Source organism: Giraffa tippelskirchi, chromosome 3 (assembly GCF_054371585.1).
Source record: "Giraffa tippelskirchi isolate mGirTip1 chromosome 3, T2T-mGirTip1v1.2.pri, whole genome shotgun sequence".
NCBI lineage: Eukaryota > Metazoa > Chordata > Mammalia > Artiodactyla > Giraffidae > Giraffa > Giraffa tippelskirchi.
The window spans coordinates 77,091,054-77,235,232 of NC_137277.1; the positions used below are offsets into that span (position 1 = coordinate 77,091,054).

The following is a 144,179-nucleotide window of genomic DNA, read 5'->3' on the forward strand; positions in this document are numbered from 1 at the left end:
TGCTATTAGTAGCAAGGTTATGCTCAAAATCCTTCAAGCTAGGCTTGAATAGTACATGAACCAAGAACTTTCAGATGTACAAGCTGGGTTTAGAAAAAGGCAGAGGAACCAAAGATCAAACTGCCAACATTCATTGGATCATAGAAAAAGGAAGAAATACATCTACTTCTGCTTCATTGCCTACGCTAAAGGCTTTGACTGTGTGGATCAGAACAAACTGTGTTAAATTCTTAGAGATGGGAACACCAGACCACCTTACTTATCTCCTAAGAAACCTATATGCAAGTCAAGAAGCAACAGTTAGAAACAGGCATGGAACAATGGACTGGTTTAAAATTGGGAAAGGAGTATGTCAAGGCTGTGTATTGTCACTCTGATTGTCTAACTTGTATGCAGAGTGTATCATGCAAAATGCTTGGCTGGATGAATCACAAGCTGGAATTGAGATTGGCAGGAGAAATATAACAGCCTTAGATATGCCGATGACACCACTCTAATGACAAAAAGAGGAACTAAAGAGCCTCTTGATGAGGATCAAAGAGGAGAGTGAAAAAGCTGGTTTAAAACTCAACATTCAGAAAACTAAGATCATGGCATCTTGTCCCATCACTTTATGGCAAATAGAAGGGGAAAAGTAGAAGCAGTGACAGATTTTGTTTTCTTGGGGTCCAAAATCACTGTGAACAGTGACTGTAGCCACAAAATTAGAAGATGCTTGCTCCTTGGTAGGAAAGCTATAACAAACCTAGATAGCGTATTAAAAACCAGAGACATCACTTTGGCAACAAAGGTCCATAGAGTCACAGTTATGGATTTTCCAGTAGTCCTGTACAGATGTGAGAGTTGAACCATAAAGAAGACTGAGCACCGAAAAATTGATGCTTTCGAATTCTTGGACCCTTGAAGAGTCCCTTGGACAGCAAGATCAAACCAGTCAATCCTAAAAGAAATCAATGCTGAATATTTCATTGCAAGGACTGATGCTGAAGCTGAAGCTCCAATACTTTGGCTACCTCATGGGAAGAGCTGACTCATTAGAAAAGACCCTGATCTGGGAAAGATTGAAGGCAGGAGGAGAAGGGGGCAGCAGAGGATGAGATGGTTAAGATAGCATCACCAATTCAATAGACATGAATTTGAGCAAACTCTGGGAGATAGTGAAGGACAGGTGAGCCTGGCCTGTTGCAGTCCATAAGGTCACAAACAGACATGACTAAGCAACTGAACAACAAGAACTAAAATATTCTTAATTACTTAAACTCCATCCTTTCCATTTCCCATTCTTTAAGCCTTTACTGAAACTAAGTCTTCTTGGTAAAGACTTACATCTCCAACCATCCCAGGCTCCACTCTTGTAAATTCTTTTCATGATTTTCCTATTTTTTATTTGGCACTTATAAACTTACCCATTCAGCAAAAAAATGTGCCCTGTTCTTCCATTCAGATCCCCTCTCATTCATTTCGGCAGCTAGCATGGTGGCTTGAATATAGTAGCTTTCAAATGTTTGAGTACATAAAGCTTTAAAATATGAGTAAACATGAACCTCTGATAGTACTTAAGTTCATTTTATTTTACAGGCAAACTTTGTAAGGGATTTGCCCATTGACTCAGGCTGTTTAATACTGATTATCAAATTTTGGGTTCTTGTATAGTCAGAAAAGAACTCTAAGTGGCTATAAAGCTGATTAGTTAAAAATCATTGTTATCTGTATTAGTATTAATATCAGTGTTTGGTTTATATGTATCATTACTATTATTAGAATCAGGTAGTCAAATTGCTGAATTTGACTGAGAATTTGACTGAATTTGGCCAGAGAATAAAGTAATATTTTAATGTCTGTTCTTTGTAACTTAACAGTACAGTTTAAAGAAAATTTCTGACTCAGATGGTAATAATTAAGACTACAGAACTAGATGAGACCAAGAGGCATCAGTGTGCATTCCTTCTCCATGGTGGTCCAGTCTTAACCACACTTTTGAAAGCACCGTAAGACGCCTTTTCAGGAAAAGAGAATTTTAGCCTATTAGATTATATGCTCTAATTCTTTTAGATCTTGTTACTTATCAAATCTAATACAGATTCTTCATGTTGTGGTTCAAGAAAATAAATCACTAAAAACATGTTAGGCAAAATAAATACTTTATTAATTTTTTTTTAGAAATCAGCCTTTGTGTGATGTGATAATTCAAACATTTAAAAAACCTTTTAGATATTCTTTCAAAGTATATTGTTAACCTCTTAACCACTTTTGATTAAAATTTCACACAAAGAAATATAATAGCAGTTGAAAATTATAAATGCTAAAGAATAATTCTAATAACATCTGGTTGTTACTTTACACATTTATTTAATATATATAAAACCAAATAGGAAACTACCTTCCTTTTTTTTTCTCCATAATACAAACAATTCTCACTGGTTAAGAATGAATTAAAATTTGTTTATGAGAAAACAAAAATCTAAATTACTTCCATTTTGAAAAAACAAAACCAGCTTATTCATTTCTATCCATTCAAGTCACAGGCCCCATTATTTTGGCAATACTCTACTATTTAGCCTAAAAGAAGAAACATGTCCTTATAATAAAGAAGTCTGGACAATGCAAAAAGTACATAGTGTTTAACATAAGACATGTTTCCAAAAAAACAAACAAAAATCCCCAAACTACATAAGCTACAATAAAATTACAATTGTCTTGGGTAAAATAACAATGCTTACAGTGTAAGAACATTAAGTAGTTTTAGGTAACATAAATTCTATCCTACTGCTATTAGTAACCTCCTCAAGAATTAAAAGCAGTTTTTACAACAGGATAATTTTTCTTCTTGGAAGTGACACTAATTAACAGCAGTGGAGGGAGTATCATTGGTTGTTTCAAGCTCTCAAAAAATGAATCAGTTATTGCACAGTAAATACCTCATAGAGGTCAGTGTTTTAAGAAGCTAGTCTGAAGAAATATGTTATTTATAAGTTGGTTAAGTATGGAAGTTTTCAAGTTTTAAAATTAATTCTACCTAGGAAATCAACTGGAAAATACTGACATACAAATAAATATTAGGCTTTTCAAATGGCTAGTTTTGATAGTTTAGAAAAGAAATAAAGTCAGCAAAGTGCCTACGTTTCTATGTTTTTTGAAAAGATATGCACAGAAGAAATAAACATTGTATACAGTAGCCCAGCTCAGCAGCAAGTATCTTCTGAAGCACAAATGACACCTCCACCAGTGTATATCATTGATAACTCCAGTATCACACAGCTAAGAGGACCCATGCCAACCTTAAAAACAGAAAGAAAAGTAAACACTACGCATTTTTCAATTATTACTGAAAAGTCTTTAAAAGGACAGATGAGGATAAAGATCCTCCGTTATCTATTATGACATGATTAGATATGAGACCTAATGTACTATGTACAATGAGACCTATGAGATTTTTTTTAAAAAAAAAACAAAAGATACTAAAAATTTATGATTAAGTCTTGAAATCTTGGACACGACTGAAGCAACTTGGTATGCAAGCATGCTTGAAATCTTGATTCATTTGAAGTAATATTATAACCAGGGCAGTTCTATCAAAATTCAGGTTTGAAGGTCCCAATTTCCCCAATTCCAGAATTTATTTACTATAATGAAATTTCAATAAAATGATAAAATATCAATATCACTTGGAGGTTTGAGATTATGAGATTTGACTTTCTTACACTTCAAATGAGGTTACAAAAGGTTTTCACATTGTAAAATAACTTCACATACTTCCTAAAAATAAAAATTTAGCTAGGGAAACAGACCTATATACTAAGAAAAAGCATTAAAAACTAAGTACTAAGTTACATTTAGCTAAACAAAGAAATTCAGAAAAATTTACCTATAAATTCCATTAGTGACTATTTTGCTTAGAATTGGATCCTTTACTTGAAGATACTGCTGCCAGAAGTCCACTTACAATTTCCCTTCTGATTTCCCCAACAATAGACTCTTTAATCTAGAATGGAAAAAGAAGAAAATGAGAATTTAACAGTATCACTATAATCCATTTTATTCTGTTATCAGAAAAAAACAAGTAAATGACATTTAATTTCTACAGTCAGCTAAACTACAGAGAAAACTAAACCTTCATGTAAATCCTTCATGAAATACGGAGAGCGAGCAGGGAATCATATCCATCTATCCTCAAACTCAGATCATGTTCTGAGATCTTGTCTAGCATAATTCAAATAACTCCATTACAAAATATCACAATTCTCAAGTTGAGAGCATTAACAAATGTTAAACCTTCATAGATAATTTACCCTATGACACAAAATAACCTGAAAGAACTGATTAAATATTACATTCACTTTTATGTTTTTTTTTTAAAATTAATGTCTATCTACCTAATGGCAGAAAGCAAAGAGGGACTACTAAAGAGCCTCTTGATGAAAGTGAAAGAGGAGAGTAATAAAGCTGGCTTAAAACTCAACATTCAAAAAACTAAGATCATGGCATCTGGTCCCATCACTTCAAGGCAAACAGATGGGGAAATATTGGAAACAATGACAGACTAAATTTTCTTGGACTCCAAAATCACTGCAGATGGTAAATGTAGCCATGAAATTAAAAGATGCTTACTCCTTGGAAGAAAAGCTATAACAAACTTAAGATAGCATATTAAAAAGCAGAGACATCACTTTGCCAACAAAGGTCCATATAATCCAAAGCTATGGTTTTTCCAGTAGTCATGTATGGATGTGAGAATTGGACCATAAAGAAGGCTGAGTGCTGAAAAAAATGATGTTTTCAAACTGTGGTGCTGGAGAAGACTCCTGAGAGTCCCTTGCACAGAAAGGAGATTAAACAAGTCAATCCTAAAGGAAATCAATCCTAAATATTCATTGGAAGGATTGATGCTGAAGCTCCACAACTTTGGTCACCTGATGCAAAGAGCCAACACATTGGAAAAGACCTTGATGATGGGAAAGATTGAGGGCAGGAGGAGAAAGGGGCAAACAGAGGATGAGATGGTTCGCTGGCATCACTGACTCAATGGACATGAGTTTGAGCAAGCTCTGGGAGATACTGAAGGACAGGAAATCCTGGTGTGCTGCAGCCCATGGGGTGGCAAAGAGACATGACTTAGTGACTGAACAACAACAACAATCTCTTGGTAATCAGCAGGATACTCAAGTGTTCTCATTGTTAAAAAAACACATTAGTGACAAAGTAAATATACAAGTGTATTCCCTATTTATACTAACTGAAAGCAAAGTATCTAAAGAAGTTACATATTATTCTAACCTAACATATACATTTTAAGTGGAAAGAATAAATGTTCATTTAGTATAATATAGTTTAAAACATGAAAAAAAATCCTCCGAACAGCCATAAGGTCTGTCTAGTCAAAGCTATGGTTTTTCCAGTAGTCACGAATGGATGTGAGAGTTGGACCATAAAGGAGGCTAAGCACGGAAGAATTGATGCTTTTGAACTGTGGTGTTGGAGAAGATTCTTGGGAGTCCCGTGGACAGAAAGGAGATCAAACAGTCAATCCTAAAGGAAATCAACTCTAAATATTCATTGGAAGGACTGATGCTGAAGCTGAAGCTCCAATACTTTGGCCACCTGATGCAAAGAGCTGACTCATTAGAAAAGACCCTGATGCTGGGAAAGACTGAAGGTAGGAGTAGAAGGGGAGGACAGAGGATGAGATGGTTGCATGGCATCATGGACTCAATAGACATGAGTTTGAGCAAGCTCCAGGAGATGGTGAAGGACAGGGAAGCCTGGCATGCTGCAGTCCATGTGGTAGGAAAGAGTCGGACACGACTGAGTGACTGAACACCACCATCAAAACAACCATAAACTCTAAATAAGTCAATATTTAGTTGTATGGTATGTTTGTCACCTGTCTGAAAATTTTGCGTTGGATGACGATTTACATGTCATTTTATTGTTGGAAAATGCAAACAGATCTACAGGCGATGACAATTCCCTCAAGATTTTCTTCTCCAGATGCCTAAACACTACACATGCACACCTCCGTCTTTTTCTCTGTGATTTGTGACCCCATGGAATGCAGCCCACAAATCTCCTCTATCTATGGGATTTTCCAGGGAAGAATACTTGGGTGGGTTGCCATTTCCTCCTCCAAGGGATCCTCTGGACCCAGGGATCAAACCCACAGCTCCTGCATGTCCTGCATTGGCCACAGATTCTTTACCACTAAGCCACCTGGGAAGCCCAGTGCATCACCTCTGAGTAGCCCTTAGTGAAGGCTTTAAATGTGTGTTTCCTCAAATAAACTGATAATGCCTTCCTAAATTAGCACTTAAGACACACTCAACCAGCTTTTAAAAATTCTACATTTCCAGTTTCCTGTCAGCCTGATCTCTTTCCTAAAATGTTCCTAAGTACATCCTGAACACATTTCAATGGAAGCCTTTCCAAATATGGCTCTGTAATAATGTCATGCAATATATATGTTACACAATATATATATATTTATACATAAATATTCAGAGAAACAAATGCTCCTTAACTACCAACTATCTGTACTGAAACATATTTAAATAAATAAAATCTTCTCATTTTACCTTCTACCAGTGTCTCTAAACTTTAAACATCAAAGGTCTGTTAAGTTCATAGTACTTCAGATTCGTTTTTTAAACAAATGTATATTGGATACAAATATGATACCAGAATTTCTTTGCCACAGCATCAAGTACAAATGCAGTGTGTTAAATGAGATCCTCTGTAAACCCATATTTACAAAAAACAAGGATAGATAGTGAGAAAATCAGTGGAATGGATGGTGAAGTCCATTTTATAACTTCCAAAAAGTAATATCTGCTGAAGACAGACTACTTGAGATCAAGGAAGGAAGGCACATTGGCATATTAACAAGATGACAGCAAGCCTAAAGTGTGGGACAACACATCCATTTATTAGCCTCTACTGAGTGCCTCCTATGCGGCAGCCGTTATTACAGTCTTTCAATCCTGCTGTCCAATGCACATCTCATCATACTTCATTCAAAAATTTTTTTCATTCTTCATCATTCAAAACCAAACTAGCCCAAAAGTATTATATACAAACCAAAAAAGTGTGCCAACATTTGGGGGGTGGGGATGGGTACAGACTATTACTGTAGTAAAACATAAAAAAGTCTCTACCAAGGATGTTATTATCTAGTTGGGCTCAGAACAAATATTTCATAAAATATTAAAAAGGAAAAGCTGTTAACTAATTAATGGCGTAAGAACAGAATAAAAAATGAGAGACTCATATGGGATAGAAGAGGGAAAAGTTATCAGAGAATAGCAAATTTTAACATAGTAATGAAAAAGGAAGGCCAATTGCAGACAACAGTGAGCATGAAAACAGTAGCAAGAGCACTTTAAGAGAGGGAGCAGAAGGGAGTCAGAATAGGAAGGGTGCACTCAAATGGAAATTTATCAGTGTATTCTGGCACACAGTTAGGTGCTCAATGAATGTCTGAATAAATGCCATCAATGAGGGAGTGAAAGAGAGTATCATACACAAAAAAGAACAGAAAGTGAAAAACAAAAGACTACATATAAGCACTGGAAAATGCCAAAATGCCTTTGATAATTTATTGAAGTAATAAATGTATAAACAAATAAATTAGTTTCAAAGTCTCCCATGTTACAGAGGTGGGGAAGGATAGATAGTGAGAAAATCAGTGGAATGGATGGTGAAGTCCATTTTATAACTTCCAAAAAGTAATATCTGCTGAAGACAGACTACTTGAGATCAAGGAAGGAAGGCACATTGGCATATTAACAAGATGACAGCAAGCCTAAAGTGTGGGACAACACATCCATTTATTAGCCTCTACTGAGTGCCTCCTATGCGGCAGCCGTTATTACAGTGATCACTAATAGAATTGTAGTAACACAGGCAAGCCGTGTATTTACCAAAATACACATAAAAGTGTGCCAGATGAAATAAAGTTACTCAGAGGCATGGACCAAACCTAGGAACTTCAATGAACAAAGAAGAAAACTCTACACAGAGCGATCTATCTTTATATTCTGACATTTAATTCTGTTCAGTTTGCTTCTGTGGACACATGCTCATTTATTCTCTTAAGTAATCTTTTTACTTACTTTTTCTTTCAGTGTTCTCTTTCAAAAGAATTCTACTGTATCAGTATTATAAGTAATGAAAGCATTCTTTTAAAAAACTTCACATACAGTGAAATAATGGAAACAAAGGCCTGATAGACATCATTGTTTTCATGCACCCATGAGAGCAATAAGAAAACTTCCCTAAAAGTGTTTGCCAAACATGCTTAATCCTCACCTGCAAAACTGTTCAACCCAAGCTTAAATCTTCCCTTCCTGAATAATGGCTTTGTTAATGGGGTTAGGGACCCAGAATTTGCTGGGAAGACGATTCTGTTTTTCTTGGTAGCTGATACAATAAGAGTTTAAAAAAACTAGAATTCAGTACCATTATATTTAAGGAAAAAGATTACCAATTTTAAATGAACAGAATCAAGACTAATATGAATTTTAAATATTTTGCAAAGTTTAACAGAACACCATTGTAACTGAGCTAAAATGATAATAACCCAAATGATTTTTTAAATTATAGATGACATTAGACTAATTTATCCATTAACATATGCTTTTAAAGTGCTTCAAAAGAGCTTATTTTTTTAAGGACATCAGTGTTCCTCTTATGCCCTGTTTGATCTACTATACAATTTGCTTGGTAAGCTCTTCTTTGGAGACAGTTAAAAGGGTCAGTGTTAAGCTAAAGTTCCTCCAAACTATGTCAAATTCTGAATCAGGAAGTTTCTAATTAACAGTAACAAATTCTGAAAAATTCTTCAAACATTTGTCTCACATGTCAGTCCTTCAAATTATAAAATCTCTCATATTTAATAGGGAGGTTCTTATAAATATTTAAGTAATTCTCTAGCACCACCACAGTATGATAGGAACAACCAAGTTTTCTATATATGCTAAGTTCTACCAGCCCAAAAAAATCAGTGTTCTGGTTTAGGGATGCTTTGAAAGTGAAAGTGAAAGTCGCTCAGTCTTGTCTGACTCTTTGCAACCCCATAGACTATCCATGGAATTCTCCAGGCCAGAATATTGGAGTGGGTAGCCATTCCCTTCTCCAGGGGATCTTCCCAACCTAAGGACTGAACCCAGGTCTCCTGCATTGCAGGCGCAAGGGAAGCCCAAGAATACTGGAGTTGGTAGCCTACCCCTTCTCCAGCGGATCTTCCTAACCCAGGAATTGAACCAGGGTCTACTGCATTGCAGGCGGATTCTTTATCAACTGAGCTATCAGGACATCACTTACAGCACATATCAGGCCATCCATTAACAACATTAAACATGAGGACTCAAGTGTTCATTAAGAGAGTATTTGTGCCAAATGAGTATATAAAGTCCAGTTTCCAAGGAAATTTTTCAAACCAAAGTAATCTAAAGGGAACAAAAATACCATATTTTGTGTCAAGGTAGATGGGGAGTACCTTAAAACTGATTTCCTCAGTTAACAAATACGTTGTGGAGAAAAATAATTACTTAGTTCTACTAAAAAATTGATCTTTGACGTGAAACACCATCAGTCACACCTAACTAACTGAGCAAGGTAGATGTATAGAGCCTGCTAAATATTAGCCAGACACAACCAATCTAGAAAATAATTACATTAATAGGACAAATAAATTTATAGAATTAAGATCTTTTAAATTTCAAGTTGGTAATTCATGTCATGAAAAGAAATTACATACATGCAGTGTCTTCTGCTATTGACAGAATGCTTGGTTTGTAAGTGTTAATTTGTCTGAATGTCAGCTGAACCTAGGAACAGAGTACCCAACATGTACATACATTAACAGCTACCGTATTTCTTAGTTCACTGTGTTATGAAGCACACCTATCTGCATCTGGCATTACAATTTCTGTTGGATTTCATTATCACCCGCCTCCACCACTTCACAGTAACCCACAAGTAACTTATTTTGCAGCCCTTCCAAAATCCAATTCCAGAAGCAAGTTTCAGGTCTTTTTCAAGGCAGTGTCACACTATTGCAGCATTTATTTCTTAACAAAACAGTGTTACTGTTTTTACTAGGTTTTCACCTTTTCGAAAATATATCACTGACAAAAGTTTTCAATGTTATGCTTCTAATACTATTTTCCCCATGAGCTCTGTAGTTTTTACTGCACAAATCTGCATAGCATGATTTTTAGGAATGCATATATTAATGTCATATAAAGCAAAACTGACTTGATTTTCAAGGTACTTCTCAAGCTACTGTCATGCAGCTGTAAACGATGGCACCTCATATATGAACTAATCTCTGGACCCAGAGGAGCAATGGCTCATTTGAAAAACCCATTTTGGTATGTTGCCACCATTCTTAAAAAAAAAAAAAAACAACTTAATTTTGTACTGGGTATAGCCCATTAGCAATGTTGTGATAATTTCAGATGAAGAGTGAAGGGACTCAGCCATATATATACATGTATCCACTTTCCCCCAAACTCCCCTCCCATCCAGGCTGCCACATAACATTGAGCAGAGTTCCATGTGCTATAAAGTTACCATTTTAAATATAGCAATGTGTCCATGCTATATATCTGTGTGGATCACAATAAACTGTGGAAAATTCTGAAAGAGATGGGAATACCAGACCACCTGACCTGTCTCTTGAGAAACCTGTATGCAGGTCAGGAAGCAACAGTTAGAACTGGACATGGAACAACAGACTGGTTCCAAATAGGAAACGGAGTACGTCAAGGCTATATATTGTCACCCTGCTTATTTAACTTATATGCAGAGTACATCATGAGAAACACTGGGCTGGAAGAAGCACAAGCTGGAATCAAGATTGCCGGGAGAAATATCAATAACCTCAGATATGCAGATGACACCACCCTTATGGCAGAAAGTAAAGAGGAACTAAAAAGCCTCTTGATGAAAGTGAGAGAGGAGAGTGAAAAAGTTGGCTTAAAGCTCAATACTCAGAAAACTAAGATCATGACATCTGGTCCCATCACTTCATGGGAAATAGATGGGGAAACAGTGGAAATAGTGTCAGACTTTATTTTGGGGGGCTCCAAAATCACTGCAGATGGTGACTGCAGCCATGAAATTAAAAGACGCTTATTCCTTGGAAGGAAAGTTATGACAAACCTAGACAGCATATTAAAAAGCAGAGAATTACTTTGCCAACAAAGGTCCGTCTAGTCAAGGCTATGGTTTTTCCAGTGGTCATATATGGATGTGCGAGTTGGACTATAAAGAAAGCTGAGCACCGAAGAATTGATGCTTTTGAACTGTGGTGTTGGAGAAGACTCTTGAAAGTCCCTTGGACTGCAAGGAGATCCAACCAGTCCATCCTAAAGGAGATCAGCCCTGGGTGTTCATTGGAAGAACTGATGTTGAAGCTGAAATTCCAATACTTTGGCCAACTCATGCAAAGAGTTGACCCATTGGAAAAGACCCTGATGCTGGGAAGGATTGGGGGCAGGAGGAGAATGGGACGACAGAGGATGAGATGGCTGGATGGCATCACTGACTCGATGGACATGAGTTTGGGTAAACTCTGGGAGTTGGTGATGGAAAGGGAGGCCTGGCGTGCTGCAATTCATGGGGTCCCAAAGAGTCGGACATGACTGAGCGACTGAACTGAACTGAATGTGTCCATGTCCATCCCAAACTTCCTATCTCCCTCTCCCTTCCCCCTGCCAACCATAAGTTCAGTTCTCTAAGTCTGCAAGTCTCTTTCTGTTTGTAAGTTCAACTGTATCATTTCTTTATAGATTCCACATACAAGGGATATCATCCTATATTTCTCCTTCTCTGACTTATTCACTCAGTATGACAAACTCTAGGTCCATGCATGTTGCTTCAAATTGCTGCCACCATTTTTGACCTATAACCACTAAAAACTTGTTCAATGTTACTCACAAATTAATTCTAAAAATGTATTAGATTCACACTACTGAATTTATTGGAAGTACAAAGATTAAAAAGAGGGAGCCACTGACTCTTATTTCTCTGGTTCATTTCGATATTTTCCATTTCTAAATCCTTACTTCTCAATACATTATACTACATGCTTTTCTGTATGATTTTTCAACTGTTCCCTGAGTTAGTTCTATTTACTTTCCTACTAGAGTTTAGGCTTAAGGATTTCATGGTCTTACATCCATTTTTCTTTTCTCCTTTACAGAGTAGGTACTCATTAAGACACTTGTAAACCATTTTTTTTTAAAACACAGTAGGCTATTCTTCTTTTTACTAATGGAAAGAATGAATGATCCTTTTTATCATGGATTTTAGTATCCCAGTTGGAAAGAACTATGAATAATTACGGTTCTTCCTCAGAGTTAACTCTTAAGACAGGGAACAGAATGAAAAAAATAAATTCAACACGTGTAATTTTTATCTTATGCACTCTACTGAATTTTGCATCCAAAGACACAATGTGAGTTGAGAAAAGGAAAAAAAAAGACATACATAAATATGTATAGCCGTCTCCTTTTTTAAATGATAGCCATACTATTCCTTACTATCTGATCCTGGTGCCAAAAGCAACTATTTTACTAATTTCTCAAATATTTTGCCTTTGATTACTAGTCTTCCTAAGTTTCTACAGTCCTTTCAGTAACCTAGAACTATTGTTAAATGTTTCAGGTCTGCATACTGCTAATCACACAGGGTAAACTTTAATTCTATATATATTTCTATCTTTGAATGACTTACATAATTTCTATATTTCTCTACTCACTAAACCAAATAGACTAAATTCTTCATACTCCTTAAAATCTCAATTGACATTATAAAATGGCAGATTTTAATCTTGGGAGAGATCTAAATTATAATCCTTAATTTTACAAAGGTGGCAATAGAGGTCTAAAGTCCTTGTCACATGTTCACCTATTTCGAAACCTACACATACCTTCTTTACCAGAGTGAATACAGAGAATCACAATTATTTCACATGGGAGTATGAAATTTGCAGAAACAGCATTACAAACATAATAGACATGAGCTGGATCAATGGGAAAATTACTGAATACAGTGAATCAAAGGAGTATCTTATAAATCATTAATGTTAAAATAAAACCTATTCCAAATAAATTAATTAAGCATAGATTTTACTCACCTCCCTTATGACTTGCTGTAACTCATCTTGCTCCACATTTTTATGCACTTCCTCAGCAGCTGGCAATAATGAGACTTTTCCATGTTCTTCCTCCACTTCAGATTTAGGTCCTACAGCTTCTGAGATTTCTTCAGTTGCTCCAGCTTCCTCAGAACTTTCCACATCCGGAGGTGTCTGCACAGAGCCTGTTCTAGAAGGAGCAGTTGGTGTTAGGGCCACTGACGCTCGGAATAATTTCTTGCTTGGTGCCAGATGGGTTTTGGGTTTGCCCACTGAGTCAATAGGAGGTACTCCAGTTCTTCTACTGGCGTGAGAGGGACCAGAACATACAGAAGATGACTCTGATGTTGCTTGGGAAAAAACAGATTCTGAGCTTTCTCCAGGAGGAATTTCAAATCCCATTTCTCCATGGCCCAGGCCCAATTCAGACTTTAGGTATGACTGTTCCCGCATCAGTTCAGTGACCTAGAGATTAGAAAAACTGTAATTCTTCTCTCTTTAAATTAAGATTGGTAGGTAAAAGAAGATTAATATCCTCGACGCTGCCCCAAATCATTTAACTTGTAGAGACATGATTCGAATGCACTCATTTAGGTACTACTCAATTTCATTTGCAAAAACAGCAAGAAAAATTCAAATTCACAGTGAGATCAAGCCATAAAATGTTTAACTAGGTTATAGCTGGATGAAATTTTACTTGGTTCCACATGAGTGTCCAAATTACTTACAAAGAAAAGTAACCAGTAAAAAAAACTCATAATGCCCTCAAATGAACTAATTCATTTAAAATACAATAAAAATCAATCTTTGTTCAAAATGTAGTCATCTTAAAGATCCAATTACCTAAAGAACCTGGAATCAGACTGTGAAAGCACATTTTCTGAAATATAAATTACTTTTTATGATGCATTATTTCCTTTAGGCCATAAAGATAAATCATTATTGCAATTAACTGGCTTTCTAGTGGCCAAAGATAGCAACGGACTTCCAGAAGTGCCAGACTCACTTCTAATCAAGTTAACTAACTTATCAAATTGTGTATTTAAATTTTTTTCACCTACATTATGAAAACTGTGTGTTTATGAAATATTATATCATTCCCTTCCCCAGTGAGTTAAAAGGAAAGAGGCTTACTGGTTCCATTACATTCAATGGAGAAGGGCATGACAAGTTATCAGCGCTTCTACTGCCACACATTCCCTGAAAAAGTAAAACAATATATATATATATATATATATGTGTGTGATATACGTGTGTGTCTGTGTGTAGTTTTTTCAAATTGCAAGTGCTTTATAATAAAATGAGCTAATTATTGCTCTAAAGCAGTCCTTTATGTCACAAAAGTCAGACTCAGCTGTCACAGGATCCTATAAAATGTTTTACTGTGACTGAAGTTTGCATAGAAGATGTTCTGATTCTCTGATCTCACCAATGCACATTTCTCAGAATAATATATCAAAACTGTTGATGAGATCAAATAGATCAAAATTGTCGATGAGATAGTCATCGACAAGATATTCTTAGTCTCTGCTATACATATATATATGTATATATACACACACACATTCTTATTCTGCTTGCTATGTGTACATATAAATGTGTATGTTCATGCATTTGTTTTTAACAAAATCAGTTATGTTCAATTAACAAAGAGTTCACTGTTTCAACATTTCAAAGCAATATATTCTACAACACTGCAAGATTTTGGCAAAAATAAGAATACAATTGTTGAAGTTCAAATTGCATGAAAAGGAACATTAGGAGTAAGAATAGTGGTACAAAATAAAAAGAGATAGTGTTTGTCTCTATTCTCTTGTTTGTATACATGTGTTTCTGCTTTTACAAAGATCTTACTTGATTCCTTAAAAAACATAAAGAATCCAAAATAAAGGAAAAGTGTAAAGGGAAAGTTTTTTTTCAAAGGCAAGAAAGGGGGGAGGAAAGGTTACATGAAATATATATATATGTGTTCTTCACAGTTATATACAATGAGTAACATCTAAATTAGTCATATGCTAACCTATCATTTTTCCTTTAAAATCCTTAAATTTTTGCATTGCTCTTTATTCTATTATTAAATTATGATTTTTCTATATATCTATATATATAAATATGCTAAATATTTAAGAAGTTAACCACAACTTACACATTCCACTGATTTGTGGGAAAGGCTCATTAAACACTGCATGTCTCTAATGCCATTAAAATATGTTGTTTTTAAATTAAGGCATTTGTCCTAAATTGTGTGGGACATTATTAACAAGTTCTGAGTGAAAAAACTATGACAACCCGAGGAAGCATACCATGAGTGCCGAGGAGCGAAAGGGTGAAGGCATGTGCGTGGGGCGGAGCTGCTCCTCCAGCCCCAGCAGGCGCTCCTCCAGCTGCAGCTCCAGGTCCTGGAGTTCCATTCGGACTGAATTTCTCAAACTCTGCAGCTGATCAACTTCATACCTATTAGCAGGCACAGAGTTTGAAAAAAGCAGTTTGGAAACTCAGTGTTCACAACTCTCACAAGCTTTTGGAAGGTACTGAAACCAAGTTCTATAGATTAGCACAACAGCATCTGCAATAAGTATAACCATTATAACTGCTTTTTCTTCCTCTAGCTTCCATCACAAATATTCCAGACAATAAGAAACAGATTCCAACCACTGTCTTCCTCAGTCCAGTGAAGACAGAGAAGTTTACTTAGCAAAACATTGTGCCCAATTTTATTTACACTGGTTCACAGACTAGATAAAGGGTACATAGCCATATAAATAAAATTTAGCTTCCAAAAAAAAAAAAAGTTAACAATGCTTTTTTAGAATGAAAAATATTTTAAGTCAACATTAAGACATATGAACTTTTACCTTTCCTCCTCAGTCATATGATGATAAACCATGGTTTGCTGACGTAGCATTGCCAATTCTAAATCCATCATTTGCGTTCTAAACAAATTCAGGCTCCGCCTCATTACTTGGAGCTCCTGAAAAGTATTCTAAAATGCAATATAACAGCATTAACTTCTAAATCACACAAATTATTCTGTAACACAGAGATTTAAGTAACAACTTACTTCATAAAGAGGTAGAACAGATGATTTCTGAGTACTATACGGAGCAGCAGCAAGATCAGGTCCTCTCATCATAGGGTACTTCAAAAGAGTGAAAGTCTGATTAGAAAGCAATGTTAAAGTGACTACTTCCACATCATCTAAGGTGTTAAAAAGGCAGAATTGGGGGAGTACATATGTTTCTCTTTGGGGCATAAAACAAAACCTAAAACCACTTCAAGTTATAAGGAGGAATCAGATAAATCAGTCACCAGTACCACCTACTACTCCTATCTGTTTTAGTTATAAGTCAGTGTATTTGGAACAGGAAAGAGGCAAAGGAACACATAGTTTAAAGCTATTAATATGTCTTACAGGACCTCCTTCTTGCCTTGAGAAAGTAGAAAAATAAAAACAAAACTCAGAAATATAGAAGCAATAGCAAATGTCATTCTGAGATCACAGAAACTAATGATTTGGCTGAACAAAGTAGCAAGCAATCACCACACTCATTCTATATCTGAGTATCTACTATGCATCACTTAGGTAGTGAAAAAGATAAAAGGAAGATAGAAGGCATTCCCAGCCTTCAAGCATTCTCACAGTGGAAGAAACAAGGAGAAAACAGAAGTAGAAACATATACATAATATTGGCTGGGGTTGGTGTGGGGACTGCTATGATGAAAACAATCAAAAATCCAGATTAGGTTAAATGTTCTCAACAGAGATGACACCTGAGCTGTATCTTAACAGTAAACAGGACTTGGTCAGGTGAAGAAAGGCAAGGGCAGGCCATCTCAGGTTAAAAAAAAAAAAAAATGAGGCATGTGTAAAAAAAAAGACAGCTAGGGACACACACCTATGTAGGAGCCTGCATATGGATGTGGAGCATGCTCACAGGGAATGGGCCTGGAGAGACAGGCAGAGGCCAGGTGATAAACAGCATCTGTCTACTGAGGTGGGGTGGAGTGAGGATGGGGAAATTAGCTGAGTTACTGACAGAACACTGAAGAGAAAACCACATCTAGAGAAGAACAAGCTGGTCTAGACAGGTGGAACATGAAGGTGTAAGTGGGCAGGACCCTGGGAATCCCCAGCTTCTCATAACTGCAGCTGAAAGGTTAATTTCTCATTTGTAGACAGAACTACATTTTGTAAGGAGGAAAGAGAGACACCCACTTTCTGGTTAGACTGAAAATCATTAGTTGAAGACAATCATCATGAGGATAAAATCTCTACTTGTAAGTGTATTTTACTACATAACTTGAAAGGCTTCCAACTTACATTTTTACTGTCAAAGGGGCTTCCTGTCTACTACATCATCATGAAAAGGAATGTATTATATACACTCTAGGCTTCTCGACTCTTAGCTGAACACCCCATTCATTATGTTACACTATCATTTTCTTCATTTCCTCAACTGCCTAATCTAAGTAGCTTAGAAAGAGATTTAGAAAGGAAATGTGAAAGGCAAACCAAGAGACAATTCACTTCTTTTTCAAAACTTATTTTGGAAGTTATTTCCATCCCACTAACAAATTTGAGAGCAGTGACTTTAAAAGTGACAAGACACATAGACTATTTTTATTCAGATGCACACGTTTACCTGATTTTTTCTCTTCTTTTAACCCAGTGGAAGCAGACTAATTCTGTACCAGGAGACCAGCATCAGGAGTCAGCAGATGAAGGAAAAGCTTAGTCAGAGAGCAACGAGTGGAGCCAGGAGAAGACACGGCGACACAGAAGCCAAGGAAGGAAAACTTAGAAAGAAGTGGTGAACACTGTCAGATGGAAGAGAAAAGGACAGACAGCACTTGAGAAGTTTTCTTTCTTAATGACAAAGACGACTTGACTAAGACAGAGACAATGGAGGAGAGGCTAAAGAAAGGAGGACACCTCAAATATAAAATCTCTTCTCTAGAAGGGAGGGAGATTGTGAACAGAGAAATTCACCTTGTTCAGAATTAGTTACAGCTTTTCCCTTGAGCTAAGAAGGAAGAGGCTGGGAGCGGGGCAGGTACAGATAAATTTAGGAATGTAGGAAAATGAGGCTGAGGTGGTTCATGTCTGATGGCTCCTAGCTTTTTGGTGAATTAAGAGGTACTCAGACCAATAAAAGAAAACAAAAGTAAGAAAGATAAACTTTGTTTCATACCTGTGAAAGATTCTGCAGTGAATTTCTAATATCATGCAACACTCTTCGCAACTGCATTTCAATGGCAGAAGGCGGGTTCATAGAGCACGCTCGGTAAGGGTAGGCAGCATGTCTGTGTGAGTAAGGACATCCGAGAAGGGACGTGAAGGCACTACAGGTGGCACCTGATATGTTGGGAACACTGTGAGTGCTAAGAGTTCTCATGTGTTCGCACAGGGGCCTTTCCTGCCACTCAGAATGGAGAGTGTGAAGGGAGCAGGTGGACTGAGATCCGGGCGCCGGAGCAGACGGTGAACAAGCCAGAGTCCTCCGCTGACGGCTCTCCTCCAACGGGGTCAGCTCACTCGGGGCGGCTGCTTCTTTCTTTACAGATGTTGGAGAGATGAAAATAGTGGATTTGACCGAAGACTGACCATCACGCTCCATCACTTCTTTTTCTAATCTCTGTTCCTCCTCCTGTGTGTACTTGTACGTGAAGGACGGTGGACTGCATCTGGTCTCTTTTCCAGGGGACAACCGAACATTGACAGATGACACGACTCTCACTGGGCTCAGCAAGGTGGTTGGTAGAGACTGAGACCTCCTTAGAGGATAGCCAGCTTTTGCAAACAGGTACCTCTGTTTTAACAGATCTTTTGACTTGATCAAACTACGCCCCACTCTTTGATTAGACAGACTACAAACCTTCATTTGCGCTCTTTGTAAAGCTGTGTTAACTCTGTCCACAGAAGAGGGAGACCCCGTTGTATTTTCAGCCCCTTTCTCACCACATTTAGCTTCAATAGAAGCCAATGATTTAAGAATATGGTGGGTGGTATACTGGACAAATTCACATTCGCTGCTTTTATCCACATCACTTTCAGCACTTGCTTCCCTTAGTAATTCCACAGGCTGTGCTGGAGACACATCCTCGTTCCTTTTAGTAATTTCAGTAATGTGATCCCCTGCACTGCAGGTGGACTGCTGATGCCCTATGTTCTCAACAGTCTTGCACTCGAGGAAATCCTGGCCATCTGACCTTTTCTCAGCAACTGTTGCTGCCTTCTCTCTTTCCATCTGAAGACAGGTAAGAGACTCCTCCTCTGATTCATTAAAATAAGGCTGGTCTTGTGCTGTTGGTGTGACAAGGTCTTCACCAAATGATGTGACTGTTGTCTCACTGTCACAGCTATCTGCACTACTCCCCATGGCTTGCAAGGACTCATGAACCTATGAAAGGAAAATAGGTAGAAGGATGGAGAATTCAAATAAGTAGCAGCATAAACAAAATACCAAACTGCTATGATGCTTCTATACTTTCGGGGTCTCCCACCTTGGTTTTGGCTCTGGTGCTGTTCTAAACTGCTTTCAGTGTCCTTGATCAACAACTCTGCTTTCTCACAAAGATTATTCCAGATCTTTACTATTTTCCTTAAATACCCCTTTCAACACCCATCTCCTTTCCTTCCTGGAAGAGGAAATGGCAACCCATTCCAGTAATCTTGCCTGGAAAATTCCACGGGCAGAGGAACCTGGCAGACTACATTCCATGAGGCTGCAAAGAGCTGGACATGATGGAGCAACTAAGCACTCCTTTCCTTCCAACATATGACAATGACTCAGAGAAAATGGACAAAAATATCTTAACTTCTTCCTCAATACCTACAAACTTCCCTGTACCTTACCCCATCATTCCCTCCTCTCCATTCTGAAAGAAAACTGTGTCTCTTTTCAAAGCTAATCCCTCCAATCTGTACTTCTGACCACCTCCTCTCAAAGGTTAGGGTATTTCTCCAGGTTCATCCCAGACTTTTCTGCATCAAGCTCTCTTTCTCTTAGCCTTCTTTTAGCCAAACAACTTTCCTAAATCATTACTGTATAAAAAAGACAAAAAGACCTATAACCCTTAGCTATCATCCTTCTTTGAAGAAAGAACATAATTCATATCTTCTCTATCACTGATTTACTCTCCAATCACGCTTCTCATTCAATGCATCAGAACTACTCACTCAAGTACTCAATTTCAGAATAAACAAATTTTCATCTTTTCACTCCAATGGCTACAGCTCTCCTTTTAAAAGTTTCTCCTCCATCTCTCAGTTTTTATGCCTGCTGGATTATTCTGAGTCTCCTTAGAAACTTCTGACTGTCTACTCCTTACATGCTGTTTCTAAGGTTCTTTTTTAGGTTCTTTTTTTCTCTTATTCCAGTTTTCTTTAAAATTTCCTTATAGATGTTTTAACACTCTTCATGTACATTATGTACTGCAGACATAAACTATAAGCTCCTTGAGGATAGTTTAAGACATGCCTGTCTTCTGGGTTATCTAACACACTATAGCATAAAAGTCAAGTAATATTGAGCAAGCTATGGATCCACAGTTTTAGTTAGTTATTAATTAATTATTATAAAATACTGAAATACAGGCAAAGATTGTAAAGAATCTGCCTGCAATTCTGGAGACCTGGGTTCAAGCCCTGGGTAGGGAAGATCCCCTGGAAAAGGGAATGGCTACCCACTCCAGTATTCTTGCCTGGAACATTCCATGGACAGAGGAGCCTGGCAAATCCATGGGGTGGCAAAGCATTGGACAAGACTGAGCAACTAACACTTTCATTTTCTTTCACTGAAATACAATGATGGTAGAAAATTTTTTAAAAAACACAAAATAGGTTAAGGATTAAAATACTCTGTTTATTGGTGGTCCAAAAATGAAGGAGAAGCTTTTGTTGTTGTTGTTTTTAAATATTCAGTCAGAGAAAGATGAAGAATTAGTGTAACTTAAAATTTATAGACAAATGCTCAGATAATAAGACTAAAATTCTAGGATGCAGATGTTGTCATTTGAAAAATAAAGATTGCACAGATTGTCTTAAATATATAGACAGTGAACAATCACCTAAATATAAAGAAGTTAATCATAACGCCTACTACTATAGGAAATATTACCTGAAGATGATTAAGCGAGAGGCAGTCTGTTGAATCTTCAGCAAAACCACTGCTATCAGAGTGCTGACTTGCAGTACGTAACAGTTGATCTACCAAAAGAAATGCAGTTATACAAAACTGCTTTATAGGACTTCAGTGAGTACGTTTATTACATGATTTCCAAAAGATACATGGTACACAACAGTGACTCTTTCTTAGAAAAGTATGCATTACTTATGCCAAATTGTGGCTTCAAAGCATAGGAAATGACTTGAATTCAAAGAAAACTGAATCACATCAGACATTCTCAGTGTTCAGTTGCAAATTAAGCTCTAATTATAATGTATTTTGGTAAATCCAATTAATGTCTTATCCTTGGAGAACAACCTGCTGAAATGAAAAATGGCTCTAATAAAAATTAAAGTCCCAAAATAAACCGTTTTCATTATGTAAAATATGTAAAGACACTTAGGTGAAATCAGAAGTTTAAATGCAGTGTATAAAAACACCTATGGGCTTCCCTGGTGCTCAGTGGTAAAGAATCCACATACCAATGCAGGAAACACAGGTGTGAGCCCTGGTCCAGAAAGGTCCCACACGCCAGGGAGCAGCTTGGCCCATGGGCCACAACTACTGAGTCTGTGATCTAAAGCCCATGTGCCACAACTACTGAAGCCTGAGCAGCTAAAACCTGTGCTCCACAACAAGAGAAGCCACTGCAATGAGAAGCCCAGGCACCATAGCTATAAAGTAGCCCCTGCTCGCCACACCTAGAGAAAGCCTGCATGTAGCAACAAAGACCCAGCATGACCAAAAATAAATAAAATTCTATGTATTTAAAAAACACCCATTACCTTCCCAGTAAGAAAATAAAAATACAATTAAGGCCAACAAATTAACAATTTATATACAAGAAAACTTAAATGTCTCTGATGTTTCAAATGATGCAAACATTTGTAAGTTATGAAACAATTATTTCTTGGCTGAATGAAACTTAATCACATAGGTTCAACTAGAAGGTAACATTGTTGATTTTTATCTTTCCTGGTTAGTATAACCTAAAGAGAAATTTTTTTAAGTAACTAAAAAAAACCAACTAAGCACAGTAGGCATGATCACATGCACAGTCACACTGTGAGCACCCCAGTGGGGGAGACTTTACTGCTGTTACATTTACTGAGGATAACACTTCATGACACAGTCAAGTTCTGCAGAAGCAACAGGCTAAATAAACTGTGTTTACCAAGTCCACATTCATTTAAGATTCGAATGATAGGAAGTATTCCAAAATATGTTTGAATAAAAATCCCAAATTAATTATTGGTTGCCTGACTTTAAAAAATATTCTAATTACCTTAGGTTCAACCTGGAGCAACATGAAATGGAATAATATTTTTCCCATTAAAAATGTAAAATAATTCTGTAATGTTTTGAAGTCAACAGAATTGCATAATTAAATATAAGGAACTGATCCACATCCTTGATAAGTTTAGGTAAATTGTAATAATTGTGAAACTGAATTAGAGTAAGCTGTTACCACAGGTACTAATTATGCAGTATATTATCTGAGAAAATGATTAACATGCCACAGGAGTCATCATCGTAATTATATGTTTGCATATCTTTTTAAAAAGAAAAACTAGATTGTCCGTGTTCTGAAAACAGGAACCTTATTTATTTCTCTTTGTATCCCAAGTAACTAGATCAAGCCAACAATAAAAAGTATTTGCTGAATTAATCAATCTCCATAAAGTTATCTCCATAAAGCAACAACAGACTTAAACAGTTGCTTAGAGGATTTAGAAGTGAAACTGCCCAATCTGCTTGGGCAAAGGGCAGTTGCCAAAGAGCCCAGGAAGCCCTGACCAGCTTCCCTCAGGTTCTCTTCCCTAAGATCTGTCTTGGCCACCGTGTAGTAAAGCCTGTGCCAAGCGCACTTCTCTGCTGTTAGCCCAGTCTGAAGTCACACACACATCAGGTCAAGTGCTTAGGCTTCAGAGCAGATGTCAGGCAGTGGAAAGAACAAGGAGACCTGGGGCAAGTTCTGGCTTTATCATCATAAGCAGTAACTTCTCTCCTCAGAAAATGAGATAATAGTTCTCCTACCTCACAGTGTTACTTCAGAAACTAAGTAGAATGTACGTGAAACCGTTTTTGTAAACTATAAATCACAATTGAGATTCTTTAGTCAGACATTTCAGTTTCACAAAAAGCATAGTTTACCAAAGAAAAAGGCAGAATTAAAAAGAAACAGACTTTTGTCCTAACTGAAGAGGTAAGACATTATTTCTAATTAAAAACTAGGAAGTTAAAGCAAACACTAAAGTGAGAACAAAACAAAAGGTGTAAATTCTATTTATCCAGTATCACAGAGAAACAGTACACCTGTATACTCTGCTAGGCCAAAGAAAATATTGAACATCTTTGGCAATAAGGAAACTATTGGACTGCTCTTTACATACCTACTGAATGTTAACTTGTGACAAGAGTTGTGTCACTAAACCTCTATTGTAAATCCCAGGACTGGATTTGAGATTTAGATTACTGTAGCTTCAAAAATTCTATTACTAAAGTGGGAGTATTTTTATACATGCGCTGTGTGCATTTTTACTAACCTTGTCAAATGACTATATTACCAGTGATTCAAATTCTGCCACTATGATTAACATACTTGCATATCACATCAAAATTTGGAAGGCTACTTTCAAAAAAATGACTAAAACATTACTGTTCTTTCTCCCTCTTTCATGCATATACACAAAACTATTTTACTGTTAATTTACAAAGATGTGATTCAAAAAAATGTTACCATTTTTAGTTATGCCACCAGAAATAAGAGCTCCTACAGAAGACAAGAGGAAGAAACTCAGATGTGAATACAAACCACATTCCATCTTGCCAGCCACAGGAAGCTTACTCCTCAAAGATCTTAAGGTAATTATACTGCTTTTATCCCCCTTTTGACACAGGGCAAGCTGCTTTTTCCAATGTATCCCTTTACCTTTCTAAAGCGAAGATTCCTGGATGGCTATGAACTCTGCCTTAGAGCTCAGGAACACATATATTTATGGACTCACAAAGGGAAAAAAACTAAGCAGTAAAGTTCATTTTGTGTCTGACCAGAACTGTGGTGACTTAGGGAGAGTGGGGATCTTGTTTGTCAGTACTGTACTGCAATAAAAAAAGAAAATTTATATGCAGATTGTTTCACATGGAGTCACTCCAGAGATCAGACAAGAACATATAATTTCCTATTCTAGGAACATACATATGAATCTTTGCTTAAAAAAAAAAAACACAGAAAAACAGGGTGGTTCAGCATGTGTGAAGTTTTAAAAATAAATACTCCTACCTTCAGTGGTCATTTAACTTCTCTTCTCCTTTCCTTTCTCCCTAAATCTCCAAAGCTTTACAACTTTAAAGATGATCAGACATGTTTTTCTCGTTGCAAGTTAAAAGTGAAAGAAATTGATTCAAAGGGTCTTTGGTCAATAATTAATAACTCAAGAGAAGAACAGTATCTACAGCAACTCACCTTTGATCTAGTTTGAATTTAACTAGCTTTAACTATTGCTGAGAAACTGGTGTTTTCTACCAGAGGCACATTCATGTATTATACCTAGGAGCTGGATTTAAGTAATGAAAACCCAGAGGTGGCTAATACAAGTCTATATCTCAAACATAAGCATGTAAAGAGTAGGCCTGACTTTGTTGCTCTATCACTTCCCATCTAGCCCTTGTGCAGAACTAAAACATTATTTAGAATACACATAATTGTGCAAGGAGGTCATTATAAGATAAGTGAATTAAAATTACTTTATGAGCACGAAAGTCTTCAGGAAGATACCAAAAATTCTACAATCACACCATAATGAAGCATGCACCCCTGTGTTCTTAATTTTCTTTTTACATTTATAAGCACTGCAAACACTGACCAATAAAAAAAAAAATACCTTTTCCACATCACCCAAAGACATTTCGGTAATGCGCGTGGAACCCAGTGAGTAGGGGTTTCCTTACCTCTTTTCGACTTGTTAAGACCTAGCTGGCAAGTGGCTGGAACGTGAGGAGCTTCTCCCTCTGTACTCTGGACCTATAAAAGAGTTTCAGGTGGTTAAAACCTGAAGAATCTGTGCCAGAGAAGAGTACTTCTTAATAATCATTTACTAACAACCAATCTAACTAAGAAGGTACCAATGCTTTAAATATTTATGGAATCTGAAAGATGGTAACGATAACCCTATATGCGAGACAGAATAAGAGACACAGATGCATGGAACAATTTTATGGACTCTGAGGGAGAAGGTGAGGGTGGGACGTTCTGGGAGAATGGCATTGAGACATGTGTATTTTCATATGTGAAACAGAGCACCATTCCATGTTCGATGCATGTGACAAGGGCTCAGGGCCGGGGCAATGGGATGATCCAGAAGGATGAGAGGGGGAGGGAGGTGGGTGGGGGGTCCGGGAAGGGGAACACATGTAAACCCATGGCTGATTCTTCTCAATGTATGGCAAAAACTATTACATATTGTAAAGTAATTAGCCCCCAACTAAAATAAATAAATTTATAAAAAAAAAAAAAATTCTACCTTGAAAAAAAAAAAAATAAAATAAAATAAAATCAATGGAGAAATTTGGAAAAAAAAAAAAAAAAAAAGTGCAACCTATCTCAAAATTGTTAGAATGTCCCACATGTCAATTTCATGATCTACTTTTCAGTTAACCACAGGACTGTAAGTTTATAGCTAACAAAGAAAACTAACTACATGTGTAAAGTATAGTACTTCATTAAAAATAAGTTGCTATTAAATGAAAAACGGAGCCATACGAAAAAGTTCTTCTCTAAATGTTAAACTGCAAAGTGTAAAGTCAATCCCAGAGAAACACAAATACACTCACTGCAGCACACTGGCACACACTCAAGGCAATTACAAGTCTTGCATCTTGAAAAACAGCACATCATGCTCCTACTGCAAAATCTTATAAAAGTCCACAAATTTTCAGGTTTCACATAACCACTCATGTGTAAGACGGCTTTACACATAAATGTTCTTTTAAGACATAACTTGGAAGTTGTACGTGGACAAGCAGGTTTCATTACAGGATTAAAATGTGAAAGATTTTAGCCATAAATTCTCCATGAAAATTACGTTCAAAAAGATACCAAACCCACAGAAGCTGTCCTTTTACGCCGTCTTTTTGTTTTCCTACCTGAACAACTACGCAATTTAGGAATTGCCAGATTCTTTACTCATCATACCTACTCCCCCAATACTCTGTCTATCCTAACAACTTAACTCTATACTAAAATTAAATACTTGCGGGAGTATAATACTAATGCCCAACAGTTGACTCTGTAATGATTTAATAATAAATAACATCGTAGTAAAGTGGGAAAACCCGCCAAACATTTGGGCTTCTGGCCTTGAACAAACTGGAAAGTAAATAGCAAACAAGTTTTAGACAGAACCCTGTCTTTGAGCTATGAATCCCATCCCAGAGTAAGAAATATTCCATAGGAATGAGTGGAAAAGCCAACATGAAAAACACTTAAAAGGTTAAAGATCTTATTAGCCAGTTTTAAACTGCTCTGATTTGTGCTTTGTTCTACATAGTTGAACATGAATCCGTGTTTATGTATCTTTTGAAAACTGAAAGCATACTGGTCATTTAAAACCATCACCTATAAATTATATATAAAATAGTTTCTACTATTCTTTGTTATTATCAAAAAATTGTATTCTTCAAAGCAGCAGACATAAGTTCAACAGGAAAACCATTGTTTTGTGTGCAAAGAAACAAAATACATTTTCTTTTTATAGTCAACAGAAGGTCTATTATTAGCCTCTATTCAGGCCTAGCCTACTTCAAAGAGTTTTCTGTAAACCAAATATCAAACAGACTGAAAAAGTGTAACAGAAATCCAAACGTCTCCTTAATTTTATTCTAAGAATCTCAGCTTAGGCAAAAGATTATGATCTCTCATTTTTAAATGCAGAATTATCACATATTCTTCGTGTGTGTGTGCTCAGTCGTGTTCAACTCTTTGCAACTGCATGAACTATAGCCCTCCAGGCTCCTCTGTCCATGAAATTTTCCAAGCAAGAACACTAGAGTGGGTAGCCATTTCCTTCTCCAGGGGGTCTTTTCGACCCAGAGATCAAACCTGTGTCTCTTGCATTGCAAGCAGATTCTTCACCACTGTGCCATGGGAATTCCCTATTTTATTCTTTAGATTTATAAAATTAGTCACAAGATAACATGACTTTAATGTGTATGTATCTTCAGTGAACTATCCTTCAAGATGCTACTCCATTGCCAAAAAAAAAAAAAAAAAAATCTCCCTCTCTCCCTCCACTACAAATTCCGTAATTAACAAAGAAAAAAAGAACAAGGCCCTTAAAAATGAGCTGACAGTATCATATTTTACTAATAAAGCTACTCAAGTTAGGATCCTTCCCCCTACTTACGCAAAATCATCAATAACTTGGAAGATAGAAAAAGAATTGCTAGTGATAATGGTTGAATTTCATAGCTTATTATGTTTCATTATTAGTTACAGTTATGCAGAGGAAAGCATTCAAATTCAAGATGGGGTACCCCACAGAAAATTATAACCCAAACACAGATCTTAAGGTTTATTTGGCAAGATTTTTCCTACTCCATGGTTTTAAATCCTCAGTGAAATTCTGATCATTTGCTACAAGTTGATCTTTTATTAAATTAACTATAGCTAAATATTGATAACTGAATTGAGTGATGGATAATGGGTGTTCCCTCTACTATTTAATCTCTGGGTAAGTTTGAAACTTCTCATAATAAAAATTTTAAAAAAACCACTAAACCAAAATGATAAAATCACTGGGTCTCAGTGTTTGGGGATTTAAAGCTGTAGGAAAACAGCTTTAGAATAATCCACACGTTTGAGTTACTACATTTTAAAAATGTTTTCATCAAACAAAGATTTCTTTTTGAATCAATGTCCTGCTACCAGGCAGATACCTAGTTTGGTTTTTCAAAACCTGTCACATTTATCTTGACTAAGACACATCTTCTTAGGCACAATACTACTGTACTGTTTTATAGGGCAGCAACACATAGAATGTTCCAATTCAAAGAACCCTTCCTCTAAGATTTAAAAAAACTTTTACAGCAAAAAGGTCTTCCCAGGTGGCGCTAATGGTAAAGGACCCGCCTGCCAATGCAGGAGACATAAGGGACATAAGTTCAATCCTTAGGTAAGGAAGATCCCCTAGAGGAGGGCACAGCAACCCACTCCAGTATTCTTGCCAGGAGAACCCCATGGACAGAGGAGCCTGGTGGACTACAGCTCATAGGGTTACACAGAGTTGGACACGATTACAGTGACTTAGCATGCAAAAAACCAAAAACCAACTTAGTACAGCAAAAAAACAAAAGTGAAGCTTCAAAAATCACAATTCTAATTTTTAATACCTCAAAAAATTCAAAGGAAAGCATTATTTTTCCAAAGAAGTGGCATGAAGCGGTGCATTGCATGACTTGAGTTCTTGACAGTGTCTGACCCTATTAACCAGTCGGACTGCACAAATTGCATGGCATAATCAAAAGGAGCAGGTTTGTACAAAGACCCAAATTCAAGTCTTATTCTGAAAGACCAATGGAACAACTTAACTGTCAGGTATTTGACTGGTTTGGGATTACTTTAACTCAGACCAGTAAATATAATAAAAAGAATCCTGAAATTTAATGGCTAAAGTAAGTAATGAAGTATATAAGTTAAATCAGTAATCAGTGTGAAGACAGGATCAGAAACATTTACTAAAGCTTCAGTAGGTTAAAAAACTGTATATGCAGCCAACAGTATCTTAATTTAAATATAAACTTATTTATAGAATAAAGAGACACAAGGCAACTTATTTTCAGAAATACATAGATAAAAGCTCTCCTTCCTTTAACGTTCAAAGTATAAGAAATTTTTCCTTTACATCTAAAAGATGAACAATTGCTTATAGAGTAAAATCATTCTGGTTAACTGTGAATCATTCATACTACTAATCTGTGGCTCTAGACAGTTACCATGATGTATCTATGCGAAATAAATTATTTCAAGAACACAAGAATAATCCAAACAAGTCATTAAGAATTAGAAAACTCAAAAGTAGGTCTTTAAAACTTTTAGATACACTGAAACTAGCCTGCAAGATATTTTTTATAAGGCAAATTGATTTTTAATTGACAATAGTGTCTGGCCTTTTTTTTTTTTTTATCATAAGAGAGAGTCATTTTCACGCTCCAAGGCTTGGGTCAGTCTTGTCATCTATTTAACTCTTTTTACATTTAAATAGTTCTCTCTGTTCCTGGTGACTGTCAGATCTTACCTTCTGCCTCAGAGGTACCAGGTAGCTTCATACACAGAGCCACGTCTGCAATTTTTTCTCCCACCTAGTTACCTAGAGCAGTTGGCATTCAAGTAACCTGAAAACTGGCTTACTGAGAGACAGAGTGTGTGCTCTAGCTTATATTTATTCGCTGTTTTTACAAAAGGAAGAAAGTTCCCAATAGGAATCAAGCCTCAAGGGAAAAGAGTGCAAAAGAAAAAAGTAACAACCTACTTTGAATGGGATCTAAAAGTTTGCTTTAATAAGACTGTTCTCTTCATTTGTCGGTATGATTCAACAAGCTTGGGAGAAGAGGAAATTAAAGAAACACACTATTTCCTTTCTTTATCCATTGTTCTACAAGCTTTCTTTAAGGTTCCCTAAGGGATTAAAAACACAATTCTAGGAGGTTTTTATCCATATTTGAAATATATCTGAAGAATAAGGATTATCCTTAAAATTCCCTGTATTTACAACATAGCTATGGTTGACTGTGTTATTTTTTGAAACAGAAATCTTCAGTTATTCTTAAACCATCAATGCCTGTAATCTTGGACTTCAAAAATAATACACTTCCACGTCAAGTTACTTTCTTCAGTAACTGCTCTTGCCAGCAGAGGGAGCAAAAAAAAAAAAAAAAAAAAACCCCTGCCCATAAAAAACAACCCAGTTTTAATGTTCACTTGCCACCAAAGTACATCTATCTAGCACTAATAAATACTGTAGAGAACTTTTGTGTATGGTATCAGTAACAAAACTCTGGCTTACAACTCAAGAATTCTAGAAATTAAAAAGCAACATGTAAGAGTGTTTTCTCATCTGAGTCACTAAATCAGGTCTACAAGTATGCAACAAGTATTTGCACTCTATTAATTATCATAGAAGAGGGGCCCTAAAAGAAGGCAAGAAGTTACACTTTATGAATGCTAGGACAAGTTTAGACCAACACAAAGACAAAAGAGCAACTGAACAATAAAATGGAACAAAAAGGTTCTATTAAAGTTGTCATCTTCTGAATTCATTATAATGAGAAATAAAGCTTACCAAAAAATGTAAAATATTTCAAAGGCCTGCTCTTACCTCCGTTTTAGTTGGAATTAAAGTACTAAAAGATGCATTCAAAGACCACAAAAAAGATATGAACTGAAATTTTGCAATAAATGAAAACTTGTAACTGATATGAGAGATACACACTCACCTAGGAGGACATTTTATGGGCAGAATCAATTATCGCTTCCTAGTTCCCTAAAACAATGGCAAGCGATTCTTAAACAGCTGTGAACTATTACTATAACTATTCGGTAATAAAATTTAAAAAGAAAAATTAGACATATAATTTATAGCCACAAATCGTCCAACTTGAAATTTATGTAAACTAGTAAGAATGTCAGTCAATCCTAAAGGAAATCAACCCTGAATATTCATTGGAAGGACTGTTTCACTGAAGCTGATGCTCCAATACTTTGGCCATCTGATGGGAAGAGCAGACTCATTGGAAAAGTCCCTGATGCTGCAAAAGATTGAAGGCAAAAGGAGAAAGGGGTGACAAAGGATCAGATGGTTAGATGGCATCACTGGCTCCCGGCTCAATGGATATAAATTTGAGCAAACTCGGGGAGATAGTAGAGGACCGGGGAGCCTGGCAGGCTACAGCCCATGGGGTCCCAGAGTCCGACACGACTTAGCGACTGAACAACAACAACAAAGAATATCATGTTAAAAAAAAAGTAACCAAACACTGGTGGTGGTCTTCCGGGGCTGCAGAAATTCTTTCAAACCTTCTTCCTCAAGGCTCCCTATAGCTTCATGTTCTTTCTAGTCCCATACCCAGACGTAGCCTCAAAATTTTCACACTTACCCTTCCACTGAGATATATTAAGAAAAGTTTGCCCAAAGGCACACAGCAATTCAGTGGCCCAAACAGAACTCAAACCCATCTGACTTCAAAGCCTGTTATCTTTAACTATTATGCAATATTGATCTGAGTTTGAATATACTCTCTCAGGGCATTCTCACAGCATCAAAATGTTAAACTCAGAAAGGAAAACAATGGTGATAGAAGATCTAGAGGAGCCATTATACTGACACCACCCAGTCCGGTGACTTCTTGGTTTGTGAAACAAAAAACCTGAAAAGTCAAAATCAAGATAATTTTTTCTAGTATACATCCATTCACCACTTTTCATTTTAAGAACATTTTGGGGCACTTTTTTTCCTAACTCACTGTTTGAAACAGTCCTCAGTAATTTTCTACCTACCTCTTCCATTTCAAAGGAGTCCTTCTGCTGTGCCATTATATTTCTTATGGATGGGATCATCAACGGTGCACATGGCTCTTTTTCAGGTGTGGACAAAGGGACATTTTTCAGCTCTCCGCTATTTTCCAGCTCACTGTGACTGGACGTGTTGAAATCACTACCTAAATCAGTTTCTATAATACCAGATTCCTCATCCAGTTTATTCTCTTGACTTTGAGTTTCTTTACTTTGTCCACTTTCAGCTTCATGGTTAAAATTACTATTTGCTTCACCAGAAAGCCCCTCAATGTCAGAATTCTCCATAAAAGCTGCTGAACTACCTGATACTTCTTCTTTAACTGTAGCCAACATAGAAGATGACTCTTTCTTCTTCACAATTTTTTGAGACTTCTGATCATTTTTATTGCCACTTTCTTCCATCACTGAAACATTTACGATCTTTCCTTTGTCAACTGCCAGGGAAGGAGTACTACTTTCTCCTTTCTCTGTTTTTTCAACACATAAATTTAGTTTTGATAGTGTTTTCATTAAGCGATTTGCAGTGTTACTTCGGGTTAAAGGTGGAGGCGAGTCTGTCTCCTTGTTAGAGGTCACTGAGGACATACTTCCAATTCTCTGCAGGGGAGTCCCAGAGACTTGGGAATATAAAGAAGAAAATGCATTGGCCACAGTAGTAAGCACTTCAATTTGACGAAAACGGCCTACAAAAGTAAATAAATAAATAAATTACATATATATTTATGTTTACATGTGTATATATACACATATTATTAATTAAACCATTATTATGGTTGAGAATTTCAATAACTGAACTACTTAGATCACAAAGATTAGGAAACCAGATTTTTTTCTTTACCTAACACTTAAAACCTCTATTATTTACTGTGGAGAGGGAGAAAGATTTTTCACTCTTAGGTACTAGAATTTACGTTTTAAAAAATCAGAAGGAAGGACAAAGCATAATGACAACACGGAATAATATATAGACAGGACTGCTATTGATCTATAGCTGTGATTCTCTTTTTAGGTCTTGAACTCTTCCAAATGTTAAGTATATATAAGTATATATTTTATACCTAATGGGAGGGGGCTTGGATTTACAGATCTCTTAAAACTAATCCAAGGACCACCTAGGTTCTCACTGTTGGGGATTTCTGGTCAACAGACAAAAGAAAAAAAAAATAAGCAGAAGATTTAATGTGAAAAATCATCAAATTAGCCATACCTTTACAGATTTATAGGAAAAGCATCTGAAAGTGACTGACTTCAATTAATAGTAAAAGGCCTCTGCTTTATTTATTGCCTTTTGGAACAAAAGAAATCTGGAGATATGTGTAAGGTTCCACAGGTAAGTTACATTCTCCAATGTAACACTTAAGTGGAGAATGGCGTGGGGGGATAGTAAATTAACTTCTATAAATAGAATAATAAAAATTTAGAATAAGCAAACAGCTAGTGTGTTAGCCTCAATAATTAAATTTCCACAATTATTGCTAGAAATTAGTAAGGTTTTAAAAACAAGACCATCTTGCTGTGTAGATGCCATAATTTTAAAAATAATATGCTAACATTTAAAAACCTTACTTGTTAAAGCGTAATTTGGATTTTCTACTTCCATCCGTTGCATTTGTGCACTCAGAAATACTTTAATATCTATTCCTCTGGCAAATGATGATGAATTAAAAAATCTGGAAGGAATTTTAGAAGCAATATCTGGTTCATCTCGTCCAAATCCAAGATTATAAAGAATTTCTTCAGGGTCTTCCTCATAAAGTTCCAACAACTCGGAAACACTGAAAAGGAAACATCAAGATGTAAAGTAAGTTTATAGCCCACGTCACATTATAAATGAATTCACATCCCTACTTTCCTGTGAAAAGATCCTGTACCCCTTCTACTCTTTAAACCATTATTTATTTCAGCATCTTTATACATTATGCACCAGATACGATAAATAACCCTTAAAAGGGGTCTGTTCTTTCAAGCTGTTAAGTTTTGAGAAAAAGAGCTAAGTCCTAAGAACACCCTCAGTAAAGAAACTATCTGATTCCTCACCTTATTATTTTTGTCATTTTAAAAGATGTCCAGTAAAGCAGCTCAACAGTTAGAGGACAGATGAGGGATGATAAAGAGTAAACAGATTAAAGAAAAAACGAAACTCGGAAATGAACTAGGAACTTGGTACAACTTTGGTACCAAGGGACACCCTGCAGAACTTGAGTTTTTCTGCTATCTTTCGCTGTCCTAAAAGAGGCAATACAGGTAACAACTGATCTCAGAAAAGTGAGGGAGGAGCTTACTTTCAACTTTTTTCTAACCACTTGCACCCAGGAAGCAGGAGGAGTCAAGTAAGGAGAGTTTGGATTACACATGGGTCAATTCCTGCTCTAATTCTATCGGGAACTGAACATTTTTTAACCCTTATCTCTCATGCCAGTGATAATCCAAGCTGAGACTCACTGGAGAAATCAGGTATGTTAGAGACAGAACGTGAGTAGAAGGAAATTTCAATTTGTTTCGGAGAAAATGTTCAAATTTCAAAACAATAATTTGGACAATAGTTTAAACTGGTTGCTTATGCATCCATATTTGCTTATTTTTATATTTTAAAGATCTTTGGTTTTATATGAAGATAAATCTATGCTTAAATATCAAGCTTTAAAGCGGAAAGATTTATTCTGATATTTATATCAGAGTAACTGAAGACTCTAACAGAATGGAAAATTTTGGAAGTAGAAATTATTCCACTATGGAGTTCCTCTCTCATAGGGCTCAAAATACTCATTATGGATTCCAGCAATATTATTAACATGATTTGTTAACTTTTACTTAATCTTAGTTTAAAAAAAAAGACACTTCTGTCAGTTATGTTCATCTATGAAACACTCTGAATTCCTTTTGACTTCATACTGTCAAGCCAAATCCAAGGCTGAAAAAGTGATCAGATTAGGTCATCTACAACACAATGTAACTGCAGTATAAGCTCAGAATACGGTACCTTGAGACTGTCCCACTACTTTTCCCAGATCCAGTGGAATTCATACTTCTCCCCTTCTGATGAAACTGTAGTCTTCTCTCTTTGGCCAAAATATTACTGCTATAAACAAAAGTAGATTATATAAATTTTACCTCCACAAATATTCCTAATGTTTAGAAAGGAAAAAAAACAAACAGCTACATACCAATTATCAATTTGAGCATCAATTTCATGGAGGTGGTTCGCTAAAGGTAAAAGGAATAAATGGAAAGCACAACTGTTAGCAAGATAATAACTACTGTGATAAAACCACTTAAAAAGCAAATTGGCCACATTATTATTGCTAAATGTCTAATATACCAAACTCTTGTCCTGGCACATTAAATCTGTGTCATTAAAGATAATATAGAGATAGGTAAGAACAGAATCAGTGGCTTGTGGAGGGTGTTTTTGGTTTTGTTTGTTAGCAACATAAAACTACTTCCACCGAATGTTTAAGATTAAAAGACATATAAATAACCAATTAAATTTAACAGTTTGAAATAAGTAGTAAGAAGGTATGTGGTATATGTGGTTCTAATTACTAAATTTTAAAACTGTTAATAAAGAATACCTAAGAAGTAAGAACATGAGTTAGCATTATTTCAGTGTTGCAATATCTATTCCTAACATGGCTTTTTTAAGGCTAATAATTCACTCCAGTTACAGCCAATTTTTCACACATCTACTTTGAAAATTTCTTCTCATTTCAACATATGTTTTCCTATAAAAGTTGCCTTTCAAGTTTATCCTAGACTTACAAGTTCTAAACAAATAAATGCTATTAATGTTTAAGTCTAGAGTAAGTTAAATTTACTGCATTTAAATTTTATGGACAAATATAAAGAATGAAATTATTAAAAGTATATCTTTTTCCAGCACACCAGACTTTTTCCTTTTTTCATTTCTGATCTGCAGAGCCATGGCAATTTCTTATCCAACAGAAATGTGTCTAACACATAGCATTCAACAAATATTTACTGAATGAATGACAATAATCTTGAAGCAATTTTCAGTAGAACAACATAATAACTCCACTTTTCTCTGAGACTTCCTTTTTGGATCTGGCTTCCAATAAAATCATTCAACATGGATGAACAGGCAGAGCGCAGAGTTTTAGGGTAGTGAAAAATACATTATATGATATCATAATGATGGATAAATGTCATTACACATTTGTCTAAACCCATAGAATGTACAAGACCAAGTGTAAGCTATGGATTTTGGTTAATTATGATGCCTTATTCTAGGTTCATCAACTGTAACAAATGTACTAGTCTGGTGGGGGATATTGACAATAGGGAAGCTATGCATATGTAGGGCAGAAAGCATATGGGATATCTCCGTACCTTCCCCTCAATTTTTCTGTGAAAAGAACTGTTTTAAAAAAAAAACGAAGTCTTAAAAAAATTCCATATTGTGAAGCTACTAAGGTAGTTATTAAAAGTGCTATTTACAATAACATTGGAAATGCATTTTAATAAGGGGTTAACAGTATATTCAACTATACTGATTAGGGAGCAGTAAGTTTAAGCTTTACAGTTTATTTTATAGAGTTTATTCCTGAAAAGGATATTAACAGAAATATAAAAACTAACATATTCATATATTCTAGAGTTTTCAGTGTTAGATGGCTCTTAAGAAGTAATCTATCACACAGATTGGCTTCAAACAGCAAGAGATCAAGAATATTAAATTCAGTGGGTAAATTCACTATACATCAACTTACAATTCAAAAAGATTTAATAAAATCCTTAATTCTTTTTTTATGAAAAGCACTCATTAATAACCCAGCTATACAGTAACCAATAATTTCAAAATACCAATAAAACAATAAAAAAAATTCTTAACTTTACATTGTGGAAAGCTTTATTATGAATCCGCAGGAAAAGAAAATCTGTGAAAATTTAAACATAGCACAATACACTTTTAAAATCCTAATGCAGCTTTGAACAGACATCAGTATAATGATTTCTAATTAAATTCTAGTAACTCTAATTTGTCTTTGTCCTTTAATCTTCGAAAATCTGGAAAAAGAGAAAGCGAGGAAAGACAGGAGACACTTGAATGCAAAAAAAAGACAAGCTGCAGCTGTATACCTCACATTAAAATAAATTTCACTGCAATTTTCTCACATATAAATATTTAAGCTTCCTTTTGCGGGACAAGTCTTCCCTCAGTTATATCACCATTATTTGCCCCCAAACAGTTCCTTTAGAGCATTAAAGTCCAATGAAGACCTTTGAGTATTTCACAATGGTTTTCCAGAGCCATTTCTACAGGTCTCCGAAAGGCTCTCACTAGATTAACACATAAAAGTTTCTGTAAAATGTGTCTGTAAAAGTTTCAAGAACTTTAACTCTGAGGATCATAAATCTGAAAACATGTCACTTTCTCTTTTTTTTTAATTCTAAAACTATATGAAAATACAGTTTTTCCAAACATACCTTCAGCTCCCAATGACAAATCATCTTCAAAACTTCCCCCATTTCTCACAAGCACACCTGAAAGAAACATCAGAAGATTCATCCCAGTATTCTGTTCTTCCCGACCCCAACATAAAATCATTGTTTTAAATTAAACAAACTGATCAAGCAAAATATAAGAAACAGTAAAGCATTTCAGACATGAATGTACTCGTAAGTGACTCTCCTTATAATTTCAGGAAGAAGACACAAGTTTTCACTTTACTGTGAAGGAAACCATCATTTGCAACCAGATAAAATTGTTAGAAGCTCCAATCTACTAGCTATTTTATACTTAATAAGCCTGTAAGATGTTCAATTAGATAATGTAACTTACGCAACAGTTTCACTAAAAACCAGATTCCGGTACAGTCATTTCTTTTACCCCCTTATGTTAAGTTGGGAGCTCAAGCTAGATTTTCCTGATACTGTAAATATTTTTTATATACCTTGCCACTACCTGCACATTCTTATTGTACTTTGAACTTTAGAATTCCATCTTGCACAGGTGGTAAAATTTCAGGTGTGGCAATATCAGTTCATGTAAGCAAAGAAATGCTACACTAAAGATGACCTAATTCACTCAATATATATTTTCCCTATGTTTACATATCACATTTCTGTATTTAATTAGTCTTTATAATATCTAACTGAACAATAAAAAAAAAAATGAGTTTCACATTGTGCAAAGGCTTAGTAATTTGTTTCAACTCATCACAGTTTTTATGGTTCATGACGAGGTTTCTCCCTTTTGGCTTTTATCTTAGAACTGCATATTTTATAAACATGAACATCACTTTTATAATTTATATATACATGCACACACATTCACTTTCACTCCTACAATAAAGTAGGACCCTCATAAAGAACAGATTTAGAAAGGCAACTTTCTCTTACCCTTGAGTGTACTACTGCTTTGCTCATCCAGTGAGGCTCCCAAAGGGGTACTGAAATCACATAAACATATCAACTTTAGTCTTAAAAAGCTGTCTGGAGAGCTGCCACTGCACAGCCCGACACTTTAAAGGGTTATAGCTAAGCAGGCTTCTAATCACAGTTTAACATTTCTCCCAAACACACATGGAATGCAAGTGGATTACATAAGTAATACGCTACCAAGCAAATACCTATCATCAAGTCAGCTCACCAGGAATGATTTAATCACATGTCTGATCTGCCAGCAATTAAGAGCAAGAATGGCAATTACAAATGATATGAATTGGCATTTTCTTTACAAAAACAGGAAAAAAAGAGAATGACAGTAGGCATTAAGAAAATGTCTGCTCCTCTCAATCCCTTCTCTAGAAACAGAAAACAGAATTAAAAGAAAACAAATCTTTATCTCAATAAAATTAAAAAGTCAGAGTCTAGTTAGAAATAAGGCTCAACAGTTTTCTTAAATCTCATCTAGCATTTTAGAGCACCACTCAGTGCCTCCCATACCCCAACTACTATCTTTTCTGATACAGTAGAGAAGTTTGGAATTTACTTTATGCTTTTAAACTGAAAAAAATACATATATTCTTCATTTAACTCTGAAAAGATTCCTAAAAAGTTGGCTTGAGAATCTATCTTAAGAATTAGCTATTACTAAAATTCTTTCACATTCTTATTGTTCCAACAAGTCTTTTAAATGCAAAATATTTTTTATCTCTTTCTCAAAACTAAAGAAACAGATTATTTTATTATAAAAGTTCCACTTTGTGTTATAAGTCTTTTGTCAGTAACAAGTTGTACCTGTTATAAATTCACACCGGACATGGGATCAATCATAAAAATATCAGTTTCAAAAAATATTACTGAAATGCCAACATTAAAAGTTTCTACAAACAAATATACAAGCAATGGCAATTCTTTAAAAATTAGTGTTTTTGAAATCTAAAAGAATAAGCGGTGACCATAAAAATCTCTAAATTTTTGCACATATTTTAAAAAACTATACTTTATGCCTTCAAAAAAAGTCATTCCTCTTCCACGATGGCTTCTTGTGTAGGACAAAACACTGCATTACTCCTTCTGCAGATATCTCTACTGGCCTGGGCACCAACAGAAAATGGCAAATGAGCAGACTATAACTGGCATTCTCCTTCAGAAACAAGTCTCTCACTCTCATAATTGCTGTCTTACAAATCTTATCAAAAACTCTATCTCTTCTTAGATGCTACTTTATTCAAGCAATGTGTTTCCACTTAGCCAGTGGTGGGGGGCGGTGTGATTTTTAAAATAAAGACTCCCTTTAAGGAAAAACAACAAGGTATCTTTATTCAGGATATAGAAAGCAATAAGAAAATAAAGATTACTTGAGAACCTATCATGGGGGAATATGCTGTCTTTAAATCACTTGTACATAATATACAAAGTAGACAATTGCCTGATTCTAGGAAGGATCCTAAATTGTTATAGGGAAAAAAAAAAAAACAATACAGTCACATATACCCTACAGTCAAATCTGTGATGATTAAAACTCACAGTAAAAGACTGTTTGTTCTAGCTTTCCAGAGTACAAATGAATGTCCCTTTTGTACAGAATAGGTGCAACAGTAGGGAACAAGAAACAAACTGATGAAAGAAATCCATGAGGGAAGAAGCAAGAGAATTTAGAATCTGCCTACATAAATCAAGATTAGCAACAAAACTTCAGGAATTTTCAGAGATCACGTGTCCTGGTGAATGTTAACATTTGCCCATGATGCACTTATTGTCTGCCTGATGTGATCTCTTACACAATCTTAATTCCTATACGTCATAAAAACATGATTCTTCTCTTGCTCTTAAACATTTTTGTGTGTATCTTTAGATAGAAGGTCCATATATCTCATATTTCAGAAGGGTCTGTGACACCCAGAATAAAAGGAGTTCAATAATGGAGTGTTCAGCAAGGCTCCAAGCAATTCACCAAAACAGGATACCAACAGAGCAGTGGCCAGTATTTTGTGTCTTTAGGGAAGAAAAACAAACTGGCATATATAAGAATCAGTTCTCTCTCCTCCCCCCAAAAAAGACTTCCCAAACTCTGGTACTTGGACAAAAGGTGAAGAAAAGCCCAAATTGAGATGGCAAAAAATATATACAGAAGCAATCACCTTAACAAAAGTTAAAAAGCCTACATTCTTCACAGGAGATTTTGTAAGTAGCAAATAAGTTGGAAAAATAATTAAAATATGAAACAGGCACATTTTACTGTAGTAAGATATGATCGATCTCCTCTGTAACTTTATCAAACATTTCTGGTACATTTCTCTACCAGCTATCAAAGCATGTAATTAAACTGATTTATGTAGCCTGAATGTCTTCAAAGCTCTATTTCCCTTCTGTGAATTCCAGGGCCATCTGACAAATCCACGTCCAAGGTGTAAACTAGAACAAAATTAGCTAGTTTTAATAGCTCTCCAAACAGAATTAAGGCACCAGCATCAAGTTAAAGCCCAGTTAATGCAGTTAAGTAAATTAAACTCATTTAAAACACATTTGAAAGGGAAATGACTCTATGCCAGATGTACAGATGTTAAAATAAATGCAAAATAAAATACTATGTGAAATGTGACAAGCCTTTCAAATAAAAACGGGCCAGCATAATAACATGGCATGATTATCTGTTTTAGGTTCTGTTCTCTGATGCTAACTAACATCACGCTCCGGAACTGAAGTCCTAACAACTGTAAAGTCAACATGGTCACCAAATAATCGGCGGTCACAGCACTTCCATTTCTAATCGTTTAAAGGAGGAAGCTATCCGCCGGCTTACTTTCCGGTTCAGAGCTTATGAGGTTCACGGGACCCACAGGGACGGCGGCCCGAGTCACTCAGCCCGGGCGTCCCAGCTGAGCGGATCTCCCCCAGGACTCGAGCGAGGACTCACCGGCAGTCCTTGAGCCATATCGCGATCTTCTCGTTGGGCACGTTTCCTGCGGGACAGAGCAAGGGGACAACTCGTTACCGACTCCAGGGGAACTCCGACCGCGGGGTCACCCTGGATACCCCCAGGGAGAATCTTACTGGGGACAAAATGCAGCCTAAGCCACACGTCGCAGTGACCACCTGAAGAGAAATGATGGCACCGGGGTGTCTGTGTTGACGCTGGAGACGCCTTGCCAAGCGCGCGCGTTTAAAGGTCGAAAGTGTCCCCTCTACCCCTGCCTGGAACCCAGGACGTCTTCCAGAACTCAGAGCAGTCGCCCAAGGCGCACGAGACTTTCCTCCGCCAGCCCGCACTTCCCCGAGCTCCCCGCCCGCCACTGCCCGGCCGCACGCACGGACCTCTCCCCGCGGCGGCCGGCAGCTTCGTCCCGGGGAGGTCGTCCTCCTCGTCCTCGTCCTCGTCCTGCGTCGTCGCTTCTGTGGACAGGTCCTCCGTCTCCGACGCCTGCCAGGAGCCGCGGCACTTGGCCCAGGCCTTCCTCCTGCGACTCGCCACTTGCCACTCCAGTTCCTCCTCCGCCTCCGCCGACGCCACCAGGGGCCGGTCCATGGCCACACTGGGGGCTCCGCAGCCCCAGCCGGAGCCTGTGAGAGACGCGGCAGCGGCAGGGACCCCCGCCCCTAGCTGTCAGCGCCCCGCCGGGCTGGGGGCCCCGGGGAGCGGGAGCGGGCGCGGGCGGAGGAGGAGGGGACGGGAGGGAGGGAGGGAAGGAAGGGGAGGGAGGGGGCGGGGGGCCAGCGCTTCACATGAAGCCGGCCGGGAGCGGCGCGGGAGCGCGAGTGGCCCGAGCGAGCGCGGCTGGGAGCCGAGCGCCGGCCAGCCCCCTTCCCGGCTCCACCGCCCCCGCCTCCGCCTGACGCCCAGGGGCCTGGCCGGCAGCCGCGCGTCAGCGCGCCCCGCCCCCTTCCGGCCGGGGGCGCGCGGGGCGGGGCGCGACGAGCACCGAGCGGAGAGACCCGCCCCCGAACCCGGGGAGACCCGCCCCCGAACCCCCTCCCTGCACCCCACACCGCGGCGTTTTCGCCTGTTTGTAGGTTAATAGTCTTCGCTTTCACTCAAGTTCTCCTCTCACCCTAAAGGAGAAGGAATGTGGAAAGGCCAAGTTTCCTTGAACGCCCTTCTTCACCGGGTCAAAACAAGTGTCTGCTTGGGCTCGCTGAAAGTTACTCTTCTAGGAGTCCGAAGAATTGTGTACAAGGAATTGTGGAGAAAGCTAGGAGAAAGAGGCACATAATTGTTATTTGTCAAAATGTCTAAACAGGAAAAGGCTAGACTTTGTGGAGTGCTACTTTATGCTTAAGAAAGCTATTTAACGTGGCTGTGTTATGTATGAAATTGAATTAAGAATGATTTAAGCAGGAAGTTCCACGTTGAAATTGGACATAAAGAGGTGAAGGAAAATAGAGTGAGAAACGGCTGGGGAAAGTAGAAATATTTGAATTTGGGTGCTACCAGATACAAATGATGTCAAGGTTTGGAACTATTTTTAAAATGAGTTTGAGCATTTCCTTTTGTTGTTTTTAAACTCTTACTAGCAGAAAGACTATAAAATACTAATCAGCATCATATCCAAGATCCAGACTAGCTTTCCAGAGTCATCACGGTATCATTCTGGGCCTTCTACTGTAAAATATGAGGGGAAACTAGAACAGGAGTACTGGTATCTCACTGCCTTGTAATTTCACTATTAATCTTCTCTTTGAATCTCAAAAACTTTCCTTTTCGAGTCCTATAGCAAACTAAAGCTAACAGTTGAATTGCCCTGCAAAATAGGCCAGAGTCTAGCTGCCTGTAGGAAAGGTGAGCGGGCGAGCCAGTGTGGATGGTACCTGGAGAGAAGGTACTGAAAGGGCTGGTTCAGAAGTCACAGAGAACAAACCTTGCTGTCTTCAGTTTCATTCAGGGCCCAGAGGGACCCCAACTTACTCAGCTCCGTCACTGCCACATGCTGTTGCTGACTCTATCCTAGCCTCTCAGTTCATTCCTTTTCTTTCTATCCAATACCTCCATGATCTTCAAGATCCAGCCAAGTCAGAAATTTTCCTGGACTACATCTTTCCACCACCTCTGGTCACATCTTTTCCACAGTTCCCTGGTATGTAACTGAATGTCTGTCTCATTTATTTTGGGACTGAACTTGTGCAGTAAATAATATGACTGGCTTCTAAGGGTATGTCTGGCTTTCCAGGCAGCCTGTAAAGGGAGAGACCAAAGAACACTATTCTATATTCTTCTGGCGTCTTTTACACTTTTAGTAGAATGCCTATCCCATGAGGAACACTGAGTTCTCAAGGTAAATTTTCTATGCTTCACATTCCTCAGAAGGGACAGTCAAATGGATAAAATACTTGACTCTATGTTGTATCTCTATGGCCTATTATCTTTAGTTTTTTTGTTTAAATACTTTGAAACAACAAAGAATTTTTGAGGATAATGAACCACATTTTATATTTAAAAACCCACCCACCAGGACCTCCCTGGCGGTCCAGTGATTAAGATTCTGGGCTTCCAGAGCAGGGGCCATTAGTTCCATCTCTGATTGGGGAGCTAAGATCCAACATGATGCATGGCACGGCCAAAAAGAAAAAAAAAAACACCAAGTCAAATAATAAAGGGGGGGAGGGAGGAAGTGCCAGCTTATCTGCTTAGAATAACATTAGTGCAACAATTTTTGAATTTCTAATTGCACAATCATGTTTTCTTCTACATGGTCATTTTTAACCTAAAACACTGAGGGTATAGAAGTAATAGAGAAGGAAATCCTTGTAACAGGAGCTATTTTGAAAAGTAATGACTTTTAATTGTATTCTCAACTTTGAGATTTTACAAAAATTCCCAACTTGTTTCATTTATTCAAAAATAAGTAGTACATTGCACATGAGGAGAGTCCACCTGTTTGCTTGCTTCTTCAAGGATTTTTTTTTTTTCCAAGCAGCTACTATATTGTAGACCAACTGCCAATACACTTTGAAGAAGTTCTGCATAAGGAATAATGTTTGAGTTACAAATCCCCATGGGCTTCCCAGGTGGTGCTAGTGAAAAGTCCATTCAGTCATTCAGGTGACCTCATGGTCTGCATGGGCCTCATGGACTACAGCACGCCAGGCCTCCCTGTCCATCACCAACTCCCAGAGTTTACTCAAACTCATGTCCATTGAGTTGGTGATTCCATCCAACCATCTCATCCTCTGTTGTCCCCTTCTCCTCCTGCCTTCAATTTTTCCCAGCATCAGGGTCTTTTCAAATGAATCAATTCTTCGCATCAGGTGGCCAAAGTATTGGAGTTTCAGCTTCAACATCAGTCCTTCTGATGAATATTCAGAACAGATTTCCTTTAGGATGGACTGGTTGGATCTTCTTGCAGTCCAAGGGACTCTCAAGAGTCGTCTCCAGCACCACAGTTCAAAATCATCAATTCTTCGGTGCTCAAATTTCTTTATAGTCCAACTCTCACATCCATACATGACTGCTGGAAAAACCATAGCTTTGACTAGATGGACCTTTGTTGGCAAAGTAGTGTCTCTGCTTTTTAATATGCTGTCTAGGTTGGTCATAACTTTTTTCCAAGGAGCAAGCATCTTTTAATTTCATGGCTGCAGTCACCATCTTCAGTGATTTTGGAGCCCCCCAAAATAAAATCTGTCACTGTTTCCACTGTTTCCCCATCTATTTGCCATGAAGTGATGGGACCAGTTGCCATGATCTTAGTTTTCTGAATGGTGAGTCTTAAGCCAACTGTTTCACTCTCCTTTTTCACTTTCATCAAGAGGCTCTCTAGTTCTTTTTCACTTTCTGCCATAAAGGTGGTATCATCTGCATATCTGAGGTTATTGATATTTCTCCCGGCAATCTTGATTCCAGCTGTGCTTCTTCCAGCCCAGCATTTCTCATGATATACTCTGCATGTAAGTTAAATAAGCAGGGTGACAATATACAGCCTTGACGTACTCGTTTCCCTATTTGGTGGTAAAGAACCTGCCTGCCAATATGGGAGACTTAAGAGAAAACAGGTTCAATGCCTGGATCAGGAAGATGCCCTGGAGGAGGAATTAGTAACCCACTCCAGTATTCTTGCCTGGAGAATCCCATGGACAGAGGAGCCTGGCGGGCTACAGTCCATAGGGTCACACAGAGTCGGACACAACTGAAGTGACTACTAATACCTACAAGGTGGAGGAAGAAAACTGTTTATACTAGATGCAGATAATCCCATCCAGCATGCCATAGTGGAAACAGTAGAGTCTTTGGTGTCAGACTGAAGTTTGAAATCTGTTCCTTGTATGGCCCAGGGTAAAGCAGCTGATATCTCTAGCTATCACATTCCTCATCTGTGAAATAGTGGTCATGATAGCTGCCTGCCCAAAGGTGATATGAGGATTACAGGAAACAAAGTAGATGTTCAGTATCACTACTGGAATTGGTATATTGCACAAGACAAAAATCAATCTCACTTGGGGATTTATTCTTATAGTAAATGACATCTACGTGCTTTTGCAGCTGAAATTTTTAAACATTATAAAGTCAGGCTAGGACAGAAAACCAACTCCAGTTAATTTAGCCAATTTTAAATAGAAAAGCATATATCAAAATGAAACATTATGCTCAGTATAATTCATTACTGATAAAGAAGGCTGAGTGCCAGAGAACTGATGCTTTTGAATTGTGGTGCTGCAGAAGACTCTTGAGAGTCCCTTGGACCACAGGGAGATCAAACCAGTCAATCCTAAAGGAAATCAACCCTGAATATTCACTGAAAGGACTGATGCTGAAGCTGAAGCTCCAATATTTTGGCCACCTGATGGGAAGAGCTGACTCGTTGGAAAAGACCCTAACGCTGGGAAAGATTGAGGGCAGAAGGAGAAGGGGACGACAGAGGATGAGATGGTTGGATGGCATCATCGACTCAATGAACATGAGTCTGAGCAAACTCCCGGAGATAGTGAAGGATAGGGAAGCCTGGTATGCTGTAGTTCATGGGGTTGCATAGAGTCACATATGACTTAGCAACTGAACAACAACAATAAGGCCTTAACATATTCCTCCAAATTACAAAACAAGATTTACTAGTAGGAAAACTGGCTCATAGCTCAGTTGGTAAAGAATCTGCCTGCAATGCAGGAGACCCGGGTTCGATCCCTGGGTCGGGAAGATCCCCTGGAGAAGGAAATGGCAACCCACTCCAGTATTCTTGCCTGGAGAATCCCATGGACAGAGGATCCTGGCAGGCCACAATCCATGGGGTCACAAGCGTCGGACACGATTTAGCAACTAAGCCACCAGCCACCATACTAAGGCAGTTTGGTTCTAGTTAAGGAATTGTTTCTTCAGTATTTACATAATTAAAAATTTTATTTTGTGCATCAAAATCTTAGTAATTCAGAATCTGATCAGAAAGTGGTATAGTGTTACAGTTTACCAAATTGAAATACAAAATGCTACACTTTTTATTTAATCTGCCATTCTATTTACTTAACACCTTCCAGATCACTTTGTCGTAATAATAGAATTATCTGGAGGAAAGAATTCTGTATAAAGTAAGTTTGGTAAATTCTGCTTATTCTCGTCTCCCCCAATCCTAACCCAGTCACAATGAATATTAAAGACCTGAGAAGTCCTCAAGTTTTTTTCTTTTTTTTTTAATAAAACTGTTTAACTTTGCTTAACCCAGCATTTCTAAAGTTCATTTCAACGTGTAATCTTTTGGGCTCCCTCAATATAACTGTAACATTTCTGGGGATACTAGTTTAATGATTTATAATAGGATAAAAGAGGATGAAAGGAAAATGTTTCTGAACAAGTGAATTCTTCAAAAACTTTCGAAGATTTGTTTACAAATCATATAATTAAACTATGCAGAAAGGTGGTTAGTTTGCCTTAGATTGTTTTTTTTTTTTTTTGCTATATTTTAAAGTCACTATTAGCCTTTAAAGTGTTTCTGGTTATTGTATATACTTTAAAGTAATAAAATTGAATATTTAAGGTCTATAATTTAAACCTATTATCTAGTGTCCATTTTTTCCCACATTAGCAAAAACTCTTACTATACTAGTTCACCATCCTCATAAATAAATATTAACATAGGAAAATAATCTTCTATTTTGATTTGCCTCATTTTCCTGAGTATACGTCAGAAGATAGAGGTGTTAATACCACTGGAACTTTGCCTTGCAAATTATTTATATAATCTGAGTAAATTATATACTTTCTAATTTTGTACATATTAAAAACTTGTCATTTATCGCTCATTTCACCATTCCTAGGTTACAAGGTCTTCAGTTTGCCACACAGTGCTAAATTTACCCTCTCCATGGTAAGACCTTGTAGTCTTCTTGTTTTCTTTTCAGTGGCTCAATTTTCTGGTGTTTCTGAGCAACAGGTAAAAATGGCTCATCTATTCTTCATCAACAATGACATGAAGCAAGATTATATAACGGAATAAGCTTTATTTGTTAAATTCATGAAGGAACTCAAAGAAGGTTTTGAAAATCCTCGTAATTGGACATAGTAACACATGGGAAAGCCAAAATGTATTTAATTCATTTGTGAAGCTTTAAGATCAGTCCTTTTCTTCATTTCCTTTTCAGTCCTGCCTTAAATTACTGCTTTGAAAGGACTCTGATGCTTTGAATCGTGAAAGCTTTGGAAAATGTATATTTATTGATATCAAATGCTCAGTCTTTGCCATTTGAATTAAACATTTTTCTATGGTACACAACAAAACAAGAGGACAGCATTATTGCATTTTTCAGTTTTCACAGTTCTTTTATGTGATCAATTTACTGATACGTATTTTCTTCCTAATTTAAGATTAATTCCTAGCTCTTATGTTACCTATATGATTCTTCCTATTTAAAGGCATTTAAAACTTTAAAAAAATTATTTCACCATGCATATATTTGGAATTATATGTTTATTATAATTGTAACCTCTCCTTCCACCACATTTTATGAGGAGAAAAACAGGTTGGTAACTAGATGAGCCATGTATCTATATAATAGTGAGAATCTATAAAAGCTTTAAATGGTACAGACCTCACAAATGGTTCTTTAAAATATACACCCTCCCCCCCCACACACACACATACAGTCCTTTTAAGAAGTAATTCTGATGTGTTCCTGAACCTGAATAAACTATAAACTGCACTGACCTCTCCTACCACATTTCCCCTCTCTAATCTCCCTTTTGCAGCCCCTTCATGCCCATCTCAGAACAAACAATCTGCATTCAGAACAGGACCGTTTACAAGTTGAATGGAGTTATTTTGGGTGAGTCATTGAAAACACAGTACAAAACCTTTCCTCATTCACCAGAAATGCATTTTTAAAATGAAGCCAAAGAGAACAAGGCTTGGCAAGTTTAAGGACAAAATGGGGAGAGTGTGGGGTTTCTGCCAGACTCAGCCAGGATTCTGCTCAACCATTTTTGGCTATTCTTTACATTCAGCTCCACCAAATTTCCTTACCATCACTAACCAAAATGTACAAGATTGAGCAGGTAAGCCATCAAAACTAGGACATTCAGTTTCAACCAGCTCTGCACTGGTAGGCAGGGTCAGTAGATCCCTTAGAATTCAGTGACAGTTTTAAATCCCCCCTTTTGTCCCCCTGAATTCAGAGGTTACATACTTACTTAATAATTTCTTTTCTCTGATAAAGTCATTTTGACAAATAATGATTACAGGCAATTTTTAGAAAGTTGTGTATAAATTCAGTATGCAATCTTTTAAAGTAAGAGAAGTTTTCTGAGAGTTAATCTAACAAAAAGATATTAAAGGAAATAGAGCTATAGAGACAGAAAATAATAAGCTCCTAAGAACTTTTAAAATTGAATTAATATAAGTCTATACAATGGCTTGATAAATTTGGGGGTTTTAACATGCAGGTATTCAAGATTTATGCAACAATGTAAGGTCTCATTTATTTATCTATCTATAAAACATATCACTCACCTTTTATCCTGCAGAGTGCTTTCTAGCAGAAATAGAAGTGATTACTCTTCTACTGCTGCTGCTACTGCTGCTAAGTCGCTTCAGTCGTGTCCGACTCTGCGCAACCCCATAGACGGCAGCCCACCAGGCTCCCCCATCCCCGGGATTCTCCAGGCAAGAATACTGGAGTGGGTTGCCATTTCCTTCTCCAATGCATGAAAGTGAAAAGTAAAAGTGAAGTCGCTCGGTCGTGTCCGACTCCTAGCGACCCCATGGACTGCAGCCTACCAGGCTCCTCTGTCCATGGGATTCTCCAAGCAAGAGTACTGGAGTGGGTTGCCATTGCCTTCTCCAACCTGTTACAAATCAGCTGAAGCTCACATCTCATAAATGAGGAAAAACCTAGAATCAACAAGGAGACATCCTTAATATAAAATGGTAATTTAGAACTCTTTCACTGTAAAATTTGATAGTCCCTGAAAATCATGTTTGACAAAGGTTGACCCAGCACATTACTGTGTGCTAACTAATACATCCTGTAGAGGATCCTACTCTTAAAAGGGGTCCCTGTTCACAAAGAGTCTATCCCCAAGTGGTGGGGACAAGCCAGGCTCTCGTGGATATAATTATGCAAGTATTCTTGAACTCCCTGCAGATTATCAGTTTCCACAGTCAAGGTGACAATTATTGGTTAGGCAGAATGAAAACTCTATGTTTGAAAGTTAATCTGGCTATGAAAGCATGAGGGTCATAATAAACAAACACATATTTCCTGCTGTAGTTAAAGTACAGAAAAGAACTCTGGTTTCCCACATTTTTTCCTTTTGTGATTAAACAATTGCTTTAAAGTTATAAAATAAGTACTTACACGACCTTCAAAGCTTATCTCTCCTATCCAAGAATGAGTTTATTGTATTTAGTTGTATTGAAATATGATCTACATATGATCAAAGGTTAAAGGACTAAATATCTATTGGTGGGAACCTCAAACTAAGAACTTCTTCACAATCTGATTTCAAAACAGAAAAATAAAGCACACCTCCACTAAAATCTCTTTGAGGCAAGAAAGTTCATTATTGCTGTTTCAGTGGCATATTTGGCCTGAATTCCATTAGTATTAATCAAACAGCTTAAAGTTGTGTTTGTTAATAGACTGTTATTAAATGAAAGAACTACAGGGTAAAGGTCAACACACAGGTTGTTTTGCTTAATTTTTTAAAATTCCCCTGAGCCTATGTCTTTCCGATTTTTTTTAAAAACAACTCAGCCCAAGTTGGCACCTTAAAACCTTTAAACACTGTAACTACACTAGTGGATATTCAACTTGAAGAAATGCTGTTAGAAGAGCATTTATTTCAGTGGACCCAAGGAAATAACAGTATTAAAAATGGGTACTTCTGATTGAGCACTTGCTTTGTTTCAGACACTGTATTTATACCTGGATTTACAGTGTCTGGTTTAAATACAACTCTATACGAGTTTGTCCCTGTAGAAGGAAATGGTAACCCACTCCAGTATTTTGGCCTGGAGAATTCCTTGCACAGAGGAGCCTGGCAGGCTACAGTCTATGGGGTCACAAAGAGTTGGCACGACTAAGCGACTAACGCACACATACGAGTTTGTAATACTTTCACTTTATAGATAGGGAAACTGAGCTTCAGAGAGTTTAGTGCTTGCCCCAGGCCACATACTAGTAAGGGGCAGAGTGGAACCAGGACTTTCCCCCTGCAGAGCCAGTGCTCCTACACAAGATGTGTGGATGTTTTAGATTCTCCAAATCTAGTTAGAGAAACCTTGGCAACCACTTATTCTCATCAAACCGAGGGGACTCTGCACTTACAGTTGATGGGCAGGGGAAATCAGTAACCTGCTACCACTCCTTAATTTTACAAAGGAGGAAACTGAGCCGAGAAACTTGCCTGCCTAAGGTCAGCCACCTTAGTTAGTGACAGAATTAATTATGGATAAAAACCCATATCTTAGCAGTCCTACAAACATAAAGGCAGAGATAAAAAAAAATGTTTTTATCTCATCAAATCTTCTGAAAAATTCAAAGAATGTAAAAACAAAGATTTGAGTATCCAGGCTTCTTACCAGCATGTAACATTACAGAAGTAAAGTTGAAACTTCCGGCCCCAAATCTGTAGCTCCACCTAGCCATATTTCTGGAGAGGACTTCAGGTTGGAGACAGTGAGAATCTCTGCAAACAAGTATGTTCTTTAACTTATGTTTGAGTCCTTTCTTCCAGGATAACATCCTGTTCTCTATTAGATTCAAGACTAACCCAAGACTAGCGCAAGACTGTAATACCCCTGGCCCAGCCACTTTCTTGCTCTCAGAGGACTTTCTCAAAGGGAACAGTGTTCATGATCAAAACGAGGGGGTTTTTTTCTTCTCAACCTAAAATCTGGTCTTCCAAGCAAGATTTGACTGTCCCTTATAGGACATGATATTTTAAGACTTCGCCTAGTGACAGTCGCTTAGTCGTGTCCAACTCTTTGCGACCCCATAGACTATACAGTCCATGGAATTCTCTAGGCCAGAATATTGGAGTGGGTAGCCATTCCCTTCTCCAGGGGATCTTCCCAAACCAGGGATTGAACCCAGGTCTCCTGCATTGCAGGCAGATTCTTTACCAGCTGAGCCATAAGAGAAGTCTTCACCTAAGAACTATTTTAAACTCTATTTTAAAGAGAAACAACTTTCAGAAAGATTTTCTAAAGAAACTTCAGTCACTACTGTGACTATCTAACATACAATATGTGGGCATTTTAATATATTTACTCATGATTTAAATCCATGCATGCATGCTAAGTCACTTCAGCCATGTCTGATTCTTTGCGATCCTATGGACTGTAGCCCTCCAGGCTCCTCTGTTCATGGGATTTTCCAGGAAAGAAGTGGGGTGGGTTGCCATGCCCAGGGGATCTTCCCAACCCAGGGATCGAACCCGCTTCTTTTGAACTGGGAGGCAGGTTCTTTACCACTAGTGCCACTTAAGCAGACCAGCAAAGAGCTGGGAGACTTGTTAGTATCAAATTATTTTCAAGAAGATGGTTTTTACAAAATCACTCTATGATTTGTGCAATGGTATCTGCCTATATTGATTCTCAGTTTGAACAGTGACATGGAATGAAATGTGCCATCTCTAATAAGAATCTTGTTAAGTATATCACCCTATATTCTTTATAGGAGAACCTCAGGAGAAATATCCTTTTACAATATTTGTTCCAAGAAGAATTAAAATTACCGGGACATTTTTGTTTAATTTCACAGGCACTGGGAGTTGGATAACTGACAAAGTGTCTGTTTTCACATTGGCAGCTAGAAAATTGAAAGCCAAATGTGTGGCTCACTCATGGTAGGTGAGTAGGTCATCATGGTATGCATCTTAAACCTTATTCATGGCTCTGTTCTGTCCCCACCCTTTTTTTTTCTTTTGTCTTTATTTCTTTTCCTTATAATAAATTGTATAATTTTTGTTATTTCTTTTCTGCGACATGACAAGGACTAGCTAAGTAAAATATGTAAGAATATTATGCAAAATTATTTGTTTCCTACATAAATATTTACATTCTTAGAGGGACAGTAGGAGGCATGTAAACAAAGATATTCTGTTAAATGACAATATTATGGCTAATATTTTTCCAGCCTTTTTGAAATTGTATTTACAATTTAAGGATAAAAACTTATTTGAACTTTAAAAGCTCTAAGTATTCCAGAGATACAAATGTGGGAAGTATGTGCCTGATCCCATGCAGTGTACTTCAGTTTGATTATGTTAAGGCAAGTGGGGAACTGTCATAAACTAAGGTTGAAATGGTAGATGAGAGCCAAATTTTAAGGGCCCTGATGTGCTATTCCAAGAGAGTGTGTAAATGCCAGTGTGAAGTTGGAAGCAGCTTTCAGTTTTTAACTGAGTGTTTTACTGAAAGCTGTATAACTATACGGAGAAGGCAATGGCACCCCACTCCAGTACTCTTGCCTGGAAAATCCCATGGACGGAGGAGCCTAGTAGGCTACAGCCCATGGGGTCGCTAAGAGTCAGATACGACTGAGCAACTTCACTTTCACTTTTCCCTTTCATGCACTGGAGAAGGAAATGGCAACCCACTCCAGTATTCTTGCCTGGAGAATCCCAGGGACGGCGGAGCCTGGTGGGCTGCCGTCTATGGGGTCGCACAGAGTTGGACACGACTGAAGTGACTTAGCAGCAGCAGCAGTATAACTATAACTATATAGTTGGAAGAATTGGGCATGAGAAAGCCTCAGGCAAGGGAACCAGTTAGGAGGCTAATTAGTGGCAGGGGTTGGAGGATGGAGGTTTATAAAGACTAGAGTTAGACAGTGGAGATGGGGCTGCAATCAGATTTGACATATTAGAAACAGAATATGGGTGGGGAGGAAGGAATAGAATGACCTCCAAGTTTGCTTTCTACTTTAGGTAAATGGATAAGTATTGGTGTCATTTAACATGACAGAGAATTTAGAATGATTAGTCTTATGGAATTAATTTGTTTGAAAGTAAAGAGAATAGAGAAGAAAGGAAATGAGTTCATTATTGGACATATTGGATGCAAGGTTAGAAATATAGTACAAAGTTGGAACTATGGATGAGAAGTTTGGCTTAAATATTGTAAAGATGTATATGTGTGTCTATGTATATGTGTGTCTGTGTGTGTTTGGAATCATTATATCAGACAGCCATTTTTTTTCCATATCATTGATTACCCTTCTTCCTATTTCCCGGGCAAGCTACTCCAAGCCTACTGAGGCAGTAGTCATCAATGACTTCCTCTAGATTTCTTTATAGCTTTTGTCAGGATTGACTATTCCTCACATTTCTTTCCTGATCCTACATTTGCATATTTTATTACTTCCCAGTCTCCTTTACTATCTTTCATCCTTTTACTAGTATAAACTATTAAGTTCTTATACTCTCTCTGACTGAGATGGAGAAGATTAAAGATGGAGGAGTTCTGGGAGAAATAAAAGTTTGTTCAGTGTGTTAAGTTTGAAACCCATTAGACATCCAAGTGGATATATTGAGTAGGCATTTGGGTATTATGAGGGTTTACCTGGTGGCTCAGATGGTAGAGAATCCATCTGCAGTTCAGGAGACTCGGGTTCAATCCCTGGGTCAGGAAGATCCCCTAAAGAAGGGAATGGCAACCCACTCCAGTATTCTTACCTGGAGAATTCCATGGACAGAGGAGCTTGGTGGGCTACAGTCCATGGGGTCACAGAGTTGGACATGACTGAGCGACTAACTCTAACACTTGGGTAAATGAGTATAGAGTTCAAGGGGAAAATCTGGACCAGAACCTCAGTTTCAGAGTCATCAGCATATAAATGGTATCTGAAGCTACAAATTTAGTTGGGGCCACCAGAGGGGGATTGGTAGAGAATGTTAAGATGCAGTATTTAAGGATAGTGTCTTGGGGTGCTTCACATTTTCAAGGCAGATAAATGAGAAGCATCCATCAAAGGAGGCTAAGAAAGATCAACTAGCAAGGTAGGAAGAGAACTGAAAGTGGTATTCAGAAGGCAACTGGGAGAAAAAAGGTTTTAAAGAAGAGGAAATAGTGAACTCTACCAACTTCCTGAGAAGCTGATTAAGATGAAAACTGAGAATTGACCTCTGGATTTGGAAATTGAGATGTTATTGCTGACCTTGACAAATAATTGTGGTGGAATGGTGAACGATGAAGTCTTGATTGTAGGGAGTCTCTAGGGCTAATTCCGTTTAAAAGAGGGAAACAGGAAATAGCAGGGGTAGTCAAATAATAACAATTAATTGGTTAGGCTAGAACAAAAGAGCAGGAAAGCCATTACATAGAAATATACAAGCATTCAAAATCATGAATATCTACATCTGCTAAGGTTGGGGAAAAGCCAGTTCTAAAGTTTTGATCCCTTGGAGTTTATTCCCACTTGATTTTAATATTAGACCTTCTTATAATTATTATACTATCATTTCTCAGTAGCGCAGTCATGAGAAGAGTAAAGGTAGGAACAGGAAATGTAGACATCTGATGAGGAGAAGAATGAAGATAGGAAAATAGCTAAAAGAAAATTTTGAAGGATTTTTGGTTATTTTTTTTATAGGAATGCGTAGGAATTAAAACATGTTTACTGGTTAGAAACAGGAACGAGTAGACAGAAAGGTTAACTATACACAGAAGAAGTTAGGTATTTGAAGGAATAAGATCTTGAGAAGAGGAAGAAAATTAATTTTAGAAGGTGATTTCTTTCTTTTAGGTGGGAAGGAGACATAAATGCATCAGTGTAGTTAAATTTCCAGAGTAAGATAATTTAAAGGAATTCACACCTATTGTCCTATGTGTACTCTGAGAATGAGGCCAGATCACCTGCTGAAGTGATGGAGTGTGAGCCATAAGAGAGTAAAGATTTGGAATAATTGCTATTAACAATGGAATAAAACTACAAGAGAAGTAGAAACTTCTTTAAGCACCTTATAAATATTGTCTCATTTATTCATCATAGTATCTCTATGAGATATGTTTAGTTATTATTTCCTTCTTACAGATGAAAAAAAGGAGTTACACAGAGGTCATGCTGTTTTGCTACGGGCACCCAGCTGGTAAGTGGAGGAGCCAAGAACTCAGCTTTGGTGGTCAGGCTCCAGAGTCCATGCTTTTAATCACTTTACAATGCTGATGACAGTGATGTAACTTCCTTTAGCAGGCTTAGGTACATTGGAGTGGAATTTCAAGAGACAGAATTTTGGATTCCTCCAGGAGAGGATCTTAAGTATGATGACAATAGACAGATTAGTTGATGAAATAAACTACAGAAAGAAGGTTAGATAGAAGAGGTAGGGCAGGAGATGAAGAAGCAGAGTCATAGAGGGACTTAAAGACATGAATCTTTGCTATTGTCTTAAGGTTTTGGATTATTTATGAAGCCTAACAGTTAGTTTGCTAGAAGTAAAGAAGAGGGATAGTTGAAAGGAGCAGGAACTCAGATTAAGATAGTATGACTGTGAAATGTAATTAAGAGAGGTGAGGAGTTTCTGGCAAAGACGGGATAGCATTGGCAGTAGATCACTGAAGTCCAAAGGAGTTAAAGGCCTGGGCAGTAGAGGCGGTCAAGAAATGATGAGTCCAGGGTGTTGGGTGGGGCATCTCTATAAATACTGAAGTCACACATGAATCACTCCAGATGAGACAGGAAACAGGGTGGAGAAAATGGCTGCAGAAACCAGCAGATGACAATGTGAGTTTGATGAGAGAATCAGAGATGGCCTAATACGAGAGAGCAGGCTGACAGCATGAACAAACTCCAGACAGTGGAGTCATACGGGCCAACCAGACTCTCTTGTAGCCACCTGCCTCTGTGAGTATGACAGGGAAGCCAAAATGGCCATTTCCCCAAGATGTGTAAACTGGCAGCATTCCTGAAGAGCTTTTTAAAGGACTTGAACTTTTGAAATGATTAAAGCCTTAAATTACCTGAGAGGCTCAACACATTAGCAAAGTAAATATTAGCACAGTTAATCTAGCCCATATAAAACCATTATCATGTAAGTACAAATAGGGCCCTAAGGATATGGATATGTTTTAAAAGGTGGGAGAGTGGAAGGAGGAAGAGAACACAGGAAATTGAGGTTTTGGCCATGGGTAATGTGAACTAATATAAAGGAAGCAGAAAGAGCCAGCAACCATGTACATGGAAAACCTCTAACACGTGCCCTAGGAATGATGTAGAAAAGGGGAAGTGTGCAAATGAGCCATTTCCTTATCTTACTTCAGAATACTCAATAAAAATTACTTTACTCATTTTACATACAGTGATATGGGCTTTCCCTGTTCTAATGAAGTTAAAAGCCTCGGAAAACAAAAAATAAATTTATATAGAAAAAGATCCCACCCCTGAATCAAAAGTCAGGCTAAATTACATAGTTACAGAACTAACTACCTAATATTAGTGGAAATTGTGTTTCAGTCAGCAAAAATTCAGATTTGCCCTGGTGACCTGCCAAACCATCACTGCTCCACTTTCTTCCTTACCAACCGAATCCTTTTTATTCCACTGGATATTGGCATCTACATATAATACTAAATGGTATGTTAGCCATCTTATACCATGAGTAGAGAGCCTGCAAAGAAAAACCAAGATTCTGATAAGTTTCCCAGATTTAGCAAATAATAATGCAAGGTCTCCATTAAATTTGAAATTTCAGTTAACAATATCTCATGGGCTATACATTATTTTAACTAAAATTCAGATTTAACTAAGTAGATGTGTAATCTGACAACTTGTTGATTCTCAGAATGAAAACATGGAAAGTTGGATAGATCCTAAGTCACGGATGAAGTAACTGAGTGGCCGAATAGCCAGCTCTGCATGCATGCTAAGCCGCTTCAGTTGTGTTCAATTCTGCAACTCTATGGACTATAGCCCACCAAGCTCCTCTTCTTGTCCATGGGATTCTCCAGGCAAGAATATTGGAGTAGGTTGCCACTTCCTCCTCCAGGGGATTTGCCCGACCAGGGATTGAACCCGTGTCTCCTGCATTGGCAGGTGAGTTCGTTACCACTAGCACCACCTGGGAAGAATATTTTCATATTGGGCATATCTTCCTTACTGTTAAGCCAATTCTTGTTGCATTTTCTTTTACTCACAGCCCAAAGCGTCCTAATTAATGCAGTTTTACCAGCCCTCTCATTTAGCAAGTCAGTAATACATATCATTCATCCTTAAGTATTAACTTACAAATTTTAATTAGTAGTGTCTAAAGGGTTCTTTGTGAAAATTCTTCAGAATGAAGCACAGCTATGTTTTCTGAATGTATAGTTTTATATCTTTGTGTAGTTCCCCATAAAAATTATTTTTGTTTAATGTTTCCCTCTGTGCAGTTTAGCTGGATTGGATGTTCTCTAAGATCTATTCTAGTTCAGAAAATGTTAATTATTATGGGACAAATGAAAGTGTGATATAAACATGGGCAGATATTTTCTTACTTGGTAAAGCACCTAACAATAAAGTCATACTACAGAGATTATTCAGTGTTAAAATGAATTATATAACAAAGGGCTTCTTTTGATAGTAGTCACTTATTTTAAGAGTTAACAGGGCTATATTTATAATATTTGATGAAAAGCAGTAATTCAAACAACTCTGACTTGGAGTTTCTTGAGTTATGAAAAGAGATTAGGATGAAGTCCTTTATGTAATTACATACTTTTGATTCTCAATAGCCCAGAGTACAATATAACTTCTGGCAAAATAAAACAAGATAAATAATGAAAGATTTCTAAATTATTATAATCACAGGCTAGGTGGCCCTAGAAGCACCAAAAGTTCTGAATTTTCTATCCATTTCCAAAGATTTACCAAAGGGCCAAATCAGTTTGTAAATGCTCTTAAAGTTCTATTTTCTACCATGAGTACAACCACAGTGTTTCATAAACAGTAAGTTTTGCTTTAACTGATCTCCTCCAGTCAGTGTGGAGATGGCTTAAGCTGACAGGTGCTTTTTATGTGGCAATATATATCTGTGTGCATGTATGCCCAGGGCTGTGTGTATATGTGCACTTATGCTTGCGAGCCGTCCAGAGGTTATTACATCACGAAGCCTCTGCTCTAGCCCCCATGTTCATCCTCAAGGCAGATCCAGCTGCACAATACCAGAGCAGGTGAAGTCGGTTTTCCTAAGGTCTACAGGCCTGGGTAATGAAGGGGGGCTACCAAGGAGATTGTAATCAACACCTTTATTTGGCACATCAGTACTCTTCAAAATTATGCTCTTATCTGAAACAACTCATCTCATCTCTCTCCCCTCCCTTTCTTTACACAGTTCTATTTAAATGTAATTCTGCTCTCTTTCCAGGCTTGCCTTCTAAGAAAAACTAAAACAATGCGGTTAAAGACACCATTTATTTTAGAAAACTGTCCAATTACCACTGCGGTCACTCATACACACATTTTGATGGACTTCCTATGCATACCCCTCAACAAGTATGCAAAACTGAGTAATTCCAAAGAAGGAAATTATTTTTCTCCTTAGAAAAATAATTTTCTCCGTAATGGATTTTAGAAAGAAAAACCATGGTACATGCATGCATAGCCACACACCTCTGCAATGGACTTGAGGGGAAAAAAAGAAACAAAGACTAGAAACATTTAGCATTCAGTGGGGTGGTCCAAAGACACTGGAGATTGAAGAAATATATTTAGAAGTTAAAAATATTTTCATAAAATAATTTTCATTTGAGATTGATTTTAACCTATATAACAGGATGTGTTGCTTGGCTGCTTCCCCCTAAAAATTAATAATCATATGATATAGGGACCATTCATTGAATTGACCTTGGCAGGATATTTCTAGCTTACTGTTTCCTTCTTTATATTATTTATTTAAACTAGGTAAAATTATGTCTCACATAAAGGAGAAACAGAAATATAAACTATCAATGGAAAAGAACACTTCTCCAGGGTCATTTATTTGAAATTTTTTTAAAGGGAATTTCCTTCCTCAATTTTAATTATCTAGTAATAGCCTTTAGTTTTCTACATATCCACATAGTATTTCTACTCTCAGAGGTACAAGTTGAATTCAAATATCATTTCTCAAATAAATAGTGCTAACCATTAAACAGAATTTCTTATTTTCCAAATTATTTTTAAAAGATGATAAAAATTTAAAACTATTGCATAAATATAACGTGAACGATATGGATTAGGTCATGGTGTATGCTTCTTAAATAGCCATATAGAGTATTCATTTGGGTCTACTATTGCATATGTGATTATATTAAAAAATTTTTTTAATTGGAGGATAATTGCTTTACAAAGTTGTGTTGATTTCTGCTGTACAACAATACAAATAAGATACAACTATATATATACACACATAATTATATATATATATATCCCTTCTCTCGTGAGTCTCCTTCCCCTATCCCATCCCAATCCTCTAGGTCATCACAGAGCGCCAGGCTGGGCTCTCTGTGTTACATAGCAGCTTCTCACCAGCTATCTATTTTACACATGATAGTGTCAGCGCTATTTTCTCAGTTCGTCCTCATGCATCAGTACAGTTCAGTTCAGTCACTCAGTTGTGTCCAGCTCTTTGTGACCTCATGGACTGCAGCATGCCGGGCTTCCCTGTCCATCACCAGTTTCTGGAGCTTGCTCAAACTCATGTCGATTGAGTCGGTGATACCATCCAACCAACTCATCCTCTGTCATCCCCTTCTCCTCTTGCCTTCAATCTTTCCCAGCATCAGGATCTTTTCCAGTGAGTCAGTTCTTCACATCAGGTGGCCAAAGTATTGAAGTTTTAGCTTCAGCATCAGTCCTTCCAATAAATATTCAGAACTGATTTCCTTTAGGATGGACTGGTTGGATCTCCTTGCAGTCCAAGGTATTCTCAAGAGTCTTCTCCGACACCACAGTTCAAAAGCATCAATTCTTCGGCACTCAGCTTTCTTTATAGTCCAACTCTCACATCCATACATGACCACTAGAAAAATCATATTTTTGACTATACGGACCTTTGTCGGCAAAGTAACATCTCTGCTTTTTAATATGCTGTCAAGGTTGGTCATAGCTTTTCTTCCAAGGAGCAAGTGTCTTTTAATTTCATAGCTACAGTCACAATCTGCAGTGATTTTGGAGCCCAAGAAAATAAAGTCTGTCACTGTTTCCATTGTTTCCCCATCTATTTGTCATGAAGTGATGGGACTGGATGCCATGATCTTCATTTTTTGAATGTTGAGCTTTAAGGAAGCTTTTTCACTCTCCTCTTTCACTGTTATCAAAAGGCTCTTTAGTTCTTCACTTTCTGCCATAAGGGTGGTGTCATCTGCGTATCTGAGGTAATTGATATTTCTCCCAGCAATCTTGATTCCAGCTAGTGCTTCATCCAGTCTGGCATTTTGCTTGTTGTACTCTGCATCTAAGTTAAATAAGTAGCATGACAATATACACCCTTGATGTACTCCTTTCCTGATTTGGAACCAGTCCATTGTTCTGTGTCCAGTTCTAGCTATTGCTTCTTGATCTGCATACAGGTTTCTCAGGAGGCAGGTAAGGTGGTCTTTAAGAATTTTCCAGTTTGTTGTGATCCACAGTCAAAGGCTTTAGCATAGTCAGTGAAGCAGAAATAGATGTTTTTCTGGAATTCTCTTCCTTTTTTTATGATCCAACGGATATTGGCAATTTTATACCTGGCTCCTCTACCTTTTCTGAACCCAGTGTGAACGTCTGGAAGTTCTTGGTTCACATACTGTTGAAGCCTGGCTTGGAGAGTTTTGAGCATTACTTTGCTAGCGTCTGAGATGTGTACAACTCTGCTATAGTTTGAACATTCTTTGGCATTGCCTTTTTTGGGACTAGAATGAAAACTGACCTTTTCCAGTCCTGTGGCTACTTCTGAGTTTTCCAAATTTGCCGGCATATTGAGTGCAACACTTTCACAGCTGTATCATCTTTGAGGATTTGAAATAGCTCAGCTGGAATTCCATAACCTCCACTGTCTTTGTTCATAGTGACGCTTCCTAAGGCCCACTTGACTTCGGTCTCCAGCATATCTGGCTCTAGGTGAGTGATCACACCATTGTGGTTATCTGGGTCATGAAGATCTTTTTTGTGTAGTGCTTCTGTGTATTCTTGCCACCTATTTTTAGTATCTTCTGCTTCTGTTAGGACCATACTGTTTCTGTCCTTTATTGTGCCCATCTTTGCATGAAATATTCCGTTGGTGTCTCTAATTTTCTTCAAAAGAACTCTAGTCTTTCCCATTCTGTTGTTTTCCTCTGCTTCTTTGCACTGATCACTTAGGAAGGCTCTCTTACCTCTCCTTGCTATTCTTTGGAACTCTGCATTCAGATGGATATACCTTCCCTTTTCTCCTTTGCCTTTAGCCTCTCTTCTTTACTGCATATGTGATTTTAAATCTCTAAAAACAATCCAGCATCTTTCAAAGAACCATGTACATATTTTCTACCATCAGTAATTTAACACAGTAATAGAAATGTCCTTGAATATTCAGAACACACTGCCTGCAAGCCTCTAGTACTTCTTTTGTTGAGTACCAAATGTAGTACCATTTTATTATCCTTATGCCTACTTTAAATGCTCCTCAGTTGCCTTCAGCGTGCTTCTTCAATACAATCCTATTTTACCGATTCAAGCTCGTATCCCACTGATACTAACAATCTTCTCCATTTGGTTGTATCCTCTTCCTCTTCAGTAAATGTGCCCCTCTTCACCTCCCTCCCCAACTTCATTTCCTTGTTCTTGCCACCAGCAATGCCATCTCCTTTACCTTCTACTCTTATTTGAATCATCTTTTCCAAAAAACTCCTCCTTAGTGTTTTAGTCCATATGGTGCTCTTGCTGTCATTTAATATTCGATTGTTCTGATTCCTGTTAACTAGTTTATTCTTATGCTTTTCTGTAAGCTCCACCCATCCTTGCATTCTGAAACACATTGGAAGTTTCTCTACCAAACTTTGTTTATTCATTGTTCGTTTTTGTACAATTCAAATTTCTAGAAACACTAAGTCAACAAGTACAAGGGAAAAAAAAGAGGGGGTTTACTTGTATGAAAAACTACATTCAAGATCCCTTTCCCTTATTTTGGAATGTAGTTTCTAAATCTTTCTCATGCTGGCTACTAACAGGAATATCATTTCAAGTTTGGATCTGATATTTCCCCTCTTTCGTCCTTATGGTGCACAAGGTAATACAGTGGTTTTCAAATTTGTTTTTTAGGAAGAGTTTTTTGTCACACTCTTTCTTACCCAGAATTTCAAATATGTGAAAGAGTTTCAGCAGAATAACTTCTATTAAAGAATGTAGTGTGTGAGGGGGAAAGTGAAGTCCTGCCTGCTTGACCCTTCCACAGCCCCACCGGTGGCTCCTGTGGCTCCTTGGAATTCTGGAGGCACCCTGTAGAAACAGCAGAAACCTTTGTCTTGGCTCTGCTCTCTTTTCTTTGTTCACGCTTGTGCAAGTCTCCTCAACCTTAAAAACAATGAACTTAATCTTCAGAGACCATTCCTATGAACTGCAAATCTCACAATGCAAGCAGTACTCAAAACAAATGAAAGATTCAAGCCTAGTCTATTTTGTATCCTATTATTGTTTTCAGTCAACATTTTTAGACATTTTATTATGAAAAAATTGGTTGATGTTTGATAAAAATTAGTATCAAAGATTAAAGATTTGAACAATTCAGGGGGTATTTAGATTCTGGATTGTACGTACCTTTTATTATCAGTAAATTTCAGTTTTGAAAATTCTACTTTGAGGTAGCATTTCAAAAAAGAAACTAATGTGTATTCAACATTCACAAGGTCTAATCCTCTGTCTCCCTTCAAGGAAGCAAGCAGTGTAACATAGTGTTCCTACATAGAAACAATCTGGTATAAATATCAGTCAGATATTTGCTTTGGCAAGTATTTTCACCTAACAGAATGTGTGAAGAAATACACAAACCTAGTGTCAGGCAAATGCCATTGAAGAGTACTATCATTCCAGTTAATAAAATATATTGGTGAAACTAGGCCATTTCATTTTGGCTGTACTTAAAAAACTATTTCTACAGGGCACTGATTCATTTGTAAACGGAAAAAAAGTCAGGCAAAATACCAAAACAGTAAGTTCCACTTGATTCTGAGCAACCTGTTAAATAAACCATAGCTGCTTTTAACTGCAGAGTACTTAAATGTGCCTGCCAATGTCTGTAATTTTTTTTTAGAATTCCTGGTTTCCCCATCAGATAAACTTGATTCAACTATCAATATAAAAGTTCTTTAGCTGTCAGTTTGGCTTGATCAAAACAACTTTTGAGACTACTAAGTCTTTTTACCAAAACTTTTCATTTTACAAAATAGATTTACAATGTGAAAATCCAAATGAAAAACCCAACTCATCCAAGCATGTATATATATGAATATATATATAATTTTAGAAATATTTATTGCTATATATAGTTATTTCTAATGAGTTAAACTTTGAAAATAAAAGTAATACAATTATAAAACTTACTGAAAATTTAATTTTTTACCATATAACCCTTATTACTGACAGGTTAAATAAAAATTTAAAAACACTTAAATTAATCAGTCTATGTACGTTTTTATTCATTCAGTAAATAGTCGTATCATGCTTTTTGTACAAGGAGATACACCTAGATAGGAACTGAGTACTAAGATTTTGTTTCTGATACCCAGAAACTTGCAAACTACTGAGAGTCATAATGAGGAACTTCAGTATTAGGTAACCATCATCTTAATTGTATAGGCAAATACTTTAAATTATCACTTTAAAAAATGCTGAAAAGCAAGTCAGTTCTGAAAATGAATCAAAGGGGAACATTTTTGCCTGGAGAAGCAGTGAGAGATTCCTGGTCATACTTTCTTTCCCTTTTCCTGAAGAACCAACATTAACCAGCTTTAAAAGCTATAGGTTGTAAACAAACAAAAAAAGTTTCTGGCGAGGGTGAGGAGAGTGATTTTGACTTCAGAAAGCCTGATGGAGAAGGGAAGAGTAAAGATATAAGAAAGAAATATAACTAATATACACTGAATACTTAGCAATTGAACTTTTGTGTCTATTATGACACTCTTGTTTCTGCTTAAAGGGAACCAGTTAGAAAGCTATTGAAACCACTGAGGTATAAGTAGGAGTAGAAGATGAGCAAATAGGATTTCTTATCTTGCTCTATTTAACTCTGTCCCAATTGGCCAGTCCTTGAGGGAAGAATAGAAACTAATAGAAAATGTTAAATAAGATTTTCTTTCATGTATTCATGCCTTGAATTTAGTAGATCATCAATGTTTTTATTTGGTTTAATTAAGCTGTAAATTACAAGGGAAATGGGTAAATAAAGGTAATGCTCAGAAGAGATATTATGAAATGAGTTTTTGGAATAGATGCTACCCATGAGCATTTGAATATAACTGCTACTGATAAGGCCCACAAAAAGTGTAATATAACCATGAAAAGACACTTGAAAGTAAAAAGATGTTGAGTTTGGGGTCTTTAAGGGAAAGATGCCATTATTTTTCAATAGCTGAAATACATCAAAATAAAATCCCAAAGCAAAGCATTCTGACAGTTAAAATGTTGTAGTTTAATTTTTATCTAAAAGCAATCTCTTAACTATACATTTATGTTTCATTTATCGACATCAGTTCTTTATCTTATGTTCTAAATAAATTTCCCTCAAATTTCTAGCAATAGTAAATGGGAATCTGGTTCTTCCTATTTCTCCAAAGTTAAATATCTTAAGGGTAGAAAGACAAGAGGCAGGCAATAGTTTGAAGTTATGTATGCCTTCCAGAGACTCTATACTTAGTCCATTTTTATATTTAACTGGTGAGAATCTATTATCATTGGTACATTTTTACATCACGTATCATAGAATTAGAGTACATCTTGTCTGAAGACGAAGTTTCTAAGAAAAGAGCCAGATATTTGTGCTCGAGTGTAAAACTCTCTGGTAGGAAATGATGACCAGAAGTTAATCAGCCTTAGTGCATATTTTAAAAATAAGAATTATTTGATAATTGCTTCTGTTAAGAGCTAGTTACATGCCAGCTAACCTAAAATATTGATAGGAAAGGACTTGTATGTTATACTAAATTACAACTGTATTACTTTCACTTTAGGAGGAAAGTTTTTTTTTAACTTCTCTGGTTCGGGCTAGTCACAGCAATATCAATAAATCAAAATTCCCATAGCTATTTTATTGTCAACATGCCTATCTCGGTATGCTGCTTCCTATGTTATAAAGTAATAGCATTAAATGCTGTGAAATTCCATATTTTACTTCTTGTGGTATGCGAATTTGTCATAGAAAATGTACATATAATGTTCAGACATTATTAATTTTGACAATAATCAAAAGTTTTAATTTGGCTATTTAAATATGGTTCTTAAGGCAAAATTGCTATAGAACAGGATCTGAAAATATTTTTTTTCATTGAGAGGCCAGATAGTAAATGTTTTAGGAATTTATAAGCCTAATGGTCTCTTGTCACTAGTCAGTCTTGCCACTGCACCACAAAAGGAACCATACATAGTATGTAAGTGACTGAGCAGGGCTGCCTTCCAATAAAACTGTATTTTCAAAAGTAGATGGTGGGTCAGATTTGGCCTCTGGGCCATAGGCCACTGACCACTGTTATAGGACATATAAACATTTTACATTTTCTCTGTTTAACAAAGATGATTGACCCCCCCATATTTAATATGTATTATATCCTTATTAAATATATTGAGATTTGTGAGGATCAAACCCATGGGGAAGGACTTTAAACACTAAAAGTATTGATCAAAGGGTACAAATGTCTAGTTCAAGATAAGTAAGTTCTGGGGACCTAATGTATAATATAGTGATTATAGTTAATAATATCGTATTATATACTTGCAAGGAGAAGGCAATGGCACCCCACTCCAGTACTCTTGCCTGGAGAATCCCATGGACGCAGGAGCCTGGTAGGCTCCAGTCCATGGGGTCACTAAGAGTCTGACACAACTGAGTGACTTCACTTTCACTTTTCACTTTCATGCATTGAAGAAGGAAATGGCAACCCACTCCAGTGTTCTTGCCTGGAGAATCCCAGGGACAGGGGACCCTGGTGGGCTGCCGTCTATGGGATCGCACAGAGTTGGACACAACTGAGGTGACTTAGCAGCAGCAGCATATACTTGCAGATTGCTAATTGAGTAGATATTAAATGTACTTACCACAAAAAATGGTAATTATGTGATATGCTAAAGGTATTAGCTAACAGCAGGGGTGTTAATCATTTTGCAGTGTACTCTAAGCATCAAATCAACATGTTGTACACCTTAAACTCACACAATGTTATATGTCAATTGTACCTTAACAGAACTGAGAAAAAGACTAGAAGCATCTCCATCTATAAGTGAAAGGCACTATGATTTTGACCATGAAGTATTCAAATATTAATATGTTAAATGAGCATTTTCTGTTGTTGTTATCTAGTCATTAAGTTATGTCCAACTCTCTTGCAACCCCATAGACTGTAGCCCTCTAGGCTCCTCTGTCCATGGGATCTCTTGGGCAAGAATACTGGAGTGGGTAGCCATTTCCTTCTCTAGGGGATCTTCTGACCTGGGGATCAAACGAATCTCCTTCATTGGCAGTTGGATTCTTTAACCACTGAACCACCAGGAAAGCCCATCTAGCTGTAAACATATCAGGACACCTTTTCTAATAGTATAGTCAGTGAGAATTATTTCATGTTTCTAACACTTGGGAAGATTTGGAAATATGTACTATTTATGATCCTCTATTATGGTTAATTCTATTATAAATATGAATTATGTTTGAAACTAATTTGGCATTTTTGTACTTTGTATTTCAAATACATGGAACCAGCAATATTTCTTTTTTTCTACACCTAAAAACTAAGGTACTGATTTTTTTAATGAAATATAGTGCCATTAATATAATATAAAATCAGTATCATTGCCATATGATTATTGGGAATGAGGAAATTAGGAAAAAAAGAAATGAGCTAAAGAAGTGACAGTATCGGCACTGTTGCCAAGGGAAGCTGATGTCACTCTCACATGGAAAAGTAGAGAAAATATTAAATCTGAAACTCTCCATGTAAAGTGGGAAATATAAATTCTGACCTAGCTAGACGAAGATACTCTGTTAAATTATTTTAAAAATAAAGACTGTTTAGATTTAAAATTGTGATTTATCCATAATAAATAATCCATAATAGATTGAGGACAATTTATTATGGATTGAAGAGGGGTCCCCTGGTGACTCAGATGGTAGAGACTCCACCTGCAATGCTAGAAGACCCAGTTCAACCCTTGGGTCAGAAAGATTCCCTAGAAAAGGAAATGGCAGCCCACTTCAGTATTCTTGCCTGGAGAGTTCCATGGAGAGAGGAGCCTGGTGGGCTATAGTACACGGGGTCACAAAGAGTCAGACACAACTGAGCGACTAACACTTTCACACTTTCAATAGACTGAAAACTTCATATCACAGTGACAGATAACTCACAGATATATTACATTAAAATGTTTCTGCTTCAAAGACAACCAAAAAATTGCTTCAGAGTTTTACAGATATATGTTTTGGTGTTTTCAGAGTCTCAAAAGAATCTTAATTGCATAAATTATGATACCACATTAAGTGTTCTTAGGAATAACTATCACACTTTAGAGAGTGATGACTTTAAAAATATCTTGTAATAATATTACATAATCTAAGGAAACATTTCCAGTTAAGCAGGTGCATATTACATAATTTGCATTTTTAGAGCCTCTAAGGGGAGACAAGAGTGTTTCAAAAGATAAGGGAACTAACAATTCCAGTAACATCATCATTCATTTGAATTAAGATCAAACACTAGACAAGTTAGTGCTAATCAGATGTTTTTCTGACCTATATAAAATGATTCAGCTCTCCCACATCTAGTTACTACTGAAAAAAATTAATGAATTCTTTAACTGTTGGCTCCAGGTTTGGGAATGTTCTCTCTAGATTCTCAAGCAGATATGAATTTGATGCATACTTCTATATTAGTACTTATCATATTACATCATAGATATTTTATATTTGTGCACATAGACATTCCTAGTGCTTAACACAGTGTTGGACACTTAGTCACATTTTATTGCTTAAACTGAATTAAAGACTACACCACAGGAGTTCTGCTGTCACTGATATTAACAATGTGAAGATAGATGATGTCTCAATTTGCTGGCACCATGCAAATAACTTTTCTACAGACTATCCAGGGAGGCGTTAGATGGACAAAGTTGTCTTTCAGAGTAAGGAAGGTACTGTGTTAAAATTTCCTAAAGGTCCCAAGTACCTTAGATTTTAATTACTTCTTAATAAATGGTTTCAATAGTAAACTTGCACTATTAGGACCCACTATTATTTTGCAATAGTCTATTGTTAGGAGTAACGGAGAAGAAAATGGCAACTCACTCCAGGATTCTTGCCTGGAAAATCCCATGGACAGAGGAGTCTGTCCTCTGGCTACAGTCCATGGGGTTGTAAGAGTCAGACCTGACCTAGTGATTAAACAACAAAGACTGTTAGGGGTAAAGATTAAAGAAGCCCTAAGCCAACACTTCTCTGTAGCCCATCTGTAGGAACAAAGATGTTCTATAAATAATGTACTGCTGTAAGAATGGTTAGATTGAAACACCAAAATTAGTATATTTTCTTCACACAAGAAATCAGGAAGATGTTTTTCCTTTAGAAACAAAGAAATTGTAACGTATAATTCTAATGCAGATAAGTTTCCTCAGGGAAGAATACCTGGAAGAGGGAAGTGGCAATTTCTCTCAATTGTTAATGAGGTCATTTTCCCTATAAAATACACACTACCTGTAGACAGATCTGCCCTCCCCAGGCCTGAGGCATACATTATATTTAAAAGTATTTTGACTTATGCCTCAAAATGAATGAGTACCAACCTGTCCATCTAAGGGTACTGAATGGGGCCTGTGCATTGCGTACAAGCATTTGTGCTGCCTCTTCTTGACTTGTATTTTCATGACTGGTAGAAAAGAACCACTTCAACTTCTTCCCCTTAAAACCAGGCCCCAACCCTATCCCAAACTCCACATTCCAGATGAGCTGATCTATTGTAAATACTGAATGCTTTGTGTCTTCTCTCATAGCCTTGTGGTACCTTCTCATGCTGAGCATCCTCTCCACTCGGTTGTCTGCCGTTTCCTCTGCTTAGGATGCTCTCCACCCAACGGAAACCCACAATCTAATTCCTGTCCACACTTAGGGCCCGATTTAGCTGTAAACTGCTGTAGACGCCATCCCCAGTCCTTCCAGATGAGTTAAGAGTCCTTTTACGCGTGCTCCTGGAGCACCTGTGCAGAACTGTCCATTCATCATGTGTTTTTCTCTCTTTTAATAGTTAACCCTGATGACAATGTCTGCTCCATTGGCATGTCTCTAGTAACACAAAAGCAAGGAGGCAGCATGGAGAAAGAGCTAAGATTTTGGAGTTTGTTGAGGCTGTGGATCTTAGTATTACTTTAGGCAAGTTGCAGTCTCTTTATGGCTTGATTTCATAATCTGTAAAACAGATATAATACTGTCTACTTTGCAGCATTCTTAATAAGCTTTCAAGTATGTACTTGCTGCCATTTTTTAAGCACTTTACCCGCATCATCCCATTTATTCCCTAGCACAACTCTGTGAGGTAGGTAGTTTTATTATTTATCTTCTATAGTTAACAAAACTGAAACATAGAAAAATTAAGTAACTTACCCACAAATACCTGGCTAATAAGGGCATAACCAGGATTTGAACCTGGGCGGTCTGACTCCGGAGCACTTATAAGTTCTGTACTGTGTTTCCCTTTACATTAAAATTCTAGGGTGTGGTTCAATTAATTGGTTTGTGTTGCCAGTTCTACTGGATATCATACAGATATTGTATTTGAGGATCTTTATCTTCATGTATTTTCAGCTTTCAGGAAGTCTCACACGTCCCACAGAGCATCCCCGGTGGCTCAGCAGTAAAGAATCCTGCAATGCAGAAGCTACAGATTCGATCCCTGGGTCGGGAAGATCCTGTGCAGAAGGGTACAGCAACCCACTCCAGTATTCTTGCCTGAAGAATCTCATGGACACAGGATCCTGACAGGCAACGCTCTACAGGGTTACAGAGTTGGATACGACTGAAGCAACTTAGCATGCACACATCTCACAAGGCTTTCTATTTAAAGTATACTCAAAGTAAATTGTATAGATTGAAAAAGGATTGTAATAAGGACAAGTCCTTCTTAAAACATGTTTTTAAGGTATGTTATTCCAATTTAAGGAGCAGTATCAAATATTGAATATTTACAGTTTCTTGCATTAACTCTAAGTCTTTTCTCATAGGCTTTAATATGTAAACACATCAAATTCTTGCTTCATTTCTATCTGACCTTGATATTAAATGCTTTCATGTGAGATATTACCTCCTTAGGCTTCAAGAGTATCCTAGTGTGTCTAGGAGGCCCCAGCCTCACTCAGACAGGAGGCCAAATCTCTCTGCTTTCTGCCCTTTTTATTCCCTTTGCCAATATATTTTTTCTAAAAATCTATTTCCACAGTTGTTTGTTCTTATTCCTGTTTGCAGAAAAAGATGATCTCCCAAAAGATCTACAAATATGAGATTGAACAAACTCTGTTAAGAATCAAAACTCTCCTTACATTAAAATTCTCAGTTCTAAATTGTCCTTCTTCTATTTCAAAACAGAGCAATTTAGCTTTTCCTGACAGGATCAGAGAGTTGTGGTGGGTCTTGAATGTGCAGGGTTTAGACTTCATCCTGTTTTCCTGGAAAAGCTACTTATGATACAGAAGCATGGTATAAAATGCTTTATGGAGATTCAACTGTCAGGTTTCAGGGGGAACTTGTTAGAGAATTGAGACTGTAAGTGAACAGATAGTTGCAATATTGCAAATGCAGGATGTTTTCACTTGGAGAGGGGCAGAGAGAAGTCAGAGGGTTACTTTTGAAAAAGAATGTGAGGCAAGAATCCACGTACTGTCTGAGAGGAGAAAGGAATGCAGGAAAAAAGGGAACAGGAAGAGCAAGGGGTTTCTCTGTTGTATTGATAAAACTGGGTGACCAAACAAAGGATGCTGTAAACAGAGATGGAGAAAGCTGATTCTGGCAGCAGGTGTAGGAAGTGGTTTAGGGTGGTAGACAGGAGACAAGAAGGGGGATGAGTAATTCAGCTACAGGCTGTTTCATGTAAAGGCAGTACAAATGCATCTCATATGTTACATACAAGATTCTTTGTGCTGAAAATGAATATATTCTAAGAACCCCGAAGACTTATTCTTAAATTCTATTTCTCTTAAGTAATTTCTAAATCATTAAAAACATGTCATTAATTTTAAAAAATAGGACATTTAATTTAGTCATGTAAAAAACTGACAATGCTTTTGAAATGTCCAACAAATATCAAGACGCTTCACATAATACTTCTTTCTAGAAATGACATGTTTAAAAAATGATTTCTCAAATATTCCACTGACCTAAAATAGTCCTTTCATAGTACGTTCTCTGCCCAGTGAATGAATGAATGAATTAATAAGAGTATATAACCAGTGGGGAGTTATTTTTAAACTGTATGTTGTTGTTCAGTCGTTAAGTCATGTCCAACTCTTTGCAACCCCATGGACTGCAGCATGCCAGGCTGCTGTATAAAGGAGATCAAAAATAAAGCTGTCAGTTTTAGAGCTATCCCTAAAGCAGTGACAGTTAGTCAAGAAAATTCTAAGGGAGTGAGAGCCAGTGAGAAAAGGGCACAGGGTCTAGGAATATATCTTGTATTAAAGCCAAATTTGAGGTATAGAGAGAAGAGTGAGAGCCAAGCCAGAAGGTTGAGTAGGGTCACAGAAATGGAGAGTGCACAGAATAAAGGATGGACTCTGGTGAAAAATGCAATTGAAGATCTAGGAGGGGGAGGGCTAGAAAATGTTGTTGTGTGTGCATTCCAGTGGAAAACCAGTGAGTAGGAGAGGATGGAAATTTTGCTAAAATAACAACACTAGATATAGACGTAAAGAAACTGTATTACACAGTCAGGCTTTTGGCATTTGTCCCACACCCACAATTTACAATGTTGGTTTGGTTCGCAAATGCAGGTAATTACAGATCAGTGCTCACCTTCATTCTGCACCCTGATGATATATATATATAGTTTGCTGAAATGCTCAGTGCAGCTGACCATGTATCATTGTGCCAATCACAATTCAAAATCTTTTCTTTATTTGCCAGGTATTGTTTGAGCATGAAAAAATAAAACCAAGTGACGCAAGTAGCTTTTCAGTGGCTGTATTATTTGCCAAAGCTATGATTGGATAAGGTCCAATACCTTTAGGATAGGCCCAGACATAAATTAAAAAAGCAATGTGTATTTTGAAAGAAACTTCCAGAAAAAAATCACATGATTTCATAGTTTTAATTGACTTTATAAGTCAGAGCCCAGCCCCTCATTTACAGTGAGAAAAATTGAATGCCAAAGGAGGTCGAATGGCCTGTCCAACTTCACCAGACTGGTTATTGGCAAAGTTAGGACCAAAGTCAAGTGTAATTCTTGTTCCCAGGGCCCTGCTCATTTTATAAGCCATGCTGCCTTCATGTGAATTCACAAACTTCCTGTTGCCAACAGTTTTAGCTCTGACATAGTCTAAAAATACCTTTTTTCTGTATAAAGCAATCTAGTTACAACACAAGCAAGTACCTTTAGTGTCTGAGACACTCTGAAATTAACATCTACTATTCCAAACTGAGTCTTGGTAAGGAAAATTTTAACCAAATATTTAATATCAGGGGTTTAAAACAAATTAGTTCAGTTGAACCACTTCCCATATTTTATCTGCCTGTTGTTAGGTTTCACAGGTTAGAAACTAGAAGACACTTTATCTTTGCCATGAGGACTTTGAAATGGCTTTAATGATTAATACAATTCACATTTAAGAATGAATATCTTTTTAATACATGTCATTTTGCAGTGAGGTAACATTAGCTTAAGTTCCTATTAGAGAAAGCCAGTTACCATTTTCTCTCTCTCTCAAGACCTGGGTTTGATCCCTGGGTCGGGAAGATCCCCTGGAGAAGGAAATGGCAACCCATTCCAGTATTCTTGCTTGGAGAATCCCATGGACGGAGGAGTCTGGTAGGCTACAGTCCATGGGGTCGCAAAGAGTCGGACATGACTGAGCAACTTCACTTTCACTTTCACCCTCTTCATCTTTGTCCTTGACAAGGAAAACAGTTCCCTAAAGACATGAATAACATGTGATATTTTTGTAACTGTGCTCTCTAAACTGTGTGTGAAAATGAAAGTGGGGCTTCCCTGGTGGCTTAGACAGTGAAGAATCTGCCTGCAACGCAGGAGCCACAGGAGAAAAAGGTTCGATCCCTGGGTTGGAAAGAACCCCTGGAGAAAGAAATGGCGACCCACTCCAGTATTTTTGCCTGGAGAATTCCATGGACAGAGAAGCCTGGCAGGCTATATAGCCCATAGGGTCACAAAGAATCAGAAACAACTGAGCAACTAACACTTTCACTTTCTAAAGTGCCTGTGGAAGGCACTAAGCCATCCCATGCAAAAATGCTTACTGCCAGTGGCAAGAACACTATCTGATGTGGGTTTGTTTGGTTTTCATCAGTATTTACAGTTTATATTTAATTTTATTTTTCACAAGACCCCCTCATTTCAGTTCAAACTAACATTTAACAGTACCTTAGCAAAACAACCCAAAGTTGATCCAGTATACACACACACACACACACACACACACACACACTCTACAGTCCTTTTCCAAATGTCAGATACCTGCAATCCCTGCAGTGAAAGAAAGCCTTATACTCATATTCTTAAAAGATTCATCTCTAGAGCCGATCTGAACAGAGGGAAGACCCACATAAGTACTATAATACAGTAACAAAAAAGACAGTTTAACGTTAAGAGCTAACTTATTTTCCAGTTGTTTTTTAAGACTCCTAAGGTTTTCCACAGTTCGCTGCTTAGATGGTCATGAGGTTACATAGGCCAAGTGAACATGCAGAGGAGTGTAATGAGCCAGATAGGTTCTGGCAGAAACCATCCTTTGAGAGCCTCGGGAAAGCCAGGGGAGGTAGACACAAGGGTGGGAGGGGTACGAGGTTGTTATACTTTAGGCTGGCATCCGGGGAAGCCAGATGAGGTCAGGCACAGCTGACTAGAGCCGTGGTTCCAGGTAATCAAGGCCCAGAGCCCAGGAAGTCAGAGCATGTTGAAAAGAAAGGTTCTGGAGAACACGTGACACTTTGTTCTTTCTGCTATGTGTGGCCATCACAGGTCCCTGATTATTGATCACCACCAGAAGGAGGTTAGAAGTCTGTTCAGCAATTCTGCCTCTCTCTAAAGCAGAGGAGCCAGGATTACATAGTGCATATAATTTTTCCATTTTAGATCACAGGTTACTGGCTTCCCTCTTTCAAATATCCTGGTAGCCTTGAAAGGAAGTTACTGACTATGTATAACTATTATATTCTTTATATGCCAATCACAGCTAATAAGATTTAAATCTGTGATATACATAAATATGAGGAAATAAAAATATCAATAAAATGACAGTGTAGTTGGTAGGTGGGTCCATCATTTCACAAATTGTGTTCTCTTGGGCAGGTTATATAACCATATTGATTCTCATTTTCTTCACTTAGAAGACTTAATTCCATATGGTATACCAAACACTAATCAAATAAAACACTCATCTCTGGGCCTCAGTGACTACTTGATTAAATTACTTCCATTAATTCACTTATTCTTTTGTTAGCCATCAAATGCTTCTAAGGACCCTACTATGTGCCACTCTGGATTCTAGGTTCTGGAAAGAGGGTGGTCAGCCAGTGTGATGTCCTTGTCCTCCGGCAGCGTATACACTTGCTCACTCCCTCTGTTTATTCACGTAGGCCAGTTACCCACTTTCTTCTTCACATAGTAAAAACATATTTGAGAACATGATTATGTATAAGGAAACCTACAGATAGTCATAATGATCTTGATCCAGGGTGTGGATCACTTAAAATATCAGTAAAATACCTTGTCTAATTTCAAATTCTGGCAAATCAGGTCATAGCATATTAAATTCAGTAGTTCAAGTTGTCCAAGATTAAATACAATGTTAACCTGAGTGGTTCACATATGTGTATTTGCAATATCTGCTCAAACATCTGATTCATTTTACTAAGGATTACTTAACTGCATCTTATATAACTTAGTGGCTTCTCCTATTATCTAGAAACAAGTCTTTGACTTCTTCACTTCTGAAACAGACTCTAGCTGAAACATCATCTCTCAGAAAAATAAAAAAACCATGTTCACACACTAAAAATGATCTTATTCACATGCTTCATTTTATTGATCATCTCCTTTCATGTCACCATTCCACCAAAGTAAATATACTTAGGGCTTTTTTTCTTCAAAAGACTAAAGATTGAGATTTTATTCTCTCTATTGGTTAAAATATTCAGCAGCTCATGGAATTAAAGGCTGTGAAATTTTAAGAAAATCTCTTCCAGAGTGCATACAAGAGAGCAAGGGCATTCAAGGTAAGAGATTGTGAAGGTACCAAAACCTAGCTGGAGGGAACCTAGCTAAAGGAGCCCCAAGCATCAGTCTCCTGCTGGACTCTGCAGGAAATAATCCTCCTCATTTTCCCTCAGGCAGAGCAGCGCAGTAAGGAGTGAGATGAAATTGATCCTTCTGTATGTGGATGAGAGAAACAACCGCTTTTTAGGCCTTTCTAAAAGGGGCTTCAATCTCATTCTTTTATTATAGATCATTATTGGAAGTTTTTCTATGTCCACAGTCGGTTAATTGTTTAGTGCACCTAGTGACAAATCTGTTGTATTGCTCATCCTTTCAGATCATCCATAAGGTTATATCCTCCCTTGTTACATGAGTATATTTCAGATATTTTTTCAAATATTTATTTTCAAATATTTAAAAAATAAAAATATTTTTTAATATTTTAAAAGATACGTAGGCACCAGAGCTTGGCATGCACACACACACACACACACATATATACACACACAGTATTGCTCTTTGATTCAGCAAGAAGGGCATCTGTTCTGGGCCTTCTGCTTCAGAAAATCTCTCTGCCCTTCCTCTGACTACTGCCATTTGCACAAGGCAAAGAATCAGGAACTAAAGGATGGTGCCTACCCTGTAAAGCCTGAACTGTCTCTTTCCTTCTCTGGTTACTGGAATTCCAGACTTCCCCACCCAAAAGGCCTCAGCCTGCTTAGTCTCTTCCCCAGTCCCCAGGCATGGGTTGTTCCATTTGCATGAAACATCCCTAAGCCTGAGGGAGGCCCAAGAGGCAGCTGTCTGCAGGGGATTTGATATGCATATGTGAGTAGATGTGGCCACCTGCTACTCTTGAGACCTCTCATCTGATGGGGTGGAGCTGGGGATGGGAAGAGAAGGGTGGGGGCCCTGGGCTGTGGGCTGTTAGGCAGGCTCTTCCAGGATCTCCACTCTTTAAACATGAAGCTCCAAGGTTATCAAAGAATTTTAGAAAGTTTTAAAAAATATTTAATTGACTGCACCAGCTCTTAGTTGCGGCATATGCGACCTTTTTAGTTGCAACGTATGAACTTTTAGTTGTGACATGTGAGATCTAGTTCCCTGACCAGGGATTGAACCAGGCACCCTTCATTGGGAGTGTGGAGTCTTAGCCACTGGACCACCAGGGAAGTCCCTTCAGAGAATCTTAAATTTTAACTTGGGGCTTCCCTGGTGTTCAGCAATAAAGAATCAGCAATAAAGAAGCTGCCTTCAGTGCAGGAGATGGAGGAGACTTGGGTTCAATTCCTGGGTGGGGAAGATCCCCTGGAGAAGGAAATGGCAACCCACTCCAGTATTCTTGCCAGGAGAATCCTATGGACAGAGGAGCCTGGCACAGCAAAGATTTATTTTTAAGGTAGGAGGAAAGAGCATACTTTATTTGAAGATACTAACCATGTTTTATAACAGTGTTTTTATATGTGGACCTTTATGTGTACTATTTTTCAAGTCCCACAAATGTTTCAAGTCCCACACAAAGGGACTATATGTGTGTGTGTGTGTGTGTGTGTGTGTGTGTATACATGAACTGATTTTCCTTAACATTTCTGGTATGTGAATTTCCAAGAGGATGACAAAAAAAATCTCTAAGTTTTATAAGGTATGCTTCAGACTGATTTCATAGTGAGTCCACATTACTTTGGATTGCTTTTCCCAACATGTCTCAGCAAAACATTATACAGCCTGACTAAACAAAGCTTCATTCCCACACAGCTCCACCTTCCTTACTTGGCAAAGATGTAATCTGGTAACACCCTTTCAAGACTATCATTCCAGCCACATTCAAAGGAAATAACCATTAGGACTCAATGCAATATTTGTTTTGTTTTGTTTTTAAGGTGAATTCTGTTTCTAACCATAGGGCAGGTAAAACCAAAGGAAAAAAAAAATCCCTAAAGGAATAACATACTTTAAACTTTTCTTCCCACTCATTCTCTCCTTTTTTTTTAACCAAAGCTGTTTGAATTAAAGAAACAAAACTAAGAAACCAAACAAAATTGAACCGCATGGGATCATTCTGATATTTATCTCCCTTGTACTTCCAGGCCATAATAATAATTCATCAGTAAATATTTACTGAGAACCCTCCAGCCCAAGGATATGCTCCTAGGTGTTGGCATTCAATGGATGTATAATCCAGTGTGGAAAATAAGGCAAAAGAAATGCTAGGCAAGAGGAAAGTGTTTTAATGTGAGTTTGAGGGCAGGAAGGATTATTTTAGGCAGTGGGTAGGAATGAATAAGGGCTTCCCTGGTGGTTCAGATGGTAAAGAATCCACCTGCAGTGCAGCTCTCCTGGGTTTGATCCTGAGTAGGGAAGATCTCCTGGAGAAGGGAATGGCAACCCACTCCAGTATTTTTGCCTGGGAAATCCCATAGATAGAGAAGCCTGGTGGGCTACAGTCCGTGGGATCGCAAAGAGTTGGACATGACTGAGTGACTAACACTGTAGGAATGAATATATTTGGTGAAAAGGCAAAAGGGCATTTCAAAATTGCATTTTAATTTAGGGCACTCTGGAATATTCCAAGTTTAAATATTGAAAATATCAAAACAGCTTATTTTCACATATCCAGGCCACTTAAGATTTGCCAACTGCTTAGAGTAACCCAAAACATAAGTCACAAACATGGTAAGAAGGAATAGAGAAAGGTGGGCCGTTGATTTTCAGGGCATTACCGTCAAAAAGATGACTTTTAAAGAAAAGTATTAACAATGTCTATAACTTTGTAGACATTGAAATTTTGCATTGAAATTTTCATAGCAAATATAACTTCTCTTTGGTTATTGTTAGTCAGTGGGAACATAGCATATAGACAACAATGATTTGCTAACATTAACTCCAGTGAGTCATTAAATTAGCACAGCCATATATGGCATAAATGACAAACTGACCCCATGATACACACCCAGTGTGGCACAGCCAATGAAGCTCAAGATAGGCTGTTCATAAGCCACCCATTTTCCTCAACATACAGCTCCTTGGAATTCAGTCACCCTAGTGGCATTTACTACATTCCGTATTGTCAGAATACAAGCATACAAGCATAGTTATAAATTACTGAGGCCTGACTATCTTGTCAAGTCCCTGTTGAAAGTTCTGAGCCATAAATATGGTCCACAAATTACAATTTAGGAAACATCACCAAGCCATTCACTTAAGTTTGCTCAATTGGATTGAAGTTGCAACATTAGAAACTGGGCTTCATTGAATGTGAAGTGTAATATAGGAAAAATTGGGGAGTTTTTTGTTGTTTTTGTCTTAGTTTTAAATTTTCTAGTTTTGAAACATCCAAACAGAATCTCCTTAGGTATGGTACAATATATAATCAATTATGGCAAAATGTTTTTAGAAAAGAAATTATATTGAAATAGGCATGTATACAGAAATTATGCTGTTGGCATTAGAATTATGGAGGGAGAGAGAAAATTTGAACTCAGTCCTAGGCTTATCAGCTAGTAAAGAATCCACCTGCAATGCGGGAGACCTGGGTTTGATCCCTGGGTTGGGAAGATCCCCAGGAGAAGGGAAAGGCTACCCACTCCAGTATTCTGGCCTTGAGAATTCCATGGACTATTTAGTCCATGGGGTCACAAAAAGTCAGACATGACTGAGTGACTTTCACTTCACTTCACTTCAACCATATCCCATCTCAGGTCACTGCACTTGCTTCTCCTACTGCATGGAACACTCTACCGTAGCACATCTGCATTGATAGTTCCCTGGAGCCTACAAGTTTCTGGCTAAATATTGCCGTAAGCAAAGAGATTGCGCACTCTTTCTGCCTCACTATCTACTCTCTTCCTCTGGCCTTCATTTACTTTCTTAATAGGTATCAACATTAATACTTCACATATTATACATTTACTCGTGGGTATTTTGTTTTTGTTTTTGCTGCTTCTCTCTAGAATGTATTTTTTGTTTATTACTGTATGCTCAGCATTATATCCATACCACATAGTAGACACTCAATAAACTTTTCTTGAGGAAATAAATGGATGAATTGCTGACATATTGTAGGTCAAGATTAATTACTTGTAGCAGCTCCCACCCATAATAACCTTATATACATTAAATTATATATTTACTTTGGGAAAGAGAAATGCATCCAAACATCTGAGGTACTCAACAGAACAAAAGTCATAAAATATTCAAAAGCAAGAAGAGACACAGTATATACAAATCTACAGAACCAAATACTGATGCCTAAAGTCTCTCAGAGTTGAATTTGCTTACTAGGTTACTCATTAACAGATAGCTAACATAACTGCTAACTTAACAGCTTCCTAGTGTATGGTTTAAAATCATATGCAGTTTCAAAAAAGTGTGTTGTGATAACTGGACACCTACATGAAACAGAATGAACTTAGATACCCACTTTACACCATATACAAAACTTAATCAAAAGCTAATCTTAGATCTTAACTTAAGAGCTAAAATTATTAAATTCTTAGGGAAAAAAAATGAAAGCAAACCTTTGTGACCATAGCTTAGGCAATATTTTCTCGGATATGACTCCAAAGGAATAAGCAAGAGAAGAAAAACAGAAAAACAAGACTTTCTCAAAATTAAAAAATTTTGTACTTCAGAAGAAACTGACAAAAAAAAAAAAGGGAAGAGACAACTCACAGAATGGGAGACTATATTTGTAAATCATGTATCTGAAAGTTTATATCTAGAATATATAAATAAATCTTATAACTTAATAATTAGAAAAAACAAATAACAATAAAAATGGGCAATGGATGTGAATAGACATTTTTCCAAGGAACATATACAAATGGCCAATAAGCTCATAAAAAGATGATCAACATCATTAGTTATTAGGGAAAGGCAAATCAAAGCCATAATGAGATACTACTTCACTCCCACTAGGATGGCAGTAATGAGGGTTGCCAAAGGTGTGGAGACTTCCCTGGTGGCTCGGATGGCAAAGTCTCTGCCTACAATGTGGGAGACCCAGGTTCAATCCCTGGTTTGGGAAGATCTTCTGGAGAAGGGAATGGCTATCAACTCCAGTATTCTTGCCTGGAAAATCCCATGGATAGAGGAACCTGGTAGGCTACAGTCCATGGGGTCGCAAAGAGTTGGACACAACTGAGTGACTTCACTTTCACTTTCAAAGGTGTGGAGAAATTGGAATACTCATACATTGCTGATGGGAATATAAACTGGTGTAGCCACTTTGGAAACAATATTTTCTTTTCTCAAAAAGTTAAATGTAGAATTACCATATCAATAATTCTACAACAAGGTGTACAAGCAAGAGAATTGAAAACATGTTCACATCAAAATGTGTACTAATGTTCATAGCAGCAATATCCACAACAGACAAAAAGTGGAAACAACCCAAATATCCATCAACTCATTTATGGCTAAACAATGGTGGCACATTCATGCAATGGAATATTATTTGGCAACAAAAAGGAATGAAGTACTGATACATGCTACAACATGGAGGAAGCTTGGAAACATTATGCTTAGGTGAAGGATGCCACTCACAAAAGGTCACATATTGTATGATTCCATTTGTACAAAAAGGTCAGAATAGGCAAATCTATAGAGCCAGAAAATAGATGATTTGTTACTTAGTGCTGAGTTGAGGTAGAGGGAGTGGGAATAGGGAATGATTACTGATAGTTCTTTTGGGGGTTCTTTTGGGGATGATGAGAATGTTTGAAAATTAGATAGTGGTGACAGTTGCACAGTTCTGAAAATATACTAAAAGTCACTCAACTCTACACTTTAAATAAGGGTGAATTTTGTAGCATGTAAATTATATCTGAATAAAGCTATTAAAAGAGCATATGGACAGTTCAGGTATGTGGGAATCACAGCTGGATGGCAAAATATCCCTGTTGGTACACTGAGGTTGTGCTACATCATAGAGGAATACACAGCAGCATGAAACCATGTCCTGAGGAATGCAAATTATACAAAGGCAATAGAATCCTTCCCTTCAGGGTCAGTTTTCTTCATAGGCAGAGCAAGAACCTTGGGTTTAAGAGGTGTTCAAAGCCCATTTGCTTACATTTTCTCCTCAGTTTATTGCTTCAAGGTCTGAAATGCCTTTTTATAGGTCATCCTGTGGAATAAGTCATGAATAACCTTATTTAAATAGAAATGCTGTATGTGGAAATGCATAGTACATTAACTTATTAACACCAATAAGAATAAGCTTATTATGAACTTACTTAGCTATGCATTTCAGTAAGGCCCTAAAGGAATGAAATGTTAATTAAAATTGAAAGGAAGAGAAAAAGATCTGGTACCTGGAACACTGCCTCAAGTATGAATTTTAGAAGTAAAATCTGAAAAACATAGATTCAAAATGTGGCATGGCACTAAAGACTATTTTTTGTATGTGTATATCATAATTTACCTACCTTGCCTTACCTTTCCTGCTATGTAAATCAACATGTAGGCTAGATTGATACAATTTTATTCTTTGGTTCTTTAAGCTTTAGCAGGCAAGTGGGAAATCTAGGATTATAAATCATAATCCTTGGCAGTGAAAATTTACAGAAGTGTTTTTAAGAAAGCAAGTGTCGTGATCAGGTGTTTTAGAAATATCATTCTGTCTGCACCGTGAACAGATTTGTGGAAACAAGACTGGTTGTGGGGAGATAGTATAGGGATCATCAACCCACCAAGATGGAATGTGGATTACTTCAAATGAAAACATCTGCAGAAAGTAATCTTATCAGAACTTCCCTTATCTGACAGTGCCTTATGGGAGTCAGCTGCCACAAACCCGGTCTCTGGGGAAGTCTCTAGTCAGACAGGTGGCTGGCCTTGTGCACTGGGGCATTCCAGAAAATTTTATACACAAGCCTCATCAGAACCTTCCATCTTTTGAATTCCTTAACTCCCCCACCCCTCTTCATTAAAACTGTATACAAACCCTTACTTGTAGATGTTTGGGGAGTCAATTCTTATGAAGTATTCTCACTTGCATGTGAAAATTGACTTTTCTTCTGTCAGTCCATCTGTCATCAATTAATTTTCAGGCCCCTAACCACTTGGACATAAGTTGGTAGAGCACATTTTCTTCCTTCCAACAATAGGTTGGGAGACTGTTAAACTAATACTGGTGAAAAGACAGTGGTGGTTTGTATTAGGGTAACAGTAGAAGGAAGAGAGGGGTTCCCTGGTGGCTCAGATGGTAAAGAACCTGCCTCTATTGCAGGAGACCCGAGTTCGATCCCTGGGTTGGTAAGACCCCCTGGGGAAGGAAATGGCAACCCACTCCAGGATTCTTGCCTGGAAAATCCCATGGACAGAGGAACCTGGGGGACTACAGTCTGTAGGGTTACAAAGAGTCGGACATGAGTTAGTGACTAACACACCGAGAAGGAAGAGAAATGTTTCCAGCAGAATTAACAAGGTTTGGGGTTTGGTTATGGTCTGGAGGGAATAGGGAGAACATGGGAATGAATCCTAGGTCTCTTGCCAGGACTCTTCAAAAACTTAATACTCTGCTGGTATTAAGCAGAGTGAATGGCCTTGAATGGCCTTTAAGATGTGAGTATGCAAAAAAAAAAACCTGTGTGTGTGAGGGGGGGAGGGCAGGTGGGCAGCTCAAAAGCAGATAACAGAATTTCCCATGGGAAAAAAATGTCTTATTTAGCAAAAACATTTTAGTGAGCCATCTTTGATCTGCATTTGGAGCTCGTCTAAAATGAGCTAAAAATTGAACAAAGAAGACATTGCCTGCATAATGAAGAAGAATGTTTTGCTTCAGCCAGAGGTGGATGAATCAAATGTTCCAAGACTAGGAAAAGCAGTGAAGAATAACAGGAGGTAGGGAAGATGACCCTGCAAGACATCAGGAACTAGATCCTGAGCACAAGTCCTGCCTGGTAGCAACTACTGCCAATGGACAGAGACGTCTGATCTTCAGTTTCATAGTATGTGCCACGCTGTGCTGTGATACAATGCCCTTGCATCCCAAGATATACACCCAAATATTTAACCCAACTGCCTGGTGTGATTGTGTTTCAGGGAAATACATGAACACACTTGTGTTTTATATTTGTGTTTGTGCAGAATGGATGGTCAGGAAGCAACAGTTAGAACTGGACATGGAACAACAGACTGGTTCCAAATAGGAAAAGGAGTACGTCAAGGCTGCATATTGTTACCCTGCTTATTTAACTTATATGCGGAGTACATCATGAGAAACGCTGGGCTGGATGAAGCACAAGCTAGAATCAAGATTGCTGGGAGAAATATCAATAACCTCAGATATGTAGATGACACCATCCTTATGGCAGAAAGTGAAGAAGAACTAAAGAGCCTCTTGGTGAAAGTGAAATAGGAGAGTGAAAAAGTTGGCTTAAAGCTCAACATTCAGAAAACAAAGATCATGGCATCTGGTCCATCACATCATGGCAAATAGATGGAGAAACAGTGGAAACAGTGGCAGACTTTATTTTTGGGGGGCTCCAAAATCACTGCAGATGGTGATTGCAGCCATGAAATAAAAAGACGTTTACTCCTTGGAAGGAAAGTTATGACCAACCTAGACAGCATATTAAAAAACAGAGACATTACTTTGTCAACAAAGATCCATCTAGTCAAGGCTATTGTTTTTCCAGTAGTCACATATGGATGTGAGAGTTGAACTATAAAGAAAGCTGAGTACAGAAGAATTGATGCTTTTGAACTGTGGTGTTGGAGAAGACTCTTGAGAGTCCCTTGGGCTGCAAGGAGATCCAACCAGTCCATCCTAAAGGAGATCAACCTTGGGTGTTCATTGGAAGGACTGATGTTGAAGCTGAAACTCCAATCCTTTGGCCACCTGATGCGAACAGCTGACTCATTAGAAAAGATCCTGATACTGGGAAAGATTGAGAGCAAGAGGAGAAGGGGGCAACAGAAGATGAGATGGTTGGATGGCATCACTGACTCAAAGGACATGAGTTTGAGTGAACTCCGGGAGTTGGTGATGGACAGGGAGGCCTAGCATGCTGCAGTCCATGGGGTCGCAAAGAGTTGAACACAACTGAGCGACTGAACTGAATTGAACTGATGCAGAATGGATAGAAGAGGAAGGATGTGAAAGAGATAATTCAGCAGTAGTAGGAACTGAAAGAGTAAAGTGGGGAGGATGAACCCCCTGACCTTTACCGCATCTATTGGGAAGTAGGGTAGCAGGCGGGGTGGCAACAAAAAATCCCCAAGAAAATTATGTTTCACACTATATGTGAGACCCAGGGTAGGGGCAGAAGCACTGCCATTTCCAGTCAACTATTGTAGGCAACTCTGAGTGAAGGGGGTGACCAGGACCTCCATGCTGCTGATACATGGATAAATAGCTAAATGAGAATCTTTTAAATTATCTATTCATAAATCTAAATTCTGAATTTCCTCATTCTTCATTTCTATGCAAAAATGTGAGTATTTCTCTATTTGTGAATGTAGGTTATCTTGACGCAGGACTAATGGTTCAGAGTACTAAGGAAGCTATTTCACGTGTGTGAAATTAGGTGGATGAGTTGAGTGTTGGGAACACAAAAGATAATATTGTCTGGAAGAGAAAATAATATTGGACCATTTTTAATCTTATGACTCAGTGCTTCAGTGAGACACAGGTTTTTCTTAATGAAGACTTATGAATTAATGAAAATGTCTAAATTCCAGTATAAACCTAGTGCTTTCCTACCTGGAATATCTATTAAGTCAGTGAAATATATTTTGAAGGAAAATACATTGAATGTCTCATATAACATTTTAAAGTTTATTTTCTTACTGTTTCAACTATTCTCTGCAGAGGCCTTCTTGAAACACTGCAATTTAGAAGTTAAATTATGTACCTGCAAATTATCCTCAGGAGTTATTTTTTAAAAATCATGTCCTTCATTCATGATTTTCATGGAGACATGATTATACTAGCAAATTACTGGCGGTCTCTGTTGTTAACCACCAGGAACTCTGATGAAAAATAATTATTTTCTCCTCCTGTTGAGATCAGTGCAATGTGTAGTACGGTACTTTAAATTTTTAAAGAGGATCTAATAGAATACACCATGAAAACAAACTGTAAAATGAAGGTTTTTTAAAGTTGTAAGTTGCAGGTGCTTGGTCTTCTGAGTTGTATATTCTACCAATAAAAGGTATAAAACTACACTATTTTGGTTCTATGATAATGGATCAATTTAAAAACTTTTAGTAAATCAAGTTTTTTAGATTCTGTGGAAAATTTTAAATTAAATTTATTTACTTTTTCAGCAGTGATAGAAAAGTACAAACATAAGCATTGTAGTTGGTCACTGACTCTTCTTATAGCTGTTGTCTGTCCATGCACAGTTATTTGCAGTGGTTAGTAATGGTCAGTGTATCACTGAGCAAGCCTAACCTTAGTTAGCCTGACATACTAACCAGTGATAGTTAAAATGAAGTTATTTTTATCTTTGAAAGCTTTAGCTTGTCACCAAGGCTGGTTCCTAACATCATCTAATAGAAAAGATATGTTCCTAGATCTTTCACATGAAACAAGTCTACTTTGGCAGTAGACTTTCCACATACAACTTTTAAGTAAGAGTCACTATCTCTGAGATTTATGGTGGCAGAAAATTTTTGCAATAGCTCCACAAAATGGGAAGTGAACAAAATGTCTCTGTTTTTGGAAATAACAATTCAGGAAATGAAACACAACTAGTCCTTTTATTTTAGCTCCTTTCCCCAGTCTGTTAATTACATTGTCTAACCAAAATTGGATGTTTTATTATTATAATTAGACCTCTCCAGCAGTTCTCTCATAGTTTTAGTTCTCTCTGCCATTTGAAAAAATCTCAAGAAGAGTGATAGATGGTTCATTAATAACATTCTCCTCCTCTCAGAACCTTAATGCCATAGATAAAGAGTTAGACTCTAAAAGAGTCTATTTGCATGTATGGAATGAAATCATTAAAAGTAAACTTTTAGCAATATTTTTTCCCTGGAGTATAAGTATTTTGAACTTTTTGGGAAAATTGCAGCAAAGGAAATCCCTTCTTTCTAATGAAAGAAATACTGGGCATTTGTAGGAGTAACCACATTTATCACAAAGAAAAATGGGAGGAAAAGGAAAAGTTTTTATTTTACTAATTAGAAAGAAGATGTCAATATTAGTGTTAACTATCATTTTCAATTAGCCATTATTTCCCAAGAAATTAACACCTGCTATGTTATTCAGTATTCTAAAATACAACAGGTTTCAAGTCTTGAAGTCAGTCAAAAATGAGAAGAATAAAAGATTGCAGCTTAAACTCTCTCACCCCTTCAGCTTCAAAAGATTTGTACAAACTTTACCCAGACAATTAACATACCTAGTAAGGTTTTGAGTCTCCGTCATCAGCCATTCGCAGCATTTGTGGGAGTGGGAGAAATGAGGGAAAATTCCTCTCGCGTTTCCCTCCCACTGTCCTTTCTTCATGATAAAGGTCACAATTTTGCTTAAAGATTGGCTTATAGACTGTTGTAGCTAAAAGAGACTCTTTCACTCATCTAAGTTCACGATCTCATTTTACACAGAAGAGGAAACTAAGATCCAGAGAATTTAAATGACTTGCCCAAGGTCACAAAGCTAAAAATAATGGGATAGGAGCTAGAAAATACCAAGAGCCTACCCTGTAAATTATTTTTTTGTGTGTGCTTGTTAGTTCAAATATGTTAGCCCTATAAAATGTTAATTCAGGTGAACCTGGTAAAAATACTTATTGTTTCTTGATATAATAAAGATAGGAAAAAAAATTTAGAGGAATGAAAAGGGAAGTGGTCCACAGAACAAGTGAGACACAGCATATGTGCTTTGATTTTAAGCCTTTGGGTCAAAATCACACTTATAATCTTGGTAACCAAAAAGAATCTTGTTTTTGGAATGCTTGTAGGGACCTGAATTACTCATAAGCCTCTTAGGAAAGAATTCACCCTTTGTTTGATATTGCAGTGATTTTTGATCAGATTCGAGAATGGCAAGCAAGTCTTGATCAGAAAGGCAAGCAAGCCTCTTTTACTGTTATGAGCCTAGTCATACATAACAAATCCCTCGGAAACCTTTGATTGAAGGACCATCTATTTTGAATAATTTTAGTATGGACTAGATGCTCTACCATTCTTTCCCTATTGGTGCCAGCACAGCAAACCTCACATACTTGTATCAGGGAGTCAGAGTAGCCAACAATGATACAATTTCTAACTGTAGACTTATTCAACTGACGAAATAACCGTGGAAAGTTTATTCCGAAGTATTGCCGAATCATTATTCTAAAAGGTTTAATTGAGGAGTACTCAAATGCAAATATTCAGAGTAAAGTAACTCCAGTGAATCATTGGCTTTGGGCCAAATATTTGGATCATTTGATAACTTAAGTGACAAGCCTAGCTTCTGGTTTTCCTTCTACTCAATTCCTCCTCCCCGCAAAATACATCTGTTACTGCCCGAGAATTAAAAATTCCTTTCTAATCTACTTTCAAAGGTAGGAGACTGACCAAAATCTCCATGGGGTCTTAATTTAAGTTTACCATTTTGCTAAAAGATAAGAAAGAAGCACTCTACCTTTATTTCTGAAGTCTCTAGAAACAACTTTAGCCTGATATTATATTAGAATCCAACATTCAAAATAATATCGGGCATTTTCTTGACATTCCAAAGGCATTCTTGAAATATGTGATGCCAAAAGGAGCTAAAAATGGTGAAGGAAATTACAGAAGTGTTTGACTATCATCCAAAAGATTCTAACAGAGGAAAATTTCCCCCCATCCCATAGTCATCTTAAGGCTTTGTACCAAAGAATGCTAAAGATTTTAACTGGTTGGCAAAATACATAGCAGGTGACAAAATATTTTTGACATGGTAGCTAAAAAATTTTCTTTTTCTTTACATACTTGACCGTTTTATAAACAAACATAGTAATTAGAAAACAATAAAAAAATAAGGAGTAGGAAACTATATTCAATATCCTATGATAAACCATAATGGAAAAGAATATGACAGAGAACATACATATACATACATGTATACACAGGCTTTCCAGGTGGCACTAGTGGTAAAGAACCTGCCTACCAATGCAGGAGACACAGGTTCAATCCCTGGATCAGGAAGATCCTCTGGAGGAGGGCCTGGCAACCCACTCTAGTATCCTTGCCTGGATAATCCCATGGACTTGGTGGGCTACGGTCCATAGGGTGACAAAGAATTGGACATGACTGAAGTGACTGAGCATGTGCGCGCGCGCACACACACACACACACACACATATATAAAACTGAATTACTTTGCTGTAGAGCAAAAATGAACAGAACATTGTAAATCAACTATATCACAATAAATTTTTTAAAAATTCAGGAATAATTTATATATGATAGAGTCCTCTCTTTGAAAACAGCAAGGCTCCTCAATCTTTCATAGCAAATAGAAACTCTTCAGTGCTCAAGTATTTGATTCTCTGGACTCCTCCTCTGTGTCTCCTGCCCCCATTGAAATACTGTGAGCAACTTTTCATGCTTACTCTTATGAATCAATGTGAAATTTGACACTTTCCCTTCCTCATTTCAGATATGACTCATTACTCTTGGTGTAATCTCCAAGGACCAGAAGCTCTACTTAAAAGTGAGTAACAAAAGAAGCATCTTTAATTCAACCTGGTTTACCTAGAGAACTCTAATAGTTATTATTCACTGCCTTCTTAAGTATGCTGAGTGCTTGAAGCTTCCGCGCTTCAGCCTTCCCTGGGGAAACAAATGCAGAGAAGTTGGAGAGGTAAACAGACTGCTACATCTTAGACTTGAAGTTTATTAGCAGTTCTACTTAACCATCCATTATCTCTAGGATGCTATTGGATTTTAGCTTTGGGAGCATTTTATTTATTTTCAAGATTTTGGATCATCTTCCCTTCAGACCTCTCTAACTGTGCATACAGAAAGTAATAGATCTGAACTACTTCTTAAAAACCATTCTCATTTAAAGCTTGACCCCTTTTCTGCTGTGTGATAACCACTACCCCACTCCCCAGTCTCTCTCAGACTTAGAAAGTGCTGTGGAGCTCAATCCACTGCAGAAATCTTAAATCATCTAGAAAAGCCTGTGGTCTTTCAAACAAGAAGGAAACATGAATATGGTACTCTAAGCAAAATTCTGCTTACCCTTACTTGAAAATGGGGCGCGGGGTGGGGGGAGTGGAAACTGAGGCCCCTTTACTTTTCCAAATCCTAGAAACATCTAGTCCTGAGAGAAACTGTTTCTTGGTTTAGAAGCTGAGAAGGGTTTAAGTTAAACAATGATCCTTTTTCCATTTCTTAAAAAAAAAAAAAGGCCAGCAAAGGCAAATGTTCTGTTGGACAAATTGTTTCAGCAGATGTTCATTGTCCCAGGGAGAAAACAGCCCCTACTTTGCAGCTTAGCATTTGCAAATTTAGAAACTTAAAATATTTTTAACTTGAAATGGTCCATGTGGTATGAGTGAGATGTAAATATTAAAATCATTTCTGTGGCTACATTAGGTATATCTGATCCAGTGATGCAACAGTTGTCATCTATCTGCACTTTTCAAGTTTCTATAGTTTTTTTTTAAAATAAATTTATTTATTTTAGTTGGGGGCTAATTACTTTACAATATTGTAGTGGTTTTTGCCATACATTGACATGAATCAGCCATGGGTTTACATGTGCTCCCCATCCTATAAGTTTCTATAGTTTTTTTTTTTATCCCTCAATCATTTACAGTTTTTCACCTGGAAGAATATTAATAATGTAGTTAACATTTTGAGAATACTTATGATGTACTAAGTACTAGTAATTATCCTATAAAATAAGTGCTGTAAGGATGGCTATTTTAAAATGTGGAAACCAAGGCTCACAAAGATTAAATAACTTATCTAAATCACAGAGCCAAGGAGTGGCAATCGAATTCGAATGTAGGCAGCTGGACTCTAAGACAGGGATAGTCTAACTTTTTCTGTAAAGGGCCAGATAATAAATATTGGATGCTTTTTAAGCCATAACACCTATGTTGCAAATATTCGACTCTGTCTTTGGAGAACAATAGCAGCCTAAGACAATATGTAAATGAGTGAGCATGGGTTGTTCCAAGAAAACTTTATTTATGGACCCTGAAATTTAAATTTCATATGCCACAAAGTATTATCTTTCTTTGAATTTTTTTTCAACTGTTTAAAAATGTAAAAACAATTCTTACCACATGGGCTGCACAAAACCACAAGACAGGCTGAATTTGGCCCACGGACTAGCCTGTCAGTCCTGGCTCAAAGTTCTTAAGGACTGAATTATTTTTTTAGTCGTGTCTTTTTATAATTTTTTTTAAAAAGCAGTTTATAAAACTATATTTACATTCTAGCATTTTTAAGCTGTGTCAGACTTTATCATAGAAAACTGTATTTTTGGAAAAAAGATTTGCTTTTTATATTATATGTATCAGGTTGGAACATATGAAATTTGCCAATATTGGACTGCTTGACCTATAAAAGTGACAACATGTTTCAATATTAATATTTATAAATGTCTGTTGTCTCAGAAGGTAACTCTTATTTTATTAGAGTAATAAAACATAGGCTAGTGACCAGGGAAACATAAACAATTTAAGAATCAGATGTGTAAAAAACTAGATGATCATTAAGTTCCCTTTATAATCTTTTCGATGAAATGAATTATGATAGTCTAGGAGTTATAAAGGGGAACATCATATTACCACTTAATTTCTCTTTGATAAGTACTAAACTGTAATATCTCATTTAGTTTCCATAATGACACTATGAGATAAGTGTTTTTACTGAATTTATATTGAGACAGTCTAGATTCTTGCCCAATTCAGTGCCTTAATAGATGACAAAGTTGGGTCCTGAACAAAGATGAAAAGATTCCTTCTTTTTTTGCTCACACAACAAAGGCAATTTCATTGTAATCTGACAGTACCACTAAAACTTTTAACATAAAAATTAAAAAAATATATTCTTTTCAAATTCATTGCTAGAAAACCAACTGTAAGGCATAGTATTAGAATTGCTCTCATTTTCAGTAAACTCTAGAAAACATACTCACATAATTTTTAAACATTTTTGTAGCCATATTTATATTGTTTCTTTGGAATTTTTACACTAATAACCTCTGACTTGGGTATGATCTCAATTTATTTTTAAACGGAAGAGTGGAAGAAAATGAGAATAATAGCTTTTGGTAAACAGAAACTTCATAAGCTAATGATTACTTTAAATGATAGGTTTACAAATTGAGAATTTTAGAGTATCAAATCTCTTTTTTTCACTTATTAATATATTAGCAGAACTTTTAACTCCTATGTGTACTAAGAAAACAATTATGCATACACTGAGAAAAAAGCATTTGAAAAGGAAAGAAACTACAAAGTAAAATCAAAAGAAATATCTAGATTAGATCATTAAAATTATTAATACCTGGCTTCATTTATACTTCTCATTCCCTCTCTAAAGAAGAAACCAATAATTTCATCAGTGGCTACTGAGGAATAAACTATGACATTGGTAAGAAATTCTGAAGAATTCCTCAGGGATAAAAATATCCTCACAAGGAAATAAATTACTCTGAGCTACAGTTACCCTGGGACTTTTTTCTTCTTTTCTTTTTCCTTTCTTTTATTTCCTTTTCCCTTTTTTCTTGGCATAACGAATAAAATAAATTTCAGGCACAACTGGCTTCTTTCCACTCACAATTTTCCATCTTTACTTTTATGTCTTTTTTTCCTAAATGCCATATTGACTTCTTTTACTAACATTATTTCAACTCATCAAACTATATTTTACTTCATTCAAAAATTACTTCAAAAGTCAGTCTTCTCTAGGATGCACATCAAGCAAGTTGAAAATAGAGACATCTGCCAGAAAGTGAAATTCAAAAATTAGTAAAAAGGTTCTTGGCAATTCCAAAGAGACAGAGGATTTACATGAAAAAAAATGTATGAACAGACTTTTGCAACGTGGTTGAAGAAAGGGAGATTTTGGATCTTCTGATTTCCACTAGAATGTAATCACAGCAAAAATATGATTTTTATCTTATTTACTACTGAAGTTTCAACAAAAATTGTTTCTGGAACATGATAGGTGCTCAGTAAATATCTACAGAATGAATGAATGGCTATTGAAAAGTGACTTCGGACATGAAATCAGGAGCATAACAATTAAGCAGATGATATTATATTATTGTCTTGCCTTAATGAGTCTTCTTTATTCTTTATTCCCTCATTCACAATGAGGGAAATATTGTACAAGTCACTTGGACAAAGCACTATTTAGTAATATGACATGACATGAGTTTAAAGATAATGTGACCATTGTCATATTTATTTTGTAATAATCAGATTCCAGAAAGCAGATCAGCAGATGATAAGCAGATTCCAAAAAGTTCAATTAAAAATTAGGTGGGATCCTTGAGGCCAATATTATAAATAAAAGGAATGAAGGCACATGAGATCTCAGATTTTAGAAAACAACTCTAACCCATAATAATATATTTAGCCAGGATAAGATTTGTGAAGCCTGAAAAGCCATGTTTCTCGGTCTCAGCATTATTGACATTTGGAATCTGATGCTTCTTTGCAGTAGGGATTGTCCTGTACGTAATGAGATGTTTAGCAGCTTCCCTGATCTCTATCCGCTAGATGTAGGGAATACCACACCTCCTTTCCTGGGCAACCAAAAAATATCTTCAGATAATTCCAAATTGAGAACAACTGCTCTGAAGGAAAGAAGAGAGACAATACTCTCAGGTTTTAGAAATCTTTATATTATAAGCAAACATGGAAAAAGGAATTTGTAAGAGTGATTCAAAAATCACATCACTGCAGCTGAGAAATTTAAAATCCCAGTTTAAAAAACTATATTAAGAATAAAAGAAAGGCACATCTCCTGTGGCTTATCATGGCAAGATAAACTTTGGTGCTCATTGTGTATAGATATGGAGAAGGCACTGGCGACCCACTCCAGTACTCTTGCCTGGAAAATCCGGTGGACGGAAGAGCCTGGTAGGCTGCAGTCCATGGGATCGCTAAGAGTCAGACACGACTGAGCGACTTCACTTTCACTTCTCACTTTCATGCATTGGAGAAGAAAATGGCAACCCACTCCAGTGTTCTTGCCTGGAGAATCCCAGGGACGGGGGAGCCTGTTGGGCTGACGTCTATGGGGTCGCACAGAGTCGGACACGACTGACGTGACTTAGCAGCAGCAGCAGTGTATAGATAAACAATAGGACCATTAACATTATGAAAATATTTTGCATAATCTTCTTCATTTAGACAAATAATCTTCTAATATTACAGACCATTTTTAGGTAAGAGAGAAAGAAAGTACTTTATTCCTCTATACATTATTCTGACTTCTAAAGTTTGGTAAATTTCATATCACAAGAGTAGGGGAAATTATCAAAGGCACAAGAATGTTTTTAGAAATATTTGAAATCATTTTAAAAGTTGTACCATAAAGTAAACAATCCAAATTTTTATAAAAATAATTTAAAATAGGTGGTGTTAAAAAATTGCTAAGCTACTTAGTAAGGATCCCTGAAATAATTCTAGAACAATCAAAGACATACTGAGTGCCTGTAACAGAAGAATTGACTGTCAAAAACCTTGATTGCACTGTGTTTGTCAAATTTCTCTCCTACTTGACTGGGTTTCTTGAACTGTAGATCAGCGTGATACTAAAAATACAGTAGATTTTGATTTCCACAAAGGATTTGTGAAATATTCTTAGGCTATCTATGTTCTTGCAGACAGACTTGAAAAGCATGGGCAGATTGAGAGTTCAGTTTGTTTTCCCTGCTCCACCAGATAACTAACTATTCCCCCTACCTTCAGAAGGCACCTTGTTATAATGCTTTTTGGGAATCTTTAGGACTCCTCAAAATGAATGTTCAAAGTCATTAGACTCAATAATCAATAAGTAGCCTTCAAAGTCTATCGTCTTATGGTATTTCAACCACTGTGATCTACAAACTGTCAGTGCCATTCAGTCTCTTTTTAATTAAGGTTGAACAAAAATTTTATAGATTTATTCCCATTCCATCTTAGGTAGACATCATACTTTACGTAATATTCTTAATCCACAAAGAAGCAAATCAGTATCAGTTAGTATTTGTTTAGTTTAAAAAATAACACTCAAATAAAAACAGGATTTATTGTTACACTATTAAGTATATTTAATAGTCTACTAATGTCACAATCATTTGGTTATACTGACAGAGAAGAAATAGTGTGCTAGATGGGAAAAAAAATCTGCCTATCAGATATTGTATCAGTCTGACTTCTGCTCTACTCCACCCATTCCACATATTCACCTGTCACCTTGCTCCAATAAATACAAAATGACTAGGCAACAACTTTACTAGCATAGATATTTTAAGCACCATGTGCTTAGTTGCTTCAGTCATGTTCAACTCTTTGTGATCCCATGTACCGTAGACCACAAAGCTCCTCTGTCCATGGGGTTTTTCAGGCTAGAATAGTGGAGTGGGTTGCCATGCCTTCCTCCAGGGGATCTTCTTGACCCAAGGATCAAACCTCGTCTCCTGCATTGTAGGCAGGTTCTTCACCGCTGAGCCACTGGGGAAGTACATAGCTTCAAGTACTATGGTACTTTAAGCACCATAGTACTAATAATATCAAAAGTGTATTTTCAGGGCCAAGAGAACTTTTTAACAAGATGAAAAAAGGAATGTAAGCTAGAATGAAAATTTTAAATTTACATCTTACCTGAGAAGAAGTGCACTGTTTCAAAAATGGTAATAAGTCACACCAAGTGTACATAACTATAGCCATGCATTTATCTAAATGGGCTGCTTAATTTTACAACTACATAAATAAAAAATATAGTGTAATGAATTTGTGATAACTGATAATACTGTGATTTATTATTTTACTTAAAAAAGTACAGAAAGTCTAGAAAGGAGATTCCAATTTGACAAGTTAAAAATAAATGAATGGTTTGCATGTCATATTCAATCATCACTTCATGATAATGATTCATATTATTTCACATAATAGTTTCCTAACCAGAGTATTGGTTCACTGCTGGAAAACCCAAATCATATTATCAGGTAAAGGCATGCTGCCTTGCTTTCTTTCCAGCATCAGTGAGGGTCCTTATTGCACAGGTCATCTTTATACTCAGGTGTCTTCAAACTCTGAACAAATGGAAACTTACTTAATGAGACAACAAACATTTGACCTGACTTGTATCCATGATGATCTTCCTTGTAAAAGAAATGTATTCCTAGGAAACCCAGAGCCATGGAGAAGAGGAGGTAAAGCATGACTTTGAAAGAGAGAATCAATAACAGCACTCAGCTAGGATCCTCTGCAAATTTGACAAAGCTGTTTTCAACGTATAGTCTATGTAAACTGTGTGATGTTGTAAGTTTAAGTTCAGAGGACTGCAGAGTTCAACCTGTAGGCTTGTGAAAGTGTGAACTCCTTAAGAGTGAGAAGGTGATTTGACCTAACAAATTCAATACACAGAGTCCTTGTCAAGCACTTACCCCAAATTATTACCCACGGTAAGCGTTACATTGCCTGGGAGCAACTAACTTTAAATCAAGAAATGCTATTTTCCATCCTGAGAAATAAGGGTGAATTTTTTGTTTGTATCACATTTGGTCCATGTACTCACAATGAGTACAAGGACCCCTATTTTGTCTTCATCTCTAAGACACAATCATGAAGAAAATAGCCAACAGAAAACAGATAAGATAGAGATTTTGTTTTAAAAGAGAGACAAGTAACCAAGTTACTTGTTATGTACTTGATACATAAGATCAACAAGTCTTCCTTTTAAAGTTCACAAATATAAAGTCCATGTCTCAGCTGGAACCAGTCAGATTTGAAATCTTTTCTCCAAATAGAAATAATGATATTTGCTTTCATAGCAATGATTTTAGAAATTTCAACACTCAATACACTCACTTCTCGGTTTACATGTATCCACTATTTAGAAATCAATGAGAAATGAACTCTAGAGCCTGTCTCACAGACCTCCATTATTAGGGCCACCTCTTTAAAAAAAATCTTTTTCCTCAGAACCTTTATCTGGAAGAAAAAATCAATTTAGCGTGCTTTTACTTGAAAATGATCCCAAGTAAAATCATCATTTCATATTCACTCATTCACTCATAAAAGCATTTAAGTGATTTAGGAAAAGTTAAGCATGAGGGAGAGGATAGCACTTTTAAATAAATCCAAATCTTACCTGGTAAATTGAAATGGAACAACACCCTGAAATCCTTCTTGACTTGCCTCCTCTCCTCAAGGGACGACTAAATCACAGCAGCCAATATTCTTAAACCCTGAAAGAAAAATCAGGAAGCTTGATCTGTGCACATAATGGCCTGCACAATGTAAGAAAGCGCCGTTTCTTGGCAACTAGGAAACAATCCTTTTCAATTAACTCAGAGCAATTGGCCCACGTTTGTTGTTAAACAGAGTAAAGAAAATGCTCTAAGAACTCAAAAGAACCTTGGTAATAGCTCACCAAGAAAGTCAGGGCAGTTTGTTCATTTTGAAAAGCATTTTTAATTAATTGACTGCCCATTCCACTCGCCTAACCCTTTCCTAAGAACTTTTATTGACCTACCTGTTTCACTTCCCTGTTGCATATTATTTACTTAAAACTTCAGTCCTGAAGAGTTGCATTCGTTGTTGCAAAAACACAGTGAAAAGGTGAAAGATAATTCTAGCAAATCAGGGGTGTGTAATGTTATCTTGCATACTATTTGCATAATATATTTTGCTTTCTAAAACATCAACTTGAATGTAGCCCTCAGTGCTCACATAATTCAAAGCAGTTGTATCTTCTATTCTTTTCATTGTTAAAGACCACCTCCTGTAGGCACTAATTTCAGGTGATATGTAGGAAGTGTAGCTGGGCTAGGTTGATTTGCGTTGATTTAACTATTTGGGGGGGATATGAATCATATACGAACACATAATTGTCCTTGGGGAGATTGGTTCCAGCTCCCTACCCCCCACCGAGAGTAACAAACTCCATGGATGCTTAAGTACCCTGTATAAAATGGCATAGTGTTTACACATAACCTGTGCACATCTTCCCCTATTCTTTAAATCTTCTCTAGATTACTTCTAATACATAATACACCATAAATACTATGGAAATAGTTGCCAGGCAGGTAACAAAGTCAAGTTTTGCCTTTTCGGAACTTTCTAAATTTTTTTTCTTCAAATATTTTTGATCCATGGTTGGTTACATCTATGAATGTAGAACCTACAGATAAGGAGAACCAACTGTACTTGTGAGAATTTGATGAACTCTTTGGATGATCTTAGGGTGCTTTGCATTCTCCTATACATATTTGAAATTTAATGTATTAATTGGGGTTCATATGTGGGACCCTTACTTAAGAATTTCTGTTCTAAAAGACAAGTGGTGAGGAAAATATGTTATATATAGATAATTTTTGTTGCTAATCAGATTTTACCATTGCAAATGGTAAAGCTTTAACTAGCAAGTATGTTTGTATCTCCAAAGTGAGCAGACATTTTAAGATAGATAATCTCCATATTCAACCAATGTCAAATTGGATAAATTTTGTCTTCAGACAACCCCCACCTCCCATTTTGCCAAGGTTGACCAAGAGTATATGTTATGCTGTTTACTGTCAACAGCTCTTCTGTTTTCTTTTTTCCTTTTATCATCCAGATCTCCCTAAAATGTGTGTCATTCTTGTCATGCTATCATTAATGGGCAATTCTTCTTAGGTAATACTTTTAAAAAATATAACCTTCTGGAGGGATTGTCTTCACACAAAGCACTTTCTCTGTTGGTGGGAATTTGAGGCAGTGTTGCACACCGCTGGAGGTGATGTATGTAGGTAGACCTGGCACCTTTAAATCACATTCTCAACAGCTGTATACACTTTCCATGGATAGAACTGGCTGGGATAATTTTATAAGTGTTTCTTCAACCTTTGTACTGACTCTTGCACTTGTTTGCTCCATGACCTCAGGCAGATTTGTTAAACATTTTGTGTCTCAGTTCCCTTATCTGTCAAATGAAGTTAATACTATTTACATCATAGGGTTATTTTGAGGATTGACTAAGATTGCATATATAAAGCTTAAAACAGGGCCCAGCAAATGGTATGTGCTCAAAGGTTAGCTATATTGTTAACATTGTTGTGGTTGTTTGCCTTTCTGAACTGAGTAACTTTCAAGGTCCTTTTCAGATTTCACATTCCCCAAATCCTATATAATCCTGAAATAAAAATCTAAAGTAATATAAACAAAGGCTTTTGAGACCTATAAAATGACTCTTCTTCCCTTTTTTATAGATAAATCCTCATTCATCATCTAATATGTCTAATATTTAGAGCTTTTATATGCCCTTTCACTAACAGAAAAATGACAATTGTTTTGAAAAGTGAAAAATGTCTTTTTCTTTCTGAAAAATGCATTCTTGTTAAACAGATTCACTTCATTTAACCAATTGCAGAGAGAAGCAGAAATTGTACAAGAATCTTTTCTCACAAGACATTTTATCACATGCAATACAATTAAAAATTACAAGCTTTTCTTCTTATATTCTTAAAATGTATGGACCTTATATTTTACATTTTTTGGCATCCATTTAGAAGTATTTTTAACCAGCAGCTGCAGATCCTAATATTTGAGAGGTAATGCATGCTTTTGAGTATTTGCTGTAAAAACAGTCCAGCCAGAGTGGGCCATAAAGACTCCATCTGATCCTCTCCAGCTTAAAAGCCAGGTTTAACCGTAGGTCTTGGCTAAATGCATTGTGCAGTTTCCTCAATCAAATACCATGCCATCTCTCTGCTAGGAGAAAATTCAAAATTGTTTTGAGAGACCAAATAAACCAGCCTTCTTTGGAAAGATTGGATTCAGCTACTCAAGTAGATATTAATTATCATATACTTGGTACATAACAGTGCCTCCCTTGTTGTTTATTTCTAGCAGTCTTATTTGCCTCAGTATCTTGAAATAACAAATTCTGAAACAGGGGAAATTACCTATGAAATGTGCAAAAAAACTGAAAGGACAATATTTGTTTAAAAGTACTGAACTCTGGAGATTTTAACAGAAATACTCTGGAAAATTTCAATCCAATGTCTGTCTTTACAGAAGATCGGGTGTAATGGGAAAACAGTGCTGCATACGCTACTGGGAAATGTGAATTCCTCATCACAAATTCTGTCATAGCCTAAGTCTCAGAGTTATTTACCTCCTATACTCTGAGAAAGTCCTCAAAGTTCAGTGCTTCCAACTCAAAGACCATCAAACATAGCCTGCTATACAGCATTTAGTAACAACTTTTGAATACCTTTATTTCTAATTAAATATAATACTGAAAAATGATTCATCATGGGGAATATTACAATCTAAATAAAAATAAAATCAATGCTCTTACACAAAAAAATATAGAAGTCACATAATCCTTCTGTGCTTAATCACTCAGTCATGTCTGACTCTTTGCAACCCCATGGACTACAGCCCATCAGGACCCTCTCTCCTTGGGGATTCTCCGAGCAAGAATACTGGAGTGGGTTGTCATGCCTTCCTCCAGGGATCTTCCCAACTGAAGGATCGAACCTATGTCTCCCACATTGCAGGTAGATTCTTTACTGACTGAGCCACCAGGGAAGCCCAGAATTCAGATAAAAATAAAATCAATGCTCTTATATAAAAAATATAGAATTCACATAACCCTTCTACAGCTTATAAATTTGTAAACAGGGCACCAAATCTCATATGACACAAGTTGATGACTGTGCAAAATAATTTTTATAGACAGTATTTAATGATGAAATATTTTACAAAATGAAGTACTTTATAAGCATTGACTAAAAACAGAAATAAAAGTTTACCAGTTTATAGTCAATCAAGTCAAATATTTCTGAGTCCTCATTTTTGGAGCTGAGAAAAAAAACTGAGTATAAGAGACTAACCAAATGTCTATCAGAAAGGAAATGTTTCTATAATCTAGGATTCTAGTTTTTAAGCCTCCAGTAAGAAAGAACTGACCTCACCTTCTGACAGCGTGGGGAGGGATGCCCCTCCTACCCCACCCACCCCACGCCCATGCTCCTCCGAGAGTTACTGATTGAATGTCTTGAAGGAGGTCAGGAGATATGTATTTTAGTTCCCAGCACTGGCACCAGTGATGCTTTGGGCTACTGTTGAGAAATATAGGTAGCTGGATCTCTGCTTCTCTGACAGAGGGAACACTTGGATAATTGAAAGAAGAGGAAAATAACTGAAAGGGAAAAGTGTGATTGGTCACGAGGAAAAAGAGGAAAATACAACTCAGCTTCCCTGAGCCAGAGAACAAGGTAGAGAAGGGTGAAGCATGAATCTTGAGAGGCAGAAGATGTAGGCATACCTGTAATGGCTTCCCATTTCCTACTTGTGCTATGCTATGCTAAGTCGCTTCAGTCGTGTCCGACTCTGTGAGACCCCATAGACGGCAGCTCACCAGGCTCCGCCGTCCCTAGGATTCTCCAGGCAAGAATACTGGAGTGGGTTGCCATTTCTTTCTCCAGTGCATGAAAGGGAAAAGTGAAAGTGAAGTCGCTCAGTCGTGTCCGACTCTTAGCGACCCCATGGACTGTAGCCCACCAGGCTCCTCCATCCATGGGATTCTCCAGGCAAGAGTACTGGAGTGGGGTGCCATTGCCTTCTCCGTTCCTACTTGTAATGACATGTAATAAAAGCCAAATGTCCTTCCGATAGACTAGCAGACTGGACCTCTCTCACTTCTCATTTCTCACTATTCTCCCCTTCCTGACTACTCGGCTGCCAACTATTCTTTAAAACACAGCAGCCTCCTCTGCTTTCTTCACATTGTTTCTTAAAATTCATATCAATGTATGGCAAAAACCACTACAATATTGTAAAGTAATTAGCCTCCAACTAAATAAATAAATAAATTAAAAAAAAAAAAGTCATCTTCTCAAGAACCTTTCTCTGATCACTCTATCTGAAAGTACAACCCCCACCCGACCCCACTGACACTTCCTATTCCCTTCTGCTTTCACTGTCTCTCTCATTTATTACCACATTTGATACTTAGAGTGTTTATTTTCTGTCTGCCTCCACTAGGTCGTAAACTCTGTGATAGAAGGGATTTTTATTTGTTTTGTTTACTGGTATATCCCCAGCATCTAGGCACATTATATCTACTACTATACAGGATTAAAGAGGGTCCCCATTAAAAAGGATTGTGTTGTTAACATTTAGAGACAGAAATTTTACTTAGCATGAGAAGAAGAGAAAAAATTATTTAAAAGATTCATTTTAAATTTCTCTGGGCTCTTCTAGGAAAAAGAAAAGTAAGAAGGAACTGAAGTATGGGAATCTTTTCAACTGTTACAGTGCTTCAAGGCATATTTATTTTCCATTCTTTCACAAAGGTAAGCATGGGTAGTTATTGTTTAACCCTATCAAAAGCTAATAATTGTGTCACTTTAGCCTTGGGGAAAAGAAAAACAGGAAACATTTTATCAAGGTGCATAGATTCATAAGTAATATTTTAAAAGGTTATTTGAAGGGTGTTAACAGAATTGCTTTTGAACAGACCTGTATTAAGGTAAAATTAAAAGTCTATTTTTTTTAAACCTAGAAATTGGCCACTGATACCTTATTTTTTATGTATGTAGCTAAGCTGAGGGCTTCCCTAGTGGCTTAGTGGTAAAGAATCTGCCTGCCAATGCAGAAGACTCGGGCTTGATCCGTGGGTTGGGAAGATTCCCTGGAGAAGGAAATGGCCTCCCACTTTAGTATTTTTGCCTGGGAAATCCCCTGGACAGAAGAGTCTGGTGGGCTACAGTCCGTGGGGTCACAAAAGAGTTGGATACGACTTAGTGACTAAACAGCAACAAAGCTAAGCTGAATATTATCTTTTTGGACAAAACCATTATAGAAATAAGCCTTAAGCATTGGAACTTACTAAATTAATAATGGCAAGATTAATCCATCATGTTGCAGAATGCATTTCTTCCAAATAGCCTAATTCTACAGATTAAAACAGAAATGGCCTCACCATTTCATCTGAAAAGCAAGGAAAGGCCTTGCCCACCTCAAAATCTTTCTTTCACTCCTTCCCCAACTCTTCTTCCTTAGGAAAATTAACTTTTATTTTTCTATCAAATTCAGCTTTCCTCCCATAATAGTATGAATATACTTCTAAATTATTTGCAGTGACATTGTAACGTCCTGGTGGCTTTTCAACTATTTCACCTAGTAGATAGCTGAGTCTTGTTCAAAGTACAACCTCTGACCCCAGGTGCATAGAAGTGCCATGGGAAGGGCTGGGTACAAAATTAGAATTGACATGAGAACAGAAGAGGGAGCAGGAGGTGAGAAGTGTTTTCAACTTCCTGCTTTGTCCTGTGTACAGGAGACAAGTGACTCTCTTAAAGTCACAGAAATCTCCAAACACTTCCTGACATTCCATTCCTTCTTCATTCCAATATCTTCAAAATTCAAAGTACTTCCTTAACAAGTAAATTAGCATTGACAAATAACTATCACATTCATGTTTGTTGGTGTTTGCTGTTTAGTCACTAAGTCGTATTCAACTCTTGCATCTGCATGAACTGTATCCCACCAAGCTCCTTTATCCATGGGATTCTCCCGGCAAGAATACTGGAGTGGTTGCCATTTTCTTCTCCAGGGAATCCTCCTAACCCATGGATTGAACCTGCATATCCTGCATTGGCAGGTGGATTCTTTACCAGTGAGCCACCAGGGAAGTGCCATCACATTCATACTACATTTCTAACTATGTTATCTATATATCCTTCCCCAAATATTCTCTTTCCCTCTCCCTCAATTTCTATCCCTCACTCTCTCTCTCCTACCCTCCCTCTCTCTTTTTCATACGTACAGAGACACACACACACACACACACTACCTATTAAAAGTATGTATACGCCCTCTTATCTGACTTGTTAACTATACATGTACTTTGTGCCAAGCCCTGGTCAGTAAATTACATGTGTTATTTCATTTAACCCTTAAAACAACCTTAGAAGGAAATACTTTTATTTCTATGTTACCAATGAGGAAAATGAGCCACAGAGAGTTTAAGTAAATTCCCTAGTCACACTTGTTAACCACAGAGGCTAAAGCCAGATCTGACTGACTCCAAAATGCTTGCTTTTTAATCATCGTGCTATATGGTCTTTCCTCAACCCCCTGTCATACCCAACAAATGATTATATTTGAAAATTCCCGTGACTTTTTTGTGTTAGATAATAGCATAAATTGGAATGCTGGCAAATCTACTGCTTATGACGTTCTGAATAGATTTCTTATTTCAATTAACATTCTTTTTTTTGGCTTTTCATAAAACACCATGAAGTACTTTTAAGGACCAAAGGAACAAACATTTTCATGTCGTCTTATGTAATGATGGGCAATTTAGACCTAATCCTTTTAGCCCAGAGATGGAAGACTGACACTCTAAACAAAGCTCATTGTGTTCTTTTGTGCTGCCATAACAAGGTATTTAAAGGATGAAATTCTGCCTGGCAGATGGACTTCTTGGCATAACTATACATGCATCACAGAAATTGTTTTGTTTCAGAGGATTCAAACAGTGTGCCTGACATTTCTCAGAAGATATTTCTACCTGTAAATATGATAACTTGTTAGGTGGGGATGTTAAGGAACAATAACGGAGGCTTTTAAGTCTCCTGTTTGGCCTGTTTTTATTGTCCTGTTTATAACTTTGCATGATATATAAAAAGTGCAGTAAAAAGTAAATCAGTATTGAAACTGATTCAACCTAAGCAAACACTCACACTTGAGGTCCTGAGTTGCTGTGTTAAAATTCCAACCACCCAAAGCTTGGGAGATGTGAGGAAACTAAGCAGATGTAGGGGCCACATGTGTGTGCCCTGGGGGACAGGTGAGCTGAGCTCTCAGTGGACAGTCAGCATCAACAGTGAGCCATGAGAGTGAGACTTTTTGGACATTCAGCCCAATTGAGCCTTCAGAGAACTGCAGCCCTGGCCAACATTTGACAACTGTATGAGAGACTCTAAGCAGGATCTACCCAGCTGAGCCCTTCCCCAACTTCCTGTCAGACAAAATCATGAGCAAAATAAAATGAATGTTGTTTTATATAAGTAGGTTTTAGGGAGATGTGTTATGTAGCAAAACTTAGATTTTGTTACCTGGAAGTAGGGTGCTACCAGGACCAGTGAGCACTAAAGTAGCATCAGTGAAGGCTTTAAGGAGAGTGAGTGAAACATTATTGAGGGCTGGAAGATAGAAGGCCTTGGATATGCAGTGGTGGGAAGCTTCTGTCACTGCAGAAGACAGAACTGCACCCAGTGAACTGATTGATCTGGATAAGGATATTCCTAGGCTAAACATTAAAAGTGACAGCTAAAGTCTTCCAGCTGCTGTCATAGAAATAAAGAGATATGAATTGAAATAGAAATTATTCCATTTTCAAGCAGTATGTAGAACAAATAAAAATTGTCCTTGCTTTGCTAGGTTTAAAAATAAAACAAAAAAATAAAATAAAATAAATTCTCATCCCTAGTCTCTCCCAAAGGAAGACTCTCAAAAGTTTTTCATGTCAATGTATGGCAAACAAATACAATATTGTAAAGTTAAAAAAAAAAAAAAGATAAATAAACTAATTTAAAAAAAAGAGCCTCAGGGCAAAGAGCAAATTCAGGATGCTATCTGGAAACATGATCTTTTACGGTAAATATGAAGCAAGATGTATAACTATAAAATCCTTTCTTCAGACATAGAAAGATTTCAGGTGATTTCTCAGAGAATCTTTCAAAAGCCTTGTATGGATTTTTAGGATGTGCCTCACAGAACCTCTATTTTCAACTGAACAACAGCCCTTCTAAGAACCTTAAGCAGTCTCATAGGGAACCCAAAGTAGAGATGTACTCTGAGGTCAAATTTTCAGTTCTTGTATAGGAACACACTACTCAAGACCGAATATTTTAAGCAAAATGCAAGGTATCATACTATTATATAAGCCAAAACCAAACCAAGTTTCAAATGAGGATTTTTTTTTTTTTTAGGAGTTTACCTCAACAGACTCTAAAATATAACATTCTGTCTGGAAGGGGAAGTATGTGCATGGCCACTGTGATTTTGCCTGAGCAAAGGCCTGTACCAAGCTGCATTTGTTGACACAGAGTCCCCCAGGGGCAGGACATCTACTGTTGAATCTGTTATCAGCAAGCTTTGGAACTACCCTCAGAAGCTGCTAACCTCTTAACCATACACCTAGCTTACATTCTCAGGCAGTCCAAGTTTAGGGAACAGACAGTGAGACTGTGAGTTTGAAAAGAGCATACTGTGTTGTGGTAGTGGCAGGTATCAGAGGCAGAGATGTGAAGGAGATTAAAAGAAAATTTACAAGCTTGGCATTAGAAGGTACACATGATCTCAGTCCCGCCAGAGCTTCACCTCTGTGACGAAACACTTGACAGTGTCAACAAGTGTACTTGAAAATGTTGAAAGTTGCAGAGATTTGAACATCTGCTCCCCTACCATGCACCAACAAGACAGAGAAAAGTTCTCTGGAAATGTGTTAATACTAGAGAGTCTTTTGCAATGAGCTGTATGACAAAGTGCTATTGAACAATTTGAAAACTCAGATTCAGTCAAAGCGTGTTATTACAAGAGCAACATACAGCAAGGTGTTATTGGAGAAACGTTAGAATGGAAGATCTAAATTCTCCCTGTTAGCAAAGATTTACTTTAGAAAAAAAGTGACAGATGCTGTTTTTATGAAACCCAACCAAATGGCAGACTTGAACTGGAGGCCTCAGTGGGGACATGAGGAGTTACAGCTGATGATGCTGGTGTAACAGCCTTCCCAGGAAAATCAACTTCCCTACAAGTAAGGTCCCAAGGAGTGGTCTGCAACTTTCAGGTCTGGTCTGAAACTCAGAAAACCTGATGAGAGACTGTGTCATTTAACTTAATGTATGAAGTCTGAGCTCAGAAAGAACAGCTGGGACCATCCACTTTTAACCTAGGAGTTACTCATTTACCTGGTGCATTTTCAATGCCTAGAGTTGCCAGGTAAAAGTATCTTCCTTCCTCCTTTTAAAAATTTGCTTACAGGAAAGATGGGTATTTCCAAGCAAACAACACTTGCTATAGGAGACTTTCCTTAAGCCATCCAGAAACTAACAGCAGAAAGCGAGAAACCAAGGAGAAAACTAATCCCTATAAGCAAAATTGCCCAGTAGATATTCTGGCTCCTCCTTCTTGTAGGAGGCAGAGATTGTGCATGTCAGGGCTGAAGAGAGTAGAAGCTGATGTTCCTTTCTTGTATGTAGGAATCATTAACCTGAAAGTCATCCTTGATTCTGATAGTAGAAAAGATGACAGAGGGTGCTAGTGGGAATTTTTTTTTTTCAGATCCATATTCTCTAAAGCTGTGATCTTCAGGCTGCAGGGACAACTGTACGACGCCCAGAAAGCCACATGCCACAGAAAATGTCTGCTGGTGCCGGAAGACTTCCTGGTTAGGCTGGGGCAGCGGCGGTGTTGGCGTGAGTGACTAGCACTGTGTAGGTGAGTGTGAGAAACCTTCCTAATATCCAAGTGACAGGGCAGAGTCAAAAATAAATAGCTCAGGTGCCAACTCAAATCCTCTAAGGAAATAAAAAAGGAGTTATTTGGGCTCACAGAAGAGTTTGAATCTTGGGAACCAAAAGTGAATTCAGTCTTGTCTTTTCATCCATACCTCAGGATGCTGCATTTGATGCTGCTGTGCACCACCAACATTGGCTTCTAGAACCAACTTCTCTACATTGATTGGAATTTTGGATGCTGACAGTTCACAGCTGCATCCTTCAGGCATTGCCCCTGGCTCAAGAAAGCTGCCTCACCCACAATGCTGCCCTCTTCCTGGGCTGCAGCACACATTCAGTGTCTGGGTCATGCAGAGTTCAAAGACTTGTCCTGCTTACTTCATTTCAAGACACCTCTAAAGGGCCATTCCACCTTCACAAGTGGATTTTTGGAATCCACTGAGGCTGTACTTGTAATTCACAAATCACCTTCCCTTTTCACATGTCCTTGATTAGTGATAATTCTCATAACCAATTAAATATTTTGCTGCTAAAACTCAGTGTCAAGACACTTTGCTACATACTAGGAAAAGCAAAATTATGAACTGGTCTCTGACTTCAAAGATTTTAACTTACAGAAATAATAAATGACTACAAAGTATCTTAGAAGGCTGTACGGCCTAAGCGTGAAGATGCTGAGTCATTCAGTCATCAAACTTTAAACACCTTTAGGTACTTTGTACAGCCACATGAAGGTCATTAAGCAGTGGGCCCTGCCGCTAAGGATTTCAGTGGGTTCTGGGGAAGAAAGTTTATTTATTTATTTACTGGCTGTGCTGGATCTTTATTGCTATGCACGGACTTTCTCTAGTTGTGGAGAGCAGGGGCCACCCTCTAGTTGTGGTGTGCAGGCTTCTCATTGCACTGCTTCTCTTGTTGCAGGGCATGGGCTTTAGGGCATGCGGGCTTCAGTAGCTGCTGCACGTGTGCTCAGGAGTTGCGGCTCACGGGCTCCAGAGCGCAGGCGTAGTTGTGGTGCACTGGCTTAGCTGTTCCAGTGGCATGTAGGATCTTCCCCAACCAGGCATGAAACGGTGTTCCCTGCATCGCAAGGCTGATTCTTAACCAATGGACCACCAGGATGGTGCTTCCCTCCTGCCCCATCATGCCCTAGCCCTTTGTGAAATAATTAATTACCTTTTCTGATCCAACTCAAGTTCTTTTTCTGCTTTGAGGATGTACATAAACAAATCGAGCCTCCATGAGGAAACTTACCGGAGAAACTACATGGAGACTCCATTGTTGAAGGAATACCATTAAGGCAGGGAGTCACAATTGTTTCTAATAGGGTCTTTTAAAATTAGCAGCAAAAGAGAGTATTTAACAAGAAATGAGAGTCAAAAGTGAAAAGAAGCCTAAAGACAAAGGTAAGGAATTCTGGTTTTGTTTAGTAAGAAGTATAAAGGTTGTTTCTAGTGTATCTCCTATACTTATTTTAAACTGTATTGTCTAGTTCAGTCTCTATTTCATGTCCTGCCTTGTTTGTCAACAGTATCATGATCACATTCTAGACATCTTCATTTTATGACTCATCTTCATTCCACTTAATTTGTCTCCATCCTTGGCCATGTTTGTCATCCTGTTTTAAGAAATAATAAGCTGTTGTTTTAAACTATTTGGTTTTGGGGTGGTTTGTTACACAACAGTAGACAACTGATACATAATTTGGACTCGTGCCCAAAAGCTTCACTCAGGGTGACCTTGAAAGACAGCAGTAAGAGACAGTCTCACCATTAGCAGAGGTTTGGGTGTGTGGGTGATTATCTGTTTTGTGTCAGAAGAGAAGTAGATTGTAAGATTACTCATGGGCTCATTAGCAGGGACATGGTTTGGCTAGTTGTTCAGCGGCTTGGAAGGATAAAGAGTGAGAATAAGAGGTTTGAAGAAGAGGCATGTGAATTGACGTATAAACATAGGCATGAAGTGTGAATATATTTGTTTCACATCAGAATGTCCACCAGAGGGGAATTCCATGGGATCCAGTGGCTAAGACTCCATGTTCCCAATGCAAGGGGCCCAGGTTCAATCCCTAGTCAGGGAACTAGATTCCACCTGTCACAACTAAGAGTTTTAATGCAACCAATTAAATATTCCATAAGCTGCAACTAAAAGACCTGGAACAGCAAGTAAATAAATAAATTAATAAATATTTTTAATGCTGACAGAGAGAAACCACTGCAGAAGGGACACTAAATAACCATGTAGAAGAACTTAGCCAGCCTTTGTTCAAAGTCACTGCAGTGTTGCACAGAGAGTTTATACAGGATAAGCTACAGAGGCGGGCTACATTGCATGAGCCCAGCAACGTGTACCACCACTCACCAGGGCAGACCAATCATTTAACCAGCCAGCAGCAAAACTAATCCGTCCCTCTAGTATGGCCCCATGCCTTAAGGGGACCAACTAGACAAAGTTGGTTACACTGTGTTCATGAAATTTCGAGAGGAAGAAATTTAGTTTGACATTCTCTATGTGATTGCCTTTCCTGCTCATTAGGCTCATTGGCTGCACCCTTATCCAAGAGCAAACAAAATGTTTGATCTACCAATATGTGATCCTACCTAAATTGCATTGGACCAAGCAGTGCACTTTAAAGCAAATGAGGTGTGACAGTAGGCACCTAATCATGAGATTCACTGGTCTATCGCATTTTACCACTCTGATTCTGCTAGCCTGATAAAGTGATAGAATGGCTTTTTGAAGGTATACACCAAAGGTGGGAAGTTGGAAATTATACTGTGCAACAATGTGGTATATACCTTCATCCTCCAGAATAAAGAGCACACCCTCTATCATCAACTGTTATGTGATACTGTGTTCCCCAAAGGAAATACATGGATCTGGGAACTACGTGTTACAAGGAGAAGGGGCTGTGCTTATTATCACTTCCAGTGACCCATTTGGGAAAATTGTTCTTCCCATCCCCACAGTCCTGTAAGGTTTTAATGGACTTGATTCCCAGGGGTATTCCTGGGCATTCCTCCACAGGAGTCCCATTGAACTTCAGCTATAACTGCCACATGGTTACTTTTGGTTCTTTGTGCCAGTAAGCAAAAAAAGGATCGACAGTTCTGGCAGGGGTAACTGACTCTGACCAAGAGGCAGACACAGCTGAGCACCTGAAGAGCAACAATAATCAGAAGGTGGGACTGCTGTTGCATATTACATAATGTCGTTGTTTAGTCACTCAGTCATGTCCAACTCTTGCAACGCCATGAACTGTAGCCCGCCATGTGCCTCTGTCCATGGGATTTCCCAGGCAAGAATACTGGAGTGGGTTGCTATTTCCTTCTCCAGGGGATCTTCCCAACCCAGGGATCAAACCCACATCTCCTGCATTGCAGGCAGATTCTTTACCATCTGATCCACCAGGGAAGCCCTAAGTTACATAGTAGGATCAGGGAAAAGTAGATTTGGCACCCAAGTGATCTGCTTAGGAAAGAAGGTGAAGGGAAGTGGGCTCTTGGTATTTCTCTAATCAGTTTTAATGGTAAATGCACTTGTGCAGAAGCCATATCCTGAAAAGGGCACAGCAACTATGAGCCCAGATCCCCCTCAGGAAATGGGGACTGGGTCATCCCACCAGGTAAGTTCTGGAGACCAGCTGACTACCCAGTGGCAGTCAAGGGTGGGTGGATTCTAGTATATGAGGTTAAGAGATGAGGGAGGCTATAAATATCAGGTATTGTCTTGAATATAGTTGTAGGGCTGAGGCAGGGGAGGATGGAGAAAGGGAGAAGAAGGCTGACACTGTAGCTTGTCCCACTAAACTTCTTCTAAAAGTTTTCCCTGGAAAAGAGGTGAGTTGTATTCCTCGAGAAGTTGTTCACTTGTTGACTGAATATACGACATGAAGCAAGTGGAACTAAATGACATGGGAAGGATTGTAGTGATGCATTTGGACACCTCCTAGATTCCCCTTCCTGGTTAAGGCTTCATGGTCCCCTGTGCTGTTGGCTGCTGGTTACTTACAGGTGCATCCAGCTCTGGGAAATGCCCTCAGCTGAAGGAAACTGCTTTGCTCAAGTCTCTGCTCCCCAGTTCCTGGGGGCAGGCTTATACGATGATTGATTGTTGTGGGAGCACATTCCTTAATGTGGGACATTCTAATTCCGTTGTAGGATCATTTTAGTCTTGAGGGATCTCTGTGGCAGTGGCTGAGGCTGTTGTTTCAACCATTTCAAATCCTACCTCTGCACAATTCACTTCCCTTGCAAAGAACACTTCTGTTTTCAAGAGCACTTCTGCTAAACCTGCTGCATGCAAATTCTGGGGGGAATTTTACCTAGGAGAGGACTGTATGTTTATAAACCTAACCTTCTAAGAAAGGCAAGTCCTGATACCTCCTTTATTCTGATAACCTTCCTAAGGGGTTTTATGTATTGAGTGCTGAGGGTAGGAGATCCTTATATTCTATACAAAATAAGAATTCAAAATTCACAGAAAGCAGTTTCATAGAGAGGGAACAAAGACCACATGAGAAAGTGAATGAAAGGTGAGGAGACCTGGTAAACATGGGAGGAGTAGCTTTCTTATTGAAACTGGTGAGGGGAAGTTTTGTTTTGTGAAGGGAAGATTGAGTTTAGCATCCAGGTTGACAAGGAGGGAAGAGTGTAGGCATCACATAGCCAGTATCTGTGGTCCCTCCTTGGGATTTCGACAGGTCTTTGAAACTGGAAGGATTCCCTGGTGGCTCAGAGGGTGAAGCGTCTACCTACAATGCGGGAGACCCGGGTTCGACCCCTGGGCCGGGAAGATCCCCTAGAGAAGGAAATGGCAACCCACCCTAGTACTCTTGCCTAGAAAATTCCATGGATGGAGGAGCCTGGTGGGCTACAATCCATGGGGTCACCAAGAGTCGAACATGACTGAGCAACTTCACTTCACTTCACTTTGAAAGTGGAACTTTGAGGGGCAGAAAAATCCATGACACATATCAGATTATAAAATAATACACTAGGTATATCAAGTTGTATTCTTTAGAGTTGAATTTTTTTTCACCATAGTATCTCTTCCTAAATGTATGCAAAAAATCATTTGGTGCTATTATTATATTGTGATTTATCAGCATTGGGGTCATAATGACTTTGTTTTCTCTCATGGGGTGCATCTAATATGTCTAGAAGTCTCAGTGACTCTACCTTCAAAATATATACAAAATTCAGGAAGTTCCTCAGGTAAAAAGGAATTATGAGACCTACCATAAACCTGTATCTACATCAAGAAGTGAAGAGTATGGGAAATGGACTAGGGCAAGGTAGTATAAAGTTTTTCTCATTTTAATTCCTCTAAGAGATAGCTGTCTGTTTTTTAATGGGATATAGTTGCTTTACAATGCTGTGTTAGTTTCTACTGTACAATAACATGAATCAGATATATGTATCCATATATCCCCTCCTTGTTTCTTGAGTTAGGATTATATTGCTGTAAACTTTCCTCTTAGAACTGCTTTTGTTGCATCCCATAGGTTTTGAGTCACTGTGTTTTCATTGTCATTTGTTTCTGTGTATTTTTTTTTAATTTCCTCTTTGATTTCTTCAGTGATCTCTTGGTTATTTAGTAGTGTATTGTTTGTTTGTGATTTTTACAGTTTTTGTTTTTTTTCTGTAATTGATTCCTAATCTTATAGTGTTGTGGTTGGAAAAAATGCTTGATTCAATTTCAAATTTCTTAAATTTGCCAAGGCTTGATTTGTGACTTAAGATGTGATCCATCCTGGAGAATGTTCTTGTGCACTTGAAAAGTGTATTCTGCTATTTTCAGATGGAATGTCCTATAAATGTCAGTTAAGTCTATCTGGTTTATTGTGTCATGTTAAAGCTTATGTTTCTTTATTAATTTTCTCTCTAGGCAATCTGTCCGTTGGTATAAGTAGGATATTAAAGTCCCCCACTATTATTGTGTTACTGTTGATTTCTGCTTTCATGGCTATTAGCACTTGCTTTATGTATTGAGGTGCTGCTATGTTGGTTACACAAATATTTTAAATTGTTATATCTTCTTCATGGATTGATCCCTTGATCATTATGTAGTGTCCTTCCTTGTCTCTTGTAATAGTCCTTATTCTAAGGTCTATATTTATCTGATATGAGTATTGCTACTCTAGCTTTCTTTTGATTTCCATTTGCAAGGAATATCTTTTTCCATCTCCTCACTTTCAGTCTGTGTGTGTCCCAAGGTCTGAGGTGGCTCTCTTGTAGACAGCATATACAAGGGTCTTGTTTTTGTATCCATTCTGTGTCTTTTGGCTTCCATTACCTCTCTGACCTCATCTCTTGGTTCTAACCCCTCACTCATTCCATTCAGCCACACAGTCTCCTTCATTGCTTTAAGCTCATCAAACACACTCCTGCCTTGTGCCTCTTCACTGACTGACCCTCTGTCTAGAACAGTCTTTCCTCTGAAAGTCACTTGGTTAACTCCTTCACCTCCTTTAAAGCTTTGCTTAAATATGCTTTTTCTCAATGAGGGCTATCCTGACCATCCCCTTTAAAATAACCACTTGCCTCTGTCATTCCCATACCTCCAAACTTGGTGTATGTTTTTTATATAGCATTTATCACTTTCTATTAGATCATGTTTATCATCTGTGTCCTCCCACTAGAATATAGGCTCCTGGAAGACAGTGATTTTTGTTTCATCCTGGTGTTCTGTGTTTTGTTTTTCCTGGTATATCACAAACACCCAAAACAGGGCATAATGTGCCAGTCACTAAGTAAGTAAGCACGGTATTGAGGGAAGGAGATGAGGGGGAGGGATGAATACAGTGAGGTGGGAAGAGGACGCGAGAAGATCAAAGGGAAGAAAAATTTTTGCAATATAATTTTCTAACATTTAATGATAGATACTATATTTAAAGTTTTGTTTCAGTGGACACCATACTTATTATTATAGAATATATGATACTTTCAAAAATTCAGTACCCCTTTTTTCTTTTAATATTTGTTTATATATGTGATAGAAGTTTCTATTGCAATTTTCATATTTCTTCCTAATTTTCTATAGTAGTTTATAAATTTTCTGACCTAAGTCTAGCATTTATATGGGGATGGGGGTTGCCCCATGTATGTCTCCATGTTCTAGAAGTTACCTGTCAATGTACACATGCATATTTAGTCTCAGGAAGGGATCTATATTCTGAAAGGGGTTTGTGTCTCAAAGTTTAAAACGTTCATTAGCTGTTCATAAGACAATTTAGAGATTAAGATGGTGTGTCTTAGAATCAGACTGATTGTGACTCCTGGTTCTGCCTTTTACGAGCTGTGTAGTTTTGAGCATGTGATTTAACATTTGGAGCCTTTGTTCCCTTTAGAAAATGGGTTGCTAAAACTAACCTTATTGGTTCTTTGTAAGCACAAAAGAGATGATACATGTACAAGGCATGGCAGTGTACTAAAGTGACAGTTATTACAATTACTAATATTTATAAAATCCCATTTAAAATTGATTATTTAAAACTCAAAATGGCATTTCTTTTTAAAATGTTATCCATACTGGATGAATTAATTCCCAGACTATATTAGAAAACAGATAGAAAGTTAATATGCATTACATTCTACACCTAGATTGATTATATAAAATTGTTTACATAAAAAAAAATTGATCTCCATGGAGGTTGGGGAAGTATCTCTCTTCATTTACTTACTCATTCAGTGAACTTACAGTTTTCCATCACCTTCTTTTTTCCAGGTACTAGGTGTGTATAGGTGGCTTCCAGATGGTGTTAGTAGTAAAGAACCCACCTGCCAAAGTAGGCAGACGTAAAAGACACAGGTTGGATTCCTGGATAAGGAAGATCCTCTGGAGGAGGAAATGGCAACCCACTCCAGTGTTCTTGCCTGGAGAGTTGCATGAACAGAGGGACCTGGCAGGCTTCAGTCCATAGGCCACAAAGAGTTGAACATGACTAAAGCAACTTAACATGTATGCACTATGGAATCTAGGTTCTGAAGTTCATGGTTCTTCTTACATTTTAATTGGAGCTACACTTTGTTCTTGAAACTCCTCCAGAGTTTTCCATTTCTTAAGATTCCATTTCTTAAGGTTTGCCCACAAATTGGTTTAGTTATTAAACCTAGCAAAAAATGATTGACTTTGAGACAAGATTAGGTTTAGATTTCCTTAAAAGGGCCAAATTGGCAGTTTTTCATTGGCTTCACTTTCCAGACAATAATAAACTAGCATACTATTTAAGTCTGCCTCAAAAAATGGAATGCCATATACAAGTATGTGTTTATCAGTGTGGGAAGGGATTTTGCTTATTCTTACAGTCTCAATCCAGTTGAAACTGTATTAGAATGCTGTTGGGATGCCCATCAGCATTTCATAATCTCTCAGCCACCTCATGTTTTTCTGTCTAAAGCATAGCATGCTTTCTCCTTTCAGATTTTGAAGATTTAATTCTGAATCACTTCACTGGCTCCACAAAGAAGTTAAACAAAGCTGTATTTCAGCTTTTCATTATCTTTCAATTAATTATGATCCTCCAAACACGTTAAGCGTGAGAATTTAAACTGTCAAATTTGCCTTCTGGGATGCTTTTCTTTCACAAATTAGTGTTTCTCTGAAGCATCCCATAAAAATAATGATACTGACATTCTCAACAAACAAAGCAGCTGCTGTTCTTTCAACAGTTCTCTTTGAGCTAGGAGATATAATTTTACATCCATAATTACATCACAGGCCGTATTTAAAAACTGGCATCTGTGTCCTGCAGATGATGAAACTTAGGCTCTCTTGTTGAAGTGTATATACTTTGTCAATGATTTTTTTTTTAATCCACAGAAACTTGGTTGGCCAGATATAAATAATGAATTTTTAGGCAGTTACTAATTTTTTTGTCTTTCAAAGCAATTCTTTGGAAATGGAAGCCATACCCCTCTGTACTGCTTGTCCAGTCTCTTATTATCTGCTGCCACAGCTGTCACTGATAACATATGAACAGAGCTTCATCTTCATATAACAGTTGGAAAATCAACAGATAGTATTCACTCACTAGATTTTTTTGTCTGTGTATGCAAAGCTCTATGCTGTGTATTACACAGGTAGAAAATATAGACATGGCATCTATCCTCAAGGAGTTTGTAAGCAAATAAGGGAGAAGAGACATTGATATAAATATCTATGTTGTTAAGGAAGAAATGTCCCCTTAAAGATCCATTTTATTTTAATGCAGAAAACAGAAGTACAATCCAAGGTAATGTTTAAGAGGCTCACATAAGAAGAATCCTTGATCTATTTTGCTACTATCTTATTTCATTTAGTCCTGTTTCCATTTCCTGCACTCCTCCTCCCTCTCCTGCATCTCCCACGAATAAATGTAGGCATCAAGCCTCAAGATTTACTTTTCTCGTGGAATATGCTTCACATAGGTGCCTTGTCTGAGGCTCTTTCTATCCTTATCATAAAATAAGTTATACAGCTCAAATACAGAGTGTAGGCCTTATTCCTCTCAGAGTGTCGTGTATGCTTGATCTCATTTAGTATTAACAGCAGGACATCAGTAGAGATTGATGTATTTACTAAAAGAGGCAATTGAGACACACATAGACTCTTATCTAGTATTTCACATATGCCATTACTTTTGAGGCTGACAGTAGAACATGGTTCCTGGAAGCCCTGCCCAAAGGAATTCTTTATAGGTTTTGATGTAGTTTGCAATGATAATTAGCAATTTGTAGTAATCCTAGGATAGCTAACCTTACCACAGAAATGGCCCCTCCACTGTACCAGAGGCCAAACAATTTAGGGATACAAGGTATCGGGATATGGTCACTCCATGTACCCATTAATTCAGGGTGAGTAAGTACTGGTTGGATGCCTCAGGCCCTGTTCCCAGCCATGAGCTAGGAACACAGAACTGATATTGGAGAAGCCAATGGTGTATACAGTTTGGATCCTTTTATCTAGGTTCCAGTTCTTCTTTCCTTTTTTTCTTTTTTTTGGTCTCTAAGATTATGTGACTTTCCCCAAGTAGTTAACTGACAAAGTACAACTAGGCTTCCAATTCTGAGCCTCACTTCCACTTCAGAGCTCATCTTTCTTTTCTGTTTTCCCATGCTCAGACAGTCCATCATTCCCTTCTGCTGCTTCACCACACTGTAGGCCCTTAGAAAAACAAGCTGGGTCAGTGCTGCCAGAGAAAGAGTATTAAATGCTACAGCACAAGCTGCTCTTTCAGACTTTGTTTACTTTTCACATCCTGTGTTCACCTCTGACTGTGAAGGGCAACCATGTCATCAACCAAAAATAATATGTCAAGCTCTAGCCATGTTCCAGGAACTGTCTAATACATCATCTCTTTAATGTCTAGAGAAAATACCTATTGAATCCTTGGGACATTCTTCTCCCTTGATATGTTTCTCCAATCCGTGTAGCTTTATACTTTTCAATAGAGAAATCTCTACTTAAGATAATAAAATGGAAAAAATAAATTTCAAACAACCTTGCATATTCATAAAACAGCCAAGATATTAGATGTTAATACCTTTCATGGATTCATGCAATGAAGTTTTCTTCAAAGCACCCTAAAGAACAATAGTGAACAAGATCCTAAATTCTCAACTAAGCATTAAATGAATACACATATTCAAAACAAGAGTAGGTAAAAGGGTGTTTTCATAAAATTCCAAGTCCCAGTCAATTATATTAATACCAAAGCTTTCATAATAAAGGAATTCTTATTCAACATTAGTTTTCATTAAAAAAAAAACCCAGATAACAAATAAAACAAGCAGTAACATCATGCCTTATTTACCTCCAAAGTTATAGTTGTAGATGACTCCCTATAAGCCAGTAAGTTATTTCCAAGTCAAGTTTGTTCTTGTAGATGTCACTACAGCAGATGATTCTTCATTACAGTGAATCCAGAGGTAATCCAAAATTCTACATTCAACAGCAAAACAAAAAGTCAAAGTTGAGAGGAGCAGCTTTGGTTCTTAAACTTTTTCAGTTCGTGCTACTAGGCTAATTTTTTAATTAAGAGTAGATTCATCTACATGGCAATGTTGGCAGTAACTTCTCAGAGAGAGAAAGATCAAAATTCCCTGAATCCTTTAGTTTTTATTCTTTTGAAATACTCCCTCTAACCAATTGAGTTATTCCATATTGAATAATCTGGTTCTTTTGTAACATAAATGCCATTGGCATTTATCTGTGAAATGTTTCCAAGAATAGAGTTGGCCTTTCCTCCTTAAATTAGTATCTCTTCAGGATTCCAGTAGCCAAACTCAAGATTTCCCACATCCCTAAATGCCACTCTGTTACCACCTCTTAGATATAGCTTGCTAAACTTTCTGCCAAGATTCGCTCAGGAAGTTTGAGAAGAGATAAAAACTTTGAGACGGGCAGAAGACAAAGAAAAAGTCACTGAAAACACAAATGTTTCAGCCACTCCTTTTCAGTTATAACAAATGTGCTGATGTTATTCCCATTATCAGTGTTTCCTTTGATTACAATTTAATAGTATGATCCACAGGGCAAGAACAGTGTTGATGGGTTTCTATTAATTCAGTCCTTAAGCTATGCTAACATTGGCACTTAATATATACTTTTAGATAATACCCACTATAATTCAATGGAGTCAAACACATTGCAAATTAGGAAGGAAATAAGCAAATTCCATTTAATTTGCTTTTCCAAATGTAGAAATTGAATTACAGAGTATGTATGAGTCATGACTACACATGGACTCCAAGTCTCCCTTCTAAGATGTCCCCAACTCAGAGCCACTTTGTGCTGAAAATATTTTTGCCTGGTCTTTTCAGAACTGCTTCTGCACAACGCCTCTATCAGTGGAGTGTGCTGCCAGTACATTGCTATTTCCTTCTGTGACCACTCTCCTTACTCTTCACTCTCTTTCTTCTCTTTAATTCATCCTTATCATCTCTAGAGAATGCAGTTAATAATCTTAAAGTATTTAATGTGTCCCATTTTTGAGCACTAACGGTCTTGTCTATACAACATAGTATAGTAATTGTATACAATGTTCTACTTCACTTGTGTGGACTTAATCTCCCCTTTAGATGAAAAGTGTTTTAAGGCAGAGTCTACATCTTATCATTTTTATTATCCCCTTGGTGCTTGTCCCAGTGATGGACACATAGGGAAACAAATACATCTCCCAAGTTCCCATACCCTGCAGGGCTCTGGACCTCCCTAGCATGATGCTGTCCTGTGTTTGGATGCTCTAGACATTTCATCTCTGATATGCTCTTTCCTTGCTACATGGCAAAACACCCTGTCCTCAGAGCCCAAGTTGATACCATAATTATGGGGTTTTACCAACAGCCAACCAAAGACAAGCCCCTGCCTCTCTAAACAGTGCTGAACAAGGATCATGGCAAATCAATGTTCAAAAGATCTGGAAACATACCGAGGTTTTGAAATCCCTAAAATTACATAAAAGTTAACTAAAATTACATAAAGTAGGTAGCCAAATATTCCAGCTGGGCATCTGGCTAGAATTAGTCCCCACTTTAAGCATTCAGCATGTTGTCTATACTAGTTCCTTTTGGTTTGGGGGGAGCTGTTATAGCAAGTATTGATCAGAATATAGATCATGCTGCTTTTCAGATGTATAAAGTGCACTGTAGAAAAGAGAACAGGTGAAATCTTATTTTTTTAAAAAAAATGGAACTGCTATGTTTGACTGATTAAGGATAAAAAACAGAACTCTGGAAATAATGTAGAAGACACAGAGGGGGAAAAAGTGTTTTAAAGAACTCATGAATTGAGTGAATCAGGAAGAGAAGTAACTAAAAATGAATTGACAATGCTGGAGAAAACTGAATTCTTTGGGAAGCATTGTAACCCAAACATTAGTCAAACTACACACTGATCTTAACCTTTTCACAACTGGAAATTATGTTCAGATGTGTGAGTAGTGAAGCAGGGAGAGAGTGAGGGAAATAAAGACATTTGTAAAAGATGATTTTTTTGTGTGTAGTATTTGATTTATAGTAAAATTATAATCTTCAAGGATCTCTGGAAGAAGACTAGTTGATTTATAAAATTGTATTTATTTTAATATTGAATTAGAGAATTGTATTTATTCAAAAGCTTCACGTTGTGTCCAAGAGCATAATTAGGACCAGGCTGTCCACGAATAGCTTTTCAAAGGAGTAGGACTGATTTGTGATTTGCAATTATTGGTCTATCATGAACACTATTGAACTGTGTTATTCATATACTTAGTAAATCCAACTATAGACTTATGGCAGTAGAACTAGAATTTAATGAAACAGGGTTTGCTGGTCATCAGACTTTTTTTAGTTCACTTCAGTCTATTAGATCTTGAATCTGTTAGTTTAGTGTGTGTAAACTTGGGTAACTTCTCAATGCATCATTTTCTCATCAGTAAACTGAGTTGCTAATAATTTGTACCACACAGGATTGTTGTAAAGATTAAGTAAATGAAAACATGCAAAACACTAAGTGTGAGTCAGCTAAAAAGCAGGTATTTGATTAATATTAGTTGCTTTTATTCCTGTGGTAGTACAGGTACCAAATCTTAAACTATGCTTATAGAAAATGTCTTAGGGAAATGTTTCAAAATCCAACAGTCAGCACTAGAGAACCATTGTTTCAAAGATTCTGTGACATACACATTATAGAAATTTACTTTGAGCTTTAAAAAAAAACAGTAGTGGATTTCCAGGAATTAAAGTAGACATACTACAATGTTGATCATTATTGGATAGTTTTCAAACTTTATAATGTTTTGCTCATAATGTATTTCTGAGCAAATTATTTTTTTCTGTGTGTTAGAGCTTGCCATGATTTAGGCCACTCTTCTAAAATAACACTTTAATGCTGTATATATGGATCTGGAACCACCAGCTTTATTGCCTTTCTCACAATACTTGTAATGTATTCACCAAACAAGTTGGTATAAAATTCTAGTTATTTCTCTTAGATTATATTATTTTTTAACATTATTTGTAAGTTAAATATGCGGAAAAATATAATATTGGTAGAAAGGAGAGGTGAAGAGAACATTACACTGAGTTTTTATAGCTCTAGATTCTAGACCTGACTTTGCCACTAATAAACCACGTGCATTTGGGACTTCCCTGGTGGTCCAGTGGTTAAGACTGCATGCTCCCAATGCAGGAAGCATGAGTTCGATCCCTGGTTGGAAAACAGATCCTGTATGCCACATGGCTTGGCTAAAAAAGAGGGGGAAGAAAACAACACATACATTTGGCAAGTATATTTATAAAATAACATTAACAACCAACATTTACTCAGTTTTTAGTCTTTATGTGCCAGATACTCCTCTATTAGGCTCTTTGCTTTATTCACTTATACAACTTTTTTACAACTTCTTACTGGTTGTTAAGAAGGGTCTGCGGTTTTACCCTACTTAGAAGCTAATGAATGTGCCAGCCACAATTGCATCATTGTTTGCAAAAGATGAGACTCCTTGGTCAGAGACCAAGGTCCTTCTTTGGAGTTCTTGGAGGACCAGGTAATGCCAACATGTGCCGTAGGTTATGTTAAATGAGAGGAATCCTGAGATTAGGAAACCCAAATCTTTATCCTGAAGAGTGAGCATAACTCATCATTGCTCCACAGGGAGGCATTAGCTTTATTTGCTGGACAGTAAGCAAACCTGTCCTTTGCTCTGGAGGCAGATGCTATCTCTGTCTTTCAAGGCTGTTATCCACATAAACATCTTGGAAAAAGTATTCAGAACAAAAGTAGTCAGCATTTCTGCCTGAAACAACAGGCAGAAACATGAGAAACCTATTGGGGATTGTCTACCAACACCCATAATATACTATAGATATATAGTAGATACTATAATTAAGAAGCTAAGGAAGTGAGCGGCTAAGTAAATTTCCCTAAGATTTGTGCAGAACTGGATTCAAACCCAGTCAATTCCAAGAGCCTAGGATCTTCACCAGTATAATCAATTGATATTCTCTTGAATGTAAACATTTATTTAAATAAATAGCAACATGCAAGTGTAAGTTGTTAGTGCCCTCATCCTGCACCTCACTTTACTCATCTATAAAGTGGGCAAAGGGTGGTGGAGAGAGGGCTTGGGTTAGAGGCTCTCTTTGAGAGACTTTTAGATTTACTATGTCATGATTCTAACTTTTCTCTCTTAAAAGGAAAAGACAGCATGTGTAAGTGGGTGTGATGCAGACTGGAAACACAGAGAAGAAAACATGAGCATCTATTTCATTGTTGGTGTACCTTTGTAAATCTTTATCAGGATCTTTGCATTCCTTAATTAAGTTTTATGAGATTCATTAGAAAAATGAGTGTTCAATTACTACTTAGGGTATTTCTGGCCTTTCTAATTATAGCTTATGGCTGGAGTAAGCAGATACTTTATTTTCCAACTACCCCATCATAAAACTTCCTTTTTCTATAATATGAGTGAGAATATTATCTAAGAATAAAGTGAGGGCGGTCTTCAAGTTGCTCATGCCTGGCATGTTACCAGGGAAGCATGTCCTGGATAGAGCATTACCAAAGAAGGGAAGGAAAAGGAAAGAAACTGTAATAACATTAGTGAGATAGTCAGGCTGAGAGCACTCTTCACATCGAGAGAAGCTCAAGAGATGTTTTTCTTGAGCTGGAATCTGGCTTGAAAACTATATTTAGATATCAACTGACACTCTAACCCAGAGCATCATATCAGACACTTTATCTTATCATCATGAGTTAGATTGTGGTCACATGTTGCCCGTTTCCTGAAGTCTGTTGAAACCTCATTTTCTTGCCAGAGAAATCCCTCTGGCAGGGCTCACAAGATGATGTTTGTTAGGACTCTATTCTTGACCCCTGTCTTCTGTCATTCTAGCAAATTTCTTTAGGGTGCCTCATCCTCAGGCTTCAAGGACCATTTATATGCTAATGAACCAAATATCTCTAAATATGGTTCACCATGCTCTCTCCTGAGCTCCTGATTCATGCTATCAACTTTTTGTTTGACATCTCTGTTTGAGTATATCAAGGGTATTTCAAACTCAGCTTGTCCAAAATGGAACACTGCAAATCCCCTTTTTCTACTTAAACAGTCCCCATACTACTTAAGGGCATCACTTTCCATTCAGTTTCCTAAGCCAAAAACCTAGGCATCTTTTACTTTACTCTCAATATCCAATTAATTAGCATGTCCTATTAATACTCAGAGAAGGAAATAGGAACCCACTCCAGTTTTCCTGCCTGGGAAATCCCATTGACAGAGGAACTTGGTGGGCTACAGTCCATGGGGTTGCAGAGTCAGACATGACTTAGTGACTAAACAACAATTAATACTCATTTCTAAATTTCTCCATGTCCACCAACAATATCTTTGTAGAAATTACTATTAATTTTAATCTTGACCATTATATCATTCCTTAACTGGTCTCCTGTAGCCAGAATTATCTCTATAAAATGCATACCAGATCATGCAAACCTTTGCATAAAACCTCTCAATGGCTTTCTAGCTACCTACTGGAAAAAGTCTGAATTCCTAATATGATTTACAAAGCCTCCATAATATTGAATAATTATCTTTATTTAGCATTAGTAGTAGTCTATTTTCAGACCATGACTCCACAGACTCCAGGCTCTGTCTTCCTGTCCTTCACAGATTGTTCCTCTTACCTTGGACATCATTTCCATTGCCATTCCTACTCACCCTACTCAGCTTAAACTGTATACCGGAGAGTCTTCTCTGATCTCTAGATCACTGTAGATTCCCATAGTGCCTTGAGTTTCCTGTATCATTATTGCATGCTTAGTCATGTCCGACTCTTTGCGACCCCATGGACTGTAGCCTGCCAGGCTCCTCTGTCCGTGGGATTTTTCAAGCAAGAATACTGGAGTGGGTTGCCATTTCCTCTTCCAGGGGATCTTCCCAACCCAGGGATCGAACCCATGTCTCCTGCATTGCAGGTGGATTCTTTACTGCTGAGCCATTTAGGGAAGCCCTCTATCATTAATACTTGTTTCAATTTATAGTAATTATGTATAGCAGTGCTTCTGTCTCACTGGACTTTAAGCCTGGGATGACAGTGACAATGCTTGAATCCTCAGCATCTGGCATTGAACATGGCCCTTAGTAAGAACATAATAAATTCTTATGAATAAATAAACAAAGAATCTGCCCAGATGCTCCTTTTTGAACAGGAAACTTGCCAGTTATCAGTGAAGCAGCATTCAGCCCTTTGTCATTGAAGGTCTGGGGTTAATTCCTAGATCTCTTTCCCAATATACACATGGTAGAGCCTAGACAATTTCTTGGATCAGGGTTCAAAGTGCCTGCCTTTGATTTCTTAGAAAAGTCCAGATTTAACAGCAAACATTAAGACAGTTCAGAATTAGTCTTCAAAATAAAAAAATAGGCAATGTCAGACTTTTCATGCATATATTATATATTACATGTCTTTCACATTTGAAAATTGGAATTCTATAAAGCATTTAAATGTAAGAGCAATTAAAATTGTCTCGTCTTTCCTTTTTATCCTCAGTTTAAAAAGTATCTCTCCTTAGGTGAATAACAGGACTATTATTTGTTCCTTATCAACTAGGAATTTATAGCAGGGTGTATAACCACATTCCACAACCTCCAAGTTTAGTCAGTGTCTTGAATGCCATCAGGTGTATATCATCAAAGTATATTTTGGGTTAAAGAGCAATAGAAAGAAGGATATTCTTCCCAAATCACAGCAAATTTAAATTATAGAACTCCAAAACAAAACTTATGAAAAGTCTCCTCCCTATTCTTAACCCATTTACCCCAGGGACACTTCTGTGATGTGTAGGGTGGATGCTATTCTTGTGGGTTCTAAGCATTGCAGTGGGTTGCTAGAGAAAGAAATAGTCGTTGATTTCCTTCTGCACATTGGGAAAAGTAGGTAGAACAGGGGAAGAAAACTGGGTCATACAGTTTCCTTTCTATACTCTACCACTGACCACAGACTATGTTTTATGTGCTTGGTTCAGTGGTAAATAACCATGAAGTGGCTAAGAGGAACCTTGGCCTTTCATGCCACAACAATAAAAAAAATTAAGTGATTGCAAAATTGATATCAATATCAATACATAAGGAATTATGACTCCTTCCTTGAGCCCCATCAACAAAGTAACATGATTATAACTCGAGTGAGTATATCTTCAGATTTGCTTAGGACAGTCCTTATTTGGCCTGCTGTCCTGGACTAATTATTAATGACACTTTCACTCTCAAAAATGTCTTTGCAATATAAATTGTTATGCGGTTTTCCTAAAAATTATGGGCATTTAGCATAACACCAACTTTCTAAGTTTTTGTTTTAATTCTTTATTTTTTTCTTTTTGAAAGCCTACTATGTGCCAGTTGTGATGGCTCTTTTTCATTTGCAACCTATTTTTCACAACAAATTCACAGATAAATAATGTTGCTCTTTTAAAAGATAGGAAATTATAGTGTAGAAATATTAAGGCATTGCTTATGGCTTCTCAGATGGCTCAGACAGTAAACAATCGCCTGCAGTACGGGAGACCCAGGTTTGATCCCTAGGTTGGGAAGATACCCTGGAGAAGGGAATGGCACCCCATTCCAGTTTCCTTGCCTGGAGAATCGCATGGACAGAGATGCCTGATGAGCTATGGTCCATGGGATCGCAAAGAGTCACACATGACTGAGTAACTAACACTTTTACTTAACACTATGGCCACACAGCTAATACATGACAGCTACAATTTAAACTTCTTCCAGGCAATTAAAAAATCCTTCTCTTTAAATTACATTAAATGCAGCTTCAGAATTGAGCCTTAAAAACATATACCCCTCTACCCACAATGAATAGATAAAACATACAGACTGAAGCAGCAAGCAATTCAGAGTGGCAAGATCAAGACAGAGTTTAGTTTGCTCCTGAGTGGGTGATGAAGTGTGACCAACTCAACCACAGACACTGGCCCAGTTGATAAATTCTAACAGAGTTCCATTGTCCCAAATATATTTTCAGACCCCTGTATATACACTTTGGAGGCACTATTGATTAAGAAAATACTACTCCAGGCAAACTTTCACTTTGGGCTTCTCACGTGGCACTGAAACAGAACGGAACTCCTCCCCTGCCCACTGCCCACTGCTACCAGTCTTTCCCACACCCTAGATAAGACGAAAGATAATAAGGCCCTCAAATAGAAGTTTCCCCATTATGAGTCATGACTTACTCAGCCTTTGTTACAGAGAACCTGAAAGCCTCTGAAACACAGTGCTGATTTTGGCAGTCTTAACTCCCTGTGCTATTATCAAGAAATGAATTACTTGACTAATTTGCTTGAAATTACCTCTGTAATAAGTATATTAAGAGCAGCGTATGTTAAAGAGGTTGGTGTTTAATACTATACATGTGAATATCTACTCATTTCTTTGAACAATGCTTCACAACTAATAGTTCCTCAATAAAGATCTGTTATATTAAGTTTAAATAAAAATATCAATAAAAAGTAAGAACATTATAGAGTTCTTACTATGAACCATGCATTATATTCAGAGCTTTATGGGGATTATCTTTGTTTCTCTGTCTCTCTTATAGATGTAGATAGACATAGATATCTAAATATATATAAATTTATATATATTTTATGGATATATCTAAATATGGATATATCTGTATTTTTTGCATGATGTGTTATAAAAATAAACATTTAATTTATCCTTAAATTAAGTCAAATATGAAAATAACCCCATACATCACCATGGCTTCCTTAACAATTAGTTATTACTTTTGATAAGTACCTTGTAGAAATAATTTCTGAGACAGATAAGTAGCATGTAACATACAGGAGAATGTATTATACAGATCAAAAGTATATTATTATACTCATTTAAACTGGATTAAGCAACATATGTTATTTACAGCTGTAGTATAGATGCTGTTTTTATCTGCAAAGCATAGATAATAATATTACCTAATTATTAGGGTTGCCAAATAGATAAAATTAGATAATGCATGTGAAAGCTTCTGCCATTTCTCAGGCATTTTATAAATTAATTCCATCCTGTTTATAATTACAATGAGACTTTTATTTAGGAGAAAAACTTTGTCCAGTATTATGTGTTAAAGGAAATGTTTAAAAATATGTACCCTTATTTTCTTTGTAAATATTGTTAAATTATTATTAATATGTAAACTTAAAATATTAGCTATAAGATTGAGTTGGGAAGGTAAAATTGTATGGTCTACAATTTTCCAAAGATAAATTCTGAAGATTTCTCTTGAAAGAAGGCTTTTTGATGTCTGTTTTTTTGTGCTTTGAACCAAAATGATGGGAAGGAAGATAAAATACAAAATCCTCTTCCTCCTCTTTTTTTGATACAAAGATCCTGCATTTTATGTTATTCTTTCAAAGAGAACTCAATTAAAAGTCAGCGTAGAAAGAAAATAAATTTAAACCTTTCTTCACCTTGTTGGGAATGCAGACACCAAGTAAAATTCTATTCCTGCATCTAGAGACTACAGTTCCAGCAGTTTCAGGGTAATCCTTGATTAATCTTAGAGGTATGCTTCTTCCTTTTTTTAAAAAAACTTTTTATTCTATATTGAGGTATAGCCAATTAACAATGTTCTGGTAGTTTCAGGTGGACAGCAAAAGGACTCAGCCATACATATACATGTATCCATTCTCCCCCAAACTCCCCTCCCATCCAGGCTGCCTCACATGCTATACAGTTGGCCCTTGTTGGTTATCCATTTTAAATATAGCAGGGTACACATATCCATCCCAAACTCCCTATCTATCCCTTCTCCCCATCCTTCCCCTGGGAACCATAAGTTCCTTCTCTAGAAGCCTGCTTCTTGATTATGACTGGTTCGGGAGCATAAGTGTGTTAGTTGATCAGTCATGTCCAACTTTTTGCCACCTCACAGACTGGAGCCTGCCAGGCTTCTCTGTCCATAATTTTATTATAAATTTATATCTCATTAGGAGGATGAAGTGAAGTTTAGTGAAAGTCATGTCTGACTCTTTGCAACCCCATTAACTATACAGTCCATGGAATTCTCCAGGCCAGAATACTGGGTAGCCGTTCCCTTTTCCAGGGGATCTTCCCAACTCAGGGATCGAACCCAGGTCTCATACATAGCAGGTGGATTATTTACATACTGAGCCACAAGGGAAGCCCCATTAGGAGGATAACACTATAATTGTTCATTTAGAAAGTCCTCTGAAAAAATAGCTCTCAGAAACAATGTTATTTTTAAATTTACTCAACAAGTATTTATTAATATTATTTATTTTTGGTGCAAATATTAATTTTTTATATAAAACACATGAACATACCTACCACTCTCTAGTAAAACTAGAAAAAAGATTGGATAGTAATGGACTTGTTGCAGTATTTGTCCTTTGGATAAGGGAACTATGGTTTGTGTTTTTCATTCTGTATTTTAAAAGCATATATTTATGTCATTATCTAATAAAATTGTACTTCTTTTATTATTTTTTAAGTTGAAGTATAGTCGATTTACAATGTTTTAGCAAAGTGATCCAGATATATATATATATATATTTGGATATATATATTTTCTTTTTCAAATACTTTTCCATTATAGATTATCACAATGTACTGAATATAGTCCTATGCTATACTGTAGGTCCTTGTTTATCTATTTCATATACGTTAGTGTGTATCTGTTAATCCCTAATTCCCAATTTATCCCTTTCCCATTTACGCTTTGGTAACCATAAATTTGTTTTCTATGTCTGTGGGTCTCTTTCTGTTTTGTAAATAAACTCATTTGTATAATTTTTTTAGATTCCACATATACGTGGAAGTATATGTAGATTCCACAAATATCATATGATATTTGTCTTTCTCTGACTTACTTCATTCAGTATGACAATCTCTAGGTGCATTCATGTTGCTGCAAATGGCATTATTTCATATTTTCTTGTGGCTGAGTAATATACCATTGTGTGTGTGTGTGTGTGTGTGTGTGTGCATGTCTGTATGTATACCATGTCTTCTGTTTCCATTCATCTATCAATGGACATTTAGGTTGCTTCCATGTCTTGGCAATTGTAAATAGTGCTTCAGTGAACATTGGTGCACATGTATCTTTTCAAGTTAGAGTTTTCTCTGGATATATGCCTAGAAGTGGGATTGCAGGATCATATGGTAACACTATTTTTAATTTTTTAAGGAACATCCAAACTGTTCTCCATAGTAGCTGTACCAATTTGCATTCCTAAAAGTAGTGTAGGAGAGTTCTGTTTCCTTCACACCCTCTCCAGAATTTACTATTTGTAGACTTTTTACTGATGGCCATTCTGATGAGTATGAGGTGGTACCTCATTGCAGTTTTGATTTGCATTTCTCTAATAATTAGTTTCAACCCTGAATATTCATTGGAAGGACTATTCCTGAAGCTCCAATACTTTGGCCACCTGATGCAAAGAGCCAGCTCATTGGAAAAGATTCTGATGCTAGGAAAGATTGAAGGCAAAAGGAGAAGGAAGCGGCAGAGGATGGATGGTTAGATAGCATCAATGTCTCAATGGACATGAATTTTTGAGCAAACTCCAGGAGATAGTGGAGGACAGAGGAGCCTGGCATGCTCTAGTGCATGGGATCACAAAGAGTCTGACACAACTTAGTGACTGAACAACAGCAAAAATAATAATTAGTAATACTGAGTATCTTTTCATGTGCTTGATGGCCATCTGTATATATTCTTTGAAAAAATGTTCTATTTTGATCTTCCCATGTTTTGATTGAGTTGTTCGTTGTTTTAATATTGAGCTGTATAAGCTGTTTATATATTTTGGAAATTAAGCCATTTTCAATTGTATCTTTTGAAAATATTTTCTCCCATTCCACATGTTGACTTTTTGTTTGGTTTATGGTTTCCTTTGTTGTGCAACAGCTTTTAAGTTTTATCAGGTCCCATTTGTTAATTTTTGTTTTTATTTTCATTATTCTAGGAGACAGATCCAAAAAGTATTGCTATATTTATGTCAAAGAGTGTTCTGCCTGTATTTTCCTCTAGGAGTTTTATAGTATCTGACATTAAATTTAGGTATTTAATCCATTTTGAATTTACTTTAGTATATGGTGTTAGAGAATGTTCTAATATTATTCTTTAACGTATAGCTGTCCAGTCTTCCCAGCACCACTTATTGAAGACACTGTCTTTTCTCCATTGTATATTCTTTTCTCCTTTGTCATAGATTAATTAACCTTAAGTTCATGGGTTTATTTCTGGGCTTTTTATCCCATTCCATTGATCTATACATCTGCTTTTGTGCCAGTACCATGCTGTTTTGATTACTGTAGCTTTGTGGTATAGCCTGAAATCAGGGAGCATGAATCTTTTCTCTCTGTTCTTCTTTCTCAAGATTGTTCTGGCTATTTAGCATCTTTTGTGTTTACATGCAAATTTTAAAAAAAATTGTTCTATTTCTCTGAAAAATGCCACTGGTAATTTGATAGTGATTGCATTAAATCTGTACATTGCCTTGGGTAGCATGGTCATTTTAACAATCTTGAGTCTTCCAATCCAAGAACATGGCATATCTTTCTATCTGTTTGTGTAGTCTTCAGTTTTTTTCATCAGCATATTATAGCTTTCAGAGTACAGGTCTTTTGCCTCCTTGCTGTCGTTCAGTTGCTAAGTCATGTTCAACTATTTGCGAGCCCATAGACTGCAGCACACCAGGCTTCCCTGTCCTTCACTATCTCCATGAGTTTGCTTAAACTCATGTCCATTGAGTCAGTGATGCCATCCAACCATCTCATTCTGTCACCCCCTTCTCCTCTTGCCCTCAATCTTTTCCAGCATCAGGGTCTTTTCCAATGAGTCAGCTCTTTGCATCAGGTGGCCAAGGTATTGGAGCTTCAGCTTCAGCATCAGTCTTTCCAAAATCAGGATTGATTTTCTTTAGGATTGACTGGTTTGATATCCTTGTAGTTCAAGGGACTCTGAAGAGTTCTTTCTAGCTGCTGCTGCTGCTGCTGCTAAATCGCTTCAGTCGTGTCCGACTCTGTGTGACCCCATAGACGGCAGCCCACCAGGCTCCACTGTCCCTGGGATTCTCCAGGCAAGAATACTGGAGTGGGTTGCCATTTCCTTCTTCAGTGCATGAAAGGGAAAAGTGAAAGTGAAGTCACTCAGTCGTGTCCGACTCTTAGCGACCCCATGGACTGTAGCCTACCAGGCTCCTCCATCCATGGGATTTTCCAGGCAAGAGTACTGGAGTGGGGTGCCATTGCCTTCTCCAGCACTACAGTTCAAAAGCATCAGTTCTTTGTTGCTCAGCCTTCTTTATGGTCCAATGCTTGCATCCATACATGACTACTGGAAAAACCATAGCTTTGACTACTCAGACCTTTGTCAAGAAAGTGATGTCTCTGCTTTTTAATACACTGTCTAGGTTCATCATAGCTTTTCTTCCAAGGAGCAAGTGTCTTTTAATTTTGTGGCTGTAGTGATTTTGTAGCCCAAGAAAACAAAATCTGTCACTGTTTCCACATTTGCCCCATCTATTTGCCATGAAGTGATGGGACTATATGCCATGATATTAGTTTTTTGAATGTTGAGTTTTAAGCCAGCTTTTTTTTTTTTCACTCTCCTCTTTCACCTTCATCAAGAGCCTCTTTAGTTCCTCTTCTCTTTCTGCAATTAGGGTCGTGTCATCTGCATATCTGAGGTTATTGATCTTTCTCCCGGCAGTCTTGATTCTAGCTTGAGCCTCATCCATCCCAGAATTTTGTGTGATGTACTCTGAAACTTATAAGCAGGGTGACAAAATACAGCCTTTAAGTACTCATTTCCCAATTTTGAACCAGTCCATTGTTCCATGTCTGCTTCTAACTGTTGCTTCTTGACCCGCATACAGATTTCTTAGGAGGCAGATAAGGTGGTCTGGTATTTCCACCTCTTTCAGAATTTTCCACAGTTTTTTGTGATCCACACAGCCAAAGGCTTTAGCATAGTCAATGAAGCAGATTTGTTTTTTTGGAATTCCCTTGCTTTTTCTATGATCAAGCAGATGTTGGCAATTTAATCTCTGTTTCTTCTGCCTTTTCTAAATCCAGCTTGTACATCTGGAAGTTCTCAGTTCACATATTGTTGAAGCCTAGGTTGAAAGCTTTTGAGCATTGCCTTGCTAGCATATGAAATGAGTGCAACTGTGTGGTAGTTTGAACATTCTTTGGCATTACTCTTCTTTGGGTTTAGAATGAAAACTGACCTTTTCCAGTCCTGTGGTCACTGCTAAGTTTTCCAAATTGGCTGGCATATTGAGTTTAGCACTTTAACAGCATCATATTTTAGGATTAGAAATAGCTGGAATTCCAGCACCTCCACTAGCTTTGGTCACAGTAGTACTTTCTAAGGCCCACTTGACTTCACTCCTTATGTAGGTTTATTCCTGGGTGTTTTATTCTTTCTGATACAGTGGTACAAATTATACTTCCAAAAAGGACATGGGCTTCCCTGGTGGCTTTAGATGGTAAAGAATCCACCTGCACTGAAGGAGACCTGGGTTCAATCCCTGGGTTGGAAAGAATCCTTGGAGAAGAAAATGCCAACCCACTCCTGTATTCTCGCCTGGGAAATCCCACGGACAGAGGAACCTGGCGGGCCACAGTCCATGGGGTCTCAAAAGAGTTGGACATGACGTAGCAACTAAACAACAATAACAAAAAAGCACATATACAAAGTCATTCTCTTCCGAGGCAATGCAGAGTTCCAAATAATCTCAGGGGGTCCATTTCATTTCCCACTTGTAATGTAGTGGCTAATCAATCCTATATTGCATAACGTTCAGTTCCCCTATTGTAAATTTCTTTTTTTCCTTATAACCAGATTGGGTCACAGTTCATGACCTGAGTTAAGTACCAACTCACATTTTCAGAACTCTAGGCTTCAGGGTAGAAAGTCAGTTGTGGATGCTATAGGGCAGATAATAAGCACCCAAACTTACAGCCAGTGAACAGATGCTAATATGAACCAGTCCATCTTGCACAGGAGTCCTTTTGGCTTTAGTCTGGAAATGCACAGGAGGGAAGCTGACCAAGTATTTGAGGTTCCATATCTCAGGAAGAGTCTTGAGCCAGGAAACCAGTCTAAAGTCTCTCTCTCGCATATTTTCGTTCATCAAAAACTACATTCTCTAGGCTAGATTTACTAGTGTTAAGAGTTATATACTCATGAACCACGATGGTGAGCAGTCATAAACCAGAAGTGTAGTAGACAGCAAATTACAGCTAATGAGCAGAAGGTACACACATTCTAACCACTTTTTACTTGCCTTGATGGTTTGTAATCATTCATTTTCTTCCCGTATTTCTATTTCCATCCTAAACTGAAGAAAGGAGGTGAAGTATGAAAGGCAGTTTATTTAGCACAGTTCTCATGATCTTGACTTGTAATTAAATGGTCATAGATCTGAGTCCCATTTACCACTACAGAAACATATGACCTTACCGACACCTAACCCTCAAATCTACCTCCTCAGGCTATTGTAAGGGATAACTAAAATAATAGCTGTACAATGCTTAACTCAATGTCTGATACAGAGGAAACCTTCAGGAAAGGCTAATAACTAATAATATTGTTGTTCTCTTTCTTGATACTTCCTTCATTTGTCTATAGTCTCTGTTTTTACTACACAATGGACTCTAAGCTGCAAATACCATTGAGGTAAAACCCTCCAACTATACTTGCTTTCTTATGGTTGTAATGTAGGAACAAGCAAAATAAAAGTGTGTGTAATAGTTTCTAGATTGTGAGTTTTAGTGTTTTCAGAAATGCCAGGCCCCTAGAGAACAAATAGTTCAGTCATTAAGTTCATGTCCGATTCTTTGCAATCCCAGGGACTGTAGCACGCCGGGCTTCCCTGTCCTTCACTATCTCCTAGAGTTTGCTCAAACTCACCCACTGAATCAGTGACGCCATCCAACCACCTTATCTGCTGTTGCCCCCTTCTCCTCCTGACCTAAACCCCGTGAACAGAACGAAAAGGCAGAGAACAAATAGCTGAAAGGAAATTGGTGTATTTGGCAAACTGTTACTTAGTGGTCTGCAGCTCCTTGGGCAAGTTGGCCACAGGAGAGACGAGGGCTTAGTCCTGATTGCCAAGAGTAAGCCACTGAGCTTAACAGTTACCTTACAGTAATAATGAAACTCCTAAGAGCCACCAAATCCTTGTTTTCCCTCTGAAACTCACTGTGGTTCAAGTTGACTTGGAGCTCCATTTGTCTCATCTCACAATGTAAGGGAAACATTCTGGGCAAATGCCCTGGCCAAATTCAAGCCCTCCTCTCTCCATACCTCAAGTCTATATCAGAGGCAGCTGGATGCCAGACTACCCTTGGACTGGGAACTGACTAGGTTCCACAAGGACACTGCAAACTTTGGGCAGTGAGGATCAGGCCAAACTTAACCAGCCCTCTCCAGGCCTTACTGTACTTTATCGCCATCCTTCCCTTTTTTTAACTCTCAGTTTCTCAACTGTGCAAAAACTAGGAAAGGAAAAGCCCAGGCCGCATGGTTAGATACCATCTTACTCCACATAGTCACTCCACATCCAGAACCTCCGAAAGGAAGTATGGCATTGAAGGACAGTGCTTCAGTATGTATCATTGAAAGAAAAAAAAAAACCTTAGATACTAAGTATGCTGCTGCTGCTAAGTCACTTCAGTCGTGTCCAACTCTGTGCGACCCCATAGACGGCAGCCCACCAGGCTCCTCCGTCCCTGGGATTCTCCAGGCAAGAATACTGGAGTGGGTTGCCATTTCCTCCTCCAGTGCATGAAAGTGAAAAGTGAAAGTGAAGTCGCTCAGTCATGTCCGACTCTTCGCAACCCCATGGGCTGCAGCCTACCAGGCTTCTCCGTCCATGGGATTTTCCAGGCAAGAGTACTGGAGTGGGGTGCCATTGCCTTCTCCAAGATACTAGGTATAGTCAGCCCCTTAGTTCATTCCTTGGATGTGGAATTTGCGGATTTGGAGCGCCAACTGTACTGTACCATTTTACATAAGAAACTTGAAAATCCATGGATGTTTGTGTCCTTAGGGGACCCTGGAATCAAACTGCCCTGGATATGGAGGGGCAATCATCAGTTCATTTCAGTCCCTCAGTCATGTCTGACTCTTTGCAACTCCATGGACTGCAGCACACTAGGCTTCCCCGTCCATCTCCAAATCCCAGAGCTTACAGAAACTCATGTCCATAGAGTTGGTGACCCATCCAGCCATCTCATCCTCTGTCGTCCCCTTCTCCTCCTGCCTTCAATCTTGTCCAACATCAGAGTCTTTTCTAATGTGTCAGTTCTTCACATCAGGTGGCCAAAGTATTGGAGTTTCAGCTTCAGCATCAGTCCTTCCAATGAACATTCAGAAATGATTTCCTTTAGGATTGGCTGGTTGGATCTCCTTGCAGTCCAAGGGACTCTCAAGAGTCTTCTCCAACACCATAGTTCAAAAGCATCCATTCTTCATCGCTCAGCTTTCATTATAGTCTATCATACGCTGTTTAGATTGATCATAGCTTTTCTTCCAAGGAGCAAGCGCCTTTTATTTCATGTCTGCAGTCACCATCTGCAGAGATTTGGGAGACCAAAAAAATAAAGTCTCTCACTGTTTCCATTGTTTTCCCATTTATTTGCCAGGAAGTGATGGAAACAGATGCCATGATTTTAGTTTTCTGAATGTTGAGTTTTAAGCCAACATTTTCCCTCTGCTCTTTCACTTTCATCAAGAGGCTCTTTAGTTCTTCTTCCCTTTCTGCCATAAGGGTCATGTCATCTGCATATCTAATGTTATTGATATTTCTCCCAGCAATCTTGATTCCAGCTTGTGCTTCATTCAGCCTGACATTTCACATGATGTACTCTGCATATAAGTTAAATAAGCAGGGTAACAATATACAGCCTTGACGAACTCCTTTCCCAATTTGGAACCAGTCTGTTGTTCCATGATCAGTTCTAACTGGTGCTTTTTGACCTGCATACAGATTTCTCAGGAGGCAGGTCAAGTGGTATGGTATTCTGATCTCTTTAATAATTTTCCATTGTTTGTTGTGATCCACACAGTCAAAGGCTTTGAGTAGTCAATAGAGCAGAAGTACATGTTTTCCTGGAACTGTCTTGCTTTTTCAGTGATCCAATGGATGTTGGCAATTTTATGTCTGATTCCTCTGCCTTTTCTAAATCCAACTTGAACATCTGGAAGTTCATGGTTCACATTCTGTTGAAACCTGGCTTGGAGGATTTTGAGCATTACTTTGCTAGCGTGTGAGATGGATGCAATTGTGCAGTAGTTTGAGCATTCTTTGGCATTGCCTTTCTTTGGGATTGCAAAGAAAATTGACCTTTTCCAGTCCTGTGGCCACTGCTGAGTTTTCCAAATTTGATGGCCTATTGAGGGCAGCACTTTCACAGCATCATCTTTTAGGATTTGTAATAGCTCAACTAGAATTCCATCACTTCCACTAGCTTTGTTCATAGTGATGCTTCCTAAGGCCCACTTGACTTCACATTCCAGGATGTCTGGCTCTGGGTCATGAAGATCTTTTTTGTATAGTTCTTCTGTGTATTCTTGCCACCTCTTGTTAATATCTTCTGCTTCTGTTAGGTCCATACCACTTCTGGGTGCAGCAGACCTGGGTATGGCATAAACCCTCTTGGAGGAGATCACCATTAACCCCACCATAGAGCTTACACAGAACTGGGGAAACAGACTCTTGGAGGGCACAAACAAAATCTTGTGTGCACCAGGACCCAGGAGAAAGGAGCAGGGACCCCACAAGAGACTGACCCAGACCTGCCCATGAGTGTCCAGGAATCTTGGGCGGAGGCATGGGTCAGTGGTGGCCTGCTGCAGGGTCGGGAACACTGAGTGTGGCAGTGCATGCACAGGACCTTTTGAAGGAGGTCGCCATTATCTTCATTACCTCCACCAGTGTTTGGCCTCAGGTCAAACAACAGGGAGGGAACACAGCCCTTCCAGTCAACAGGAAATTGGATTAAAGATTTACTGAGCTTGGCCCTGCCCATCAGAACAAGACCCAGTTTCCCCTCAGTCAGTCTCTCCCATCAGGAAGCTTCCATAAGCCTCTTATCCTTAGCCATCAGAGGGACAATCATAGTTTCTTATAGAAAAGGGGCACAGAAGAGGTTTGCAAACAACAGACTTTCCATAATGCAGTTATATTTCTTTTCTGCTAGGCTTATTTGCAATATAAATAAGGCCTTGAAGGCAGTTTTGGAAATACATCAAGTCATAGAACTGAAATGATCTAAACAATTGATGCATATATTTAAAAAACTTCACAGGATCCAAAAGGACAATACTTGCAAGGTTAACAAGGATGCTTTGCTAATTAGGGTCTTCTCTCTTCTGCCAGAATACCTTGTTATAAAATCTCAACTATGCCAATTGTCTAAGACTTAGAATTATCACTTCGTCTGTTATGTGATGTGCAGAATGTCAAGGTTTTCAGACCCCTTCTGTCAGTGAGGTAAAGTATAGAATCCTGTGTTTCTTGTGAGGTTTAAAAATTAAAAAGCACTATTCACTTCCTGTTCAGGCGCTATTTAAAAAATAACATCTGAACGCTTTCCCCAGCCCTTACTTTTCCTTTTTGTGTGCTACATTCTATTGTTAATTAACAATAAGAATGATCACCAAGGGAAATCTCTGATGAATTCATTTATCGATAAAAATAACTTGGTACTATTAAAACTTGTACAGAATCAGAGATTTGGAGTTTATTAGATGTAGTAGCAGCTCTTGAGTTTCTAATTCAATCCAAGATTAATTCTGAAACATTTTCTATATTATATCAGACAACTAAAATTATTATTTTTATTCAAGTTTTTAAACATACAAGGATTCAGCAGAGGTAAAAGTACCAAAAAAGGATTAATTTAATTATAAATACCTTTACTGATTATAAAATTACCATATGCCTAGTCTCTTCCATTGACCATCCCTCAAGGATTTCACTAGGTTAGAGGGGAAATCAGGATGGAGAATTATAGAGAAAGCATTCTGGAAATATGCTAAAGGAAACAGTAGGCACACTGAAATAAGATGAGCATTTTGATCAACAGATGAGTTATTTCTGAAAAGACAGTTTGCCTTTGAAAATATTTGTAATGAATGCAGTCCAAGTCTTTGCCATTGTTAATGATTTCAACATGTTCTAGGCTGGAAGACCAGTTTAATTATTTCACAAATCAAAGAGGGGAGGCTTCCAGCACAGGATCCATCAAGAATAGCTCTTCATAACAATTGCCAAATCCTTGTATATCCAAGTTCCATGTTGTTATGAGTCGAATTGTATTCTTTCCCCAAATTCATACATTGGAGTCCTGATCACTAGTATTTCAGAATGTGACCTTATTTGGAGATAGAGATGTTGCAGGTGTAATTAGTTAAGATGAAGTCACGCTGGAGTCGGTTGGGGCCCTAAAATGACTGGCATCTTTACAAAAATTCAATATGACTGGTGCCCTTATAAAAAGAGGAAAGTTGGCCTCAGAGACAGGCATGCAGCCGAATAGCATGTGAAGACTGGAGGTATACAGCCATAAGCTAAGGAACTGCTAGAAGGTGGTAGAAAGAGCTGCAACAGATTATTTATTCCCTAGCCCCATAGGGGGAGCATGGTCCTGCTGACACTTCAATTTCAGACATCTGGTCTCCAGAACTGTGATGCAGTAACTTCCCTTGTTCTAAGCCACCTCATTTGTGATGCTTTGTTACAGCAGCCCTGGAAAACTAATATAGGTATCAATTTTTTTTTTTAACTCTTCTAAATTTTGCTTTCCTTTTCAAACAACACAAAAATGTCCAACAGGGTAAGGAAAGAATCATGAAGCAGAAGCACCGTGACATTGCCCAGACATACTTCTCATTCTCTCCACTATCTTACCTCTAATCCTCCAACGTACCCAGACTCCATGCCATTGTGGCATGGTGATGACTTCCACAAGAATACTACTTTCTGCCTTTCTCAGCTCAGGCTCTCAAAAGAGGGAAAGCATAGCCAGCCTTCCAGGCAAGCCCCATTGGCTACCTGCCTCTAATAAGTCAGGCCCTCATCATAACTTTTCCTGTCTTAGTTGGGAGGTTATGTTTCTCCTTTTAGATGGGACTGGGTCCCTTACCCTAGTGATTGCCCTTACCTTTAAGCAAAAAGGCTGAAATTCTCTCAACAAAAATAAAAGAGTTGCTTTATATTGACTTATGAAATAAACTGCCCTCTCTCAATACATATATATACTCCCACACAGACACTATAGCAAACTTTCTAGTGCATTGGAGTCTGATTGGTGGTCTAGAAGATGTTGAAAAAGTGGTATGTGAATGGGCTAGCACAGATTTTTGAAGAATAATGTATTTGAAAAGACTGACATATAGCATATGCATAGTAAATACAGAGAGAAGAACAGAAAGTAAAAGATAATTTTGTTTTTTGTGCACTCAGCAGGAACTCCATTCCTTGTTGAGTGAGAGTATTGAAACTACAGGATAATTAGTATGTGTGCTGTCTAGTTTAGATGTGCTGGAATTTGACCAGAACTGCAGTTACAGATTGGGCCAGCTTTTGTAAAAACCTCTTTGTTTCTCTTGCTCTCAAACACATTGTAAATTCATTAAATGGCCCAAGGCTTTGCTGCTGATTCTCACACTTTTGTAAGAGCTTATAAAGGGAGTGTTTGGGGCCAAGGCTTCTAAGTAGGACTCAGGTGTGGGAGGAAATGGTACTGATGATTAATCCTCCTCTAAAGTGATAAAATCCCTAATTGGACACAGCAACCCGATGACCAGGTCACACTGGAAGTCAGCCTCGGCTCTAAGCACACAGCTCACATGGATCTTTGGGGATGTTGACAAACCCAAGGCCATGAGCAAGCCTGTGACTCAGTCAAAAAGAAACACAGGACAGGAGACATCTGACTGTGCAGTGTGCTTGCCAAGACTGCTTTCTGCTGATGATCAGTTCCTCTCAGTTTTGGGCATCTGGAAATGTATAATGTGGTTGAGTGAAACTGCATTATGTAGGAGACAAAAAATCATATAAAAGTTAAATCTACAGATAATCAAAAGGGTACATTTTGGACAATATTTTTGATATTCTGTACTTTTACTTTATATCCTGTAAAAAATTTTTTTTTCATCCAATAAGTGATTGGCAGAGGGGAATGAAGGGGAGAGAAGCAAAAGAAATGAAGAATTTGCAAACAGGATGAGCTGACCCTGAACAATTAAATGCATTGAAAATATATATATTTCAGGAAGAGTTTTAGTGTGAAAAAACCCTAAAGATAGAAACCTTATCTTTAGTATTTAGCATTTTAGAAATGCTACTTTAGCATCTTCTGCTTTAAGTGGTAATTAACACAACATTATAATTCAACTATAATTCCATAAAAAATAAATTTTAAAGAAGTTTTTTAAAAGCCCTAATCTGTTCCCTGGTTGCCAGCTAGTTAGTTAATAATGTGAAGTGGAAACCTGAAAAAATTTCAAGTGTGTGATAAAAGTGTTGTTTTATGATATAAATATCTTCTAAAATTAAAGTAAAATAGTGTTTCCCAATTCATTCCATTTAAAAAGAAAAACAGTGGTGTGTTCCTATTGAAACAATTCCTATACTTTCACCTCTAAAAATAATTATTTAAAAACTTTTGGCAAGATCTAGGTGATCATTGATATTGATCAATGTCATTGTGAACATTGTGGAACACTCATCTCATTATTTCTCCTTAAAACATTAGAAACTCACTACCATTCTGAAACTCAGTTCAACATATTTTTTAAATACTTTGTTTTAAAACGGTTTTAAAGAAAAATTGCAAAAAGAGTACAGAATATTCCCATATAGTCCATTATCCAGTTTCCCTTATTATTAACATCTAACATTAATATGGTACATTTGTTACAATTAATGAACCAATATGGACACATTATTATTACCTAGTAAAGTCCATATGTTACTCAGATTTGTTTAGTTTTTACCTGATGTCCTTTTTCTGTTTTAAGGTCCCATCCGAAATACCATGTTTTAATTAGTCATTCTATTTCTTTAGGCTCCTCTTGTCTGCGACAGTTTCTCAGACTTTCCTTGTTTTGATAACCTTGACAGTTTTGAGGAATACTGGTCAGATATTGTGTAGAATGTCCTCAACTAGGGTTTGACTGGTGTTTGTCTCATGAGTAGACTGGGCTTATAATTGTGGGGAGGAAGACCACCAAGATAAAGTCCCATTTTCATCATATCACATCAAGAGTGTATACTGTCAACATAGTAGTCCACTGAAATCACTCTTGATGTTGACCTGGGTCACTGGCTGAGATGGCGTTTGTCAGGTGTCTCTACTGAGGTTATTCTCCTCATCCCTGCTTTCTCTCATGTACTCTTTGGAAGTATACTATTTTGTTTATATTACATTCAACTTTTGAGGAATATTTTGGTTGGTTCCAGTTTGGGGCAATTATGAGTAAAACTTCTCCAAATATTCACATGTGGATTTTTAAGTAGATGTGCATTTTCAGATCAGCTGAATAAATATCTTGGAACATAATTGCTGGAACATATGGTAAAACTGTTAAACTTTGTAAGAATTTGCCTTCCAAAATGACTGAACCATTTTGTATTTCTACCACCGATCAATAAGAATTCCTTTTTCATTGATTTCAGTATCAATTAGTATTGTTAGTTTTTTGGATCTTTAATCATTTTAATACATTGGTAGTAGAATATTGTTACTGTTTCATTTTTAATTACCTAGTGAAAAATGATGTTGAGTATCTTTTCATATGCTTGTCTGCCATTATATATTTTCTTGGGTCCCCCAACATATTTTTAAATACTTTAATAATTTTATTGTTGAAGTTGGATCAAAATATTATATAGTTTTTCTATTTATACATTAGATATTCTTACCCAAGAAAGTATCCTAAAATTTCTGGTGTTGAATTACATAGACAATATCCCCCATACATTACCAATTGTGACATTATTTGTATTGTAGAAGGGGTCTATTTTGTTTAGTAAGTTATTTTATCTGCAGTCTACATAATAATCTTAAATATTTGTGCAATTAAAAACTTGCTCTTTCCACATCCAAGAAGAAAGACAGAGCCCAATAGTATATATGACCTAACAGTGAAGGAGAGGACCAACATATGCCCTCAGTTGCCACGTTGTCATGTTCTGTGTCCTTGGACAAGTCACCTTACTATGTGAGGCCTCAGCATCCTCACCTGTGAATAATGGGGTGATTGTAGATGACCAAGGGTTTCTTCTAACAGTCTAGTTTTATCCTATATTTTCCTCTAAAGTCTCAGGCACTGAGCAGAGTCTCATTAACACAGTATTCTTTTCTTTGGCTGCTTTCCTCCTAACATTAAAGCTCCTTTGTTTAGTTGTTAGGACCTTTTTCAGACCACTCCTTAAGTACAACATGTAATTCTGTTGGCCTTTATTATCTGGAGATTACTTTCCTTTGTTAATTTGCTGTGTTTTAATTTTTTCATATCTAATTAGGAAGAACTCTCTTTGTTTGAGAGTAATTAAATTTTATCAGGGCAAATTAAATACAAGTTTATGGCCTTATAGCTTATGTAAAAATCATCCAAGACTGCTTACTAAAATTTAAATTAAATCCCTTCTTGTTTCTTCACTGGGAAGACTTTGTCAACAGAATTTGGGTTCTTGATCAATTTTAGCTTTTGGACCTACTCTCTTTATAAGGAACAGATTTTAGAAGTCAAGATATCGAGCCTGAAATATAACAAATCTCCAAAGGGTCTTACTCAGGATATATTTGATAAACTCTCTTCCTTGTTGCTAAATGTATCCTGTTGCCTTGAAAGAAATAAATACACCCACCTCTACAGGGAGCAATTTTCTCTTCAGGGAGTATTTTACTCATTCAGGTTCACCATGGGTCAGGCTAAGAGCTAAGAGCAGCACTAGTATAACTCATATTTCTACCCACAGACATCCTTAACTGCTTCAGGATATGGGATGAATTAGAAAGAATATACACATTAGGCACAGTATATGACACACAGCAACCACCTGCATGGGTTGCCATTGTTTTTAAGCCACACGGATTGCCTGTGAGTCATCAGATCGAAGTACCAGCAGAGGCTTGCACTCAAAGTCTGCACAGTTTACTAGCAGAGGATGTATCTGAGAGCTTTTGAAAGTTCAAGTAACTCAAGTGATAGGTAATAGGAAAGCAGCATTTTTTCCTCCAAGAATAATATATTCTAAA

General features: G+C 37.5%; 1 protein-coding gene and 1 long non-coding RNA gene across 12 annotated transcripts; one reads left to right on the top strand and one right to left on the bottom strand.

The window, feature by feature from the left end:
• Positions 1–2,124: 2,124 nt before the first annotated feature.
• ITPRID2 (ITPR interacting domain containing 2) lies at positions 2,125–118,975 on the bottom strand. 11 transcript variants are annotated; one of them, XM_081581019.1, is made up of 21 exons: positions 118,936–118,975; positions 118,695–118,822; positions 97,531–97,627; positions 42,331–42,471; positions 41,597–41,842; positions 41,199–41,244; positions 38,237–38,286; positions 37,322–37,378; positions 35,041–35,080; positions 34,857–34,955; positions 33,443–33,651; positions 31,859–32,559; positions 25,258–25,330; positions 21,259–21,347; positions 18,331–19,539; positions 16,200–16,277; positions 15,994–16,121; positions 15,442–15,592; positions 13,139–13,603; positions 3,866–3,982; positions 2,125–3,278 (listed from the first exon to the last, which is right to left on the bottom strand). In XM_081581019.1, exons 5-20 carry the CDS (start codon positions 41,805–41,807, stop codon positions 3,878–3,880), a joined length of 3,711 nt encoding a protein of 1,236 aa, XP_081437145.1. In that variant the 5' UTR covers positions 41,808–41,842; positions 42,331–42,471; positions 97,531–97,627; positions 118,695–118,822; positions 118,936–118,975; the 3' UTR covers positions 2,125–3,278; positions 3,866–3,877. The 11 variants fall into 11 exon arrangements, with proteins under 11 accessions (XP_081437145.1, XP_081437139.1, XP_081437136.1 ...); XM_081581013.1 differs by adding an exon at positions 14,273–14,338 and having other exon boundaries at positions 34,857–34,952; positions 118,695–118,975; XM_081581010.1 differs by adding an exon at positions 14,273–14,338 and having other exon boundaries at positions 118,695–118,975.
• Positions 85,516–109,552, top strand: LOC145542358 (uncharacterized). Its single transcript, XR_014079803.1, has 5 exons — positions 85,516–85,715; positions 89,858–89,911; positions 102,633–102,724; positions 107,724–107,879; positions 108,057–109,552. It is a non-coding gene; the product is annotated as an uncharacterized LOC145542358 (long non-coding RNA).
• Positions 118,976–144,179: the final 25,204 nt, after the last annotated feature.

What these genes read in the sequence shown, in the direction of transcription:
- ITPRID2 (XM_081581009.1), bottom strand. Translation starts at nt 41,807, where the DNA reads ATGGACCGGCCCCTGGTGGCGTCGGCGGAGGCGGAGGAGGAACTGGAG. An exon ending in GATGCTCAAATTGATAATTG is followed by an intron (nt 34,956 to 35,040) that starts GTATGTAGCTGT and finishes TTTTGTTTATAG; the next exon opens with CAGTAATATTTTGGCCAAAG. An exon ending in AGTAGTGGGACAGTCTCAAG is followed by an intron (nt 33,652 to 34,856) that starts GTACCGTATTCT and finishes TTTCCTTTTCAG; the next exon opens with TGTTTCCGAGTTGTTGGAAC.